This window comes from Leuciscus leuciscus, assembly GCF_965113295.1.
Source record: "Leuciscus leuciscus genome assembly, chromosome: 19".
Classification (NCBI taxonomy): Eukaryota; Metazoa; Chordata; class Actinopteri; order Cypriniformes; family Leuciscidae; genus Leuciscus; species Leuciscus leuciscus.
The window spans coordinates 13,990,276-14,124,620 of NC_138743.1; the positions used below are offsets into that span (position 1 = coordinate 13,990,276).

The following is a 134,345-nucleotide window of genomic DNA, read 5'->3' on the forward strand; positions in this document are numbered from 1 at the left end:
ATAACGTCGCCACCCTTTCAAGTAAAGTGTTAACACAGTATTTAACTATATAAATAAAAATGACATTAATCTGCTAGTCAAGTGTCCTTTTAATCTTTTGGTTGTGCGGTTTTACAAGAAAACTGCTTGCACCCTGGATGCTGAATAACAGCTGAAATTAGATATCAAAACATCAAATAAAATAATAATAATTAAAAACAAAAAAACATTTAAAGGATTTAATTGAGAATAAGGAGGAGCAAAGCTTGTAAAGTGTAAAATATTGTACTTTTTTATTTACAAATGGGAAACGAGTAAACAAAATGCTGTTAAAAAAATGTTAATGGCAAAGATAATTTTGAGGTGATTACTAACACAATACTGTTAAACCAAATGCAATGTTGCAATGTTCTGATGAGCACTGTACAAACCAACAAGGAAAAATATGGTACTTTGGAGTGTTCCATTGATCCAAATTCAAACAGTTCCACATAGATGTATGATAGGTTAAATAAATTACATTAAAACAAATTAATCTTAAAAGTATCCTCCATGGCAGAATAAATGGAACGTGAAAACTAAGGTGTGTGAAGATAGGGACCAGTTGTTGTGGTAACCACTGAGGGCAAATGGAACCTGATTAAATTTTAATGAGGCTGTGTCCGAAACTGAAGACAGCTACTGTGCTTATTCGCTGCCCAGTCAGTCAGTGACCTAACAACATTTCTGCGTAAAGGAAAGAAAGTTTCAGGCAGGCTTCCAAGGCACCATAATGTCATGTTTATTTATCAAGAACAAATTCAATAACTTAAGTTAGCGATTAAGCAGTTCATAGCAGTCTCTAGGCTTGCTGCGGTAGTCAGTGTTACCAGTGTTAAATGGTCTTTGGCCGTATACCGATTACATTACTTGTTCACCATGGCACCGCCCAAACTGTTGTTTTGCTTTTTTAAAGAAATAAAAACCATTTAGTTTAGTTGGACAACGGACATTATACAATTATACTTAACATTATAGTGAACAATTATCTGAAAGCGTGTGCTCCATTAAGCATGAGCTGCAAAGTTGCAGCAGGAGTCAGATTTCACTTATCACATGACGAGAGTAAGGAGAGATGACTGACAAGACAATGGCGGCGGATTTGGTGCACAACATATCCTAAGCATCATTTACAAATATCGTATCTTGTAAAATGTGAGGTCAGTACCGTCGCTCCCTATACACAGAGTACGCATGATCGTGAATTAAAAAAGCCAAAGTGAAAACAGAGCGCACATTCAAAAGCAATTTCAACTGGACTAACCAGCGAACCGATCTCGTTGCACAGCATCTGAAATGCTGTTTTGGTTGTTCTAAAATGCCTGAGCAAAGTCTCGTCAAAGTGGTTTGGTATAATTACCTCCCTACCAGGACTGTCTTACACGACTGTGTTCAGGGATCCGCCACCGAAAGCAAGATAACTTTATTGCTAAGTGCTCTAAAGTGCAAATAATATGAATTTATTAAATACAGTGGCTTCTCTTACTGGTGCAACTTCCATTTTTCTTAGTGATATTTTGCCCCAGTTTATCAGGAAGTGACGATTTTGTTCTCTTCGGCTCACTGGATGGAAACGGTGCTTTATTCGCATATGTTTTATGCAATATTCCAATTTTGCGCATAAGTTAAATTCGCAACTTTGGATGGAAATAGCTAGTGACAAGTTGTTGTAACCCTAAAGGTCAAATTTGTGCATGTTTTCTGACAGTGCTATAAACAAGTGTATCTAAACTTTAACTCTGACTTCCTCTGCAAGATTAATTTCTGCAGCAATGCATGGCATCAAGCTTCCGTAACTATAGTGTAATGTATGTGTAAAGTATGATTGGACCTCTAGTAGAGAGAATGTTACGCAAATATTGGATTTCGAACATGCCTTGGTGACTTCCTACATCTGAATACTGTACGCAAATGTAGCATTTTTCAGTCTTTGGACACAGCCTAAGTATGGGGTAACAGGAACTTTTAAACCTGAATAACCATTTCTCTTCCACCATGGAAAAAACATCCATACTCTAATATCCAATACTTGGTAGCAGGGAAACTTAACATGGAGCTTAACATGGAGAAATGCTGACATATGGCAGTTTTTAACATTTGGTAGAAAACACAAAACTGTAATGTGCATTATGTGTAAAATATTATTTTTAGATTAACATCTAGTACTTTGGAGAGGACACAATTCTCAGAGATTAACAAAATGTTAAATCAATTTAGTATCTTAATAATCATTGTAAAAAAAATAAAAAAAAATAAAAAAAATGCAAGGAATCATTTTCCCTTGCAGTTTGAGATTTTAAAACCACTAGAATAAGAAAGACACTCTGATTTATTCTTCCATCTGGAACACGACCTCATCAGCCGAGGAGAGGACAAATAAAGCACATAACATTCTCAAATCTCAAATATAACACGCAGACATAGAGATTAGTTTTATGCATTGGCACGCAGCCAAACCCTTCATAGTTGTCTGCTTTATCCTTCACGAAGAACGGGTTCCTCAACGCGACCATAATTGCTATTTTGCTAAGTAAAACAAAAAGATGAGCGGGGATAACAAAACACAACATGAAAAAAAAAAAATGAAAAAAAAAAAATGAAAAAAACCCCCCACATAAACAAGCATCTTGTATTTACACTGAATACAGGCATCATTTCATTATAATGGTTATGGCCACAACCCTGAACAAAAGCATTTCCACATCCTCCCCCTCCCAACTTTACCTCCCCAGCTTGCTCATGTATACACCCCTCAAGTTGAGAGTCTGTGCAAATTGTTCAGTCTTCAGTCGACTAGGGCATGAGGCCATAGGGGAGTAAGAGGAGCTTAGGTGAACTCATGAAGCTGTACATGCCTCCAGTCAGGAGGGAGTAGAGAGGACTAAAAATGGCCAGGGGAGGAGAAGATCAGGGTGAGTCCAGGAGGCTGGGTTTAGAGGTTGTCTCCAGGCTGATATTGAGGTTCGGTCGCCGTGAAGTAATCTTCGAGGAAGGCCTGCAGGTACTCAAAAGTGGGCCGCTCTTCTGCGTCTTTCTTCCAGCACTGAACCATCAGCTCGTGTAGAGAACTTGGACAGTCCTGGGGACTCGGCATCCGGTAGCCACGCTCCACTTGTTCTAGTACCTCCCTGTTGTTCATCCCTATCAAAAACAACAGAAAACTCAATAAGAGAAAATTTCAGCAGAACAATGCTTTTATGGGTGCCAACCAAGGGCGAAGATGGGCCTAACGGGCATGGGCTCGCCCACTATGAACAGGCCCCCCAGTTTTTGTTCAAATATTATATTTATTAAAGTATTGTTGTTTCATTGATTTTGATAAAACTACAAACATTATTATAAAATCTCAAATCCTAAAATATTGTATAATAATTGTATACTGCTTGATAAGTTTGATTGACATCTGTGTTAGGCAATTAGGTGTTATCCAGGCTGTCTCAGGCATTTCACGCCTGTGAGTTATTGTGTGTTCTCCCATTCAGTAATAATTTGCAGTTGTGTGCAGGGCTTGACATTAACTTTTTTGCTCACTAGCCAATGTGGCTAGTGGTTTTCCAAAGTTACTAGCCACACAGCATTTTTACTAGCCACATTTTTGTTGTTGTGAAATTACCTGATAAAAGTTGACTATGGCGTGCTAAAATTTACTTGAACTAAATTTACTATAAATGTAAAACCACTGTACCCAAATCAAGATAACATTCATAAATGTATAACAATACAGGTCATTATCATTAGCTCTGATAAGGTTGTGGGTAAAGGTCCTTTTTTTTTAATAAAACCATGGATTATATATGTATTAGGCTATATGTCGCCACATAGCTCCACCGGCATCCAATGTATTTAATATAATATAATATAATATATAATATAATATAATATAGCTGAATGTCAAATAAAGCTGTTCTCATTTCCTATGTTTTTTGTTGTTTTTTTGTATCATAACGAATAGCTATGATATAGTGAATGACTGGAACCGGATGAACTAAAGCTCTGATAGTGAGTAGGCCTATTACAAGTATTAAGCACAAGAAAAGAAAGTAAATTAAAATGGTTAAACCAAATTCTTTAAATATAAAACAAAAGAAAAACAGATAAGTGATAAGTCCGTTGAAAAACACTAAAAACACAAAACACATCAACAGATGAACAGCTCCTCTCAGCCATTCACTGAACAGGGGAGACGCAGCTAGAGAGAGTGACGGCGGGGAGAAAGCAAGACCTCGCGCTCGCAGGACAGTATTGGCAACATTTGAAGGTTTACATAGTGAGGTTTGTCCAAAAAGTCGCTAGTTTTGTCGCTAGTCGCTTTTTTGAAAAAAATGTCGCTAAGTTGGCAACACTGACGACGTAACTCCAGCAGGGCAGCTGTCTCTTTCGTTTCTGTGTTGTCGGTCACTAGCGCGCAAGCGCAAGTCAACACTGTGTGCATGTAATACTCATGGGAGTTGTAGTTTCGTAGTGTCACACTGAAATATGGCTTATTTGAGATGCCTTTTGAAAAGACTACAATTATTCAACCCGCCAAAGTGGCTAGTTGGAGTGACTGTGTTACCCGCCACAAGCAAAATCCACCCGCATTTGGCGGGTGTTAATGTCAAGCCCTGGTTGTGTGTTAGAATTTTGCTTAAACTTAGCTTCTGTTTTTCTATTCCAAAAAACTTTTTTTAAAAGTACTACTGAATGCGGTTATGACTAAAAAAAAATTACTGTTAAAAACCTGTCCATCCGCCCACAGGTAACGGCAACACTTTTTAATTTCAAACCCAGGAGTCTCTGGCTTATTCTGTAACATGTAAGGAGTTTTGTTTTGAAAATCAGATCTTTTTTGTGTAATTTTGTATTTGGACGGGTTATAGCAATTCTAGGTGCTGTTGTTTGTCGATGCTGTATGACTTAATGCACAATTGATAAAAGTTCTGTATTCAAAGTATTCATATTTAAACAGATGTGAGAGATTCTTTCTACACAGCTTTGTTCTAACTTCATAGTTCAAGTATTGTAACTAGGATGTCTTATTTGCCCACACCAAACAAAATGGTGAGGTGTATAATTTCTGGAAAACGATAGAAATTGAAGATTTTTTTTTTCTTGCAGTGTATACTCATGATGGATGCCATCTAAACTTTTTTTTTGTGAATGAAAACTAAAGATGTGAATACAGACATCTATCTCTCTTAAGAATCCTTCTGCCTAAACTCACACCATTGATCAAGCCATATGGTGAGCTAGCTGAAATTCTGAAGTAAATAGAGAATGACTTTTATCTGTATGTGCTGATGTTTGAAGGCTGGTACACACAAAACCGACATCAAAGAACTAGCAGCGATGTTACAGCCTATGCCTTGAGTGCATTTCTTCTCCTGGATGAAGTCTATATTCTCTGTCTGAGTTTGATTGTTTGCACCTGCATCTCGTTGCATGAGTTGCTGATTATCTAGCCTATATTAACCATAGATATCATATAATAAAGGCTAGATGTCTCGTCCGCGCTGCTGGCCAAAGGAGGTCGACGTCGGCACACGGCGGCCATCTTGCCACAGGGAGCTCGCTCACTCGTAACATTGTGTTAATGGTGCATGTACTTTTTAAATAACCATAACTTGCTCAATTTTCTACCGATTTTCAAACGGTTTGGTTTGTTATAAACGTCAGAGATGTAGTTATGACACTGCATACTTATCAATAAATATAATATGATATATTTAAACATGTTCAAGCATCCAGAATTAAAGCCACGTTAATAACGTTTGTAAGACACCAAACCGTTTGTAAATCCGTCAAGATTTCAGCGAGATAAGAGGATTTGTGTTCGTGCTGATCACTCACCTTACTTCAGATACCACAGAGCTCGCCAGAAAGCTTCCCTGTGACAAGATGGTGTGATGCCGTTCGAGACTCCGCCTTAAGACATCTAGCCTTATATGGATATCTATGATATTAAGGACGCTGAAGTGGAGCATGGCAGGAGAGGGGAGATTCACCAGCAAGCAAGCTTTGTTCTGTTTTCTTTGGGTTTTTCTTGTGGTTTTGTTAATAATTTGTTGCTTTTGTACTTTGGAGTTGTCCTATTATTGATTATCTTTTTATATTTTGTTAGTTATGATATTTAGATTTTTGATATGCGTTTCCTTTTTGTTATGGTTAGTTTCGTTATTTAAATAAATCATTGAGCATTGTATTTTGGTTCACGTGTCCTTTACGTTATGTTCCCCTTTCTGCCAAATTTAAACAGGGGTTCTTTTAAACAGATTTTTTATTTTATTTAATTTTTTTATGGATGAGGAGGTGATTTGTTGTATTTCTTTTTCTTGTAGAGGATTTTTTGTGCTATTATGTTACTACTGGATTACTTACCAGAGGACCTATTTCATTGATTCCCTATTTCATTGATTCCCTTTGGAGGCAGAAATGCCATTAGCCAAGGAAGCACATCTATGTGACCACTTAAACACTACAGACAAGTCTGGTCTCATCCCGAGGAAATTGACTTTTGACATCCCGCTTATCTATCATTAACTCATTCTCCAGTATCCTCTTATGATCACCAACGGTTGCTATTTGGGACAGTTTGCTTGGCTGGTGATTGTTTAGCATGTGCTTATGTAAATATTGTCTATGCATCAGTATATTTTTGAAAAGAGTTTATGATCTTTTGGCTGTTTTTTTCCATTATTCTTTGTTTGATTTCTTGAAATACATTTTATCCTTCCCTGGGTATTTTGCAAATATGATCCCCCCCTTTTATTCTTTTTGTAACTTATCAGTTCTAAGCAGCTGGGACAGTTATAGTAGTCTGTATTCGTCATTCAAAAAATGGGAACTTGAACTAGTAATGTGAATATGAAACCGTAAACAAAGCAGCGCTTGCTTACCATTTTGAATATGAATCATACTGATCAGTTTGTCTTCACTTATATTAATTACATATGGCCATGTCGTTATGAAAATATTAGTGTATTGGAATGCTCAGAAAAGATGAAGATGTTGAGCTTGTCTTCGTTGTTTTCTTGCTTTGTCACTTTTTTTTTTTTTTTTTAACTAGTTTTCTACTAGTTTACAAAGCTTTTTGTAAAAAAGAGTTTTTTTACACCAGGAAAGTTTTTTGAAAGATGTATTTTCACAGGTACAAAAAAGTACAGTACATTGGACAGATTGAGCATATTTCCATCACAGTTTTTCATATATGCCAACTACATTGACAAAGGTCCATTGCACATAGTTGTGTTAGGGATTTAGAACAAACCACTTTTCAATTTTTGTTTTGTTCAAAAGTTTTGTTTTGTGGATGATAAAATAGGTGATTGACAGTGATTTATTTTATTTATTAATTTTTTGACTTAGGCCAATAAACAACCACCCAGAACAATGTAACAACAACATCACTCAGAGCGCCTTTGCAACCATATAGCAATAGCAACACCCTAGTATTGTAGTAGCAAATTTTGCACTGGCATGCACAACTACAAAAATCGAGTTATTGTCGGAATTAATTTAGTGCTAATAAAATGTAATCACTTTTGAACCAAAATGACTAATAAAGAGATCCACAAACTTATGCTGCAAAGTGAATTTTGCATCAACGACTGGGGAGATAAAAACAGACTAAAACTATCAATCAAACCAAAAAATGCAATATCAGATCATCATTTTTGAAGATATGAGAGCAGGACAATAAGACCTGCTTCTCATGATTAGTGATCTTGGAACAGAACTACACGTATGAAGCCAGAAGATTCATCATCACCATGAGGGACGTGACCACATTTCAACAACTGAGAGAGAAACGCCTGCAAACATCTGTGGATGACGCAATGCTGTGTCGACTCGATGGCATTTCACACTTCCCCCTTCATTTCTCCCCTACATTCCAGCTAAGATCAAGGTTTTGTTTTTTGTTTTTAGAATTTGCGCAGATCTAATTCAACCATGGATCACCATCTTCAGCATATTTTAAGAGTCTGAGTGTGATTAAAAGGGTGGTTCACAAATTTTGCACAGATACTGATAAATGATTCATCTAGTTGATCTAATTACGGAGCTACTGCATTCCCAGGACATGTCAACATGACTAGTTCTGAAAAACTTTAAGGTGTGGAAAGAGTCAGTTCGAAATAAAATGAAAAACTAAAATCTGAGACTGGACATGCCTTACCCTGGTAATCCAGAGTTCTCGCGAAGGCACAAGTTGAATTTGCTCAACGAGTTACTCTGGTGTCCAGTAATGATGCTCATTAAATATGCCCCTCGATCTGAGCTGCACCAATCACATCGGGTTATCTGATGTAGGCGGGCCAGAGGCGAGCTAAACAGATGACGACAGCGATGTGACGTCGAAGTCATTAGTAAACATTGCAAGATGCCTATGGATGAACACCAGTTGTTTGAAACGGCTTTGGCCGCTACAATGAACGAGTTAGACTTGGCTTTTTATCTAAAAGAGGAACAGAAGACGGCGCTCGAATCGTTCCTTTGCAAGAAGGACGTTTTGCTGTTTTGCCGACCGGATACGGTAAGAGTGTAATCTACCAGTTAGCTCCGCTGGTAGCTGGGGTTTATTGTTGTGATTGGTCGTAGTGTTATCCAATTGCGTGCAGTGAGATTTTGTGTATGTTCATCAAAAATGATATGTTTGATAGTGATCACTCAAAGCAACTGTTTTAAGATTTACCTGGATATGGAACTCTGCCTTTAGTGACCAGCTCCGTAAGCAGGATTCCAAAAGACCAAACATCGGATTTAATAGTGAACTTCCCATACAGAGCTGCCTCAGGAGCCGTCCACTTAATAGGGAATTTAGCCCCTGAAATACAGACATGGGAGAAAGAAGATTCATTAAAATGAAAGTGCACTGGAATTTCTAAAAGACATTTCTTTGGCTGTCTTTGAGACAGCCACCATTAAAGACTTTGAAATCATGACATCAAAATTCACTTTTATTTTTAAATGTCATTTTTTCCCCCACCTAATATTGGACAGAAAAAAAAGTAGGGTTAGAAACAGGAAATAATCAGAGACAAGAGAGAGGAAGAGGACCTGGAAAGGACTTCGAGCCACCCAATATGTGCGATTGCTCTGAATTCAAATTTATTTCTTAAAGTCCCCCTGTGTTGAAAATCAAGCTTTTAAATGTTGTTCATATGTCTATGTGGTATTTTTAATATGCCTTAAGTCAGACCATTGCAGAGCATTTCCAATCAGGTCAACGTGTGATCATCAACGAGCTGGAGTGAGTGAGTGGAGGTGGGGCTCATTTGCATATTCATAGAACCACGTATACTAAATGAGGCAAGGGTGTAGAGTTACATTCAAGCTATTTTAAGGCATGAAGATTTTTTTTTTTTTTAAGGACATTTTTTTTTATGTCATTTTGGTGATCAAAGATGAGTTTTAAGGGGTAAAATTATTGACTATAGAGGGACTTTAATATCTTTGGTAGTACTGTGCACAATTCATTAGATCTTCTGAAACAACTTTTCTTTTCTGCTGATGTAACCAATGGTGTGTGTTGACCAAAAATATCAAAGTTCGCTTCTCACGATCCAATCAAATCTCAAACTATAAAATCAAGTACCATCCTACATTAATTTCAGCTGAATATTCTGTATTAATCGTGGAGCTCCCACTGTCAGCCTGAACTGTTTTTTCAGGGATGGCCAGGTAGGAACCAGTGATTTCATTGGTGTGACTAAATCAATAAATAAATATTACCTGTTTTCAAATCTAGAGAAAATCACTTAATATGCATCTAACTGTGTATAGCCTGTGTGGAATACTGATTAAACTGATGTGGAATGGAACACACATAAAGCCATGTACAGTAGCTACACCTCTGCCCACTGTGCCTAAAAATGTTACCTTTCCATGTGAGATACAACCTCTTTTGCTCTAAAAAATGTATTAATCTGTAAATTAATTGTGAAACTGTTTGTTTTGAGAAGTGGCTGATTCCGGCACTAACAATATTGGCAGTTGGGTGGCAGAATTTCTGTGCATGACGAACATTTAATGTTCACATCAGCTTCACAGGTCTTCCTGCTGCTTGCCCTTCTTACAGAAAATAAATTGTGATCTTTCAGGTAACTTTTTTCCGAGCAGTTCCTTGCTCTGCCGCAACCTCTTTGGCTGCTAACTCTCTGCACCTCAGGAATAGAATAAGCGGTCTGTCAATGAGAAATGTCTCTTTATCTGCTAGAGGCCAAAAATGTGGGAGGGAAGTTATTCAAATCACAGCTTAACTCTTCTGAGGATACAGCATCCCAAGGACTGGAGTTGAGAAACTCTGAACTAAGATTTTGTATGTCTTCAGGGTATTTAGAGAATTATAAATAATATCTTCTAAAAAAATATATACTTTTGTGTTCTGTGAAAAAAGTTGGGTTTGGAATAATATGAGGGGAAATTACAATTTACATTTTTTGGGTCAACTATTTCTTTAAGAAGTAGTTTCCCATGCTTCAGGATCAGCATCCAAAACAATGTGTATATGTATGTTTCTAGATGGTCTGTAAACACCATAAAATATGATCATTAAGTCTTTAAAAATGATTTTACATTACTTTAACTCATTTAAAATAATTTAAGCAAAAAAAAAAAGAAGAATTTACTGAATTTAAGTTTTCAAATCTGTGCTTTTTTTTCTTTCTTTTTTTTTACAGTGGATGAATGTGCTTACCTTGTCGGGCAGTGTACTCATTGTCTTCAATGAGTCTGGCCAGGCCAAAGTCAGCGATTTTACACACAAGGTTATCACCAACCAGAATGTTAGCAGAGCGCAGATCTCTGTGAATGTAGTTCATCCGCTCGATGTAGGCCATGCCTCCAGCCACCTGAATATATACAAACACTGGCATTGAAATATGGTGAGCAAAGTCAAATCCTTGTGGAATAAGTGCTGAGGTTACTATAGGCCAAACTAAGAAAGACAGCCTTCTGAGCATTACAGTGCTGATACAGTAGCTACATAGAAATGATATAACTTCATGGACACAACAGGGGCCAGAACAGATTCTTTTCAGATCGAGCGGCCCAAAGCAGTTATTTTCATCCTGCTGTACTACATCATTGATCTACAGTGGCCTCAAAAAGTATTTTAAGCAGTAATATACCTATTCTTGCATCATTTAAAGTACAGTAAAATATATATGTGAATGGTTTGTGTTATCTTTCTTTGAAATATATGCATTTAATTACATATTACTAACAGTTTAAGTAAAAATATAATGCATATCTTCATTATTTAATGTATATTTGAATAAATCTGTGTTGAAAACAAGTTTTTATATTTCATCAACAAACTGGAGTAGAAACAATTCTGTTATTACAAAGTTGATGTACAAACATTTAAATTGCACATTTTATCACACAGTTTTAGCTGTTTTAGAGAATTTTCATTTCAGTGCATCCCTAACATTCAGTTATTTTTAAGTTTGTCCAAATACTTTCTGGACCTCATCTACATGAGGTTTAATTTGTATTTAACCCGGAACATTCCTAAGAAGGGCTATTTACACAGAGAGTGATGATGTAGTACCTGGGCCGCCATGTCGACGAGGTTCGGCAGTTTCAGCCCCCGTCCCTCCCCGTCCTTAAGAAAATCTAGGAGGCTTCCTAAAACATGCAATGTACAGATGTTAGCTTCATGGACAGAAGAGACATTTCTGCTACAAGATCATGCATACGCATGCCTGCACAATCACAGATAAACTGTAATTAACATAATATTCCCTTGTTGTTCTGATATAAAAGTGTCTGATGTGCTGTTAACATATTCTGATGTTAACAAAATAAAGCTCCTTCCCTAGTCCACCCAGACCCTTTATTGAAACTAAACCGCAAAAAGTCTTGTTCAGAACTCTACATAGTGTTGATGTCACAAACATGAGCACATTAACTGATAACCATCAGCATTTACTTTACATATCAACTTGGCTGTCCTGATGAATGACAATAATAGTATACAGAGATTAGCCGATTATAACAGTCAATTTTGTAGAACTAAAAAAACAGTCTGTTTAAACAAATTTAAATGGATTTTTATTTATTTTACTTCTAAGATTTTTTTTCTTCCAAGAGAGACGGTGGATTTTGTTCTTGACTAAATTATGTTTTTGAGGCTTAATAACATGTGGAGTTCAGGATTTTTCCATCCACTGTCCATTAGGTTTTCCTTCAGTATTAGGTTAAACGTCTGTTTCCTCCATTACAGCTCTTCAAATTAAATTTAGGCCACTATAATTTCTTTTTCTTTCTGTCCAAGTGTTTTGAGGCCTCAAGTGACAATTTCTGAGGTTAGAACATCAACCTTCAATCCTGATTTATCTTTAATTGGATTTTTTTTCTTTTCTTTTTTCAGGCCTAGAAAACCCATAAGTGTTGTTAAAATAGATACATTCTATGCCTGTCCTCTGGTTAAGCCATTCTCTTCACTTTTACGATGAGAACAACTGCTGACCTTTGCCCATATACTCAGTGACAATGTAGATGGGCTCCTCAGAAACCACAGCATAGAGCTGCACTAGTTTATCGTGTCGTAATTTCTTCATGATCTGCGCTTCCTCCAGGAAGGACTCTGGAGACATGGTCCCGGGCTTGAGGGTCTTCACAGCCACTTTAGTGTTGCCATTCCATGTGCCTGACAGCAAAAAACACACAGTTGTCAGTCAGTACAACAGCACAAAGCCCCTAGCCGAACAGCATGCCACAAAATTACTTTCATGCACCCAGAAAATATTTAAACCCCTCGTTCATGCAAAAATCATTTTGCAATTAAAACAGCCATTATCCCCACAAGTACACTCATGGGAGAATCCACAAAAAAATCTATGTATAGCATTGTTCATTTGTAGTCACTTTCCCTTGTAAGGAATTAATGTTAAATGAGGAATTGACCGCATGGTCTATTTTTAGCAGTTATAACATTCCATCATTAGATCATCATTTGATGAACACTGCAAAAAAAATAATAAAAAAATCGTAATAAGTATTTTTTTTTTATTGTTTTCCAGTAAAAATATCTAAGCATCTTTAAAATGAGAAAATATTATTAAAAATTTAAATAAAATAAATTAAAAAATACTTGAGAAACAATAGAGTGTAAGATCACAAGACTTATTTTCAGAGAATATACTGTATATTGAATTTGTCTCGTTCTAACCTACTTGGAAAATTATTTTATAAATAAAAAAAGCATAAGCATATGTATAGATACATTTGCTTGAATTTTAAAATAGTTATATATAAATTAAATTAAATTAAATCAAATCAAATCAAATCAAGAAGTGTATTTGAAGATATATTCTGAGAAAACGTCTTAATAAATTGCTTATGCAATCTAAAATATATTATCTTATTTTTAGGGACGCTTAGATATGTTGACTTTATAACACAACAAAAAAATTGTGATTGAGAAAATGATCAGAACTACTGCTGGTCAATAGAAAATAGATTACAGATTATACTGTACTTGTGATTTGTGGCTGTTTTTCTGCAGGACACAGTAAGGAATTTCAACAGACAGAAAACAACACTAGCCGATTTTCCACCGTCAGGCCAAACGGTTCTCTTTGTTTAACCGTTCCATTCCGCGACGATCCGGGCCATCCGGTACAGATATGGTTTCATTTTCCACTGTGGATCTGATAACGAAGCTCGTTGGAATGCAATACAAATACATCAGTCGTTGCCTTAGTAACGCAAGGGTTTACAATTGAAATGAGATGTAAATAGAACCACGGTATGGAGGATGATCAGATATTTCTTTTAATTGTATTATTCATTTGTGTTTACGTCACTTAAATAGCACGCTTAAGGCCAGTTCACACCAAGAACGAGAACAATAAAGATAACTATATTAGCGTCTACATCAGCAGACGATATTGTTCCGTTTATTCTAAGCGTGTGCTTGTCTGCCGCTTTATATGCTCAAGCTCGTTGCAGCAGGATGGATTCTGATTGGCTGTCTGTTTGTATCGTTCATCAGCTGGATAAAATCGTTCTGAAAGTGATTCCAACGATATTGTTTCTCTGTACCGTTATTATTATAGCTGTGGTGTGAACTCTGCTATTCTTTAATATTAAGAACGATTTTTAGAACTATATCTTTGTCCTTTCTTATTTATTGCGCCAACACCACCACATAGGGGTGGTGGTGGCGCAATGGATAAGACACATGCCTTTGGTGTGAGAGACCCGGGTTCGAATCCACTGTGAGACACCAATGTGTCCCTGAGCAAGACACTTAACCCCTAGTTGCTCCAGAGGCGTGCGACCTCTGACATATATAGCAATTGTAAGTCGCTTTGGATAAAAGCGTCAGCTAAATGAATAAATGTAAATGTAAATGTCCTTGGTGTGAACGGGCCTTTAGCCGGCTACAGAGCAACTAGTAGCCAGGCTACAGACAAGTGATCATTCCTGAGTGGCGACATCCTTACACACATTCTACCAGCACAGTTCAATACGGTTAGACAACCGTGCCGAGAACTCCGGGCAGAGAACGGTTTGTAATCGTGCCGTTATGTACCAGGCTCAAGTGGAAATACAGCTGGAACCAGTCCTTACCGTTCTTAGAACCGACGGTGGAAAAGTGGCTTTTATTAATTTTACAACACTGGAATCTGCTTGCCTTTAAATGACACTGCAATGGTGGATTTTCTATTTAAAATGTCAAGTTTGTAACTAGATATTAAAGCACTCCCCCCTATCCCAACAGGCCCAGCACAACTTCACATTACAGAAGAAAATGTTACAAACATCATCTCGTGTTTACTTGCAGGCAATGTCAAGGTGGTACTAAAATGGTTACATCAGATGCGGTGCTTGGTTTTTAAATCCACTGATCTACACACACATTGATCTGTGTGACTCTGCCCATTAAAAACTAAATACCAGCAGTGTCCTAAAGGCAATAATAATAAGAGGCAGATTCAGGAGATATTTTGGGATGCACATCTACAGGGAAAGTGAGAGATTGAACAAGATCGCTTGTGATTAACAAACACCCATGACTCAACTAGATACTTACGGTTCTTATTCTTACCTCCATTCAAATGACATAACCACATGTAGAAGAATCACTGAAGCTCTTACAATAATTATCAAAACCAATCGGCACGTGTAAAACGTGTGCACACAAATTAGCTATAGTTTGTCTCTCACATAAAATTTGTTCTCGTGAATTATTTAATAGTTACTTTTTTTGCAACATTTACAACTATGATGAGTTCACATGTTCATCTAATCCTTGAGCATGGTATGGGTAAACAGAAATGGCTTGCTTTCCGTAATGAAGAAGAAAAATATATGAGATGGGAGGAAAAAATATATTTCAATGCTTTTGCGTTGAATGAAGTGAGCAACCAATATGACTGGATTAGATGAAAATGCTTCTCCCAAACCTAATCGTGGAGGTCAGTGAATGTGGGAGAGGAGGCGACTGTCTTACCACACCAAACATCAGCGAAACACCCGGCCCCCAGCTTCATGTCCAGCGTCAGAGACTCGCGGACGATTTCCCAGGAATCATGGCTAAGTCCCACCGTATCAGGGGTGTAGTCAATGCACACGCCCGTTAAATTAAAGCACAAACCATCTGCACTCTCTATAGAGGGGAGGAGTAGAGGGGTTAACTAGCAGGACGGCGGAGGACATGCACTGAGAGAGAAGGAGTGTGGCTGTGATCTTCTGAGAGGGTCGCTCACTTCATGATGTCTGAATATTTCAGAGATGGATGAAATGGATCCAATCTTTTCTGTATACGCTTTTATTTTAGGTTAAACATAACTTAGGCTTTAACGAAGACATTAGTGTTCTGATGTTGGCACTTACTGAACTTATTGTTTTAAAAGTGCAGTCCCAAGACTTGAGACTAAGGTGATAAAATCCTGCCCTTCAAATTTGCTGTTACGGCATAACACCAATAACCTGGTAACTTTTATAAAGAACGATAACTGAAAGAGTGGTCACATGACTATTTATAACCAGTAGTTATAGATCCACCTAGACAAGTAGTTTCAGCTCAAAAAGGATGATCTGGACAACATTATTACTCTAATTATAACTTGAGTTTTACTGGATGATTTAAGTGTTAAATTCATCATGAAATGAAAATTATGATCACCTAAACTTCTCTATTGTGATGTACTGTATAGTGAAATAGGCAGGATTTTGTCCAACAGGAATAGATTTGATTGTCGGATCGCTGTTGTTTGCTAATTGCTGTGATTTCAGTGACAGGTTGTTGGAACGAACGTCATCAGATGTCGTTGTAAGGGGTCTTTTGATTAAAGATTATGAGGGCACATGATTTATTTATTTTTTTGATAATGATGTGCTTGGATAAAACATTTAAATAAATACTGCAATATTTCATAAAGACAAAAATACAAGTTTCAAACTTTGCCTTTTAAAAATTCCAGAACACTGGCCCAGTTTACTTCCACTTAAAGTGGGTTTTTTCGGCACAAATGCTTTCGTTAGAGCTGAACACGTATTAAACCTGGAAGATCCGTAAATCTATTAGCTTACACATTCAGACATTTGTAAAGCGACTCCGCACTCACTTCGACCTCACTCCATCTCCCTCTCTGGCCGGTTGTTGTTTAGCACAGTGGAAGGGCCATACCCATCCAAACCTCCCCGAACTGGCCGTTGCCCAAGCGCTTTATGAGTTGCAGTGACTCCCGAGGAATCTCCCACACATCTTTGGTTTTGACAGACAGGTCAGTGAGCCTTGGCATCCCTTTGTGGCAAGGGACGACCAAGCGACAGCAAAGCCCTGCTGCCCGCTCTGAGCACGCACACAGACACAGAGAAATATACACAATGTCAGAGAAAGAGAGACAAAAGAAAAGCATCAGAAGCACGGAAGGAAGCAGTACAGAGTTTCAGCATGACACCTGCAGATATAGGGTGCAATATGTGTAGCTTGTGAGCCATGTTGCATGTTTTCTTTTCAGTGGCCTCTGCACTTGTTTTGTGGAACACTATATGTTACTGAACGCTGTAGTCCCCCTGTAGTCAATAATTGTATCCCTTAAAACTTATATTTGATCACCAAAATTACATATTTTAATGTTTTTTCCTTAAAATAGCTTGAATGTTCTACACAGTTGCCTCATTTGGTATATGCGGTCCTATGAATATGCAAATGAGCCCCGCCTCCACTCACTCACAGCAGCTCAGTGATTTTTGAGTTCACTGCAGTTTTAAGGAGAAAATACTCAGAAATGGTGTTGACTTATGAATTTGCACTTGGTTTGTCTTTAAGCATATTAAAAACACCACATAGAAATATAAACAACATTAAAAGCTGGATTTTCACAACAGGGGGACTTTTAAGGCACAAAAATACTCTTTACTGTGTGACAAAGACTTAAGGACTTTTTTTCCAACATGATCTAAAAAATAAAATAAAAAAATACAATAACTAAAACCTGGTAACTGATTGAAAAAAACAGTGGTGGTTATCAATCAAACATTCAGTCTGAGCTGTCTTATAGCACCTTTTGAGATGTTTTCCCCTCATTGATTGGCAATAGTCAAGTCAAGTCAAGTCAAGTTTATTTGTATAGCGCTTTTCACAATACAGATTGTATCAAAGCAGCTTCACAGTATTAAATTAAAATAATACAACAAAGTTTGTTTCAAGAGGAATTTATTGATTGATAAAATTAAATTAAATATCCCCAAAATATCCCCAACTGAGCAAGCCAAAGGCAACAGTGGCAAGGAACCGAAAAACTCCATCAAGTGACCTAATGGTGTCCTAAAACTCCATCAGGTGCCTTAATGGAGAAAAAAAAACCTTGGGAGAACCCAGGCTCAGTCGGGGGCCAGTTCTCCTCTGGCATTGGATAGAGGCCGGATTGTAGTTTGAACTGTAGGATTATATGAATGCCTGGCTGAAGAGATGCGACTTTAATCTAGTTTTAAACTGGGAGAGCGAGTCTGAGCAACGAACAGTATCAGGAAGACTATTCCAGAGTTTTGGAGCCAAATGTGAAAATGCTCTCCCTCCTTTGGTGGTTCTGGATATCCTAGGTATGACCAAAAGCCTTGAATTTAGTGATCTCAAAGAGCGCGATGGATTATAGGGCGATAGAAGATCCGTTAAATAGACTGGAGCTAAGCCGTTTGTGTTGGGCATGCCAGTTTTGACATTTAACAAATGGTTAATGTGTTAATTTTCCAACAACGCTACAGCAATGTTTACTCCGGACTGTAAAGCTGAGATAACAGAACACTTGGCACCAATAGACGCATCATTTCAGGAATCGGTCACTGAGTACCATCTGCTCTGAGCTCGAGGAACCCGAGCATGTATCCGGCCATCAACACCATGATCCTCTCACACATGGCAATAAAAGTGTGATGATGATGACATCTGGTTCATACTATTTTCTGGTGCGGACTTGAGTTTGACATCAAAGTTGGTTTGGTAAAGCACTTTGATTTAAAGTTTTGCAACATTACAAGGTGCCTCACACAAGTACATTTTAAAGGGATACTTCACCGATTAGCATTAAGCTTTGTATCAGTAGAAACCCGGTAGTATTTTCGAATGACCGTGCTTCCCTCCCTCATGTTCCCCTGAGACGAGAGATTTCTGTATTGTCATTCTGCGTCATTGGAGTCTTTTTTGGCCAGAGGCTAGAGACTACAGCCAGTAGTAGGAGCTAGTTCCCCATGTTTTCAACCCACCCATAGAGGGTGGGATCTCACGATAAAACGCTGTCTTTTCAGTTTCGAGCCAACTAGTAGCCTATTTGTATAAATTCTTCCGATACTGCCCTCTGTAACTGGTAGACGTGGCTTGGGAGTGGCCTCGTAGGGCAGCGAAGCAAGTGCATTCTGGGAGTTGTTGTCTTTCATCCACATGAGCCAAAAATACATTTTCTGGCTTTTCTCAGTCTAGAAGGCACCAACTTCTAAAATAATTTCACATTTCTACTACATAAATAACCCAATTTAAATACACATTAATCTTTCCAGCGGTGAAATATCCCTTTAAGTTCTGGTGTACATGTGGAATTCAATATGGGTCAAAATTGGTATTAAAATAATAATATAATTATCCTGTTATGGTATAATGCATTTTATAAAGGTTTAGTTCACCAAAATGTTTTAATTCTGTAATCAATATCCTAATATCGTTGCAAAGCCAAAAGATTTACATTCATCTTCAAAACACAAAAGAAGATATTTTAAATTGAATTTCTGTCACTCCATTTAAAGTCCAAAACTTCATTATTTGTAAAAGTAATTACTTGTGACTAGGGCTGCACGATTAATCGCAATAAAACCGCATGTGATTTGGCAAAGGCTGCGATTATTTTATGCGCAGCTTGTCAGTGGAGTGCGGCTGATTGGTAGAAAATATTGCCCCATTTGAACGCCAGAGGGCGCTCTCATGCAAACACGATAAATATGCCCCGCCGCAGAAGTACAATAATGCGCATCATTCCAGGAAATCCCTATCGCTGTAGCTGAATAAACAGAAGATTGAAACGCTTTGATTAAACATGACTTATAAATACACGACTGCCTTATTCTGTGTAAGAAGGCACATCATCTCACTGAAGGATGCTCAACTGTCGTTATGAAGTGAGTTTGGAGTAAATGCATGTTATTAAATGCGCAAGGGTCATACACGTCCGTCTACAGTGTGTTTACATAGAAAAACAATGGAAAAGTAGCGTTACTGTGCAGACTGTCACACATATCTGTATCTGCAATGTATTGTCCTGAATAAGATTTTTTTTAAACGTATTATTAATAATTTTGATGATACATTTTTGTGAATAAATGCAGAATCATTTGAGAGTCTTCATGTCTTTATTAAGATTAAGATTTTCACCCACTCCAAGTTGTTCCCTAGCTACAGTAGTAAGCAGCTAACATTGTATTATTTGGTGCATCTGCATTGTAAAGTAATGTGAAACGAGACCTGGGGGACAGAGGTAGCTGGTGGAATAGCGCTAAGGTTTAGACCAAGCAATCGAAGCAAATGTTAAACAGACTGCAGAGTCTGTTTTCAAATGCACTGCCGTACACCAAGAAGAAACACAAGACTCTGCTGCTGAAACTGAAGCCGGTCAACAATGAGAAAGTGTTAAGCTAAAGCAAACACAGCCTTAGAGTAGCATCAACAAAGCTTCTGATACACAGTTAAGTTAATCCTGATGAATGTATTATTATGAGTATCTGTGTGCATGTTTGTTCTCTGGGCTCAATATGAGAGGTCATGTAAGAAGCAAAATGCACACGCTATCTAAAATCCATACGACTCATGCTCGATGCATTAACGGTCAATATGTTAACTGGAGCATAGTCAAAGTACATCCTATTGAGAGAGAGAGTAAGCACTCAGTTGAGGTTTTCTGACTGACTGGAGCAGTGCTGTCTCCTGAGGGAAGCTGCAGAAGCACTGTCAGTGGCATTATGGGATACAAGTTATAACCATGCCTTTGCAACTCTAACAGGCATCTAAAAATTATCTTGAGTTAAAACAATAATAATCACCTACAATAAATCTGCATGTGTTTCTGTGTGTTGGGTCTGTGGAATGAGAAGTGTGTGTGTTACCTGTGTAATGCTGGACCAGCTGTTGAAGGGTCTCAAACTGAGCTCTAGTGGTGATGTAATATCCTCCACTGTCCAGTTTACGGATTTTATAATGTTTCACGTGGTCCCCCTTCACATCGTCCCAGTCCCGGATAGACAAAGAGAAGGCACCTGCCACACAAACACACAACAGAAGCATTGCTGTAGTGCAGTGTAGTAAAGTAGTGGAGTAGATGGTGAACCAGAGAACCAATTATTTATCAGAACCGGTTCCATTGTTTAAAGAGTACTGGAATAGAATGATGTTAGTTCAGTGAATGATTCTCACAATATGCAAATATATTCAAATATTTAAATAGTTTGAGCTAGTAATGAGACGGGATTTTCATGCTCTACATTTTCAGTGGCTTCTTTTAAAAGTGCTTATTTTTTAGTGAATCAAACCCAACAAGTACTCAGTGTAATTATAATTAAAGAATAGTCTGTCACTAGTATTTTTTTAAATAAATATAAATCTTTGAAATATGTTACCACATTTTGTATAATACATAGTTATCACCAATTATTCGATTGCAAATTTGCCGCCTCTAAAAATAAATAGTTTTAAATGCTTTTTTATTGAAATAATCATTGAGCATTTGGCAATGAAAATTTCGTTACTTTTTTTGTGCTTAAAGCCAAAATATGTAACTTTTTTGCTTTAAAAATAGCAAAAATCACTATATCTATGTTATATATATTTTTTAGTTGTGTACTTACATTATCCCGACTGTTTCCAACAACTTTCAAACCAGGAGAAATTTGTAATTTAATTCGAGAAACGTCCCGTTTCTTTATTTCCGTTTTGTCACCGTCAATGGCGTCATATCCGCGTTGTCCCTGGTTTCCGCTCGTACTGCCATGGCAACCAGAGCTATGAACCAGAGCCCTCGGATAGTAACCAAAGCGACTGACGGTAGTTCGCAATGTCTATTTGCACGCTGTTGTTGTTTCGTTCAAACATTATGGACCATGGCAAGCAGACTTTGGATACAAAAGGAGAACTAAAACGAGAATCAATATCAGCGCGGTGTTTTCGAGATGCCTAGAGCTCCCATAGACAGTATATAAACGAGAGCTCCACGTCCGAGACTTCGACCGCTTCTACATGTACTTTATTAAACAGGTGAGCACATTTACATAAAACTAATCAATGTTATATAGCTCAACATGATGAAATGTTAGAATATGATCTGTATGTTATTCTAATGTTGATCTAGCTTACTGCTAGTCTCATACAGACAAACTAACACATACATTTCAACACATTCAAATGCAGTTTAGTGTGATAGTGTAATGTTAGACCAAGTGAAACAACGCTGCGTTACCTCACAAGTTTAATTTGTCTAATAAACTGACCTGTGACTGTGAGTAGTAATTCTGCACTCGCGTGTAACGTTAGTTCAGTAGAATGAAATGTCCATATCGCGTCGCGTGTGGAGCTGATAGCTGTCTCTTAGCAATCCCGAACTGCTTCATATCACAGTCATGATAAAAGCATCTATGTATTCAGTCATCCATAAACATTATTAGATCCATAGATTAGATCGGTCGGCTTGACGTTGACGACAAGATCCATAATTCTTAGCAAATGTTGCGTCATCAAACTACGCCTTTGTTATTGTAAATAAGTTAGCGACCCCTAGTGGCGAAAAATGCCATACTGTACGTTTAAAAAAAACAAAAAAACACCTAGACAAAACTGTTAAGAAACCAGAAATGTGATGTGAAAAGTGATATTTCACCCAAAAATGAAAATTCTGAATTAATTTACTCATCCACATGTTGTTCAACCCTACATGCATTTATTTCTTTTGCAGAAAACAAAAGAAGATATTTTGAAGAATGTTTAAACTTTTTTTGGCTACACAAAGAAAATCCAAAACAACACTGGAACACTGACCTTTACGAGACATAAGGGTGACTAAATGATGACAGAATTTTCCATTTTGGGTGAACTGGCTCTTTAAGAGAAATCAGAATCGTAACCAGAATACATTTTTCTTTACTCTTTATGAAATCGCACCCCTAAGAGCAGTAAACAGTAAACTTTTGCGTAACCCAGTATATGGTGTACAGTAAGTGCGTGCTGTTTATTACCTTTAGTGGTTTCGCTCTCACGGATCAGGTAGGTTCCACGCGGGTTCCCCGTTGAAAGAAGCTGCCTCTCTGCATCTTTACGCCCCAACTTTCCAAAATACCAGCTGAGAGACAGAGAAAGAGGAAATTATCAGAATGCCAAGTCTATATTGTCTCAATTCTGTTGATCAAGTCAGGACTGCTTGGATCTTTCTGTTTACTTAACAGATTGAATGCATTCTTTCTGAACATTTTACTGTATTTATGTTATTCATAATGTCAAAATCTAGGAACATACACTGAACAAAATGATAAACGCAACACTTTTGTTTTTGCCCCCATTTTTCATGAGCTGAACTCAAAGATCCAGTCAGTATCTGGTGTGACCACCATTTGCCTCACATAGTGCAACACATCTCCTTCGCATAGAGATGATCAGGTTGTTGATTGTGGCCTGTGGAATTTTGGTCCACTCCTCTTCAATGGCTGTGCGAAGTTGCTGGATATTGGCAGGACCTGGAACACGCCGTCGTATACGCCGATACAGAGCATCCCAAACATGCTCAATGGGTGACATGTCCGGTGAGTATGCTGGCCATGCAAGAACTGGGATGTATTCAGCTTCCAGGAATTGTGTACAGATCCTTGCAACATGGGGCCGTGCATTATCATGCTGCAACATGAGGTGATGGTTGTGGATGAATGGCACAACAATGGGCCTCAGGATCTCGTCCAATATCTCTGTGCATTCAAAATGCCATCAATAAAAGGCACCTGTGTTCGTTGTCCATAACATACACCTGCCCATACCATAACCCCACCGCCACCATGGGCCACTCGATCTACAACGTTGACATCAGCAAACCGCTCCCCCACACAACGCCATACACGCTGTCTGCCATCTGCCCTGTACAGTGAAAACCGGGATTCATCCATGAAGAGAACACCTCTCCAAAGTGCCAGACGCCATCGAATATGAGCATTTCCCCCCCTCAAGTCGGTTACGACGACCAGCATGCAGATGAGCTTCCCTGAGACGGTTTCTGATAGTTTGTGCAGAAATTCTTTGATTACGCAAACCGATTGTTGCAGCAGCTGTCCGGGTGGCTGGTCTCAGACGATCTTGGAGGTGAAGATGCTGGATGTGGAGGTCCCGGGCTGGTGTGGTTACACGTGGTCTGCGGTTGTGAGGCTGGTTGGATGTACTGCCAAATTCTCTGAAACGCCTTTGGAGACAGCTTATGGTAGAGAAATTAAGATTCAATTGACCGGCAACAGCTCTGGTGGACATTCCTGCAGTCAGCATGCCAATTGCACGCTCCCTCAAAACTTGCGACATCTGTGGCATTGTGCTGTGTGATAAAACTGCACATTTTAGAGTGGCCTTTTATTGTGGCCAGCCTAAGGCACACCTGTGCAATAATCATGCTGTCTAATCAGCATCTTGATATGCCACACCTGTGAGGTGGATGGATTATCTCAGCAAAGGAGAACGCTCACTAACACAGATTTAGACAGATTTGTGAACAATATTTGAGAGAAATAGGCCTTTTGTGTACATAGATCTTTAAGTTCACAAAGATCTAAGACTTTTTCTATGTACACAAAAGGCCTATTTTAGGCCTATATAAGGCTCATGAAAAATGGGGGCACAAACAAAAGTGTTGCGTTTATAATTTTGTTCAGTTTATGTAAACTCAATCAAAAAAAGAAAAATGGATGGCTGGGAAAAAGTTTTTACAGCTGTATGTAAAAAGGCCTTACAAATGACATCAGAAAAATGCAGACAACATCTGCAAACTTGCATCACTCAAGCATCTCCCTCTCGTTAAAGTTAAGCGTGTTAGACTGAGCCAGTATCTGACATCAGTCTGGTTTTTGAAAATGTAATGGGACATCAAAACATCATACAACACACAGTGTAACCAAAGACATCATAGAGGAGAAATCAACATAATTAAACATTTCATTTAGAGCAGAAATGTACCTGCTGTCTAAAACAAAAATCGTGTCTAAAAGGTAGTAACAAACTTAAGTTGTTTAATTATTTATTTATTATTTTTCATGATAAACTGTTTACTTGGCAATCCATTTGGAGGGAGGGGGGTTGACTACAAGCCAAGGTAAAAAAAAAAGAAAAAAAAAAGGGGGATTGAAAAGAAAACTTAATTTGCTGTCGTTTTTGGTACAATAACTCAAGACGCAGTCACATTTACTGTTACTCAGTGGAATTTCAAAGGCAGAATCCAGCCATTCCAATAGGAATCTATCGGATATAATACATCTAAGATGGCGATTGGTGCATTGGATTAGGATAATGTCACGATTATTTGAAATAGATGTTGGTATATTACTGACAGATTTTATTTCCATATGTAAATGAAACACTTTCATGTTTTCTGGATAATTATTTTCTAAAAATTGATCATAACCAACCCAACACTTGTTGGTGTCAATCCTTTTGTCAATATACTTCAATTTACTTCAATATACACCAGGTACTTGGATTTCTGATTGCCGTCTTTCAAATAACATTTAAAGTCCCCCTGTAGTCAATAATGTTATTACCTAAAACTCATCTTTGATCACCAAAATGACATATTTAACGTTTTTTCAATGAAAAAAAGAAAGAAAAAAAAGTTCATGCCTTAAAATAGCTTGAATGTAACTCTACACCCTTGCCTCATTTAGTATACGCGATTCTATATGCAAAAAGATCCAGTCGTTGACGATCACACATTGATCTGATTGGTTACAGGGTAGTTTATGACATCAGAAACACCAGCAATTTCAAACTGTGTTTTTGAGACTGTCTTTGGTTTACTGCAGTTTTAAGGAGAAAATACTCAGCAATGGTGTTGACATGAATTTGAACATGATTAGTCTTAAAGCATATTAAAAACACCACATAGAAATATAAATAACATTAAAACTTGATTTTCACCACAGGGGGGACTTTAAAATATAATTATTTTTTACTAATTTTCGACTGCTCAAATGTACTTAGCACGTGGTGAATTTGAGCTAAAATGCAGTGTTGCTCATTGGTGCCCTTAGAAAGCGCCTAGTTTGCCTATGGCTAGAAACAGCCCTGCCTTTATGCTTCAGATACGGTTGAGCTTGATAAAATGGTAATACATGGGTCAGTTTTTGGGAGTTGTCTTTGTACTTTGCCTCAAACAACAACAACAACAACAACATAAATGTTGCCTAGCGATAACATTCAAGCACCGCCCTGCACTGCAACTGTCTCTGGATTAATTTAGAGAGGGCTGAGGTTTGTCAAGCATCTTACTGAGGGGTCTCTGGGTTAAAGTAGGAGTGAACCGAATGACATCACTGTACCCCCACCCTTAACACATCCCAGTGTATTTAACACACACACACACACACACACACACACACACACACACACACACACACACACACACACACACACACACACACACACACACACACACACACACACACACACACACACACACACACACACACACTCCAAGACTTACTCCTCAGCCTGGATTGAGTCCACGGGGGCGACGTAATTGCTGGGAATGTAGCCGGTTCCTCCTGTAGTGAGAGAGCGGGCGTCCCACCAATCACCCTCACTGACATAAAGAGAAAGACAGAAAACACACACACACACACACACGTTATCTTCTTGTCATGGTGAGGCTTAAGATTTTTCAGATTTGTCCATGAATCTGTCCTTCCGTATGTTCATCCATCTGTTCATCCAATTCATCCATTCATCTGTCCGTTCATTCATCAATCCATCTTGCAACCATTTATCCATCATCCAGTTTTCAGTACGTTCTTCCATCTAACCATCCATCCATTCAGGCATTCATTCAGTCAATCCTGTCTTACTACAATGTCAAACTCAACACACACTATACTTCTACCTCTTCAAACAGAAACAGGTTGTTGTGTGAAAGACTGAAAGGCCAGATGCAGGTACCACTAATGTTTCTGTGGAGGAGAGAGAGACTGTGTGTTTTCCTTGAATATTTACAATGATCCCTTTATCACAGTGTCTGTCATTGCCTCACATCTGTCCCCTACAAACCTTTCAAAGCAAATTCACCACATCCACAACATACACACACACACACACACTTTCACATACAGAATGGAAAACGATCTGCTTACAGCTGGTCTGTAATTCTGTGAACGTCCCATTTATTCGATAACATCCTACTCTCTCTTTAACATGCCCTTCATGTAATACCCCTCTCCAATGACCAATATCTTCCTCTCTCAAATAGCCTGTGCTCTTCATACAAAACATAATTTCTAAGAAAAGCCTCTCTCATCTCTCACAATCATTGTGTCCACTTCCCCAGACACACACACACACACACACACACACACACACACACACACACACACACACACACACACACACACACACACACACACACACACACACACACAGCATGGCATGAGAAGACCTGCTGTACGCAGTGCAGGTTACATTACCGCCAGCAGATGGCGCTCTACTATAAAACATGTTGGCAATGTACACAATGCAAAACAGGCTTACTACTACTTACTAACTTGCTTGCAACCTACCTTTGAATTCAACGAGACAAAATTCATATAACTGTTGTAAGTGTAGTTTTAATAAAGTATGAATGCAATATGGCTAAGTGCAAAATGTCCATTTCTGTGGTATAAAGTATATAAAGTGTGAAAAAAAAAAAAAAAAAAAAAGTTTGCAGAGCACAGGAATCAAGTACTGTTTTCCCACAATGCAACACACTCAACTTTACCTTTCCTATCCAGTGTGTTGAATAACAGTGAATTAATAACTGTAATATCAGCCATGATTTTTTAAATCCATGTTACAACTTATTACTTGATTGGAATAATGCAGTGCCAATAACAACAATATGTATATCCTACATGACAACTGTAACATGGTTAATGCACATACATTGTGATAAGGTCATGTGACATAGCTTATGTTTCAGATCTTTGACTTACGTGCTGTTGATGATTTGAAACTTCTCTCCTTTCCTGAAGCTGAGATCATCTTCAGTACGAGCCTCATAATCATAGAGAGCAACAAATAGAGTCACACCTGAGAGAGAGAGTGGGAGAGAGAGCACATCAGCACCATGAGGATTAAGAATAAATTAAAGCATACTTTATATCCTGGAAATGGACAACAACATAGGGCAACATGAGCACTGGAAAAGAAAAAGCCATTTTGGTCTGCGGAGGCTTTCAGACAGATCGAATGACATTCAAGACCTGCAATTAGGGCCTTTCAGGAGCCATTTCAGGAGTCAAGACTGTTTCAGCTGATTCAAGACCACCAGTCCAGAACAGTATACACACACACACAGACCTACACACACACTAATGATGTCTGGTCTAAGGGAAGCTGAAAGCCACACCTCTCCCGATGGGATATTATAAACAAAGCTGTGTGGGATCGGGATGGGGAACATTTGTCTGGTCTGGCAATGCAAAGTCGTCTCCACTATTGTCATTTTGATTTCACTTTTGCCTGTAACTGTCTTTGCCTCAAATGATTCCCACAAGATTTGAGAAATTTGGTCATGACATGGAACCAGAGTAATGGGACACAAGCAAACCAACCCTTCATTAGATGGAACCCAAACCTAAAATCTGTCATTAAGCACATACTCAGTAAGACAGGAATGTAAAACAATCAACCTCAACGGGCTCACATTCAACACTTAGCAGTCTGAGACCATAAGCCATAAGTGATGGTGATGATCCATCTTTATACATCTTGGCAATATCATAACCAATCAGAGGTCACACCAGATTTTGTTATTTGGTATTTATTTTATTGACAAGTTATTTAATGTGTCCCATCCCACCTTGTAGTTTCAATAGGAAATATATCAGCACACACTCTTAAAAATAAAGGTTTAATTTTTTTTAACAATTTAATCGAACAGTGGACAGTTCTTAAAGCCCCCCGTGGTGAAAATCAAGTTTTTAATGTTGTTTATGTCTATTTGGTGTTTTTAATATGCTTTAAGAAAAACCATGTGCAAATTCAAAAGTTATTTTTCTCCTTAAAACTCCAGTGAACCAAAAATAGTCTCAAAAATGCGGTTTGAAATCGCTGGTGTTTCTGACATCACAAACTACCTTGTAACCATTTAGGTCAATGAGCGGTCGGGCTTTAGAATATCATTAACTGTGGAGCAGGGGAGTCTCAAGAGAAGCCAGGTTATCCCGGTATATTTTTCTGTTAATATAAAAAATATGGTACATTTATCAATATAGCGGGTGAATGATGTATATAGGCCATTCTACAGAATTGGTTCAAAGTCAGAGTTGGAAACATCTTGAAAAAAAGGTGTCTTTTTCCACAAATTTTGTATGTAAGCAAATGGTATAATATCCAAGGGTAAACATTTCTAGTAATTGTGCAGTTAACTATCATGTTGTATTTTCAGAAAGTTCTCTCCCCAAATTTGTCACTACCGAAACACAATAATAAATAATTTAATAAGAAGGCTTATATTGACCTATTAATACCTTGCAAATATATATTTCTTGCTATTTTCCCAAAAAAGTTTTCACAGGTAAATCAATAACAATTTTAACAATATTTCAAGAGTAATTTTATAAGATTTGTTGTATTTTGAACCCAATCTTTCTTTGTAAAAGGTTAAGGATTCATTAGTTTGAATATACATTGAACCAAACACTATAATAACATCTTAGTTGATAATTCAGTGTACTTTATTTTAGACAAAACATCCATGTTTCGGTCGTGATGGCACATTTTCTGTAGTGACAGTAATGTTTTGGTAGCAAACACTAGCCTGGAAATCCAGACCCAAATCTGAAAGATTAAAGGTCTGGCATTGAGTAATGAAAATCGGCCAACTCGAGGGGCGGTACCAAGCATGCATTTGAAAATCTCACTGCATGGCGTGCACGCAATTGGATAACACTACGACCAATCACTGTCGTGATTGCGCTGTCACCAGCGCTGTCGTCATCTGTTTAGCTCGCCTCTGGCCCGCCTATATCAGATACACCGATGTGATTGGTGCAGCTTGGCTACAAGGGCATAGTTAAAGGGGTGATAGAATGCAAAACCAAGTTTACCTTGGCATAGTTGAATAATAGCAGCTCGGTGGGTAAAATGGCCATACACAGAATCTCAAAATCCTGTGTCACCTCATTAATATGAAAATCTCAAAACTTTACACTGCAGCTGTAAAACGGTCGGATCTCAAATCAGCTCAGATGTGACGTAACACTTGGGGGATTTCCTTATTTGGATCTGGTCTGTACCTTTGTTACGTCCCTAAGTTTGCATACACACAGCCCACTTTCTGGGCCCAGGAATATCAATGGTGGTCGTGCAGTCAGACACAGTTTAGCCGCAATGGCTCGAGAATGACGAGTTATCGTGGTGGTTAAAGCCAGTGCCTGGAAATGTATACGAGGCAAACACTGTGCCGTTTTTTCCGAAGACGTTTTAAACTGGGTACAATGGGAATCAAGACATTTGAAAAATCATTTCCTCCTTCAAAAGAACTGTTTTCTCTAGCTCTTTGGCTGCTGTCAATTCTGATTTATTGGGGGCTGTTTACACCTGGCCACTTCATGCGTTTTCTGTGATCGGATAGCAGTCCGATCGTGAAAAGACCAGATGTAAATGCCCTCCGAAACGCATTTGAGACGGATTTGAATCCGATTGTTCAAACCACTTCAGGAGGAGGTCTGGGCCACATTCCAGACGAAACTAGACAAGTGTAAATGCATCTGGTTGTTGAAACCACATATGTAAATTGTACTCCTCCCAAAAAACGCTAAAAAAATAAAGGTGTGAGAGCATAGGCTATAATGTCATGTTATAGCTAGATATGACAACGCTATTGCACCACACATCACCGCAGATGAGCAGCTGAGCATTTATTCACTAAGCCAACATGCAAACTATCGCAAATCAAAGTGAAAGTAAGTCGCAGACGCTTAACACACAATCATAATCATTAAAAGTAATGAAACGAAATGATCTTACCAGGGCTGTTGCCGCTCTCTCTTATTGCAGTGTTTGATTTTGAAATTTTAGCTGATGATCAATAAAATGCAGCTCATAACTGTTGCTTTCGGTGACGTGCACTCCATTAAATCTGCATATAGTGCGGGAATTGAAGATCGGATTTAAATCTGTTTTGCAAAAACACATTTATGTGACCAGGTGTAAATGGAATCGTTTTGATAAATCAGATAGCTATCCGATCTGAGAAAACGCATGAAGTGGCCAGGTGTAAACAGCCCCTTGTATATTGTCTGCTCTGCTGACATGAAAAGCTCACTGAATATTGTAATAATAAATAGCATTTGTGACAGCAATGATATTTTGTGATATGTGATGATTTATATATGTGTGTATTTCCATTGCAGGTTTGGTCTTAAATTTCATATAAGGTGGTATTAAAAAGGTCTTAAAAAGACTTAAAAACGTAACTTGTTCATATCTGTAGACACCCTGTAGCTATTGTTATCTAGCAGGTACAGTTAGTGCGTTGGTTTGGTTTAATTTAAATATTTATTCGATAGTAGTTTAGATACACAGTGAGAGCTGCCAATCTTCATTTGGCATGTTGCGTCTTTGCTTTGGAGATTCTTCGTTGTAAACCAACCAATCAGTGTGTAGCTCATCTAAATATTCATGAGCATACCATAAAAGGGAGAAAACCGCTCGTTTCATTCTGGGGCTATTTCTGAGGGTTGCATTAGGGCGTATAAAAGAGCCACCGGGGCATTTTCAGCCCAACCAATGTTACATACCCTATTTGGATACCTTAAGGAACAGTGTCAAGTCAAGTCAAGTCAAGTCATCTTCATTTATATAGCACTTTTAACAATGTAGATTGTTCCAAAGCGGCTTTACGTTGATAATAGGAAATTAAAGTAACAGAGATTGTTTTGACTTTACAGCAGCTCAAGAATAAAGTTATTGTCCAGCTGAAGTTATTTTTGATTGATTCACTTCAGTCGCAACGATCATTAGTTGTTAACTTAGTATTTATTAACTTAAATACGACACCGTTTTAACAGAAAACTCTTAAGTTCTTTCTGCGCAAACTTCAAAAACGAGAACCCGTGAGAACGCTGATGGTGTGCACATGCGTATTACGAGTTCAGTCTATAGGTATGCGCATTTGAAAATATGTGCGCAGGCGTGTACTCCTTCCCTACAAATCAACCCTCAACAAACTACTTGTCTGGCCTTAAAATATTTTATAATATATAATATATAATATCTGGCCTTCCATGTAGCCACGCGAACAATAGGTTACTGTCGTAACCCCGGTTCTCTGAAACATCGAGTGGAGAGATCCACCTATGGGAAGGGCATCCGGTACCTGACCTCTGTAGAAGCATCCAATTGCACCAAGTCTGGTTAACAGACAGAAGCGCACAGCCAATGCCCGGTAAGGCCACACCCCCTTACCTAAAGCATATAACCCCAATGCGCGCTCGTGTACCTCAGTAAGTATATTCGCTTCTCGTGCAGCAAGCGGGGCAAAGCTGGTGGATCTCTCCACTCGATGTTTCAGAGAACCGGGGTTACGACAGTAACCTATTGTTCTCTTTCATCATCTCGTTTCGAGATCCACCTATGGGAGACCTGGACAGCTCCCCGATTGCCCAATACACCTACAGTGAAATTCTGAGACCAGAGAAGGACGGTCACCTCCGAGAGGTGGTGCCTGACACGTCCTAAAAGAAAAACATGACCCTGCCAGCATAAAGCCACGATGACTGCAGTGGACAAGCAGAGCATGCATCATGCATGAGACACATACATGAAAATAGCCCCCCATTACAAATGCACAAGCTAAACCCAAGAAGGAATGCAAGTGTTTGGTGACTGGAATGAACATGACTGGCCCGCCCGTTCACTCCTTTTTGGATACCCAACGGGGCTTGAGGGAAAGGGTTAAGAGGACCCTACCCCTAGGACCCAGTGTGCCACCGAGGTTCTAGTGACATCTAACTGGTAGTAACGCACGAATGTATGAGGAGAGGCCCAGCTGGCAGCGGAGCAGACGTCCTGCAGTGACACTCCCCTGAACAAAGCCCAAGAGGTGGCTACGCCTCTTGTGGAATGAGCTCTGATGCCCTCTGGGGGCTGCACTCCCTTCGCTTCATACGCCATAGTTATCGCATCCACAAGCCAATGTGAGAGGCGTTGCTTCGAAATGGGACTCCCCCTGTGCGGAGGAGCCCATGAAACAAAGAGCTGGTCGCTCTTACGGAAAGCACTGGTCCTGGTCATATATGCTCGCAGAGCACGGACGGGACACAGAGCATTGAGCCTCTGATCCTCCGGGGAAGCAAAGGGTGGAGGGTGAAAAGCGGACAGCTCCAAAACCTCTGACGTGAACGCAGGGAAGCATTTCGGCATGAAGGCCGGGTTAGGCTTGAGGGAAACCTTATCTCCACTTAGGGAGAATTTGGCGCACGAGGGATGAACCGAGAGTGCGTGTAGCTCACTGACCCGTTTAGCAGATGCCAAGGCCAAGAGCAAAGCTGTCTTGAGGGACAGCAGCTTCAGGGAGATACTCCCCAGCGGCTCAAAGGGATGTAGAGACAGCGCTTCCAGCACCATGGAGAGGTCCCACTCCGGAACAATTCTCCTGGTGACCGGTAAAGAGCGGCGTGCACCCTTCATAAACCTGCGGATTAGAGGGTGCTGCCCAACCGACGAGCCCTCAAAACCCACATGGCAGGCTGAAATCGCAGCCAGATAGACCTTAATAGTGGAAAAGGACCTGCCCTTTTCCATGAGGTCCTGCAGGAAACACAAAATATCGGGCACCGAGCACTGATAAGATGTGAGACCACGCCCATCACACCACCCCTCGAACACTTGCCACTTACAACCATACAGGGATCGCGTGGACGCGGCCCTGGCATTCTGGATCGTGGCAATTACACGCGGCGGGAGCCCCAGTGCATTTAGGTTCGTCCTCTCACGGGCCAGGCCCAGAGAGCCACCCTGTCCGGGTGGGGGTGGTAAATCTCCCCGTTGGCTTGGGACAACAGGTCCGTGCAAGGGGGGAGGCGCCATGGCTCGGCGTATAACAGAGGGATTATCTCTGCCAGCCACGGGGCTTTGGGCCACCTGGGTGCTATCAGAATAAGAGACAGGCCATGCTCCCTCACCCTGGCCAGTGTAGGAATTATAAGGCACAGAGGAGGAAAAGCATACAGCAGCACTTTGGGCCATGGGTGGGCCAGTGCGTCCGCCCCGAGGGGCGCGTCCACGTCCTTTAGCGAGAAGAACATAGGACAATGGTGGTTTTCGCGCGAGGCGAATAGATCTACGGCTTCCTGTCCGAATCTCGCCCATAAAATCCCCACTATCTGCGGGTGAAGACGCCAATCCCCGTAGATTGGGTTTCCCCTCGATAGCAGATCCGCGCCTCTGTTCAGAATGCCCGGAACATGAGTCGCGCGTAATGACAGAAACACCCGTCTGCTCCACACCAAAAGCTTGTACGCTAGAGCGTGGAGTTTCGACGAGCGCATGCCGCCCTGACGGTTGATATAAGCCACTGCCGTGGTATTGTCGCACCGTACTAGAACGTGATGTCCCTGCAGGCGAGGCAGAAAATGATTTAGAGCTTTCCAGATGGTCAGGAGCTCTAAATAATTTATGTGCGCTGAACGTAGTCTGCTCGGCCACAGACCGTTCACCGTTCTGCCTTCCTGGGTGGCTCCCCAGCCTGTTAAGGACGCATCTGTCGTCACAACTTTCCGCATCGTAACCGTCCCGAGGGGGGTTCCCCGTGCGTAAAAGCCCTCGCTCTCCCAATGACGCAGGGCCGCCGAGCAGGCGCGCGTCACCGTAACTGAGCGGCAGAGATCGTGAATCGGGCTGAAATGCAGTGACAAAACCCATTTCGTGAACGCTCTCATTCTCAGTAGACCCAATGGCACAACCTGGATAGATGATGCCATGAGACCCTGCAGCCTGAGGCATGTACGGTATTGTACTCTCGCCCCTTCTCTGAAACGAGACAGACAGTCCATCAGAGAGCGAACGCGCTCTTGAGAGAGACGCGCTCGCATGGAGACCGAACTCAATTCCAAGCCCAGGAAAATGACATTCTGACTGGGAGTCAGATTGCTCTTTCTCATATTCACATTGAAACCGAGGGATGTGATGTGCGCGAGTACCCGGGTGGTGTCCCGCGACACACTCTCCTTCGATTCGGCTATGATGAGCCAATCGTCTATGTACGTCAGAATTCTCAGCCCTGATAGTCTCAGGGGCGTCAAACCCGCTTCCGCACATAAACAAAACGTTCGGGGACTCAAACTGAGCCCGAACGGCAGAACTGTAAATTCGTAACATGTGCCTTGGTAGGCGAAACGAAGATACTTCCTGTGTGGGGGGTAGATGCTTATGTGAAAGAAAGCGTCTCTCAGATCGACTGATGTGAACCAGTCGTTCTGCTTTATGGCGCGGGCGAGAGAGCCTTGTGTCAACATTCTGAAATTGTATTTCCTCAAGTGCTTGTTCAACACTCGCAGATCCAAAATGGGGCGGGGTGGGCCGCATTTCTTTGGAACAAGAAAATACCGGGAATAAAAACCCTGGTTTATCAGATTGGGTGGTACCCTCTGAATCGCTCCCTTGCTTAGGAGAGAGGAGATTTCCCCTTTCAGAATGTGTGCGGCGTTTTCCTCTGTGTGAGAAGAAAGAACACCGTTGAAATGTGGAGGTCTCATTGCAAACTGCAGCCTGTAACCCTTGGTTACGGTACGCAACACCCACTCGGGAGCTGAAATGGCCTGCCAAGCCGCTTCGTGGCTCGCGAGCGCCCCCGCTCGGGCTGGAGCGGAGCTGTGAGCGTCCAGCTGGTTTGTCCAGCGTCCAGCCATCCAGTGGGCACACTGGGGGCGGCATGCATGGATTCGGAGGAATTTCCTCTTTCTGCAATGAGATGGGATCTCTCTGCAGAGAGGGGATTTCCCTCCGAAACGAATTTATGTGATTCGTGTTTTTTTGAATTGTGTGTGTTTTGTGCTGGACATGCACTTGGGCCGAAGCCTTTATTGAAAACGTGAGGGGAACAGAGGGCGAGTGGTGCTTTGGTGCCACTACACATGAACGTAACCTCACAGAGTGCCCCCTGAACGTGGGGGGAAAACACACACTTGCACCCGCGAACTGGGCAGTCTCGCGGCGCGGTGAGCCGAGGGCACTCCTGGGTCTTTTCGACGGGGGTCCTGAACAAAGGGGGGAGTCCGACGGGTTTGTGACCCGCGACGGCAGACTCGAAGCCCCCATCGGTAGAACGTCAGGCAGGCCGCTTGCGTTTCGAGTCGGTAGAAGTGGGGTTAGCCTGTCTCCCGGCCGCGGCCGCGGGGGGATTAGACTTTCCCCAGCGCTTGGCCGGCGCTGGGGCTTGCTGCCGTGGTGGAGGGATGCTGCGGGGTTTTTCCTTGCCCTGAGCAAACTGTCGACCTATGGCAGGTGGGTTAGGCACACGCGCAGGGGGCACCTGGCGTGGGGCAGCCTTCCTGGGAAGGCACAGCTTAAACGCCTCATCTTCTTTCTTCTTATCGTCGCACCGTTGTTGCATCAGTGCGACGGCGGGACCGAAGAGAGCCCGGCCGGGCTCCACCGGCGCGCCTGCGATGCGCCGCTTCTCGCTGTCTGGGAGTCCTGACAGATTGAGCCACAGCGCGCGCTCTCCCACTACGGAAAGCGCCATGGAGCGCCCGCAAGCTTGGACGGCCTGCCGGGCGTTACGGAGAACGAGGTCGTTCACCGTGAGGATTTCCTTCCAGAGGGTATCCGAAGGATTTCCTTTCACCAGCTGCTGTCCTAGTTCCTCGAGAATCTCCGCCTGGTAGGCGGAGAGGAGGTAAAGCCGTGTGGGCCGTGCTAGCCTGGGGAACACCGGAGGGCGGGATGGCCTCCTCGTCCTCGGAGACCCCAAGGATAGCCGCATCATCCTCCTCGCCAGAACCGGCCGGTTCGTGGACGAGAGTGAGGCCGCCCTCGAAGATGTCCTCTTCGGGGAAGGCGGAATTGGGCTGGTCAGCCCAAACAAACTGAGTCGCGCCCCGGGAGGCCCCCGGTAGCGCGTCATCACCGTGTCCTCCGTCCGAGTCCGAAGTTAGGGAGAGCTCGGTGCACTGTGTCACAGCTACCTTGAAACGGCGCTTCAGCAGCTTCCTCGGCAGCCTTAGACAAAGGCTGCAATTCTCAGGATTCTCCAAGGCTTCGCGAGCATGCCTCGGACCCAAGCAAACCACGCACAGCTGGTGAGGGTCCTTCGCGGCAATAAGGGCTCCACACGCGGCCGGGCAGGCCCGTGATAGGGAGTCCCCCGACGAGGCGGCAGGCTTGGACAGCGACATATCCGCAAAAAGCTGGAGAAATCCGTGGCGGGCAGCCGTTAATGGAGGAAAACGGAGATAGAGAGCGCGGGCGGCTCCGAATGCAACGCAGCAACAGATGAAAACACGACTGTCACGTCCGGCGGAGGCTGATCGAGTCGATATGTCCTCCTGCAGACACGCGGTGAGCAGTGTGCAAATTTTCACTGAGCTGAGTAATACAGAGATCGCGAGAAGCGAATGACAACTGAGGTACACGAGCGCGCATTGGGGTTATATGCTTTAGGTAAGGGGGTGTGGCCTTACCGGGCATTGGCTGCGCGCTTCTGTCTGTTAACCAGACTTGGTGCAATTGGATGCTTCTACAGAGGTCAGGTACCGGATGCCCTTCCCATAGGTGGATCTCGAAACGAGATGATGAAAGAGAACCGGACAATGCTTTATCTGTACAGAGTTACAGAGTGTGAAATACCCTATAAAATCATTTTATAACCCCTTTAATGAGCATCATTACTCAATGCCAGAGTAACTCACTGTGAGCAAATTCAAATTGTGCTCTCGCGAGAACTCTGGACACTACAGACTTTTAACTCGCATACTAAAACACTACTAAAACATACCAAGATACTAATGATTTGCATAACTGTACAACTTTTTTGTTTATTTCCCCCAAATAAATGATTATGTGTTCCCTTTTGTCACTACCAAAACAATGATGGCATGTTTCGGTCATGACTGTTTCGGTGGTGACAATTTTAGATACTTTTGAGCTTAACTCAAAGATGCTAATCAGCACATGGTTAACTAGCATAGTTCTGAACAGTTTTACACACATAAAAAAACTAAATTTGATGGAATTACACCCAAAAAAGTTTGCTTAATTGCAGAAAAAAGGTGTTTGGTAGTGATATCCTTTAAAGTTACACACAGATTTTCAGACTTTTGAACACATTTCCCTAAAAATGATGGTACCTATCTACAATGAAAGAGAGGCTATGAGAGAGAGGGACAAAGGAATATTTCCCGATCAAAATATTAGATAGGGGTGTGGTTAAAATCAGAATCAGCCAATGGACTAAAACACACACTGTTTTGGTAGTGACATGAAAATGAGGGACACATTTTTTTACATGAACTTTACTTTTTAAAAGAAAATCAAAAAGACATTTTTAAAAACAACAATAAAAAAATAAAAAAATAAAAAATTCAATATCATTTTCACAAGTTGAAATTTAGGGGTTAGGGTTCGGGACAGCCACCTCCCAATTGAAAGTACCCAATAAATGATGATTTTATATATATTAAGCTTACTTACAGTGGGGCAAACAAGTATTTGATACACTGCCGATTTTGCAGGTTTTCCCACTTACAAAGCATGTAGAAGTCTGTAATTTTTATCATAGGTACTCTTCAACTGTGTGAGACGGAATCTAAAACAAAAATCCAGAAAATCACATTGTATGATTTTTAAGTAATTAATTTGCATTTTATTGCATGACATAAGTATTTGATACATCAGAAAAGCAGAACTTAAAGGAGCTGTATGTAAGAAATGTATTTCAATTAATCATAAAATGGCCCTGATGTCACTAGACATTAAGAAATCATGTTCATTTCAAATACTTATATCACTTACAACAGTAGTCCAGCCAGGATATTGTCATTTAAAAAGTGAAGTTGCAGCCCTCAACTGATGTTGATGTTGTCATCTTGTGTTTTGGCCTGAAGCGCCACCCTCCACCTATCTACCAATCACAAAGTCAGTAGTGTTTCGGCATTGGGGTTGCCAGCTCTGCTCTAGTTACCACAGCTACGTAGCAGCCTACGTTCCTGCTGGATCCTGCAGCCTATCTGGCAACCTCGAGTCAGGGGGAGGGGGAGAGGATACACCGCTCTACAGTAATTTGAAAGTGATTGCAGTACCAGTTTTGGCCACAATCTTACATACAGCTCCTTTAATATTTGGTACAGAAACCTTTGTTTGTAATTACAGAGATCAAAAGTTTTTGGCCCACTCCTCCATACAGACCTTCTCCAGATCCTTCAAGTTTCGGGGCTGTCGCTGGGCAATACGGACTTTCAGCTCCCTCCAAAGATTTTCTATTGGGTTCAGGTCTGGAGACTGGCTAGGCCAAGGATCGGACCTTGAGATGCTTCTTACGGAGCCACTCCTTAGTTGCCCTGGCAAGATCTCGCGATACATGGCCCCATCCATCCTCCCCTCAATATGGTGCAGTCGTCCTGTCCCCTTTGCAGAAATGCATCCCCAAAGAATGATGTTTCCACCTCCATGCTTCACGGTTTGGATGGTGTTCTTGGGGTTGTACTCATCCTTCTTCTTCCTCCAAACACGGCGAGTGGAGTTTAGACCAAAAAGCTCTATTTTTGTCTCATCAGACCACATGACCTTCTCCCATTCCACCTCTTGATCATCCAGATGGTCATTGGCAAACTTCAGACGGGCCTGGACATGCGCTGGCTTGAGTAGGGGGACCTTGCGTGCGCTGCAGGATTTTAATCCATGACGGCGTAGTGTGTTACTAATAGTTTTCTTTGAGACTGTGGTCCCAGCTCTCTTCAGGTCATTGACCAGGTCCTGCCGTGTAGTTCTGGGCTGATCCCTCACCTTCTTCATGATCATTGATGCCCCACAAGGTGAGATCTTGCATGGTGCCCCAGACCGAGGGAGATTGACCGTCATCTTGAACTTCTTCCATTTTCTAATAATTGCGCCAACAGTTGTTGCCTTCTCACCAAGCTGTTTGCCTATTGTCCTTGTAGCCCATCCCAGCCTTGTGCAGGTCTACAATTTTATCCCTGATGTCCTTACACAGTTCTCTGGTCTTGGCCATTGTGGAGAGGTTGGAATCTGTTTGATTGAGTGGGTGTGTGGACAGGTGTCTTTTATACAGGTAACAAGGTCAAACAGGAGCAGTTAATACAGGCAATGAGTGGAGAACAGGAGGGCTTCTTAAAGGTGAACTAAGTAACTTTTTTACCTTAACTGAACAGCTTCGGAGTCATTGGAATGGTTATATTACTTATTTCGGATTGAATGGTGGTCGTTTCGCACCCCCCTGGTGCCCGTGAGCGGAAAATCCGCACTTGCAACTTTGAGCCGGCGGGCCGCCGGCCTCCGCGTCAGGAAGTATCGCGTGATATCAGGTCTCGCGATGTAAACAATTGCTTTACGGCCAAAAGAAATCTGCTAAAATGCTGTCATTATTGCGCTCCCTCACGCTGTTCGAACCCGAATGAAGAAGACGTTTTAAAGAATGTCCCATCTGCTTTGATGTCGTTGATCTACTAGCCTCTGGTGTCTGAGAATCGCCAACGGGTTTTTACAACAGTGTTGTCAAATATCTATTCCGAAGCTGTGGGGGGAGCTCTAGAGAGAAACCTGCGAGCAAAAAGCGAGAATACAGCGAAGAAATCCCGAAACTACTGAGCCCTGCTTTAAAGAAAAACTAACAGGTCTGTGAGAGCCGGAATTCTTACTGGTTGGTAGGTGATCAAATACTTATGTCATGCAATAAAATGCAAATTAATTATTTAAAAATCATACAATGTGATTGTCTGGATTTTTGTTTTAGATTCCGTCTCTCACAGTTGAAGAGTACCTATGATAAAAATGACAGACATCTACATGCTTTGTAAGTAGGAAAACCTGCTAAATCGGCAGTGTATCAAATACTTGTCTCCCCACTGTATATTTGAAATATTATTGTGGGATTCGATAGATAATAGAAAAATCTTAGTAAACATCTAAAATTTGAATACTTAAATGCTTTTTAAAATTTGTTTTTTTTGGTTGTCGTACAGCAGTTTGCACCAATTCTGTAGAATATTATTGCATATTACATGATGCATATTATGATGTTATGATGAACTATATACACTGTAAAAAAAATTGCTGCGATTATTTATTACAACTTAAAATCCAACATTGTTTCAACTTTAAAAAGTATGTGTTCATGCTTGACTTAAAATATTAAGTTTAGTTAAGTTGGATATTTAAGTTATCTCAACAAATTTTAAGTTGTTATAACTAATCGCAGCCACATTTTTTACAGTGTACCTTTCTCCACTGACGATCTGAGTTGTTCAAAGCGTTTCTAAGGCTGCTGATTTTCAGATGGCAGCTGTCTGACTCTGAGATGGTGAACGGGAATATGGTTTGTGTAACATTAGCAAACACATTATTAGCTGTTTGATAACATTAAATGCTAATTATAAGGTTGCACTACAAATAATACTTATCCATCAGTTTGATTGAATAAGCTGTCAATTTTCTTCAGATTTTATTTTCAGACGTCAGAAAGTTGACAGAATTAGCTGTTAGATATAGGGTGACCAGACGTCCCGAAAAATTCGGGACAGTCCCGAAATCTAAACTGTTGTCCCGAATCCCGAATCTGGCCCTAATTGTCCCGAAAATTATACTCAAGCAAAATCTTGAGTAGTTATTGTCTTATAAACATTAAAAACTGTCTGCGGAGGTCGAGGCCGGCGACACACTGGCTGCGTGGCGTGTCCGTTTTTATTTCGGCTCCCCTGTTAACAGGTTAGAGCTTGCACACTGCCTGCGTGACACGCGCGTCTCAGGCGCGCCTCGAGCCGCGCGGAAAACGCGTGCATGCTATAAATAGAACCGACGCCTATTTTTCACGCGAAGCGTGTTGGAAGCGTTTCCAGGCAAAATAGAATAGGAAAAGATGTTTGTATGTCATTTTGACATGAAAAAATATTAATAAATGACATTTTGATGTTTGAAAGTTTAAGTTTTTACATAAATGCAGATATAAATGTAATAAAAAAAAATATATGATCGATTTTCAAATATTGCACCTGTCAATACAGAACGAAATATTCTGTAGCCTATTTTGCCTATTATTAGGAGCGCAAGTTGCTGCAGCCGCGAGGACAAAATACTTCACTACACAATTATCTTGTTATGCTATTAGCGTTAGGCTATACTGAAAGGTCTGATTTACGCACTGTTACTTACAACAGTCATTGTTTTGTGGCAGACTAAAGAATAATGACAGACTGTTGATCTTTGAATAAAAATATGTTTGGTTCAGGTTTGAAATTCATTATCTTTTATTATAGGCTACGCAGTCTAATATCATAGAAGCCCCCCATCCCGTCACCCCAGACCCATAGACCCCCCCCCCCCCCCCCCCCCCCATCTGGTCACCCTAGTTAGATATCATAAGGATAACGTAACGCTTGATATTTTAATGTGACATGATATCATAAGAATATCTATAACAAGAGCTATTTTCAGTCGCTACATTCTTTTCCTCTTAATTATTTTCTTTTTTTCTTTGGATTCAACTGTAACAATATGAAAACAACAAAAGACAACATACTGCACATTTGTGGTCTGCTCTCCCGATTTAATTTACAATATTTGCCATGAATAATTCACTGAAATGCACTAAGAATCTCTCAGTTTTTCTCCTCAAATCCTTATGTCTCCAGGTTTGTTTTCACACAGATGCTTTAAAATGCAATTGTCTTCCCTTTTCACTTCTAATCCCTATAAACAGTGTTTACTAGAATAAAATTAAAGTTTTATTGTCCGTCAAAATGTCGGAAAGCACTTTGAAATATTATCAATCAATACTAAAGTTAATGAACATTTTTGATTAAGGCAACGTATGTTACATAATCTAGACATACTATATTACTACAGTGACATTTAACCCATCCATATTATTGCTGCGGAAAGAATCAAGCTTCTGGGGTTATTCATGGTCTGTTATATTAATTTGTAAGTTTCTTTTTAATGGAATGTGAATAGATCTCATTGTACCCAGTTTAAAAAAACAAAACAAAAAAAAAAAAAAACATATTGTGTTGATAGAGTGAACCTTTCGCTGATTGTTTACCGTTTAACAGAAGATACTCCAATAATTTGCACAAAGCATCATGGGGCATAGGAAAAAAGTAGATAAAGACCTTTTGTGCAATGGAAAGCTTCTGAGGAAGTTAAGGTTTTTTCAAGGAACCAAAGATAGCAATAAAGAAACTTTTTTTTAGTCATTTCATGAAGTCTGTAAAAATGCACACGTTTTTTTGGCCACCAACAAATATGGGCACTGAGATATGATGCTGCACTCAATATTTTAATAAATTATAAATTATAAAATGGAAGTTTACTCCTCCTGTATTTCAGCCGAGGCATCAATATTTGATGTTCAGATTTTCTTGTTCAAACAGCTTTTCGCTTTATCAATTCTCAGGTCAACGAATTAGATGTTTTTTAAAAGTTTGTCAACTATGGAGGCAGACAAAAATTCAGAGCCTGAGAAACGAAGTAACTTTGATATTCAGAAACATTTCCATTCTAATGAAGTGTGTGTTACCTGTGCCTCCTCGCGTGCGGAGTGTTCCTTGGTGTGTTGCTGTGTTGACCCCTCCGAAGACGGTCACTCCCTGCGTGACCCCAGTGGCATGGAAGTTGTTGTAGTTGGGAATGGCGGCGACCCCAGTGACCCCACTGAAGCTGGGGTAATGCTGTGGCGTGGGGTCAACACCATATCGATAACCTACTCCGCTCTGAGACAAGCTGGTGTCCCGGTCCTCTGTTAACTTAGCAGCCTCTTTGTCCTTACATTGCACACAGCCCATCCTCTATGATCTATGAAATGAAGACAGAGAGAGATTAGGAATAAACTATCCTAAGTACACCTTAGCATACTTTATCATAAAAAAATATTATATTATAATTAAAAGAACATACTTAAGTGCAAACTGAATGTAATGTTTTCGAACACAATGTGAGTTATAATTAAATGAAAATATTTCATTGTTAAAATTGATATTAAATACAACTAGTTGATTTTGAGTGCTTTTTTGACACACTTAATCGTATATCTAACTTCATAATTACTTCTATTGTCTGTGAAATATGGTTAATGTGTACTGTCGAATGTACTGGCATTTATGGTAAACTAAAATATACTTTGTCATGTTATTACTATTGAAACTTGTATGTCATGCATTTCAATATATTTGTAATTAAACATTTGAAGTTGCAATTAAGCACATTTAAATTATATAACTTTAAGTGTAATATTGAATAACACACTACAGTTAAAATGATAAATATAGCTGCAAGCAGCAATTAACAGGGTTTAAAGGGTTAGTTCAGCCAAAAATGAAAATTCTGTCAGTAATTACTCACCCTCATGTTGTTCGAATCCTGTAAGACTTTCGTTCATCTTCGGAACACAAATTAAGATATTTTTTATTAAATCTGAGACCTGGATAACTCCTCCATAGGCTTCTAAGTGATCGAAACTTGCGGGCCCAGAAAAGTTAGTAAAGACATCGTTAATAGTTGAATAAAGTCGTTATTTTTGTCGTTTTGCGCGCACAAAAAGTATTCTCGTCGCTTTATAAACTTGTGGTTGAGCCACTGTAGTCACTTTGACTACTTTAACAATGTCTTTAATTACTTTTCTTGGCCGGCAAGTTTCGATCCTATATAAGCCCATGGAGGAGTGAGCCAGCTCTTAGATTTCATCAAAAATATCTTAATTTGTGTTCCGAAGATGAACGAAAGCCTTACGGGGTTGGAACAACCTGAGGGTGAGTGATGACTGACATTTTTAGATGACTTTATTTTTGGGTGAACTATCCCTTTAAGCGCTTTAAGGCCTTTAAGCACGTAAAAAGGTATTATGTTAAATTTAGCAAGCCTGTAACCACCTAGATCATAGATGAAAGACCATTTACAGACAATACAGGCAAATTACTAAGGACATATATGGTGTAAAGCTTTTCAACAGTTATCGAGGTTGAGCAAAAAAACCTAGGACTAATTTGCTAAAGTAGATTTTTGAAATAATCTCCAATATTTAAGGATTCATTTGACTGATGGTGGCGGCCCCAATCAAAGTTGCTCAGAATGAGGAATTCTACCATATGGAATGAATGTCATGGACATGTGCGAAAAATCCTGTGATATACAATCCTTTACGGACGTGAAAAATGCGAAGAACTGGCTTGGCTCCATTCAGGTGGTAAACCTACTCCACCAAGGAGACAAGGATTCCAATGATATAAGACACTTGAACCTGCAACGAACAGTTTAGGAGTTATGAGTTATTGCGTACTGTACTTTTGATCACTGTAGCGCCACCATCAGGCCGATCGGGGCAGGCCTCTGTGACATTGTAGATGGTGTGAGTACTGCGATCCCTCAAAGTTTCAAGTCTCTACGACTTACGGTTTGGTTTGGTCTGCCCGATCACTTTTAGTTAGAATGCTGATCCTTGGAAATTCGAACAATTACAAAAGGGTTTCAGCGCTACACACTTGAGCCTTGAACCCCTAACAAGTACTTTGTGCTTTAGTAATAGAACTAAGACAAAAGATAAGTAAAACTTTTAATTTGACATTATTACAAAAGTGCACCTATTAAACATGTACTTCAGCATATTAAAAACAGTCATAAAGTGTTTTTTTTAAAGTCAAGTCAAGTCAAGTCATTTATATAGCGCTTTTAACAATGTAGATTGTTCCAAAGCTGCTTTTCATTGATAACAGGAAATTAAAGTAACAGAGATTGTTTTGGCTTTATAGCAGCTCTAGAATACAGTTATTGTCCAGCTAAAGTTAGTTTGATTTATTCACTTCCATCGCAACGATCATTAGTTATTAACTTAGGGGCACACGACACCGTTTTAACAGAAAACTCTTAAGTTCTATGTGCGCAAACTTCAAAAACACGAACCAGTGAGAACGCCAATGGCGTGCACATGCACATTACGAGTTCAGTCTATAGGTATGCGCGTTTGAAAATATGTGTGCAGGCGTGTAGTCCTACAAATCAACCCTCAACATACTACCTGTCTGGCCTTAATTTATAATACAGAATTTTTATCGCTTCCGGAATTATCCCGACAACGCTTTATCTGTAGAAAGGTAAAGGGAGGGGAGGAAGGCCTTCACAGGGGAGATACTAGTTGACATTTCAGGACTGCGCTGTTGTCGCGTCCAGGCGCAGGTCCTTCATCAGATCTGGATACAGCCTGGATCCGAGGGCCTGCGGTAAACCTCGGGATAAACAGAGAGACTAATATTAGCGTAGACGCCATTCTTCTTATGATGTAACGAGTACATCAGGATTTATGGGAAGTGTTCCCGGTTCCGGCTGACCTAATCTATGCAGCCTAACATTAAATTATAAAAGTCTATAATGTGTTATGTGTATGCTAGGTCAAAGAGATGTGTTTTTAGTCTAGCTTTGAACTGACAGAGTCCCGGACAATGTTAGGAAGACTGTTCCAAAGTTTTGGTGCTAAATAGGAAAAGGATCTACCGCCAGCAGTCGATTTTGATAATCTAGATTCTAGGTATTATCAACTGGCCGGAATTTTGAGATTGCAAAAGACGTGAAGGACTATAATGCGTTAAGAGCTCGCTCAAGTACTGCGGAGCTAAACCATTTAGTGCTTTGTAAGTAATCAGCAATATTTTAAAATGTATATGATGTTTAATAGGGAGCCAGTGCAGTATTGACAGAACTGGGCTAATATGGTCATACTTCCTGGTTCTGGTAAGAACTCGAGCTGCTGCATTTTGGACCAGCTGTAATTTGTTTATTAAGCGTGCAGGGCAACCACCCATAATAGCATTACAATAATCTAGCCTTGATGTCATGAATGCATGGACTAATTGTTCCGCATTTGTCAATGAGAGCATATGACGTAATTTAGATATATTTTTAAGATGGAAAAATTTGGTTTTACAGATACTAGACACGTGACTTTTAAATGAAAGATTGGTATCAAAGAGCACACCCAGGTTCCTAACTGACGACGAAGACTTAACAGAGCAGCCATCAAGTGTTAGACAGTATTCTAGATTATTACGTGAGGACGTTTTTCTCCAATAATTAGAATCTCTGTTTTTTCAGAATTAAGTAGTAGGAAATTACTAGTCATCCAATTTTTTATATCACCTATGCATTCCGTTAATTTTGTGAATTGGTAAGTTTCGTCAGGTGGAATCCGTACGTTAGTTTGGGCAGAAGCTAGTTATTTTACTTTATTATTTTAATTTAAAGTCTTAAATATGAATATTTTTCAGAAGGCCTTTATTAACCCCCAGAACCGTGTGGAACACTTTTATGATGGATAGATGCACTTTTATGGACTTCAAAATGATATATTTTTTAATATAACTCCGATTGTATTCGTCTGAAAGAAGAATGTCCTATACACCTAGGATGACCTTTAATTTAATTAATATGATATTATCTGAAAGTACAGTGTAATGAAATATATAATAATACAGCACAGAGAAAGAATTTCTTTTTGCATAGAGATTCTCAAACAAGTAAAACTGAACTAACTCTCTTTTTTTGTCAAGCTCCTCTTGTTGGGAAATTCACTCACTAAGCACTAACACAGGCAGAGAGTGAGTGAGTGAGTGTGTGTGTGTGTGTGTGTGTGTGTGTGTGTGTGTGTGTGTGTGTGTGTGTGTGTGTGTGTGTGTGTGTGTGTGTGTGTGTGTGTGTGTTCTTCCGTTCATCAGTGCAGGATTTTAAAACTGAACTCGGAAGTTCTGCCCATGATCCATCAACAGCACAACAGCTGAACTGTCTGACGGACAATAAACTCCCATCAGGAAACTTCAAGATCTCTTATCCCTCTTCCAGAAGGCCCTCACAGGGAAATGCAGAGAGAGAAGACTCTTGTGAAGAAGTGTGGTTAATTGTGTTGAATGTGAACTTGTAGTGTACTTTCAGAAAGTTTCTCGCGGAGACAGCGACAGCTAAAAGTGCACCCTGTGTTTATTTTCTTTATTTTACAAAAACACAAGGATTTGTTGTTATTGTGCGTGTACATAAATAAAAGAAGACCCTTTATAGTTTATAAAGATGTATAAATACTTATATGTATGGCCAAAAATGACTTATTTATCATTGTATTTTGTATTATCATGAAGTATTTTAAGTTGTTTAGGCTGTCATGAGGAAAAAAATCCAGCAGAACGCTCCGGCGCGTTCTTCGGGCTCAGAAGGTTAAATCTGAAAAGCATATAATAAAAAATAAATAAAAAAAAACGGTACTTTTTAAGTAAGATATCATATGAATTAAGTGCAGAGTATATTATTTCTGAAATAAGTACTCTTTTTAAAAGTGTGCTAAAGTGTATTACTTTTTCACAAGGGGAGAGAAGGCAACATACACAAAAATGTCTCTTAGGATAGTAATTTTTCAAAACAGAGGGGCATCTTAAAAAAAAAAAAAGTATTTTTGTAAAATGTTTTGCTGAATAGTGTGCTTGTGCTATTTTTAAAATAAATGCTATTTGGTTTTATATCTAATGCAATGACAGACGTACAATTATAAATGAAGTGACTGAATATAGTAGTAATGCTGATAGCATATGATAGTAAACACTGTAAACTGTTTTCTAGAAACATACAGTAAAGTCACATTTATTGGATACATACTGATTTTAGATTGAGTGATAACGAACATTCATGCCCTTTAAACTTCATCCAACTAGACAGAAATTCAAATTGATTTTTTAAAAGTCTGTACTGACAGATGTTTATATGATCAAGATGGCTGGACAAAAGCAGTGCATGTGTTTGAGAGAGAGAAATAAATGGACGATAAGGTGTCTGTTTGTATAAAAGCCATTTTTCCTGCTATAATCCAGATCTGTATCAGATTGAGATCTGCAAAGATATTATTTTTCAGTTTTTGAATTTAATTGATGTTCTTCAATGCTGTGCCAAAAGTGGGAACGCATGGATCTCAGTGTTCTTAGTTATGACAGGAGTTGCTCATCTTCACTTATGTCTCTTTCAGACACACACTGAAAGAAGGCTGGGTCACTCTGTACCCGTTTATGACAGGAACATCCAGGAACAGAGAATCCCCTGCTCCGGCTTCCTCTCTCGCTCTGTTTTTCCTCTCCATCTCTCTCAGACGAACCCCTGCTGTGTGTCAGTGAGCAGACTAGCACTCTTACACCTACGAGTAGGTCTCCTGTCGTCTCGCTCTTCCGCTAATCCACAAGGCTCTCTTTCCATATCTTTTTTATTTGTCTACCTCTGCCATGAATAATTTATGCCTTTCTTGCCCTTAAGCAGAAGCACCTGGTGGCTGTCAGTGGCGTTAACTGAGGTTCAGCCCACATCCTCTCATTTACAGATCAAGGATGCCCATAAACAACAGCTTACTGCAAACATGAACCCAAAGCTCTCCTCAGGATTTACTGAAGGTACAGAACGTTGATCCCAGGAAATCAACACAGGCTTATTGGAAAAAGTGACTGTGGTGACATTTTTTGCTTTTGATATTACATTGTCTTCGTAATGTCCAGTAAATGGCGCAAAAAGCATGTTCAGTTTTATCCAAAACAGATAAATGTGAATCTGGAAAAGTTTTATTACGGTTGTTGTTGTACATATTGTTGCAGTTCGGAAATGATATGTCCGATAAGTGGCGTTAAAAGGTAAATGCTCTATCGCGTTTGAAAATAACACCACCTAAACTAAACCCTACCATAAATCAAACCGATAGTGTTAACCAAAGCAATCGTCAGATAAAAATGCATTTGCTTTTCGATGTTGAAGTGCAACACTGTACCAGGTGAGCTACTGAGAAAGTTTATGATGTCAGAAAAGCCATACATATGGAACTAGTTATGTGATGCAAACATCAAAATGTAATTGTTTACCAACCATAACATGCAACTGTAAGGCTGGTGCCAGTATGTCTGATCGACCCCTCGATGAAACAAAAGGCCCTCCTGAGAATTAACACTTGAACTATCTCCTGCATATGTAACAGGAACTTCCGAGACGCAGCACAGAGTGCAGTTCACACTTCACACACACTATCTCCCCTTCATCCCCCTCCTCCTCCTCACCTGAAATACACTGAAAACCTATGTATGTCCAAGAAGTAACTATGCATGTTTGATATCATTTAAATTGTCTCAGTGCGCCTGATAAAATGGTCTCATTCTCCCAACCATAATGAAAAGCTAAAAGAAGTTATGAGAATATGAGAGAGTGATGTGTCCCTTAAAGGTGTTTCCCTCCCCCAGATCCTCCATTCAGACTATACCTCCTGTATGTAAAACAAGAACCCATTCAAGTACAAATTCTGATCTCACAGTGTGAATCCCTGAATAGGGAACCAAAATCTAATTATAATGACAGACGCCACCATTTGGTAAGAATATTTAATTATCTGGGTATATAAGGAAAAGGTGTAGAAAAGTTTGAGGAGTCTGTAGGTTGACTGCCCACACAATCGCTGTGTGTAATTTTTGTTGCCAGGTAATCATTTCTACAAATTCTTCGATTCCTGAATTCCTGAATTGTTGTTATGTTATGATTAACTGATGAATTTATTCTTGCGAATTGGATTTTGAATTATTGCTTCATTACCTGGTCAATAAATTGTAAACGTTTTATTTTATCCTGACTGACTCTGAGATTGTTTTTCCCAAATAGATTACTGGATCCGTATAGTCCCATAAGGTTATGCCAGATTAGCGACGGCTGATATCTGACATCATTGCACGTGTACTTGAATGTGGAGACGAGATATTTCCGTTTAGAGCAGCGAAGGCTGGTTGATCAATCTAACACGCTGTTCAGTCTATACCTCTGTTCTTGGTTTAATGTTGCTTTAGATACTGTACATGTACGTGAACAATCACGGGCTTGGCTAATCCAAAACTATTAAAGAGAAGTAAAGTTGATCTACTGGCGTCTTTAATGGTGGCCAAAACCTCTACTAAAGTAAAGCGATTGAATTAAGAGCCACGAGGGGGCATTCAAGGGGGTTAGAGTATCTCTGATGGTGTGCGTATAAATACGGCAAATCTTAGATATATAACCAATTTTACCTCTGATTGATGGTCAGAACTGGCGAAAATTGTGTATCGAGACCTGCGAAGGCCAGGGCCTCAGAGTGATATAGTTTCCTAAATCTGAGCGGGTAAAATATTATTAAAGAGTCGGAAAGAATAATCAGACATTCGTTCATGTTTTAATGATGCCCAGATATCATTAAAACCTTTTCATTTATGGAGTCAGATGAAATAACGAGAAAATACATATGAGAATTGTGTTCCATTTAATCTTTTTGTGTTGCGTAAAAGGAAAGACAGTAACGCGCAGAGAGACCTTCCCTGCTGATCGACTGCCCTCATTGGTTCGATCCAAACAAACTGCCTTACAAACTGTGCAAAAATAAGTCTATTAATCAATCTGCCTCTGTAGTCATTATTTGTGTGGAAAGGAATAGTGTTTATTTCAACTGAAAACCGCAGTGAATTGGGTACAGTTTTGCAGTTTTAAAAATGTAGTTAAAAATGTCCTTATTCCGTCCGAAATTTTCGTATGCGTTTTTTCGTATTCGTCATTCGGTGGCTCTGAATTGTCAAAACACCATTCAAATGCTTGTTATGGATGCGAAAAACGCAGAAAATCGAACCTGATCCGAATTATTTTATGACGGACAAAAGTTTTGGAGGCAGTGTGTAAGCGTGATTGACATAACGTGAGGTCGTATTTATTTTTTAACGTGCGAAAATTTCGGACTAAGTGTGCAAAGACCTTTAGAGGCACATTTTTCCAATGAGCCTGTATTGCAGGAAATCTATCTGTGAAAAGCTCATTGTGTGACATAGAAACACTGCACGGATTAACTTTACTTTAAACTGCTTTTGCAATGTAAATCATTGTACTATGCTTATTAAGCTACTTAAATCTGAATCTTTAAAGGTGCAAAGTGTAATGTCAATGACACTAGTTAGAATTTCCAAAACTAACCACTGTTTGCTAACACACAGAAGCCAGCAAAGATCACACATTCTTATTATTATTTTGTCTGATTACTGATTCATTCTTTTCTGTGATTGACTGTGTGATTTTCTATGACTGGAGCATCATAACCGATAAAACCTGATCAGGACTGAAACACTCGCTCTCAATTTCACATGGAAGCACACAGAAGCATTCGAATGGTTGTGATTTGTCTTTGTTTTCATTTTTCTTTAATAATTAATTACTTGAAAATGTTTAATTAATAAATGAGTAAGTGTCCATTTTTCTGTTGCATCTAAATTGATATAAATAATTAAGACATTTTTGTGGAATTAGTATTGACTGAAATGTTGATACTTTGACAACCCTACTTTCAGCCAAAATATACTCCGTTATCATGAAATTACTCAGATTTACTCATGAAATAAGACACCTACTTATGTGGGTGACATTCACACAAATTGATGAAACTAAGGGTGTTTACACGACAATGGTATGCTTAAAATGGAAAAGTTTTTCCTTTGAGTTTTCCGCGTAGTTTCAGGCACCCAAAACACTGTTGTGGTGTAAATGAATGGTCAAAACACATAAAGGGTTGTACGTTTTTAGTTTAAAACGGTATCGCTTGAACAACCACAAATAATGACACAAGGGCTTGTTATTTAGGAAATGTATAACACTATTTTGTGATTTATGGATCACAGACCGTACCAAAGGAAAGGGGGAGTGGGGTGGGGTGGTGGGTGTATGCTAGAGGGGCGTGGTTTGCAGGACTACATTTGCAAACAGGTTGTAACACACGTTAGTGAATGAGAATTAGTGATAAGAAGACAGGAGAGATTGCAGAAGAACAGCAGTAAAGACAAGATGTGATGGATGGAAAGGAGGCGAAAAGAGACGTGAAAAGAGGAGAGAAGTATGATTGGAGATGAGATGAGACGACAGGACAGGAGAAACAGGAGATGAGAGGAGACAAAAAAAGAAGTGAAAAGTAGAGGGGACCAGAGGAGAGGAGGTTAATGAGTTTCTGCAGAAGACAAGTGAACTGCTTTATTAAGGGAATGGTTGTAAGAGATGAGAAGGAAGAGAAGCAAGAGAAATGAAGAGATGAAAGGGCAGATGAAAAAAGACAAAGAGCAGAGAGTCTGCAGAGACCAAGGAATATTTTATATCTTAGGAAGAGAGAGAGAGAGAAAGACTCAGATAAAGTGAGAGGGAGGTGGAGAGATTGTGGTTGCCGCAGTAAAGGAATTTCCCTGGTGATTTTGTTTGGTTCAATATCACGATATGCAAAATTATCGCCACATTATTATAATAATAATAATAATAATATATAAATAATATGCTGTGTAATAAGCTAATTGGGCTATTTTTAAATTTATAACAGTTCTTGACCTGAAGAAGGACAGACGCAGGCAATCGCATTCGCTCAGTGTGTGTGTGTGTGTGTTTGTCCCTGAGCCCCGCCTTTTTCTCAGATCAGATGAGTGCGATTGCCTAAAATATTTGTGAATTTCATTTTATGTAAACAAACATGCATGTAAACACAATGGGCAATATATCGGGTCACCAAAACTTATCATGGTCATGTCTGTATATATTGTTACAACACGGAAAAAACATCGGCTGATGTCAATAATCAAATCAAATGCCAAATATCGGCCGACATATCAGCCACGGCAATAATCCCAACCTATATCTAAATCTGGCATTTCTTTATGGATTGTATGCTTACACCTTTTTGGCAAGGTTTCACTCCCTTTGGTCAGCATTATGATTCTGTTGTCAATGTCATGAATTAAGCAAAGAGCAAGACTCTCAGTCTCAACCTACAGTTACTCCAACATTACAAGTTAAGATGGGGCCATTGTGCATAAATAACAATGTACTGAGTGTAGTATAATTATTTAAATCATTCGGAGTTGTGTGTTGTTTATATAATCCTATTACATTCTATTTTAATCAGTAACAATATAATTAAGATGTTTAGTAATGTAAAACACATTACTAATATACACAGCTCTACATATTTAAAGTGTAGTGGCAATGCTGCTTGTAGCTGGATCATGAAGTTGTCTTGTCACCATAGTAATGACCTTGTCCCAGTTCTTCCTGTCACTCCTTTGGAAGCAATCATCCTTGTACAGCTTTCTAACACACACTCACTTCTGGGCTCAGATTCTCCCACTAACAGAAACTCCCAGGGAAAACGTCCATAACCCAGCGGAGATGAAGATACTGGCCTTCATCTCAACCGTCTGTCAAATACAGCCAGCACAGCACCATTGTGTCAAATTAACTCAGTATCAGAGAGAGAGAGAGAGAGAGAGAGAGAGAGAGAGAGAGAGAGAGAGAGAGAGAGAGAGAGAGAGAGAGAGAGAGAGAGAGAGAGAGAAATTAAATAAACCATAGACTTAGTACTAACAAAAAATTTGACAAAACAGAAACGTTAAAAATACAACTAATCAAATGATCCATGAGCCATATTTTTTGTGTAATTTGAATAATAAATTAAATTTTCACATACATTTTCATGTCATTTCACTGCTTTAAAAAATGTAATCCATAATTATCCATATTTCACACATTTAGAGAAATATTGATGGGTGAGGAAAAAGTATCTTTCATGTTCTCATGTTATGTTTTATTGTTAATTAACTCAAATACTTGTGTTAACCTTTTTCATTTAAATCTAAAATTGGTGTGAAAAATACAGGGGTGGGAATCTTTAGGCACCTCGCGATCCGTTCCGAACCGATCCGATCCTGGGAGTCACTATCCGATTCCAAACCGATTCTTGATCTACTTTTTTTTTCTTATTACTCAATTAGTTTCTTAATCTTAAAATCTTTTTTATTTAATTACATATGTAATCTTAAGGTTTTTTTTTATAATTACAATTTTTTTAAATAATTTTAAATAATTACATTTTATTAATACAATTGTATGTTAAGACTATTAAGGCTATATAAACTAATATAGCTTCAAAATATAAAAGCAAGTAGCCTAGTACATAAAAAAGAGGAACAACAAAACATTAAAAGCAATAAACAAAGTGTGCTTTCAGTAGCCTTTTTAAGAGTAGCCTATCTGAACGTTATCAATTCAAAAGCAGTGAGTGATTTTTCTCTTTCTCAGCTTTACTGTTGTTTGATTATTACTGATGACATCATAGACAGTGGGAGATCTAATAAGCTGTATTCACACCAATGCGCAAATCTCTTTTGAAATGAAAGATATTTTTGTCCAGTCTGTTTAATCCCTGAAGACATAACTGACCGTTTACATTAATTTCGTGTCAAAAGTATTTTGAGACGCACATTTAACCACATACACAGAGGGTCTCTTCACAAAGCGCACGAGCATTTGAAATTGAAAGCAGTTGTCAGTAAGTTTCATAAGTTCCATTTTTTATATATAAGCCTAAAGCAATCCAAACAACACAAATTATTCCTTCGTAGAGCATTTGTAAGGAAAATACCGGCAGTCGAGACCACACACTCACTGCAAGCATAACATCAAGCAAAGAGCACGTTTCTCACAGCGCATATCCTGTGAAATTAAGCCTGTTGAATGTCCTTGTAATTCGCTTAAACATTTCCGAACTTTATGTAAGGGATAATGTACATCCAGCCAGTTGTTATCTCAGAATAAACCCTGACAGGGTGATCAGGACTTGATCAGGTCTTGCTACTTGCCACACAAGTAAATAATTAGACAACAAATACTGATCTAAAACGAAATATTTGATTAGGTCTTTAAACGCAAAGCTTTTGTGTCACGTGTCTGTTCTGACTTGTGCTGCACATGGGTGTTTGTTGTTTTGTGCCATGTGCTCTCCTGTCTATTGTCTAGCCCCTCCCATCTTGTTATCTGATTATTGGTTAATTTGTCCCACCTGTCTGTCTCGTTACCCTCCTTTGTTGTTCCCCTATTTAGCCTCCTTGTGTTTGTAGTCTTGTGCTGGTTCGTTGTCCGAGTTACCTGTCTTTGATGTTCCTGTCTGTTGATTATCTGAGTTCTGAGTTTTCTGTATTTTTGTCTGTGTTTGTTAATTAAATCTCCTCTGCACTTGAATCCTAGTCTCTCGCTCACTCTCCCGTGACAGAACGAACCAGCCAAAATGTGGATTCAGCGGAGCGAGATTTTTTCTTCAGAGGAGGAGAAGGGAAATTCCCCTATTTGAATATTTCTCCAGATGTGTTCAGAGGACTTTGGAGGAGGAGAGCACCATGTCAGACGGTGATCAGATCGGAGGAGGTGGTCTGGTGGTCCGGAGACGGAGGAGGAGAAGGAAGACCTCCTCTGTGACTATTCCGGTGGTCTCAGTTCCGGTGGTCCCAGTTCCGGTGGTCCTGAGTCCGGTGGTCCCAATTCCGGTGGTCTCAAGACACAGGAGGAGGAGAAGGGTTCCCTCCATAATTGTTCCGGTGGTCCCAGTTCCGGTGGTGCCTGCCGAGCCTGTGTCTTCGGACAAGATGGCCGCCGCCGAGTCTGTTCACGTCACGTCTGCCGGGCCTGTGTCTTCGGACAAGATGGCCGCCGCCGAGTCTGTTTACGTCACGTCTGCCGGGCCTGTGTCTTCGGACAAGATGGCCGCTACAGAGACTGTTCACGTCACGCCTGCCGAGCCTGTGTCCCCTGACAAGATGGCCGCCGCCGAGAGTGTCCACGTCACACCTGTCGAGCCTGTGTCCTCTGTCAAGATGGCCGCCGTCGAGCCTGTGTCTGTTCCTGAGCCTGAGCCGGTGGTGTCTGTTCCTGAGCCTGAGCCGGTGGTGTCTGTTCCTGAGCCTGAGCCGGTGGTGTCTGTTCCTGAGCCTGAGCCGGTGGTTCCTGTTCCTGAGCCGGTGGTGTCTGTTCCTGTTCCTGAGCCGGTGGTGTCTGTTCCTGTTCCTGAGCCGGTGGTGTCTGTTCCTGTTCCTGAGCCGGTGGTGTCTGTTCCTGTTCTTGAGCCGGTGGTGTCTGTTCCTGTTCCTGAGCCGGTGGTGTCTGTTCCTGTTCCTGAGCCTGAGCCAGTGTCTGTTCCTGAGCCTGAGCCAGTGTCTGTTCCTGAGCCTGAGCCAGTGTCTGTTCCTGAGCCTGAGCCAGTGTCTGTTCCTGAGCCTGAGCCAGTGTCTGTTCCTGAGCCTGAGCCAGTGTCTGTTCCTGAGCCTGAGCCAGTGTCTGTTCCTGAGCCTGAGCCAGTGTCTGTTCCTGAGCCGGAGCCAGTGTCTGTTCCTGTGTCTGTTCCTGTTCCTGAGCCGGTGGTGTCTGTTCCTGTTCCTGAGCCGGTGGTGTCTGTTCCTGTTCCTGAGCCGGTGGTGTCTGTTCCTGTTCCTGAGCCGGTGGTGTCTGTTCCTGTTCTTGAGCCTGAGCCGGAGCCAGTGTCTGTTCCTGTGTCTGTTCCTGTGTCTGTTCCTGTGTCTGTTCCTGTGTCTGTTCCTGTGTCTGTTCCTGTGTCTGTTCCTGTGTCTGTGTCTTTGTCTGTGTCTTTGTCTGTGTCTTTGTCGGTGTCTTTGTCGGTGTCTTTGTCTGTGTCTTTGTCTGTGTCTGTGTCTGTTCCTGAACCGGAGCTTGTGGTGCCGGTTCCAGTGCCTGAGCCGGTGGTGCCGGTTCCAGTGCCTGAGCCGGTGGTGCCGGTTCCAGTGCCTGAGCCGGTGGTGCCGGTTCCAGTGCCTGAGCCGGTGGTGCCGGTTCCAGTGCCTGAGCCGGTGGTGCCGGTTCCAGTGCCTGAGCCGGTGGTGCCGGTTCCAGTGCCTGAGCCGGTGGTGCCGGTTCCAGTGCCTGAGCCGGTGGTGCCGGTTCCAGTGCCTGAGCCGGTGGTGCCGGTTCCAGTGCCTGAGCCGGTGGTGCCAGTTCCAGTGCCTGAGCCGGTGGTGCCAGTTCCAGTGCCTGAGCCGGTGGTTCCAGTTCCTGAGCCGTTGGCGTCTGTTCCAGTTCCTGCGCCGTGGCCGCCCGAGGGAAAGTCTCCGCCCTGGCCGCCCGAGGGAAAGTCTCCGCCCTGGCCGCCCGAGGGAAAGTCTCCGCCCTGGCCGCCCGAGGGAAAGTCTCCGCCCTGGCCGCCGGATGGACTGTTCGCTTTGCCCCGGCCGCCCGACGGTCTGTTTGCTTCGCCCCGGCCACCCGATGTACTGCTTGTTTCGCCCCGGCCACCAGATGGACTGTTTGCTTCGCCCTGTTCCCCCGATGTACTGTCTGTGTCACCCTGGCCCCTTTGAGTCTGTTACCCCCTGTTTCTGTTTCCCTTCTTGGACCTGGCCCCCCGTCCCTCCCGTCCCGCCCTGGTCTGTCCCTCCCGTCCCTAGTGGAGCGTCTGGTAGCCGCTCCTTAAGGAGGGGGTAATGTCACGTGTCTGTTCTGTCTTGTGCTGCACATGGGTGTTTGTTGTTTTGTGCCATGTGCTCTCCTGTCTATTGTCTAGCCCCTCCCATCTTGTTATCTGATTATTGGTTAATTTGTCCCACCTGTCTGTCTCGTTACCCTCCTTTGTTGTTCCCCTATTTAGCCTCCTTGTGTTTGTAGTCTTGTGCTGGTTCGTTGTCCGAGTTACCTGTCTTTGATGTTCCTGTCTGTTGATTATCTGAGTTCTGAGTTTTCTGTATTTTTGTCTGTGTTTGTTAATTAAATCTCCTCTGCACTTGAATCCTAGTCTCTCGCTCACTCTCCCGTGACATTTTGTTGCTGGCGTGGCAAGTTCAAACTAAACGGACATTTAAGAGATATGGTATACAGTTATACCACTTATTACACAGTATTTCACCACATAAATAATTATGAGGATAAGATATACTGATTTGAGATTAAACTGCTTTAAAATCTTACCTGTTTGTATCTTATAATCCAACAGTGTACAAAACAATAGTAGCAAAATGGCAGCAGCTGCGTTTGTACGAAACAAGAGAGAGCGAGTCTACGATACTGGATGACATAAATAACTGTACACAAAATATTGAGTTTTAATATTTTATAAGCTCACCAAATGCAAAACTTCCACGAGAAAAAAACTTTCCTAGCCAGCATAAAGCGCTGCTGACTTCAGTGACCTGGATGAGCCTGTGTTTCTGTTTTCAGCGGTTGTTATCGGGGAACAACATACCACTGGATGGCGCTATTGACCAATCAGAATCAAGCATTCCACAGACCCGAGCAATAAGAAATTATTTTACGGAAAGTTTGAGTGGTGTATGTGTGTGTGAGGAAAAGTAAGCAAGCAGAATACGGGTGTTTAAACACATTGTGCATTTGCGGTTAAAAACTCTGCTCAGAATCGATCCAGAACCGTTGGAAAGAGAATTGCAATGCATCGATTTTTTCTCCCACCACTAGAAAAATATGAGTAGATATGTGTGGCGGATGATTTTAGCAGATTTGATCTGCACATATACAGATCGAGGACCACTAATATCATCAAGGCAAAAGAGCAAGAAGAAATCCCTGATCTTCCCTGACCGAAGCTGCCTTTTTAAAGTCCATATCTATTCAGAAATAAACAGTGAAGTGAAACTAAGATGAATTTATCACATAAGTGCTGGGAAGTCAAGGAAATAAGTGATGACATAGCCTTTATAATGAAGCTGTATTCATTGTGTGTTTTGCTGTTTGTCAAAGTTTAAAGATAGAAACAAAGGGAACAAATGGATCTTTTCCATATGCGCAGTGGTTCCTCAGATACATAAAACATTGGAGAGTCTGGGGTCTGGCATTGCAAGGTGAAAGTGGGAATTTGTGGATTGCTCACTTCAGAGAAAACTCAAGTTAAATATAATTTACGACCGTAACGTAAAGGGAAGTCTAAATACATTAATGTTGCATAACTACTGTCAACATTTTTATCTGAATGCTTCTCCTTCTCTGACCCCATATACTCAAATCAATTGCTGCACTACTATTGATTCTTCATTAGTCAGGCATCGTAGGAGAAGTAACTGCAACCCAAGTTTTTGCCGGAGAATACCATTCCTCCCACCAACAACTAGGCCATCAGTGACCACATCATGGAAGCCATCAAAGACTGCAGATTTTGCCTTTATGATTTCTGAAATATGTCTGAGACAACTGTAAGCTATGGGTGGCTGCAATCACATGGCACAGGAAATACAACACAACAGCTTTTAATCAATACATACAACAGGAACATGTAGGAAAAACTCCGGAGCAATAATAATACACAACTATGTCAAATACATTTTAATAACTTTTGATGCTTTTGTGCTTATAAACCTTAAAGGCCTTAACAGCTTGAACCCCGATAAATGCTGCTTGCAGAAGAACTGAGAGCACAGAATGCTTAAATACACAAGGAGTAATCAATAGTGTTGGGCGATATGCTCCACATTCATATAGTCCTATCGTCAGCCTGTGAGATCAGCAATACACTATACTATCGTGGGGGGCAGGGCTTACTTATTTGATCATTAACTTGTTTATTTATTTGCCTATTTATTTACTCATTAATTTGCTCACTTTTTTTATAAGCAGAATCTTTTGAGAGTCTTTTTCTATTGTGCTAGCAAAGGTGGAGTGTTTATTAAAAAAAAATGGGTCTCAATTTGCAATAGACTTCCCAATCCTCCTCGTTCCCAGTCGTGTTTGCTGTACCCTTTGCCACATCTCTCTCAACCAAAATGTTTTTCAGCTCATTATCAAGCCCTAACATTCTTCACTGTATATTTTTTTCATAGGTGCATGTTTGTCCACTAAAGTGTAAAATAATCTTTCAAAAGCTGCCAATTCATCATCAGGATGATTTTCCTTATAAACATCAATCCAACATACATTATTTAGGTCCGTACAAAATGATTCCTGATTCTCTTATAGTTACATGATCATTTATAAATTACTTCTGGTTTCCCTTTAGGAACCTTTGCTTTCCTAGTAATAGCTATTATATTATGATAACTGCACCCAATAGGAACAGATACACCCTTAGAGCACATTTCCACAGAATTTGTAAAAAATTTTGTCTATACAACAGGGCCGGCCCTGACCAATTTGCTGCCCTAGGCAAGATTTTACCTGGCGCCCCATGCATCACAGCCCATTTCACCCCGTCATTGTGTTCATGATTTAGCATATATATATATATATATATATATATATATATATATATATATATATATATATATATATGCCTATATACACACACACACACACATTACAGCCTAAACACAAATACCAAGAGCATTACATAGCATTCAAGTCAAGTCCCCATTATCTTTTATAGCACGATTTACAATAAAGATTTAATGTGAACTTTTCTATTTTTAATAAACCTGTAAATAAATATCATTACTATGCCATAAAATGTACAGGCCAAAAGTTTGGAAACATTACTATTTTTTATGTTTTTGAAAGAAATTTCTTCTGCTCATCAAGCCTGCATTTATTTGATCAAAAATACAGAAAAAAAAATAATATTGTGATATATTATTACAATTTAAAATAATTGGTTTTCAATTTATTATACTTTAAATTATCATTTATTTCTGTGATGCAAAGCTGAATTTTCAGGATCATTACTCCAGTCTTCAGTGTCACATGTGACATCCAGTCTATCACATGATCCTTTAGAAATCATTCTAATATGATGATTCATTATCAAAGTTGGAAACAGTTCTGCTGCTTAATATTTTTTCATAACCTGTGATACTTTTTTAGGATACTTTGATAAATAAATAGTAAAAAAAAATTGTTTTTAAATGTTTTAAAAATAGAAATCTTTTGTAACAACAATATACACTACTGGTCAGTAATTTGGGGTCAGTTTTTTTTTGTTTTTTTTTTGTTGTTTTTTTTGGTTGAAATAAATCAATACTTTTATTCAGCAAGGATGTGTTAAATTGATAAAAAGTGATCGTAAAGATGATTTATATAATTAGAAAATATTTTTATTTTATTTTAAATAAATGCAGTTCTTTTTAACATTTTATTCATCAAATATATTAGGCAGCAGAACTGTTTCCAACACTCATAATAAATCAGAATATTAAAATGATTTCTAAAGGATCATGTGATGTGATAGACTGGATGTCACATGTGACACTGAAGACTGGAGTAATGATGCTGAAAATTCAGCTTTGCATCACAGAAATAAATGATAATTTAAAGTATAATAAATTGAAAACCAATTATTTTAAATTGTAATAATATATCACAATATTTATTATTTTTTCTGTATTTTTGATCAAATAAATGCAGGCTTGATGAGCAGAAGAAACTTTTTTCAAAAACATTAAAAATAGTAATGTTTCCAAACTTTTGGCCTGTACTGTATCCCCACAACTGCACAACTGTAGAGTAAAACAGTAATAAAAAAGTGATAATAAAAAATGCGTCTTAAAACTGACATGATTGTTACAAAACCACACAGTCTGGGGCCTCTGGAGAACTCAGAACAACTGCTAACATTAAGTTTAAGGTAAAAATAACTGCCATGAAATTATAGTATCTTACTCCTATGCCATAAATTGTTCATTCACTACATCACTTTACCTCTGTCTTTATCCCCTTTTATCCTCTTCTCTTCTTTTTGGCACTGTATCTATCGCAGACTATGCTCATTTATAATGTGTCATGTAAATTCGGCCTTCCGTCACAATCAGGAAACTTTCACCGCGTCTAGAACTGGCGCGAGCTGCCAGGCCCGTTTCTACGAGCTGTGTGTTAACAAAAGCAATGCTGTCTACATTGGATGCGGAGTCGCGCACGCTACACAACAAATTACCAACAACTGATCGCGCGCGCGCTCTGTTTCTGACGCACGTCAAGCTCTCGATGGGCGGGGGACGATTGGTGAGCCGGACTTTTTTTTTTTTTTTTTTGGGTAGTATTTCGAATTAATGGTTTTAAAATAGTATTATATATATAAAAAAAAAATATTGTAAAAAAAATAAAAATAATAATAATTCACTCGTTCACTCATTCTGGCGCCCCTATGGATGAGTGGCGCCCCTAGCATTTGCCTATACCGCGGGCCGGCCCTGCTATACAAGTAGATGTTTTCTATTTGGAAAATAGTGTTAAATTACATGCATTAATCACATTCACAACTTTACTCTTTAGTGGACAGTCCAGCAGAGACATCCAGCTAAAGTTTTTAAAATCACCCATAAAGTAAATTTCATTTCCAGTATCACAAACATTGTCAATCACACAGTTCACTTAAATAACAGCTGTTTGCACATGGTGGTCTGTAGCAGCAACCAATGAATAATGATTTAACAAACTAGCTGTACTTGTAGCCACAAAGCCTCTACATCTACAGGCATTAAAGTATATACAGCTATTTGTGTATATACTGTACGGCAACCCCTCCACTGTACCTATTCCTATCCTTCCGGTAAACATTATAACCATTCATTTTCACAACATAATCTGAGAATGTCTGATAAAGATGCGTTTCTGATACCGCTAAAACATGAATAGTATTTGTAATCAATACATCTGTTATTTCAAATTAGCAACTAACAATGACAGGGAATACTGGCAAACAGGAACAGAATGAAAACGAAACCAAAACAGAATGAGACCGTTTCAACAACAAAATATGTTATACATATGGACAACATATGCGCAGTTCCATAATCCAAAACCAATTACACTCTGCACATACAGATCAATGAAAGCTCCATTTTTAGGCCAGAGATATTGATTGATGTTCACACATGTAGGGATGCACATGTGGTAGTGATTATACATATAGGTCACCACATGACCCTCAAACACATGATGCCACGTCATCATCAATTCATGTGCATTTGTGCTTTTGTTGTGAGGAAAAAGAGGAAGTTTGGCATTGTTCAGATAAACGCATGGATTTCCACAGTTTCCTCAAGCTCTAGTAACCAATACACAAAGCCAAAGGCTATAGGTTACACAAACATCTTCGAGGTCAAGTGTTTTTTAATGCTACAGTATAAGACTTTCTTCCATCCCAGTTTGATGTGCAGAGTCGACTATAAGCAAGCCATTCGAAAGTTGACTTCTTGAGTTTAACTGGGTTGCCACATCTTCTCACCAATGGATTCTCATTTGCGTTTCCCAGATATGGATTTTTTTTTTAAATAAAGGCTTTGTGAGAATGAATTAATCAAATAGATTAAGAATAAGATGATAATCCAAAGGTTGTATCACATTAAAATTTAAAGTGTTGTCAACTCCCCCAACACATGACCTAAATTTACAACCCAGTGTCCAATGGAGACATGCTTGAAAATAATCCATACATAAGGGATTTAATTTACCAGATGCAATATAAAAAAACACTTTAAGAACTCAATACAGCTGAAAAAGACCATTTATTGAAACTAAAATGCAAAAATTGTTGTCAGAAAAGTGTCAGAAACCAGATGACATGACATGATTACAACATTTACAAGTTAATAAGTTAATTTTATGTGGCGCTGTGAAGACTGATCAGTGCATGCTGGTCCAACTAGAGAAGGCGCAGACTGTCACTGTGAAATATGCAAAGTACTACGATCTGAGAGCCGTCAGCTGGCTCATTCTGCAAAGCTACTCCAGCTGTTTACACCGCTGTTTCACAATTGGCCGGATTCACTGATTTCCTGTTTATTGAAACGCCTTCATTTTGTGAGCTGATGCTCCCAAATCCATGTTTTTAACAGTAAAAACCTTTGTTTTTAAATAGTATAGGTTTATGTTCAACTTTATTCTTGTACATACAGGCTCAGCATAAACTTGATGAGATTTTCCCATTATGACACAATACTGCCCCACTAGTTTTTCCGGCAGTGTAACTTTTAGGGGCCACTGTGTAACTTTCAGATCTTCTGAAATGGTAAAACATCTCCATTAGGGCTTTGCTTAATCGATTTTGATTATGGCTTCCAACGAATATGAAAACAAAATAATCGAGGTAAAATTATTTTTGTGTTGCTGCCACATTCAGCGGTGTGCTTTCGTTCCTCCCTAAGCCAAACTTAACATCCAAGTAAATGTTATAAAATGCAGTCTACTGTTGCTGAACTGTGGGACGTGCCTGACATTAAATACTGTCATTAAAAGAGAGTTAAGCCGTGAAAGAGATAGGGCTGTTTCCGAATACCATTTTTAGAGCTTCGAAGCTTCGGTAGTAATGAACAGCGAATATTCGAAGCTTCGGAGAGAGGGGGCTGAAAATATTCTTCTCTCTAATAAAAGGCAGTATTCTCTGTGTGTCTGTCTGTCCGTTTGCATTTTGATTATTTCGAGAACCGTTCATCTAATCGACTTCACAAGGGAGTGCAGAGTTGCATTTGGTGTAATATAGATAGACACGCGAGACGCGACACGTTCAGAATGAATAAACTTTTAATAAACTACAGAACAACGCGAGCGGGAAGCGTCGCACCTCACACGGGCAGGGCTTATATGCTCTGAGAACGGACACTGCATTAGTGATATTAAACACATCTTCCCCATGAACAACACAAAGTAAATACACTCGCACGTAACACACACAGGTCTGTTAACTTAAGCAATACTTTTAATAAGGTAGTCTAATATTTTTCTAACTAACAAATTACTGACAAAGTAAAGGGTAGATTTAAATAAAGAAAAACGAAATTTAAATAAAGAAAAACTAAATTTAAATAAAGAAAAAACGAAATTTAAATAAAGAAAAACGAAATTTAAATAAAGAAAAACGAAATTAAGTTAAATTAAAAACGAGATTAATTTAGATTGATAATAACGGGTAAAAAGCTTAATACATTTTGTTTATATTATTCTATTTTCCACAATGTCAAAGCAACGCAGCTTAACCCAAAATACAAGCTCAGGCATGCACTTCTGTCCATACAAACTCCGCTGTTCTGCAGCTTGCGTCAGCAGCCATATCACCCTGTAGCCCAAGACTGGTTGCCCACTGAAGCTAAGCAGGACTGAGCCTGGTTAATACCTGGATGGGAAACCTCCTGAGAAAACCAGGTTGCTGCTGGAAGAGGTGTTAGTGAGGCCAGCAGGGGGTGCTCACCCTGTGGTCTGTGTGGGACTTAACGCCCCAGTGTAGTGATCGGGACACTATACTGTCAAAGAGCACCGTCCTTCGGATGAGACGTTAAACCGAGGTCCTGACTCTCTGTGGTCATTAAAAATCCCAGGATGTCCTTCGAAAAAGAGTAGGGGTGTAACCCCCGACATCCTGGCCAAATTTGCCCCTTGCCCTCTGTCCATCATGGCCTCCTAATCATCCCCATATACTGATTGGCTTCATCACTGTCTCCTCTCCACCAGTAAGCTGGTGTGTGGTGGGCGTTCTGGCGCAATATGGCTGCCGTCGCATCATCCAGGTGGATGCTGTACATTGGTGGTGGTTGAGAAGATTCCCGCTTCCATGTAAAGCGCTTTGAGTACCCAGAAAAGCGCTATATAAATGTAACAAATTATTATTATTATTATTCTGCGCTCTAGCCAGAGAATACTCCCATTGCAGGAACACTTCAGTAGGCCAAGAAGAAGCAAATATATTTATTAAGTATAACGAGGTTGGGTTCCTTCAACTGTCCATCCTATTAAAAATTGCTAGGCTATATAAGATCATTATAAAAAAAGAGTATTGTATTTCGTCAGATTTTATAGTGTTAAACATATTCAAGCGCGAATGAGAACCGTTTCGAGGGGGTGCCAGGTGTGCAAAAAAATTTAATAAATAAATACAAATATTCGAATGTCAAATTTTCATAATCGAATACCAACCCATCGAACGAATATTCGAATATTCGGGTCCAGCCCTAGAAAGAGACACTGTTTTTCAGGCAGCTTTCTGTGCGCGTGCTCCGAGCAAATGGCAAATAAGCAAATGGTCTTCAACCATGCGTTCCCTCATATTCCCCTGAGACGAGAGATTTAGGTCTTTTTTGTCTGGAAAAAATCCTCCAGGAGGAGGATTTTTTGGCCAGAGGCTAAAGACTACAGCCAGTAGTAGGAGCTGTCCTGCATGTTTTCAACCCGCCCATAGAGGGTGGGATCTCACTCACAGAATGTTCACATAGTGTCAGCCATCTTTTTTTGGAAGCTAAGCTAGCAGGCTCTTGTTCTGTGGAGAAAGCCGAGTAGTAGGAGACAGCTGAGTAGTAGGGGTTACCATCCTCTTTTTCCCGGACATGTCCGGCCGTCGAGATCGTCCAAAATGTCCGGGATTCGGCTTTTGCTTTCTGCAGTCGCCATTCATTATTTACATGCACACCTTTTGTTTCAAATCTAACTGAATTCATTCCGATAGGTGAATCTGAATGTAGTGTTTACATGAACGCTAAACAAGTGATCGGTTGAGGTGCGTTTTAACATTGCTAAGAAAATTCCTGCCCCTCCGTGAGAGATACGAGACTGTCTGGTGCATCTCAGTAATCACGCCAACGGCCTCTCATCGTTCTCCCACGGCCCTTAGTCTCGTCCTGCTCGCCACAGTAAACATAATGAATGGAGACTGTAGAACGCAAAAGCCGAGACCAAGAAAAATGTCAAACTCATGAAGAGGTAATGAGTGAAGCTTTGGGGGGTGTTGATGGACTCGATTCTACTTGGTCTATGTATTAATCATCATTCTGAATCCGATCCATATGCAATTTTCCCAGGTTTTTTTGTTCGAAATGTTTTTTTAAAGTATTGATAGAAAAATAAAGAATTAAGCTAAAATAAAAATAAAAACCAGAGGCTCTTCTTTCTTTTGATATATTGACCTTTTACATATTCAAACAACAAGACATTCTGTATGGAAGGCATTTTCTGCCAAATTTAAATAAATAAATTAAATGATTAAAATTAAAACCAGATGATTAACGATTTCATTACAGAAAACAGTACGCAAAATATGTGACAAAATTGAGAATGAAATTAAATGATTTCATTTTCACAGCATTATCCCTGTCAAATTGAAAAATAAAATGCAATTGGTGATTTCACATTTCATTTTCACTACAGTCTAAGACTGCCAATATTTAAATGAAAAGCCAAACGTGAAAAAGAAACTACAAATACCGTTTTTACAATGCTCTTTAGTAACGCTCACGGAGTAATAGTGACACAATTCAAATACAAATGTAAATTTTCGTTTTCATTTTAATTCCTCTTTTATTTCACAGTTTTCATTTTCAAAGACAACCTGCATGCAAATTCTATGTTAATGAGTGGGTGTGGTTTATTCTAGTAACGGCGCTAGAGACACGCCTTCTGTAAAGCGAAGTCGTCGACGTCCCGTGTGCATGAGTTGAATGTGTGAAACGAAATTATTTAAATGTGATTATATTGTAATCGAGACGACGAGATATGGCGAAATCTGTTAGTGAGCTTTTGCGGGAAGCTGCCGCAGCAAGAACATGGAAACAACCAGCCTGATCATGTTAGTTATGATGTTAGACTCAGACTAGACCATAATCGACGATGAGGTTCATTCATGTATTAGGCTGTTTTGGAAATTCACCTATTTGGGTGTACAAAGGTCTTAGTAACACAATTTCTACAACAATTATAGCCAGACATTAATACCCGCTAGCTTTAACCGAGAACCTCGGCCAATGTTTCATATTCGCGTCGTGCCTAACAACGCCCTTCAGCCGTGACTTATTCAGATACAGCACTAGCCTGTATCTGTCCGCTGTTTAACTGTTACGTGTCTTTTGGTTATTTTAAGTTTGTGTACAAAAAGAATCACAATGCTGATTTTCATTTCCAGTAACAACTTCTGGATGAGATCGAGAAAGCGAGTGTACCTGCATTTAGGCTAGATATAGCATTTTCCTTCAGGTCAGTGCTATATTCATAATAAAAAATCCGTGTGAATGTCCGGTGTGATATCTTGTACTTTTAACAGTTAATAGGGGTTGTCCGTGCCTATAGTCATGTCAGTTGCGTCTTTCTTCTCCGTGATCACAAGTTGGAGTTATTTCAAAAGTCTCTACTGACTGACTCGACTCATTAAGACAGTCTTTGGCTGAGTCCCAATACGCTGATTTCACGCAGCCGTTATTTTGAAATCGAAAGCGAGGCTCCGGTGGGAAGAAAACCGGAAGTGTCGCCTTTAATCACAGGAGAGTCGTGAATGTGATAGCGTATTGTTGTCTTTAATGATGTTGTGTCAATTCTAAAAATGTACAAACATTTCTTTCATACTTTAGACTATATACAGTGAAATTCATTTATAAAGAAAATATTTTTTTTATATATAATTCAGAATGTAAAAAACGAAGCAGGAATGAACTATATACATATCCTATATTGGATATTAACATCCAATAGTGTAAATCGCGGCAGCAGCTTCAGGTTGGTAATCCAAGGCATTGTTGTTTATCTTTACTTCCGGGGTTCTTCCCACCGGAGCCTCACTTTCGATTTCAAAATGGCGGCTGCGTGAAATCAGCGTATTCGCCTACTTATACTACGACCTAAAAGTATGTACTTTTTTTGTGATGAAAAAGTACATACTTTTGAGTGTGTGGCAAAAGAGTATGCACGTTCTGGGACATACTTCGATGACGTCATGCAACGTAAACGAGAACGTGGTTGCCTAGTTACGCACACCGCGACTGTTAACAAAACATTTTACATTTCATTCATTCTTATATATCCAATATAATTGTATTTACTATTCCCATCTTTTTTTCCCACAATACATTTACAATGTGTTTTACCAAATTGAGGAGTGAAGCAGGGCGTCGTCGTAGATCAACCAAACGCGTTTGTGAGGCGGCTGGTTCTGACGTTCATGTGCAAATGTGTGTAACGAAAGCTACTTATTTTCTGAATTAAAATATTTAAAGTTTATAGTGTAACTATTGTTTAACGTATTGTATACTTAATCTTATACTTATGTATAATACTTAAAAATACCCCGATGAAAATGAACCATGCTTTTACTATAGTAAAAGTGTAGTAACCATGTTTCTTTGGTTGGACTGATAAAGTTAACATTTGTACAGCCACAGTATTACTACAAATAAGTCAGACAGAAACATCAAAAGAAATACATAAAAAAGACACTTGCATGACACTGTACTAGAGCCTTTTTATTTATTGTTTTGTAGCCTGCAATGGGGCGCTCAGTATCTTCATCGGACCCTACAAGATAAACACGGTACTTTTTTGGCACAACATAAACCCATTAATATTACGAGACAATAAAATATAACTTTAATTAGGGTTAAACATTTGAATTCTTACACTTAAAAACTGAGGGCGCATCTACGCTGCTGCGTCCGACTGCCTTTACATCACCACCATCACCGCAAAGCTCCTCCCTCCCGCACGCAATGGGTTGTGGGCAATATTAGCCATTAGAGTGTGCATTGATCTCAGGGGGGCAGGGTTTCATATTATTTTGAAGTTTCCCCGGGCGCCGCCATTGGCTAGCGGACCATCACCTGCTGTTAGCATCCCATTGACTCCCATTCATTTTGGCGTCACTTTGACAGCGAATAACTTTACATCTGAGGCGTTTAAAGACTCCATTTGTCCATTATTTATTTCTAAAGAAACACGAAAATGTATAAAAGGCTCCATTACCTTGTATCTTACGTTATGGCCCCGTAGAAGCAGTTTTTGTAAAAATAGGCTAACGATTGCGTCATAACACGCGACTCTCTGTCGCACAGTAGAGAGATTACCGTATGGACAGGAGGAGAAGCTCGCGGGCAATCGGGGAGACGTGGAGGAAAAATGACAAAGTAATTAATCAGAATACTTAGCAAAAGTTTCTCCTGCTTCTAGCTCATAGACACCTCCTACTCACGATCTCCGTCTCTGCAAGTTTCGGAAGGGAATGATTCAGATTTCTCTTGGTACAGCTACTAGTAGATAGACGGGTTGCTCACGTCACATCTACGTCGTCAAGCTCAGTTTGAGTCTGCGCAGTACGGTCGACCATCAGGAAGTTAGTGCTTCTAATTGACTTCACTTGTCTCCGTTGAATCCAATGGGGTCACTGTGTCCAGTTTATATACTGTCTATGATTGATCTGCACTTCGAATTCTAACCGGAAATAGTAGACCATCCGGGTATCTTTGGAATACTCATTTCAACAATTCACCAATTGCATTTTATTTTTCAATTTGACAGGGATAATGCTGTGAAAATGAAATCATTTAATTTCATTCTCAATTTTGTCACATTTTTTGCATAGTTTTCTGTAATGAAATCGTTAATCTGGTTTTAATTTTAATTTTAATCATTTAATTTATTTATTTAAATTTGGCAGAAAATGCCTTCCATAATTCTGGGGGGTCATGAAATCTTGTGAATATGGTAAAAAATGCGGGAAACTTAAAAATAAAAACCTGGCGGGGAAAGAGTTTTTTCATAAATTTATGTTGCTTAAGCAATACATAAAGAATTGAATGAAAAGTGTTTCTGTTACTTCATGAAAGCATCTGAAACAACTGACAGACGATGCATCTAATCCAGTTCATCTGAAACACCATCCGTCTTCACATCTCTGTTTCCAACGCCTCCACCAACTGCAAATGGCAAATCTTGCCATTGGTTAAAGTCTCCCTGTGGTGAAAATCAAGCTTCTAATGTTGTTTATATGTCTATGTTGAAATTGCTGGTGTTTCTGACGTCACAAACTACCTTGTTACTAATCAGATCAACGTGTGATCGTCAATAGCCCCGTTTACATGCACACTTTTTTGCTATTCTGATTAAGATTGTTCTGATTGACGGATTCCGGTTGACTGTTTACATGGGATGTTATCTAAACCGATCTGGTGTTTACATGTGCTGACGCTTTCAATCGAAATCATTTTGTGACATGCGCACACTTGTCTGCCGGATCTGGAAGCTCATTATTTCCCACGTTTTCAATCCTGTCAGGAGGTGCATCACTTAATTGTTGCGTATGTAGGCATTAGCAGCGTTTCCACTGTCGGGCCAGTGCGAGCCAGGGCTTTAAACGGGCCGTGCCAGGCTAAATATCCTCGGGCCAGTAGCACCGTGCCCAAAATCTGCTGCGTTTCCACTGTCGGGCCAGAAGCTCCACAGCGCTTCACTTAAAACACGCCCGAAACACGCCTCTCTGGAACAACGTCACACAAACCCATAATTTCACCAACGAAATGGAAGTTTTATCAGAAAACTAATCAGAAAGAAATCACTGGAAACAGCGTGATCGCAAAACAAGAGCGACCGTTTGCTGGCATTTTTGTTGTTTAATTGAATATTTAAAACCCAAGAATCGATGTTTTACCACAGGTTTACAATAAAAAGCGACACATTGATCATAATGAATTAATTTGTGTCAAAATTGCACATTAGCATTCGTCTCTGACATTAGTCACACAGAAATAAAGTGGTTTACCGTTTATGACGTTTGTGAACGTCTATTTCACAAAAGAAAGAGGACCATCAACTTATTCAGTCGCATCTGTTTCTGTTTATTTGGTAGCCTAGTTACAGGACATATTTACATCACATTTAGAAAGAATGATAATTTCTACAAATATGCCACCAAAAATATTACCTGAGGAGCTTTAGCACTCTCTCCCAGAAGGATACAGTTATATTTTCAGTCAGAGATAAAGAGGATATAGTCCGGTATAAAGAGGCGAGACCTAGGCTACTGACAGATAAAATAAAAACAGGATTATGATAACCTATATGATTTGTCTGATTTCTTGATTTGTCTGATTTCGCTGATTTCTAAGCGTTCATATTTACGATGTTTACTATGGTAATGGTTAGCGTGCATTGTTTTTTGCATCGGGCCACAAACAGAAGGCATTATGTTAGCTGACAGAATTATCTGGCGCAAAACCAGGCATGCGCAGAAAGACGTACACTCAAAGTAATCGGATCAGCTCGTTTACATGGTGTAATCTTTCATTTGATCGGTTCATGAAAAGGTTTATTCCACCCCCTTCAATCCGACTGAAATTTCAATCGGTTTGAGCATTTTTATTCCGATTGAGGTGTTGACATGGAGCATTTTCATTCTGATTGGACTTTTAAACTGGTTATAATCGGAATACAATGCTACATGTAAACGGGGCTAATGAGTGGATCTCTGAGGTGCTGTGAGTGAGTGGAGGCGGGGCTCATTTGCATATTAATATAAGCTATTTTAAGGCATGAAGATTTTTTTTCCAAGGAAAAAACTTTTAAATGTCATTTTGGTGATCAAAGATTAGTTTTAAGGGATAAAAGTATTAACTAGAGGGGGACTTCATCACCGATTAATGATGCCGATTCAGTGTTCAGAAACTTGGCCTGCTCACTAAAAGTGAAGTAACCAGGAAGATGCAAGATAAGGAACTGTTAATTACAGTAACACTCATGGAGGGATGAGACTCTTCTGTGTGGGTGCAGGTTTCAGATCATAAAGAAAGGCAAGCTTTGTAAGAATCTATAACCTTTCAGACAATGGCTCTTGTTACAAAGCTAGTCACATTTGACGAAAGTAGAAGTCAGTGGGTGGGGTGATCGGTGTATTGCACCGCTGTAACACTCAACACCGTTGTTTGCAGTGCTGCTATAATTGTGTGCATGTATGTAGTGTTAAGCTCCAGAGGATGTGGTTAACCTGAGAATGACAATGACAAAGCAACACACAACCACACTAACTTTCCATCAGAGGTGTTTCTCCTGAGGGCAGCAGGAGCAGCCAAGACATCTGACAATAAATGGCAATAAATAATCAGCAAATAGTTGCTCTTTTCAGTTTGCTCAAGTTAGAAACTCAAAAGTTTTATATCTCGGTTATGTAATGTTATAGTGCTCAGCTTAACTTGGCTTGAACTTGGATTCACAAGTAAAAAAGTTGAGTTTGTAGAACTTATATTATATTATGTTTGATGAAAGCACAGACCAACTTTAATTGTTGAGTTTCTTTCCATAAGTTCAGTATACTTAACCACACATTAAGATGAATGGAAATGCTAACGAATAGCTCTCTCCTCATGGCATATTATAGATATATTTAGAGACTTGGATAAAACATATAGGGTGAATTCAGGTTGATTGGAACACATTTTTTCCATTGAGATGACAGGGATATACATTTTATAGTCTATCCCCTAAACCTAAGCCTTTCAGGAAAACATTGTTTAATATGGTTTATAGGTTTTTTTTCTCATGTGGACCAGAATTTTGAACAAAAAATTTGGTGTAGTGATACCCTCATGTCACGATTCGATACATATCATGATACTGAACTCACGATACGATATTATTGCGATACTCCAAAACATATGGTAAAAGTTTAACAAAAATGTTTTAGTGTTGATTAAAATACTAAATTTGATATTACATTGGGAGTGTAAATGAATACGCTTGGACTTGGTGCTGGAAACCCAAAGCACAGGACAAAAGAGACACCAGAATCAAAATATTCATGATTCTGAAGCTAAAAATACAGAATTATTTTAGACGAATATGCTTGCACTTTTTCACTGACTAGATATATTTAAAATAATGTTGGAGACTTTTTACTGGTAACATAAGACATTTGGCATTATCAGGAACCACAAATATTCCCCCATTGCATTATACATTATAATCAACATTATATAAAGTAGTTCAATGTAGTAGTGACACAAACTTTTTGAACGATTTTTTCTCTCACAGTAATTTTAATTTTGGGTGAAATACACACAATACATATTGTCACTATCCACAATACATATTGACACATTTTTGTATTGTGATATATTGTGACATGATATATTGTTACAACCCTACAAAAAATTACAGGTTTTACTTTCCTTGGGGGGACATTTCTTCCGCACAACGCAGGAAATACCTGGAACCACATACACATACATTACATTTAAAAAAAAAAGAAAAAAGAAAGAAATGATGTCCATAGATGTGATCACGCTTAAAGGGATACTCCACTTTAAAATGAAAATTCTGTCATCATATACTCGCCCTCATGTTGTTTCAATCCTTTATGAATTTCTTTCTTCTGCTGAACAGAAAGGAAGATATTTAGAAAAATATCAGTAACCAGACAGTTTCTGGTCTCATTTGACTTCCATAGTATATATTTTTTTCCTACTATGGAAGTCAATGAGACCAGAAACTGTCTGGTTACTGACATTCTTCTAAATTTCTTCCTTTCTGTTCAGCAGAAGAAAGAAATTCATAAAGGATTGAAACAACACGTGGGTGAGTATATGAAGACAGAATTTTCATTTTAAAGTGGAGTATCCCTTTAATTTGACTCAAAGAAAACCTTACTACTAAGGTTCTTAATTGATGTGAAATGTCTGTGTGATTGTGTGATGAGGGACTTCCAGTGACAACAGCCAGTCCGAAACAGGCACAGGAAACCCATCAGACGAACCCACACAGTTGCTAGGAGACCAGATTCCTCCGCACGGCACAATATCCACAGTGTGAGAGAACAGTCTAAACTTTCATCAAAAGTGTATGTGTTGGGAGCACATTATTCACAATATATTCCAATTGATTTTGGAGTTGATACAATATTATTACCCTAACATTGTGATTATCACAAGGATTTTAATGTGCTTTTTATTTGGCCATTAAGTTTCCTAAAGACAGTGTTCTAAGACTCGTTGTCCAAACTTTCCTTCATATCTTACAAATATCTGTGTTAAAAGACAGAAATGTGTTTTAACAGCACCTGTCATGTAAACTTTAATAGCAAATATAATGTAAGATAGTAACTCAGTTCAAATGGTCCACTATGAACCACTTAAAAGATTGAAGTGTGCAAGTACATCTGATTCAAGTTATTGAGAAAAAAGTACTTTGAGTCAACAATAGCAGGATGTACAGTCGTGTCAGGTGTAGAGTCAGTCATTGAGCCTCGAGGCTGAATATATGCTGACTGAAGCCAAAGATGTCGGCTTATTTCACACTTCTGTCGCTCAGTTTCTACCACACGAGCTCATCCTATTAAATCACTGTAAATGGTCAATATGGAGATTCAGTCAGACATTACACTCACCCAGACATAGTCCATGACGAGATGATGGACCACTCGTAGAAAAATTAGCAAAAAATAAGCAAAGCGTGCTGAGCATGGTCTGAAGCAAGGAGCCAATCGCCTTTTTGACTTAGCCATTCCTTGGCAGTTACTGACCAAACATTTGGCATACAGTATCCGTTTAAATTAAAGGCATTTAGATAAAGATTTAAATGATAAAAGTTTAAGAAATAAATGTTTTTTTTTGTTGTTGTTTTTTATTTCAATTAAATGATGTTATTTGGAACTTTCTATTCATCAAAAAATCATGGGAAATAATGTATCATGGTTTCCACAAAAATATGAAGCAGCACAACTGTTTTCACCATTCAACCTTGATCACATGAATTATATTAAAAAATAAAGTTATTTTAAATTGTAATAATACTTCACAATATTACTGCTTTTAGAGTCTATTTACAACAGAACTAAACAATCTTAGCCCCCAAACTATTGAACGGTACTGTAGACGTGACTTCACCACAAACTTCACTTACACCTGAGCACGGTTCAATCACAAACATCAGTTGAAGCAGAACTTCTCAGGAAACAAGACCCTTCGGTGTGTGTGTGTGCATGTGCATATGTGGTCAGTTGCATGCTCACAAACCTTGGGGCTTTTGTTTTGATGCCTCTGCAATTGTGCTTGCACAAAAATGCATGTATGAAACACTATCTTGGTATCGCTGACTCACAAAGCTAGAACATTTTGCTTCTCAAATGTGTGAAAGTTATTGTAAGCGATTTCACAGTGATATAATTAGGGCCCGAGCACCGATGGTGTGAGGACCCTCTTGGAATTGCTCTGTTTATTATTATTATTCTTCTCCGCATTTAATTGCATTTTTGAGGGCCTAAACATGCTCGAAAACTCACAAAACTTTGCACACGCGTCAGAACTGGCGAAAATTTACATCTGATATAGGTTTCAGAATTGGACGGGGCAAAATGGCTCGATAGCGCCACCTATAAAAGTTCAACGGAGTGCGCCTCCCGCAACGTTCCACGTACGTGCACGAAATTCGGTACATACATGTAATCACCTAATACCTACAAAAAAGTCTCTTGGAGCATAGCCCTAAACACAACAGGAAGTCAGCCATTTTGAACTTCCTCTCAGATTTTTGTGCAGTTTTTGCCATTTTCATGCCTCGTACTTTAACGAACTCCTCCTACAGTTTTAATCTGATCATCTTCAAATTTGGTGAGTGTAATCTTAAGGCCTTTGCGACGTTAAATTGCGAAGATCTTGAGTTTTCGTCGAAGGGCGGGTCCTCGGCGGCCTGACAAATTTCGATGTTTCGCCATGAAACAGGAAGTTGCTGTAACTCAGGCATGGAATGTCCAATCTGCCCCGAACTTCACACGTTTGATAAGCGTTCTGTCCTGAACACATGACCATGCTCATATTCAGTTATAGTCATAGCGCCACCTGCTGGCAACAGGAAGTGACATGTTTAACACTGTTATGGACTCCTAATAACATATAAAAAAGTGCCAGCAAGTGCTAAACATGCTAACAACATACTAGAAGCATGCTAAAACATGCTAGCAAACTCTTAGCTAAGTGCTAAAGCATGCTATTTTTGCAATTAAATAGGAATTTGCTGTAACTCAGGCATGGAATGTCCAATCTGCCCCAAACTTCACACTTTTGATAATCGTTCTGTCCTGAACACATCTACATGAGAATATTCAGTTATAGTAATAGCGCCACCTACTGGTAACAGGAAGTGTCATGTTTAACACGTTGATGCCATTCTAGCAACATGTTAAAAATGCCATTGACTTCTAAACATGCTAGAAACATGTTAAAACATGCTAGCAATACTTAGCTAAGTGCTAAAGCATGCTAATTCAATGAAACAGGATGTTGTTGTTACTCAAGAAGGCAATGTCCAATCTGCGCCAAACTTCACACTTTTGATAAGCGTTCTGTCCTGGACACATGACCATGCTCATATTCAGTTACAGTCATAGCGCCACCTGCTGGCAACAGGAAGTGACATGTTAAACACTGTTGTGGACTCCTAATAACATATAAAAAAGTTCCAGCATGTGCTAAACATGCTAACAACATACTAGAAACATGTTAAAACATGCTAGCAAACACTTAGCTTAGTGCTTAAGCATGCTAATACTGCAATTAAATAGGAATTTGCTGAAACACAGGCACGGAATGTCCAGTCTGCCCCAAACGTCACACGTTTGATAAGAGTCATGGCCTGAACACATCTACATGAGAATATTCAGTTATAGTAATAGCGCCACCTACTGGTAACAGGAAGTGTCATGTTTAACACGTTGATGCCGTTCTAGCAACATGTTAAAAATGCCATTGACTTCTAAACATGCTAGAAACATGTTAAAACATGCTAGCAAAACTTAGCTAAGTGCTAAAGCATGTTAATTCAATGAAACAGGATGTTGTTGTTACTCAAGAAGGCAATGTCCAATCTGCGCCAAACTTCACTCTTTTGATAAGCGTTCTGTCCTGAACACATGACCATGCTCATATTCAGTTACAGTCATAGCGCCACCTGCTGGCAACAGGAAGTGACATGTTAAACACTGTTGTGGACTCCTAATAACATATAAAAAAGTTCCAGCATGTGCTAAACATGCTAACAACATACTAGAAACATGTTAAAAAATGCTAGCAAACACTTAGCTTAGTGCTAAAGCATGCTAATACTGCAATTAAATAGGAATTTGCTGTAACACAGGCACGGAATGTCCAGTCTGCCCCAAACTTCACACGTTTGATAAGAGTCATGGCCTGAACACATCTACATGAGAATATTCAGTTATAGTAATAGTGCCACCTACTGGTAACAGGAAGTGTCATGTTTAACACGTTGATGCCGTTCTAGCAACATGTTAAAAATACCATTGACTTCTAAACATGCTAGAAACATGTTAAAACATGCTAGCAATACTAAGCTAAGTGCTAAAGCATGCTAATATAATGAAACAGGATGTTGTTGTTACTCAAGAAGGCAATGTCCAATCTGCGCCAAACTTCACACTTTTGATAAGCGTTCTGTCTTGAACACATGACAATGCTCATATTCAGTTACAGTCAATGCGCCACCTGCTGGCAACAGGAAGTGACATGTTAAACACTGTTGTGGACTCCTAATAACATATAAAAAAAAATGCCAGTAGGTGCTTAACATCCTACCAACATACTAGAAACATGCTAAAACATACTAGTAAACACTATAAGTACTAAACCATACTATTACTACAATTAAATATGAATTTGCTGTAACTCAAACATACAATATCCAATCTGCCCCAAACTTCACATACTTGATAAAAGTCCTGCACTGAACACATCTACAAAGCAATATTCAGATATATAACCCCACCTACTGCCAACAGAAACTGAACTGGTTAACACAGTAATGCAGTACTAACCACATACCTATTGTGTACTAAGCATGCTAAAAACATACTAAACATGCTAGCAACTACTATATACTGTATACCTCCTTAAATGCACATTGCCCAACCATGCTCTGTCTTCCTAAAGCCAACGAGTGACGATGGCACGGGTGCGAGGGCCCTTTCATCGCTGCTTGCAGCTTTAATGTTGTTGTTGTTGTTGTTTTTATGCAGGAATGTAACAGTGGGAAACTGCAATACTTCGTTAAAGATATGGGTCTGGTTTTACAAATTGGGTTTAGATTAAGCCAGGATTAGGCCTTAGTTCAATTAGGACTTTATAAACGTGCCTTAGAAAAAGAAAAAAAACATTACATGACTGGTGTTCATCTGGAGACAACAATGGCACTGACATATTTTTTAAAGATATATATGCTTTCAGTTAAAACAGCTCAAACATGCATTTTAATCTGGGACTATCTTAAGCCTTGTCTGTGAAACCAGGGGGATGATGTATTTTTTTTTTTTTTTTGGAGACAATAAATTCATTCCATGTCAAATTAGAAGGACATAAATTATTACTGGGAATACAGCCCATGTGTGATTTCAAAGGCTATAGCCAGTTGTACAGATCACCAATAACGTTAGGACAAGCATCAGAAGGAAAACTCACTGATAAAATTGTTGTCAGTGTAAACAGGCCTCAAGTAAGTTGGTTTTATATTGAGTTTTTTACATAAGCAATTCTAGTACTGTGTTGGGTCAGTACACTACTGTACGTCCAAAGCAAAATCTCCGATCTGCAGTAGCATGAGTAGCAGTGACCAAGGTGATGAGTGCTGAAACGTTTGACTGTTCACATCTACACTTGACTGTGTCACACGAAGCTTGACTCTACCCACAATCCTTCACGTCTAACCACAGGCATATATTTGAATGGCTGAAAGGCAGCTGCTTAGCTGGTTATTTCAAAATTAAGAACAGAAATAGCTTCCGAGTTACTACTATAGATTACCCCACCCACGTCTCCGGCCCTAATGTTTACCACCAACCACTGATCTGAGAAATGCAGCCTGTAGGTCAAAGAAAATGTTGCACGACTGGCACTGTGGTTAAACACACAGTTAAAAATTACTTGTTTCATCTTTTAACCTTTTTGCTGAAATAATGCCTTTAAGTCAAAATGACAGCATTTATGACAATTAGACAATCATGAAAGCAGCAAATTGGAATGGCTCATAATAGATCTTCATTGTGAATATTGATTGACAGTACAATTTTGAATGACCGCACGCCACAGCAACAGGTAAGGTCAAAGCGGGTTTGTGTACGTGTACAGTGTTATATATATATATATATATATATATATATATATATATATATATATATATATATATATAATATAAATTATATATAAATATAAAAAAGTATAAGTCAAAGTATACAAGTATAAGTATCTGTCCATATATATATATGCAAATATTTCTTAAATATATATATACATATATACATGCATGTGTGTATTTATATATACAGAATAATTATACATAGTACACACACATATATTATGTAAACACAAACTTTTATTTTGAATGTGATTAATCATTTCACAGCCCTAAAAGAAATGTATATTTTGCATAATGAACATTAAGCCGGTTTCAGCCAGTTTTTGTATTGTGATTATTGTGATCTTTCCAAAATGTCAGCAGCTTACTGTAATGTGATCATTTGTGTAATATATACAGTAAATACATTTGAATGAGAAAGAGAGTTTTGTGCTTAAAAGTAATGTGACAAAACAACTTAAAGTGAAATTTTGGTGTGAATTTTGTGTTGTTGTGGAAAATACCCTAAATGCTCCTTTCTCATAACACTGAAATAAAACAAAAAACATTTTAATAATACTTGACCATTATATCTCATCCCTTGCATCATGATTGTTTTTGCGTGTATGTGAGTTGATTTAGAATTATAGGAATGCTCAGTTCTGGTCTTAGGTGTGCAAGTGTCAACAGCCAGATAAAGGATCTTTGTAAAGCTGCATTTTCTATCTGAACGAACTCTGTGGTGTGTGGAACTCGAACAAGAACCGTGTGCCCTCCAAGTCCCGCTACACAATGTGTGTCACAGCTCAGACTGGGAACAATAGAACAGGAACAGCTGGGCCTATCCAATCCTCATCTGTCCATTAAAAGGTATTAATGCTGGCCCATAAACCTCTTTAGAGATGCCACAGCGCAGAACGTGACAGACTGCACTCCATTTAAAGGCCTCGCTCTTAATTATGCAAACACACTGCGAAACTGTGTGGGTTAAAGGAACGTCTGTGATATTTTGAGGTGGGCGTTCATGTGGGTCATATGGAAGGTATGAGTTGGCAGGGTGAGTGTTTATTTGGGGTGATGCATGCACACGTGCTGGTGTCAAACCCACGGTTAGGTGGAATCAAAGAAAAACGTTACCAACATTCTTTAACTGTTCTCAAGTACTTCAGCTAGCAGATAAACCAGCATCATTTCTGGTACGGTCTTAAAAATTTGATAGTTTTAAAATGTTATAATTTGGTAGCACTTTACAATAAGGTCTCATTTGTTAACATCAGTTAATCCATCCATTAACTAGCATGAGCTAACAATGAGCAATATATTTTTACAGAATTTATTAACCTTTGTTAAAGTTATTTAAAAATATTCATGTTAGTAGTTCACGGTGCACAAATGTTCTTAATGTATTAGTAAATGTTAAAATTAACATTAGATAAGATTAATAAAGGCTGTAGAAGTTGTATTCACTGTTCATAATAACTACTGTAATGTAGTTAAACAATGTTAACAAATGAAACCTTATTGTAAAGTGTTACTGTTAATTTAATATTTCTTTAACTGGTCTGAGCCGTGCACTATTTTGTTGTTGTTGTTGTTTTGTCATTTGCACAGGTTAGACATCACTCACCTTGCAGTTTTAGTTCTAAACTATGTTGATTCTAACAGTCCAATCATGACTAAACAAAGTTTAAGATTCACCTACCACAAAATATGAATATTTTGTGCCAAGATTCAGAGTGATAGAGTACAGGCAAATTAAACATGAATTGACTTTTTTATATGCTAATAATAGCAATATTAGCATACAGTACTTGCATTTTGTAATATTATAAGACCATTTATTTAAACAATGTGAACTTTATTTCTACACATTGTTCTATGACATGAACAAACCTTTAAAAATAATTACCCTTTTTCCTTTGCTTTAACATAGTATTTTTTATTTGCTAATGTTTGTCTTATTAGTAACTGATTATAAGTTTTGATATTTTAGGGTGCTTTAATATGGAAGCTTATTTCCGCCACAGAATAAAATAAAATAAATCAGTTGTGTGATATAAAGTCGAAATTGTGTGTTATAAAGTCAGAATTGTGTGATATAAAGTCGCAATTCTGAGGAAAAAAGAATTATAACTCACAATTGCGAGTTTATTTCTTCCAATTCTGACTTTGTAACTCGCAATAGCGAGATAAAAAGTCACAATTATCTTTTAAAATGTTTTATTCTGTAATGGAAGCTTCCATACTAAAGTCACCATGAAATCAAAACTGACAATTCTTCTTTTTTATGCAAAGTTGCAGTAAGTATATATATATATATATATTTAAAAAAATTGAATTGAATTGATGCGCTTTTGTAATATTGGCGAGGGCAGGGCATTCTCTCACATGAGATCACAGCAATAGCAAACCACAATCCATCTATCCATTAATTCCCCATGGACAAAATCTCCTCCCTCAGATACACGTCACAATAGGGAAGAAAAGACTATTGCAACTTCCATTACATGTCGACTTTAATAAGTGTGTTTAACATCATGCTGTGCTTTAGTTGATAAACCCCTTTTAGAGAAGTTGACTATTTTACAGAGACATTCAGACATGCCTTTAGCTATTGCGTTGTCTCTTGCAGCATCCCACCTTGAATGTTGCATTTTTAAAATGGTGAATTAAGTTTAATAAGTTTCCTTATGAGTCACGGCCTCCTCCATTTCATTCCATCAGAGCGTCGTTTTCTTTGACACTTCTAGCAAAGAAATTACACTAAACAAGCACAGAACCAGAACTGTTGAATTCCTTCCTGTTCTCATTACTACATGATGCCGTTTCACCCTTCATCTACCTCTAGAGCGTATAATACTCATTCAGACTATGCTTGTTGGAGCCACAGAGGTCTGGTTTAATGAAAGTATAGGTCCTGGGTTCTCTTTATTATGCAGTAGGAGTGTTTCAGGCCTGCTGAGTTACTCACTCCAAACATCTTTGATGTGCAGCAACCGACTGACACTACCCAGCAGGCCCTGGGCTTAAAACGCTGACCAGTGGGTTTCTCTTCTTAGACAAAAAAAAAAAAAAAACTTCGGAAACACGAAGAAAAGAGAGAGACCCAAGGGGCATAGGACAGTAGTAAGCAGCTACACTATTATAACGTATGGCACATGTGACTCACTGAAAGGTCAAAACCCAAACACACACACATTCCGCAGAGTCTAATCACTTCAGTATGTTTTAGCTAGCCCACATTACCTCACAAAAACAGATACTCGCTCAGAGTCAAAAGCATACACACACTCACACATTTCCGAGTCAGTTTTCTTTCCACAGAGAAGACACCCTACACTGACGTCTATCCAATTTATATCATCCAATTTATACATTATATCACACATGTTTACTAAATGAAGACATACAAAAGACCTTTCCTGCCCTAAATATGTATTTGGAATTTTTGCCCATTTTATTTTCTGATTTTGGGCAAATCTGTGTAATTATATGGAAGAGATTGAAACATGGGGTGAAACATTGAAACTGTGTAAACAGAGCGGAGCACAACACGTAGCCATATTAGCCAAAATATTGAATACATCAAGAAGCATGGGATGGGAATATAAAACCAATTTATTTTAGTGTAAGTGTGTGATAATCAATATGCAGAATTTATGTTAACTTATAACACAATAATAAATTATTATTGGACAATGATAAACAATAATGCACATTATGCATTTACTAATCACATCAAAAGGACTAATACTTCTTAAATAACTAGTTATTTTAAGATATGTGTTCAAAAAATTTATTTTAACATGTCTGTTACGCCAACCTGATCTCATAAGAAAACATAACTATTTTACAATTTCATATGAATTCATATGATGTGATTCATACAGAAACACAATTTTTAGGGGAAAAAAAGTAAGCATGAAGGTCCAGCCCAAACCAATGCCTAAACCGCAAATTGTACGGAAACCGTACGTATGATCGTACGATCTTCTTAGCCATCAATTTGCAAAAACTTTAAATGGTTACAAATAGCCTTGAGAGTGCAGGGCTCCAGACTGCGACCAAATGGTCGCATTTTGCGACCAAAATTTGAGAGTGTGCGACTGAATTTTTCATCCAGTCGCACATGTGCGACCAGTAAATTTGTTTTGTTTTTACACGTTAAACGGAAGGGGCGCGTCAATGAATCCGGAATGTGTGGCAGGCCAATGAGTGTGAGAAGAATTGGGAATGGCCACTGTAACTGGCTAATGTGTGGAGGGGGAGGGTCCTAGAGATAATCGAGCGCGCGTAAACGTCCGTGGGAAGGAGACGGAGACAAATATCAATGTCACAGACACAGCCGGATGATGATTCAGAATCAGAGGTTTGTGAGGTGATAAAGGCCCGAACCCACCATTTTCGGGAAGACTGGCTGCGAGAATTCAGCTGGTTGAGGTACTGTAAGGAGACGAACTTAATGAACTGCGAATGTTGCAGTCGCTATCCCAGAACTGCGGGGAAAACGAAGTTTGCAGACAGTGCAGGCACTTCGCAGTTTAAACACAATATGCTAGTTAGACACATTCTCAGCCTCAAGCATAGAGTATTCCGTGACATGTTAATAAATCAAAACAAAATGAAAGCGGAAAAAAACTGCGCTACTCATTTCTGCGTCACGGACCGTTTAATAGTTCGAACCAATAATAGACAGCGCAGAGCTTCTCTCGCCAGTCGCGGGCGGATCTCGATCACGCAACACCGTCACATCGTGGACATCCAGTGAAGAAATCCATTGAGTTCGCGACAGAATTAATAACATCGTTGCGAGATCCAGTGAGAAACATTCAGATTCAACGCAGAATTCTCTGTTATAAACCATATCAGATCAAACAGCGCTAACGTGGAAACCAGGAGAAACATGTGCCATGAACGAACAAGTTATAGAAGGCTTTAGGTCCACAGATCAGCAACATTCACCATGGATTTAATGTAGTAACACTAACTGTAACGGTATACTGTGGTTATAACAGTAGCCTACACATATCTTTTTCCAGCACTTCAAAACTATAATATCATATTTAAATGTTATTTTTAATGTGTTGACCAAAACATTTTTTGTTCAACCTTTAAAGATTGTCTCTATTTATAAAACTAAAAGTTTCAAGAAGTAGGAAAACTCACACTTATTTAAAAAAATAAATAAAATTAAATTACCATTGTAAAAATAGCTGCTGAGGGCGCTTATTGGCTATTTTCAATCCCTAATATCTATTTTGTCACTCATTTTGCTATTGAATTAATATTAAGACATTATGAATGATAATAGTTCAAGTTAATTTTATCTACACCTCAAATTAAGCTCAGTGCTTTGTCATCCCACAGTGCTACCAGATACTTTCTGTAGAACTTAGTGCCGCTGCCCTCAAATGTTAGTCTGGAGCCCTCTGAACTTAAAATAAAACTGCACATTGTAATTTCTGTACGTTAAGTCTATTTATTATCAAAGCATTTGTCAGTAATACAGTTATTTTTGGGGGAAATGTGAATAATTGCATTGCAAGGTGATTTAAGATGTGCCCCTAAATTTTCTGCTTGCGCTCCTAAAATTTTAAGTCAGGGGCTACAGCGCTCCTAATAAAAAAAGTTAGTCTGGAGCCCTGGAGTGTGTTGGTTACAGCTGTTAACAGTTAACCCTATACATTTCTCTCGTGAATATAAATGTCTGTCAAGTAAAAAGTTGAGTAAGCAACACATTAAGTAAATGACTTTTTTTGTGTATTTCCTTTTAAACACACAGTAGTATAGTTTCATTGGGTCCTATTCTTTGGAGCCCCACAAAAAAAGCATAAAAGTGTAATTATTGGTCAAATATTTGGTCAAACTGATTAGCGTTCTTCTGTATCTCTAGTTGTGAATGTTGGATTTTGAAATAGTGTAAATCTTCAGTGAGTTCAGTGGGTGTAGATTGAGGTTCGCCAGCCTACAGCTTATCACAGTGTTTCACACTCACCTGTATTTAGAGCACAGCACGATCCTTATTTCCTCCACATTGCTTTGTGTTCAAAAGAGAATCCTGAAAGAGAAACAGAAAGAGAAAAAGACAGATTAATATTACATTTATGATGTGATAAACAGCTTTATGGTGCGCTCTGATCTGGATTATGGACCTGTTGTGAAGAAGAACTGCCAAAAAATAACAAAAAAAATATGTCAATCACTTTGGGACAGTTTAATCACAATCAACCTTGCTATATCCCCACACTCAACAGTATTAGCTGCTATTTTTAGGGACAGATTACTTCATAGTGATGGTCCTCCTCACCCACCCAGACAGAGTCGAACACGTCGCAAACAAATGTAGCTCTAGTCAAACATATCTAGACTTCTGACTATCTGTAGGTCTGCACGCTATCAATTTTTTACAATTTTCAAATGAACTTATCGTCAATCCAATGGTGCACCCGTGGGAACAGTCCTTATCATGCTCCAGTTCACCAGATGGTTCATTCTGACAGTCACAATGTCCCAAACATCACAAAAGCTAAAGAAGCAATGCTCATGTTAGCAAGAATCTTGAAATTGTACAAACCTCTTGCCATTTTTGAACACTAAAGCAGACATCAATTGGTTCTGGGTTCTGATTTTTGAGCCAATGGAACCCACCTTCAGAAGATCTACTTGTTCATTTTATTATTTCGCTTTTCTTTCTTTTTTTCTAAAGATAAAAAAAAAGAAAAAGAGTTGAACATTTGTAAATTAAGCTTACCCTTTCCTTATATTTACATTTACATTTACATTTATTCATTTAGCTGACGCTTATATCCGAAGCGACTTACAATTGCTATATATGTCAGAGGTCGCACGCCTCTGGAGCAACTAGGGGTTAAGTGTCTTGCTCAGGGACACATTGGTGTCTCACAGTGGATTCGAACCCGGGTCTCTCACACCAAAGGCATGTGTCTTATCCATTGCGCCACCACCACCATATACCACTTATATTTTCTTGTAATAGCCAGCCATAATTTTACATAATTTAAAGTCATTTAAAGTCCGCCAGTGGTGAAAATCCAGCTTTTAATATTGTTTATTTGTCTATGTGGTGTATTTAATATGTTTTAAGACAAACCATGTACAAATCAAGTCAACAGCATTGCTGAGTATTTTCTCCTTAAAACTGCAGTCTCAAAAAGTCACTCCAGTCACCCTACCACCTGCCCGCTTGACCCCATCCCCTCACACCTTCTACAAGCCATCTCTCCCACACTTCTACCATCACTCACACACATCATCAACTCATCCCTCCATACTGGCACCTTCCCTACAGCATTCAAGCAGGCTCGGGTTACTCCACTGCTGAAAAAACCAACGCTAAACACATCATTTGTAGAGAATTACAGACCTATCTCTCTCCTACCATTCATTGCGAAGACACTTGAAAGAGCTGTCTTCAACCAACTAACATCCTTCTTGTCTCTAAACAACCAGCTGGATGTCAACCAATCTGGCTTCAAGAAAGGACATTCAACTGAGACTGCATTACTGTCAGTCACAGAAGCCCTACGGATCGCAAAAGCTGCTTCCAAATCTTCAGTCCTCATTCTCCTGGATCTGTCTGCTGCCTTCGACACGGTGAATCATCAGATCCTTATGTCCACCCTCTCATCACTGGGCATCACAGGAACTTCACTCCACTGGTTTGAGTCCTATCTCACAGGTAGGTCCTTCAAGGTCGCATGGAGAGGTGAGGTATCCAGAGCACATCAGCTGACCACAGGTGTTCCCCAGGGTTCAGTTCTTGGTCCCCTCCTCTTCTCCATCTACACCACATCACTGGGACACATCATACAGGCACACGGTTTTTCCTACCACTGCTATGCTGATGACACGCAGCTCTTCCTCTCCTTTCAACCAGATGATCCCACAGTAGCTGCACGGGTCTCAAGCTGTCTGGCGGACATCTCCACATGGATGAAGGAACATCACCTGCAGCTCAACCTGGCAAAGACTGAGCTTCTCGTCCTCCCTGCCAATCCATCTCTACAGCACGACTTCACCATCCAGCTAGAGTCATCATTAATCACCCCATCAAGATCGGTCAGAAATCTTGGGAGTAACGTTTGATGACCAGCTGACCTTCACAGATCACATTTCAAAGACAGCTCGATCATGCAGGTTTGCACTGCACAACATCAGGAAGATCAGGCCTTTTCTAACTGAGCATGCAACACAACTTATCGTCCAGGCCCTGGTCATCTCTAGGCTTGACTACTGCAATGCTCTTCTGGCTGGACTTCCAGCATGTGCAACCAAACCCCTACAGATGATCCAGAATGCTGCAGCTCGGCTTGTCTTCAACGAGCCCAAGAGGGCCCACGTCACTCCTCTGTTCATCTCTCTGCACTGGCTACCTCTCGCTGCTTGCATCAAGTTCAAGGCACTGACGCTTGCTTACAGAACTATCACAGGCTCAGCTCCCTCCTACTTTCACTCACTCCTACGAGTCTACATCCCTACCAGACACCTACGATCGGTCAACGAGCGACGTCTCGTGGTTCCATCACAGAAAGCCACAAAATCACTTTCCAGAACATTCTCATTCACAGTTCCATGCTGGTGGAACGCGCTCTCCCCACCCTCATCCGGAATGCAGAATCCCTGACAACATTCAAAAGACAGCTGAAAACCAATCTCTTCCGTGAGCACTTTACCTTATAAAAAAAAAAAAAAAAAAAAAAAAATTCCTTTCCCTTTGAAACATCACTTATCAGGCTTATGCTACTCTGAATAATACCTGAACTTCGTATTTTGAGCACTTCTTGCGTTGTTGTTGCTTTTGCCTCTTTATGATGACTCGCTGAATTCAGTCCTAATTTGTAAGTCGCTTTGGACAAAGGCGTCTGCTAAATGACTAAATGTAAATGTAAATGTAAAAAAACACGGTTGGAAATCGCTGGTGTTTCTGACGCCACAAACTACTTTGTAACCAATCAGGTCAATGTGTGATCGTCAACGAGTGGATCTCTGAGCTGCTGTGAGTGAGTGGAGGCGGGGATAATTTATTCATAGAACCGCGTGTACTAAATGAAGCAAGGGTTTAGAGTTACATTCAAGCTATTTTAAGGCATGAAGAATAAAACATTTTCAAGGAAAAAACTTTAAAATACGTAATTTTACTCACTACAGGGGGACTTTAAGGCCCGTTCACATCAAGGACAATAACTATAGCAATAGCGATAAAGTTCTAAAAATCGTTCTGAATATAAAAGAATAGTAGACTCCTCACTACAACTATAATGATAATGACACAGAGAAACAATATAATTGGAATCACTTTCAGAACCATTTTTCCAGTTGATCAGAGCCAATCAGAATCCATCCTGCTTTAAAGTGCTTGAGCATTTAAAGCTGCAGAAGACAAAACTTACATAATTTACACAAGTTTGCACTAGTGTTAAAAGATTGTGTTAAACAGAATTGTATTAAGAAGTTTTCAAGTTATTATAACAACAATTCATCAAATGATGACCAAACAATGGAGAAGAGCATAATAACGAGGAGAATATCCAGACGTGGTGTCGTCAAGAACATTTTACCATTTTATAGAGCCTAGGTAGGTGCCGGGTTTACTGTGGCAATTGTGTCAGATCAAGATCATTCCTACTGAAATCACATATTCATATCTAGAGAATCCACAAACATCCCCAGAAGCGCTCATTGTATCAGTCGGGTAACTTTGTTTCCCAGCATACTGATGAAAACATGTGCACTGTGCCTGCCAATCAGATTAAGGTTTGTTGCTCTGAGTAAAAACTTGCTTTTTTTGCAATGTGCTTGAAAAGATATGATCTGTGAGTGTGATGTCAGATGCTGAGACTGAAACAAAGGCCTAACTAATGTACTTCACACAAGACTTAAGAGAGCCATAACACTGCAGGCTATAACTCACCACAAAACACACACGCAAAAGCAAAGCACAGTTGACAGAAATAAAATTAACCTCCAAGGACAGCTTTTTAAAAAAAAATTTAGAACAAACCCATTTTCTTAATTAGGTTTGAATATAGGCAAAATACCCATCTTGGTATTCAACAAGATGTAAGAGACTGTGACAGTAAATGGATCTTTGTTAAATGAAAAGTCAAAGATAACTATAATGGAAAGCAATGATGCCTGATTTGTTCTGTAATGCTGGGCTATCAAGATTTAATTTAAGGGTTAATACACCCATAAATGAAATTTGGCAAATATTACAACAATTATGTCATGTTGTTCCAAACATTATCTTCTGTGAAACACACAGGTAGAAAAGACTTTTGATGTACCGTAGCTCTTCTATGTTCAACGTAATTGTTCATGTCTGTTTAGCTAAAAATAAATATCCTGCTATGTTCACTTACAAGAGAACTCAAAATTCAGATGGAGATCAGATGTTGTGCATGATGACAAAAGAAATATACAAGGGTGTTTTCCATGTCATAATCATGTTCCTCTGTATTACAATGCACAAATTCCAAGTTCCATTCACATCAAAGCTTGTATAACATGTTCCACCAAGAATGTGATTTATTCATCCCAATGTCCATGTCCATTAATGAATTTTAGGAAAACATCTGAGCATTTGTAGACATGATGTTACTTCTATTGTGTTGACACTTTTTATTGACTATCATCATAAGATTGAACAATACTTTTTTGAGAAGTTTATGAACGCACTGTGGTGGAGACATTGACAAAAAAAAACTCTTGCAAAGAGAGGCGTTTGGAGGTTTAATTTACAAACAATGTCTCCTATAGGGCTTAATTATTATTGTGGATTTCGATTTTTCATCATTTTTGTAAGAGTGAGTGTGAGTGTGTGTTAATATGCACAATATTTATGAATGGCATGTAGCTATGAGGTCTGTCGCATGAAGCCAGTTTCAGCTCCTGCGAAAAGTTTGAGCAAACTCTGTTTTTTCAGGCTCTAGAAGGTGGACTGGTTTTTAGTGGTGCTCATGGCAATGTTAACTTATGCTACACGGCTAACCTGCTAACCCAGAGCAGGTTTTATTCTGGGTTAGAGATCGCAAACCTATTTTTTTAGAGGACAACATTTTGAGACAAAATTGCCCATCTTTTGGTGCATATTATGAATTATAATTATGAATAATTAATATAATATATTCATATAATTATATTAATTGACAATTAATATTATATATTGATATAGTCATATTTTTTTTCAGATGCCTTCTCAAACTCTCGCTGCAGCAGCAGTGTTTATTCCTGCCTTGTAAATGCATTTAAATTCATGATATTTTTCATAATGATTTCTTAATCTCTTCTGTGGATTGACTGTTCGATGTGAAAACCTGATCATACTCATTATTATGTATAAAAAAAAAATCTCTGAAAAGCAGTGAGTTGGTACACTGAAGGCTGCTAGCCAAAACATGTTTATTATTTTATCCCTGTTGTGATTTAAAATTATTATTTTATTTTTTTTAAACATTCTAAAAAGGACAGACCTTTTTTAAGCTACAAAAAAAAAAAACCACACAAAAAAAACAGACGAACAAATTAACAAGCTATTTTGTAGCAAGATCTGCATGAAAATTATTCAAAAATTTGTTTTCGAACTAATTTGTTTTAAAAATAAATAAAAATAATCATGATAAATTTGAATGAGTAAACTTTTTTATTTTATTTTTTATTTTACCTTTTTAATTTTTGGGTGAACTATTCCATTAATAACCAAGAAAGAGAAAAAAAGTTATGTTTGTAGCCAAGAACCTGTCTGGATTCAGACCCAGCAATGACATTATGACCTGACAGCATGTCCCACGTGTTGACATTTCACATTCTTTAAAAAAAGTCACCAAAAATATGATGGTGTGCTGCCTTAATTTTCGTTTTTAGTCACAAAAAAAAAAAAAGAAACCAAGACAACCTTATGGTTCAGAGATCTTCAGCCAGACATCGTATGTGTGGAGCAGGCAGAGGGAAATCTTTAATTGAGGGTTCAGTTGTATTTTTAGAACAGCTTGGATATAGGCCTAAACTAAATGAAGCGGCTCGCTCTGTACGCCTCACAGAAGGGAAAACCTTTAATTTTCTGCCTGTTACACAAAGACGGTTTTGTGAGTATGTGCATCGGACTAAAAGTAACGCAAATAAAAATAAACTGGTACTCGAAAAACAGAAACTAGACTCAAATACATGACTCCAAACCTGACCTGAATTATATTACATTTTTAGGGCATGGTAAATATATATTAGAAACCCTTTAAAACCCAGCAACAGATCCTTCTTAAATCAATCTATCTGAAAAGGACGGACGGATTGATAGTGATCAAAAAAAATTCAACATTTGAAATCACAATTACACTAGTATGTGTCAGGCTGTCTGCCATTTATTCAGTCGCCTTCGCTCTAGGTATAGTGAACTCCCAGCATGCACTACTCTCTTTTTCTATCCTCGATTTGTCCTTCTCTCCCCGTCTCTATCATCATGTGGGATTCTCGTGAAGATGCAGTCCTGAGGGTGTCGTGCATTCAGCTAGATGCAAGCATTCACTCACACACACACAGACTCTTTATGTGTCAGAGAGAGGGCAGCTCAGAGGAGAGAGAAAAACGAATCTCACATTCAAATGAATGTTATTTACTGACTGATAGTGGCATGGCAGGATATTCAGTGCTGAAGGCACAAAGCTGCACTGTTGCCAGTAAACAACACATACGCACATGTATGAATGATCACAGCAAGACAATTCACAACATGAATTATGCACAAAGAACCTCCAGAGACCAGAGACATACAGATGTCTTTTGTTTGGGTCTGTACAATATAAACACTTGACGTAGCTGAGCTCAACAGGAATAGAGCATTTCATTAATTCCTGTAACGCACCAAAATTCTCGAACTGAAATTCTGGATCCACTCTGATGAAAGCTGAAACGGTAAATGAAAATGCTCATTCTAAATTGGCCTTTGTTTTGATTAATCATTTCTATTAGTTACTTAGTGTAGTTATGTTATATGCTTGTGCAATGTTGATCAATGTAATATTGACTTAGAACTTACTATTTCAAACTGATCTCTTGCTTTTTTGGCACAAACTATAGATAAAGAGAAAACAGAACATCAAGGAACTCTCAAACCAGTTTATGTATTCCATGTGATGTAGTGTTAGCCACTGATATAATGCAGAAAAGTGTATGTGTACAATCTGTTTGAGAAAGGGAAATTATTACAGGTCTTTATTAACCAGCCAGCAAATATATGCATCCATATTTTTTTCTGTGCATGCATTATTGATTCATAAGAGAGTGGACAAACAGCAATAACGAGAGAGCGAAAACACTTAGGCCTGAAACTTACTCTATGCTATTGTGTCAGTGCATTTAATAATGAAACACAAGTGTGCTTGTTAATAAAGACCTTTTTGAAAACTTCCTGGCTATTCAGCATTTGGGTTCTGTCCACAAAACTTGACAGGATCTCTATGCTTGACCAGTTGACAAGTGGCCAAAACCCTTCTAAAACTATCGAACTAGAACAACCTGACCAGTGTAAAAACAGATGGACCAGTTGACAACCTCCGACTAGTTTGAGGTGTGTTTTCAGTTTAGAGTAATAGCCTACTTATGCCTAGGGCTGCCCTCTAATACTTGACTAAACGTTAGTTGACTAGACGAGACTTAGTCGACCAAAATTGTATCAGTTGGTTAGTCCAAAAAAAAAAAAAAAACGTATGGCGAATTCACGCAGTCCATGAGGGACAGATCGTTAACTGTGGTTCTTTGTGGTAATTACAGTATCATCCATCGACCTAAAATATGGTTTATCATTTGAAATGTAGTAGTAGTAGCAACTTTACATGGCTGCTTGCTCTAATGTTAGCCTAGATAAATGTTCGCTATTATTAGGCACATATCCAAGTGTTTGTGCTAAGTGTGGAAGCTAAAGTATTAGCGCTCTTACTGCAAAACATTGAGGAGCCGGCGCGATCACTTGCATTTTCTCCTGATAACAGCGGAAATAACTTAAAATACTCCGTCATTTTTGGTCATATAGATAAGAGTAATACATAATTTGAAACTGTCTACTTTTGTGTAAACTCACAATAACATCAAAACGTTTTGCTTTTGTGAAATAAAGAAAACAATCAGGAAGCAATTTCTGCCGTCTCAGTCTCCATGAACTGTAGTGCTTCACAAAAATAAACCAGTACTCACTCAGAGTAACCAGTAGAACTCAGAGCAGAGGCCTTACAGACATGAGAAATAGATCCATTGAAAGCTTGAAAATGTCTATTTTTAAATGAACCAATTCAAAATGAAAAGTAATACTCTCTGCTTACGTATCCTTATCCGTATGATAGAGGCACGGCACTAACTATCCTGTGGAGACGGCGAGTCAGCATCATCAATTTCATCTTTGAAACCGACACGGACACAGAAAACACTAGTTTATTCAGATAATTAAAATGTCTCCTTGCTATTTTTTCCCGACACATTCATAATCATTGTTTTGCCTGTGCTTTGTGGCAAGCTTTATGTATGTGCTTGAGCATGGTAAGTAAATACTCCAGAAAAAAAACAAATGTAATTTCTACATTAAAAGTTAGTTCAGGCAATAATTAAAAAATCTAGTAAATTCTATATTAGTTCTCAATTTAAGCTTGTAGAAAATAAAACGTAACTATCAACATTATAAAATTTGAGGTTCATTCTCTTCTGCAAGAGCCAATGATGTTCATTCTTCTGTTATGCAGCAACTTTGAGCTTCAGCAAGAACCAATGACGTTCATTCTCATTCAAAACATTTTTTTTTCAGCGTAACATCCTTGAGTTCTCCACACTCACAACTACCTTCCTAATAACAAACAATGTAAATACAAAATTCATTGTGCAGTGAGCTTCATTGATGGTATTAGGAGTTTTTGAAGAGTGCAGAACTCAGTCAGTCAGCTCGTGCTGAACTCAAGTGATTGACCTGATTATAAAGGGAGAGCTCACTCTTGCTTTCTGTATATAATCCATTCACATTTTGAATATCGAAGTTTTTTCATTCTGTTAAGTACGTAACCATATTTAAATGCAGGATTGAATCTGAAATTGCACTGATTGACATTGATAACCAACAGAAGGGATAAAAAATATGTAATAAATAATATATAAATAATATATAATGTGTTAACTTAGTATTACTATTATTAATTAACACTTATAATAATAAAAAAAAAATGTGTGTACGCATTTGTGTGTACACACATTTAGATGCCTCTTGGCTTTCCACCACGTCTGTGGTTGTACTAAAGAAATGATGCGCATTTTAACTGCAGCTGAGCATTCTAACATGTTCTATACATCATTAAAAAAACCATGTTCTTTACATCATAAAAGCAGTTGTTTTTTGTATCTTCAGGCTCGGCATTAAAAATGACAGTGTGAAAGACCAAGCAAACCAAGACTAAATACAACATTTTCTTTTTGTACCGGACCAAAAGAACCATATACTACAAGTGTGAACACACCCTTAGTTTAAAGTGTTAATCCACACATATGCAATTAATGCCTACTATTTAGCCAATGTTTTGTGCCCAAACACACAGGGTGTTTGATAAGAGACAAAACGTGGCTCTGATTGTGTGATTCAGCTTTGTCCTGGGGACTGTGAGGAAGCAAACTGTTCCAGCTAATTGAATTCCTTCAGAAAGTCTGCTCCCCAGACAGCAATCACAATCAGCCAGTAAACACACTGTTATCATGACACACCATATCACTAAAGCGGCACTAGAGCGGCAAATCTGTCTCCTTTTTAATATTTTGAATTTAGTAGGCTAAGCTTCCCAACAAGACATTTGATATACATTTCGCCCCCAGACCGTCTAATTTAATCCAGACACAAGAACACCCTAAACTGCGATCATATTTGGCCATCAACTGTGTGGATGATTGTTTAACTAAACCATGCAGCACAGAAAGAACTTCAAGTTTTAAAATTGGTTCTCAACAAACAAAAGTGTTACACCCCCAAAGCCTCAACTAGATTTTTTAAACATTAATTCTGAACAAATTACAAAGTCAAACTCATTAAGGATAACAACTTGGGTTGTCACATACAGCTAAATATTATACACATAGTAGTTTGTTACAATTTTTTTCCTCCTAACTGACTGTTTACATAAAGCATTTTGACAAAGAAGGTAATTTGATCATTTTCATTTGAACATGCAATGATACTGAGATAGACTGAGATAGACTGGAAATTTCACAGAAAATTTCACAGAATAGGAACATGTGGTCGAATGGTATTTTTACACAGAGTTTCTGAACTTCTTCTGAAAATGATGTCATGAATTATTACACAACTTGTGTGCAAACACACCATGGCATGAAGTCCAGAAATACACACTACACCGTTTTTAGAGAATCTTGCTGAGAAAGTTAAGTTAATTAAACTATCATGTTTATAGCAAACTGCCTGAAAAACAAGATCTGACAACGCAAGAAGACATGTTAAATACGGTCAATGGGACAGCACGCTTAATATTCCCTGGCCAAACATTTAACATTTTCATTTGCATACTTATGTAAAGTATGTTCCTGGCCTAAGGCAACAAAGTGGCCAATTGTTAAGCGTCTCTATGGATTGGATGATGGTCTCTCTCAAAGAAAAGGCTTACGCTCCCTACGCAAGGGCAGAGCAGTGCACTGTGGGCCGTGGTGATATGTGATGAGCTCAGCAGAGGCTGGGAGTGGTGCAGCTGAGACGAAAAAGAGTCTAGCACTCTAGACTTTCAACTGCTCAAACACATAGACTGAAAGAACAGCTGGATCAAAAGATGAATACCTCTAAGATCCAATTTATCCTTAAAAAAAATTACCAAAATGTTATATTATTCAACTATGTTTGATTTATTTAAATTAATCCAATCAAATCCTGGTGGTTTTTAAGTCTTATACCATTTCCAGCTAAATATACATAACAGTATGGAAGTTAAATGCATCTTGAGCAAAATAAGCAAGCCAGGGCTCCACATTATAATTCGAAGTTAGGCTACATGTTTCTACCACAATACCATGGTTGAGAAGCGGTTTAGTGGTTGTGTTTTTTACATTTACATTTAGTCATTTAGCAGACGCCTTTGTCCAAAGCGACTTACAAATTAGGACTGAATTCAGCGAGTCATCATAAAGAGGCAAAAGCAACAACAACGCAAGAAGTGCTCAAAATACGAAGTTCAGGTATTATTCAGAGTAGCATAAGCCTGAGTAGCATTTTTTTTTTTTTTTTATAAGGTAAAGTGCTCACGGAAGAGATTGGTTTTCAGCTGTCTTTTGAATGTTGTCAGGGATTCTGCATTCCGGATGAGGGTGGGGAGAGCGTTCCACCAGCATGGAACTGTGAATGAGAATGTTCTGGAAAGTGATTTTGTGGCTTTCTGTGATGGAACCACGAGACGTCGCTCGTTGACCGATCGTAGGTGTCTGGTAGGGATGTAGACTCGTAGGAGTGAGTGAAAGTAGGAGGGAGCTGAGCCTGTGATAGTTCTGTAAGCAAGCGTCAGTGCCTTGAACTTGATGCGAGCAGCGAGAGGTAGCCAGTGCAGAGAGATGAACAGAGGAGTGACGTGGGCCCTCTTGGGCTCGTTGAAGACAAGCCGAGCTGCAGCATTCTGGATCATCTGTAGGGGTTTGGTTGCACATGCTCCTGTCTGCCTCGCTGTCTGCTGTGAGTTTGTCTGCTTCGGTGCTGTAAGCTCCGTAATAGCCTCGTATTAGCCTCGTATAGCCTCGTATTTCCTTGTTTTGAACCATCATTTACTACAATTTCTAGTTGTTTATACTACTACTAAATACAGCTTACCCAACATCGCTGGCTTCCGTTACTACTAACACAACACGCTGGTAATTCGCTAGCCTGTTAGCGCCACCCGTGCGCTCAGCTATTTTTATTTATTTATTTTCTCTCGCGCCTTTGAGTTCATAAAAGCTCAGGTGAGTAAGAATCACTCAACAAACACGGTGAGTAAAATCTTGTCCTGTTATTATCATGCGTCGCGTCTGAATGCGTTGTTGTTTTTGGAGCTCTATCGATTTGATTTATAATTCTTGATTTTTCTCTTTAAACTCGCTTACAACGAAGATTTTCTACTTTTCCTCACTGAGAAGCACTACTGCCAAGCGGCAACATTCTAATCTGAAAAATGAAGCCTACCCGGAAGTGCGAAAAACTGCAATACATCGAAAATCCGCTAGGGACAGGTCCCAAAAGGGAGCAAATGTCCATACACCCCTATGTTAAAATGTCCGTTTTCACAGCATAAATTCATGTTTTTACAGGTTGGTCCCATGGACTTTTATTGTATTTTTCGATAGGTTCCGAGTGCCTGACAACTGTGAGGGGGGTGAATTTTTTTCTAACTCGTTAGTTTAGATCGTATTTAGATATAAAATGTATGACAAATAAGGGCGCGATTGACAACTTGATTGACAGCTGACAACGAGCATAGGCTGCGCCGAGTGGAATTCCTGAAATTTGACGTCTCGGCCATGATCTGACACAACAAATCATACCTGTAAGTTATCCTTTCTGAACATTTGTATTGAAATATGGCGCCGCCCATACCCCCCATAAACGGCCTCAAAACCGTTCTTCAGAAGTCTATGGGTGACGTCACAGACGCTTTGTCCATATTTTTTACAGTCTATGACTACTGCTCAAACCTCATTGTTACAACGCGGACTGTTGAGCAGACGCGTCTCAAGCCTATTAGTGATCCAACGCTGCATACTCTTAAAGGTTACGTCCGTGGATCACGGCTGAACGCGTCTTCTCCACACTCACTTATAAACAAACATTTTTTATTTTATTTTTTGCCTATCGTGCGTCTACTCTACACCCCTACCACTAAAAAAAAAAAACTAAAAAACCTCATAGTTACAACGCGGACTGTTGAGCAGACGCGTCTCAAGCCTATTAGTGATCCAACGCTGCATACTCTTAAAGGTTACGTCCGTGGATCACGGCTGAACGCGTCTTCTCCACACTCACTTACAAACAAACAAACTTATAATATAAATTAGTATTAATATTGATAGCATCACTGGTAGCTTCGTTGCTAACTTACTGTCCATCTGTTAAAATGGCGAATATATCAGATGTAAGTAGTCTACCGTTTGGTGCAGGTGAGGACACATTTGAGCTGCACGCACTGCAGTCTGAGCTGGAAGCTGTTGAGAAACAGATCCACAACCTTTTATTGAGACAGGCCGAGCTGAGAGACCGGTGTTTGGCTCTTGAAACATCACGTGCCGATGCACACAAATCAGTGTTTAACGTTACTAACCCGCTGACTCCGACCGCGTCTACTCCGTGCGTTCCTCAGCATCGGTCGCAATCAGCCATGGTCTCGTTCACTCCGGCTCCAACACGCCACCACGAAGCCTGGGTGGTTCCGCAGCGGAAGACGCGAGTCAGGTTTAGACCAAGACTTTCTCCGACCCTCCCGGTTTTCGAGTTATCCACACAAAACCGCTTCTCCCCTCTACGCGAAACAGAACACGATGCTGTGATCATCGGCGATTCCATCGTTCGGCACGTACACGCTACGTTAGGTAAAAGTAAGGTGCAAAGTCACTGCTTTCCTGGTGCTCGTGTTTCTGAAATCGCTGCTCGCGTTCCCGAGATCCTGAACGGTGACGAGCGCGTCGGAACTGTGGTCCTGCACGCGGGAGTGAACGACATCAGGCTGCGCCAGACGGAGATTCTGAAGAAAGACTTCAGGAATCTATTTGATACGGTATGCAGCACATTGCCTGAAACAACGATCAGGACCGCTGATGGACCGCTTCCCACGTACTGACTAGGGCATGAAAAGTTCAGCAGATTATTTGCGCTAAATGAATGGTTAATGTCATGGTGCAATGAGCAGAAACTGCTCTTTGTAAATAATTGGAATCTGTTTTGGGAGCGTCCTAGGCTTTTCCGTGCTGATGGCTTACACCCAAGCAGATTCGGAGCGGCTCTTCTGTCAGATAACATCTCTAAAAAGTTAAATACCCTTTGACTAGTAACCAAAAGTCCAAATCATAGTCTCTGCTGCTCCAATTCAACTGATATAAATACTAGTGTAGAACATTGCATAGAAACCGTGTCTATTCCTCGTTTAGTGAGATCAAATAATAAATCTAATGCAGGATCTAGGAAAAATCTAATTGTTATTAAAACAGAAAATGTTGCTATTAGTAAACAAAAACTATTTCTAAAGCTAGGTCTTCTAAACATTAGATCACTCACACCTAAGGCAGTTATTGTAAATGAAATAGTCACAGATAATAGCTTCGATGTACTTTGCCTTACTGAAACCTGGCTTAAACCAAATGATTATTTCGGTATTAATGAGTCTACTCCTCCTGGATACTGTTATAAGCATGAGCCCCGTCTGATTGGTCGTGGCGGAGGTGTTGCAACCATTTATAGTGATATTCTAAATGTTACTCAGAAAACGGGTTATAAGTTTATTTCATTTGAAGTACTTGTACTAAATGTTACGCTCTTAGATGTTAGAAAAACATCACTATTATCTCTAGCCTTGGCTACCGTATATAGACCGCCAGGGCCTTACGCTGATTTCCTAAAAGAGTTTGCAGATTTTCTCTCAGACCTATTAGTCAATGTCGATAAAGCATTAATTGTTGGAGATTTTAACATACACGTAGATAATCCAAATGATGCGTTAGGAGCTGCGTTTACAGATTTATTAAATTCATTTGGGGTCAAGCAAAACGTCATCGGACCAACACATCGTCTTAATCATACACTCGATTTAATTATATCACATGGAACCGATCCAACCGATATAGATATCATTCCACAAAGTGATGAAGTCACTGATCACTACATGGTAACTTGCATATTACGTACTGCTGTAATATGTCATGCAGCGCCGCGTTATCGACCAGGCAGAACAATCCTTCCATCCACCATAGATAATTTCTCGAATTGCTTATCTAATTTGTCTCAGCTGCTGCCTGAACCCAAACAAACAGATGAACTAGAAGAACTAACTAGCACTATGAGCACCATTCTCTCTAGAACATTGGATGTGGTTGCACCTATTAAATTAAAAAAGGTCAGAGAGAAAAATAAAGCACCATGGTATAACAATACTACGCATGTTTTAAAGAGAGAAACCCGTATTTTAGAGCGTAAATGGAAACAAACTAATTTAGAGGTCTTTAGAATCGCGTGGAAAGACAGTATGTCACGTTATAAAAAGGCCCTAAAAGCGGCCAGGGCTGAGCACCTCCGCAAACTAATAGAAAACAACCAAAATAATCCAAGGTTTTTATTTAACACCGTGGCTAAACTAACAAATAAACAGACGTCACCCGAACAAAATATCCCGTTACAGTTCAGTAGTAATGATTTCATGAACTTCTTCACTGAGAAAATAGAAAGCATCAGAACCACAATTGTAAACGTTCAATCTTCAATCGCGCCTTATAATTCAGCTTCAATTATCACCCCGCAAGAACAATTACAGTGCTTTACAACTATAGAACAAAAAGAGTTAAATAAACTTATCACTTCATCTAAAACAACAACATGTTTATTAGATCCTATACCAACTAAACTACTGAAAGAAGTGTTACCTGTAGTGGAAGAGCCTCTCCTCAATATTATTAACTCGTCTTTATCTCTAGGTCATGTTCCAAGAACATTTAAACTGGCAGTTATAAAACCTCTCATTAAGAAACCACAATTAGATCATAATAATCTAGCAAATTATAGACCCATTTCAAATCTTCCATTTATGTCTAAAATATTAGAAAAAGTGGTGTCTGCTCAACTGGGCTCTTTCTTGCAACAAAATGATATCTATGAAAAGTTTCAGTCTGGATTCAGACCGCATCATAGCACTGAAACTGCGCTCGTTAAAATCACAAATGATTTACTTTTAGCTTCTGACCAAGGCTGTATCTCAATACTAGTTTTACTTGATCTTAGTGCTGCGTTCGATACTATAGATCACACAATACTCTTAGATCGACTACAAAATTATACTGGTGTTCAAGGACAAGCACTAAGCTGGTTCAAATCATACCTATCTGACCGCTACCATTTTGTCCATTTAAATGGAGAAAAATCGATCATAACTCCAGTAAACTATGGAGTGCCGCAGGGATCTGTGTTAGGCCCTCTGTTATTTTCAATATATATGATGCCACTTGGAAATATTATAAGGAAACATGGAATTAGTTTCCATTGTTATGCTGATGACACTCAAATATATATTTCATCAAGGCCGGATGAAAACGCTAAATTTTCCAAATTGACAGAGTGTGTTAAAGATATAAAAGATTGGATGACGCGTAATTTTCTTTTATTAAATCCAGACAAGACAGAGGTAATACTTATCGGTTCAAAAAACCGCCCACAAAACCTCGCACAATACAACTTTAACATCATAGGATGTCCTGTTACTTTATCCGCTACAGTAAAAGACCTGGGTGTTATACTCGATTGCAACCTGTCTTTTGAAAATCATATTTCATATGTTACAAAAACAGCCTTTTTCCACCTTAGAAACATTGCTAAGCTACGTAATATGCTATCGGTTTCTGATGCAGAAAAGTTAGTTCATGCATTCATGACCTCGAGACTGGATTACTGTTATGCCTTATTAGCTGGTTGTCCTGCATCCTCAATAAACAAGCTACAGTTAGTCCAAAATGCCGCCGCTAGAGTTCTTACGAGATCAAGAAAATATGATCATATAACACCGATTTTATCATCACTGCATTGGTTACCTATAAAGTTCCGTATTAATTACAAGGTATTGCTACTGACTTATAAAGCCCTAAACGGCTTAGCTCCAGTCTATTTAACGGATCTTCTATCGCCCTATAATCCATCGCGCTCTTTAAGATCACTAAATTCAAGGCTTTTGGTCATACCTAGGATATTCAGAACCACCAAAGGAGGGAGAGCATTTTCACATTTGGCTCCAAAACTCTGGAATAGTCTTCCTGATACTGTTCGTTGCTCAGACTCGCTCTCCCAGTTTAAAACTAGATTAAAGTCGCATCTCTTCAGCCAGGCATTCATATAATCCCACAGTTCAAACTACAATCCGGCCTCTAGCTCATAAATGCCAGAGGAGAACTGGCCCCCGACTGAGCCTGGGTTCTCCCAAGGTTTTTTTTCTCCATTAGGTCACCTGATGGAGTTTTAGGACACCATTAGGTCACTTGATGGAGTTTTTCGCTTCCTTGCCACTGTTGCCTTTGGCTTGCTCAGTTGGGGATATTTTGGGGATATTTAATTTAATTTTATCAATCAATAAATTCCTCTTGAAACAAACTTTGTTGTATTATTTAAATTGAATACTGTGAAGCTGCTTTGATACAATCTGTATTGTGAAAAGCGCTATACAAATAAACTTGACTTGACTTGACTTGACATGCTGGAAGTCCAGCCAGAAGAGCATTGCAGTAGTCAAGCCTAGAGATGACCAGGGCCTGGACGATAAGTTGTGTTGCATGCTCAGTTAGAAAAGGCCTGATCTTCCTGATGTTGTGCAGTGCAAACCTGCATGATCGAGCTGTCTTTGAAATGTGATCTGTGAAGGTCAGCTGGTCATCAAACGTTACTCCAAGATTTCTGACCGATCTTGATGGGGTGATTAATGATGACTCTAGCTGGATGGTGAAGTCGTGCTGTAGAGATGGATTGGCAGGGAGGACGAGAAGCTCAGTCTTTGCCAGGTTGAGCTGCAGGTGATGTTGTGTTATCGAGATGGGTCTGCAAGTAAATGCACTTGTTCTAAAGCTCATGCTGAGCGGTCTTTGGGGTCAAGCAGACGAATGGTCCATGTGTCACGCTTCACACAAGTGCTATTTCATTCCGTTATTGGCACGTTTACCATTTAATGTTTCTCATACGCAACAGAAATGGCAGCGCTTATTACATATGCAAATTGGTAGTGGCGCCAGTGCAACCTCTAACAAAGTTTAGTCACATCGGCAGGAAAAAAGGTGGCAAAATGTGACTATTTAGTCGCAGTCAGGAGCCATTCAGTACAATCTTTTATTTCATTTATATACATACAAATTTCAAATTTTGTATACATTTTTACACATCTTTTAGTTTAAATGGATAGTTCACCAATAAATGAAAATTCTGTCATAATTTACTCACCCTCGTGATGTTCCAATCCCCTAAGTTTTTCATTTCATCTTCGGAACACAAATGAAGATATTTTTAATAAAAACTGAGCCAGGTCTCAGCTACGCAACAACCACTTTGATGCTTCAAAAAGTTCATAAAGAGATCATAAAACGAATCCATATGAATCGAGTTGTTTAGTCCAAATTTTCAGAGACACGATCACTTCATGATGAACATTTCATTTACACTTTTATTCACATAAAAACATTGATCAGCGAACATAAACAGAAGCTCAACCAAACTGGCTTGACACGCGAGAGCAAAACTCATTGGTTCTTGCTGAAGCTCAAACGTACAAGAGAATGAACCTCATTGGTTCTTGCAGAAGAGAATGAACCTCATTGGCTTTCAATTACTGGAGCTGTGCAAAGTTCCTTCCTGCTTCTAATGCTCAACCATCATCCCTATCTCAAAGAAACCCAAAATCACAAGACCGAATGACTACAGACCTGTTGCCTTGACATCTGTGGTCATGAAGTAATTATAAAGACCCTTGTTGGACCCCCTGCAGTTTGCTTATCGAGCAAACAGGTCTGTGGATGATGCAGTCAACATGGGACTGCATCATATCCTACAACATCTGGACAAGCCAGGGACTTGTGAGGATCTTGTTTGTGGACTTCAGCTCGACCTTCAACACCATCATCCCAAACCTCCTGTCCAGATTGACCCAGCTCTCTGTGCCCTCCTCCATCTGTCAGTGGATCACCAAATTCTTGACAGACAGGCAGCAACTAGTGAGGCTGGGAAATCGTTCATCCAGTACCCACATGATCAGCACTGGAGGCCCTCAGGGATGCGTTCTCTCACCACTGCCAATGACTGCACCGCAAAAGACCCCTCTGTCAAACTTCTGAAGTTTGCAGACGACACCACACTCATTGGCCTCATCCAGGACGGTGACAAGTTTGCTTACAGACATGAGGTTAACAAGCTTATAACAGCATGGAGTTTAACAGGCTCAAAACAGTGGAGATGATCGTGAACTTCAGGAGAAATCCCCCTGCATTCCCCCCTCTCACCATCATGGACAACACTGTGGCAGCAGTGGAGTCATTCAGGTTCCTGGGCACCACCATCTTTAAGGATCTGAAGTGGGAGTTTCACATAGACTTCATTGTAAAAAAGGCACAGCAGATACTGTACTTCCTTTGCCAGCTGAGAAAGTTCAACCTGCCACAGGAACTGCTGAAACAGTTCTACTCTGCAGTCATTGAATCTGTCATCTGCACTTCTGTAACTGTCTGGTTCAGCTCAGCTACCAAATCAGACCTCAGAAGACTACAGAGGATAGTCCGGCCTGCTGAGTGAATTACTGGTACAACCCTCCCCCACTCTCCAAGACCTGTACTCATCCAGAGTGAGTAAAAGAGCTGGCAAAATCATTCTGGACCCCTCACATTCATGCCACTTCCTCTTTGAACTGTTGCCGTCTGGTCGGCGCTACAGAGATCTGAGCAACAGAACGGTCAGGCATAGGAACGGTTTCTTCCCTTCAGGGCAATCCATCTCATGAACAGTTAATGCCCCCACAAGGCACACTCTGTCAGTTTAAAATCTAGACTAAAAACTCATCCCTTTTACATGGCATTCAAATAAAACATTATACATTTCTATTATTCAAATCAGTTAAATGATTATTAGGCTGCATAGATTAGGTCAGCTGGAACCAGGGACACTTCCTATAACACCTGATGTACTCGTTACATCATAAGGAGAATGGCATCTACGCTAATGTTAGTCTTTCTGTTTATTCAGAGGTTTACTGAAGTCAGCCGGATCCAGGCCATATCCAGATCAGATGGTGGACCTGCGCCTGCACCCATCCACAACGCATCCCTGAAGTGCCAGCCTCATCAGCCCTGTGAAGGCCTCATCGACACGACAGCCATCGGCCCTGATCCTCAACAAACTCGTCTCCATACCGGCGTGATGACTCCGACCTCCAACCAGATAGAACTGGATAAATATTCTGAATGTTCTGATCCAATCTGACTTCTGACCTGTAATGCTGCCTGGATCATAATCATACACTGTTTGCTCATTGGCCAGAGGAGAACTGGCCCCGACGGAGCCTGGGTTCTCCCAAGGTTTTTTTCTCCATTCTGTCACTGATGGAGTTTTGGTTCCTTGCCACTGTTGCCTTGGCTTTTGGCTTGCTTAGTTGGGGACATTTAATAGTCAACAACATTATTGATCTGCCTTACTTAAGGTGGACGATGACGCAATTTTCTAATTTTCAATTTGTACATACATACCTGTACAGTCATATACCTTCTACTTTCTATTTTTGTATGCCCCGTTCTGTTTGTGCTGTGGAAGTTTCTGTCAACAAAATTTCTCATATGTGCAAACATAGTAATTTTGACAAGCTTTCTTGTGATTGATCGCATTGATCATCTGAAGCACATACGCTGGTACAGCACTCCTCAAAGTGAAAGCGAAAACTTCATTTAAATGACCATATCACATTTAGTTTTAGTAATATTATTATTCAAAGCATTTTAGATGGTTTATTCTTATAGTGCATTAATAGCGGGAGAGGCAGGACATAGCGAGCACCGGGGTCTGTGTAAAGCCGCGGTCACACTTTGAGCATGCAAAATTTCTCCGGACACTACAACGATCGTGATATGTCATCACGCTCTGCAGCGTATTTTTATGAATTCAACATTTAACAAATAGTAATACACTCAAATGTAAAAAATATACTATCTACTCAATTCAGCCAAGTGGTTACGCCGTGACGTATCGATCTTCTACTGGTCACACGTCTTCATATGATGCAAATTCGCAGGTCAAAGTTCACCAGACTGAAATGCAGCGACATTTGAAACTTTTCGTAGGAGCTTGCGTTTCCTGTCTGATGCATTCGCATGCGTTTGGAAACGAAAAGTCACTCATCTAATGTTACTCATCTGTGCGTCATGACGTCAAAGCGATTTGAGCAAAGGAGAGAATCATGGAGAGGAAGAGACGATCTAAAGCTTGGCTTTATTTTACTAAACGAGACGAAAAATATGCCGTTTGCAATAACTGCAAGGCTGTTATTTCGTGTAAGGGTGCAAATACAAGCAACATGCTTAAACATATCTACCCATGGTTCTAAATTGCAGGAATGCCGTGTTTTTGATCAGCTGCGTAACAGTTACAACTGCCTAAGCTAGCAGCACCGTAAGCTCCGTTGAATAGGGTAATGTAATGTTAAATATCACTGCCGTCTAACAAATAACAGGCATATTCTTCGAAAACACTGTATTATGTATAATTATTCTCGCAATATCCATTTTCTAGGCTTCCATCCCTGTTTTTATAGAGAATAGTTTTAATTCTATATTAGGAGGAAGAGTTTCTGACCTGTATGCTTTTGTTTAGAGGATTTATTTTAATTTATTTTGTAAATCTTATTTATTATTCAGTTTGCTTACTCAAGTGTAAGCTTTAAAACAAATGAAACCACTTGTTTTTTTTTTGCCGAAAAAGCATATGACTACTTTTTCCACACAGTACTATCAGGAATCGATAAGAGAATCGTTAAAGAATCGGATCGATAAGAAGAATCGTCAGTGGCATTGATATTGATCAAATCTTATCAATTTCCATCCCTAGTCTCTACAGCCAACACACAGACTGTTGTCTTTGTTTGCTCTGTTCCTCAACATGTGACATTTTACCTGCAGTATTAGAATAAAGTCTCTGACATTTACCTTACACAGTATGGAATACAGACTCTAGAACATGTTTAGACTGCTACTGCAGGCAGGGCAGTTAAGGCTATGTCTGATGGCATAAGCACGCCTCTATGAGATGAGCCTCATTCGTCTGGGTGAGCAAAACAGGATGACATGACACTGCCTATGAAAAAAAATCATCTCAACAAATTCTCCAGCTTAAAGGTACAACCCAATCAGAACAGCAAGTGGAACAAAACCTCAGAATGTTTAGAACGGTCATCTGCGTTTCCACGGTTACCTTTCCAGGTTCTGCATGCTGATGTTGTGGCCAGCTGCTTCTTTCCGAACACCAATGAAGTGATGCACATTATGGATATGGTTTCTCCTTTGTACTAAGCATTCACACAATTTATTTCAACAAGCAAACATCAAGAAGAATTGGGTAAAAAAATGCTTTTAAAAAAAGCATTTCGAAATGGAGCAAACAGGAACATGCGAGATGCAAACCGCTTTTGTGGTTAATGAGAATGTGACCGAATGTTCTGGAAGTGGTTTTGTGCAGTGTTTAGACAATTCCACCAGCAAATACCAACATAATGTTTTGTCAATGACAGAAAAATGTAACAAACAAATAGAATACCAAGCAAATCTTGATGACATGAAGAAAATGGTGCATGACTGTTGTGTGAAATCGATGTTTTAAAGGGGTGGATCCAATTAAGTGTAACTTCGCCGATTTTCACTGTTACCTTGACAGAGAAGTTCACATTTGTTTGTCAGCAAAATTCCACTGGATGACACGTTTTGTACTTTTGACAGCTCCAGGGTTTTTGCGAAAACTGCAGATTATACTTCTGCATTTTGTATCCCCGTCCACTGACACTCGGATTGACAGAGGGTTATTAATACATTAAAACATTATTATTATTATTATTAAAATATTTAATATTCAACAATATTATTGATCTGCTTTGGTGGACGATGACGCAATTTCCTTGTAGAAACAAACTTTGCTGTATTATTTTCATGTTATCACTGTGAAGCTGCTTTGATACAATCTGTATTGTAAAATGCGCTATATACGTAAATAAAGGTGACTTGACTTGACTTGACTAATAAAACAGTTATTGTAAAGATAGGTTTATCACTGAAAATTGTATCATACTATGTCGACACTTTAAACAGCATAATGGTAAAAATGGAACACTATGATGACAGCTTTCAGGACGGTGTTTTGCTTTTGGGCAGAACTGACGAAATGGCAGTTTCTGTCAGTTTACCCCCTCCATTTGGCCAAAAACACTGTTCTTGGTCATCCAGTTTGAAATGTTGACTACAGAGGTTTTTACACATTTTCCATCACAGTGTTCTGCCTGTATTCACGATTCTTTGCAGCCTTTAGCCGCTGCCTACAACACGCTGGATCCTTCGCTGGACACAGAAAGCAAATCACTCCCGCTAAACATTTTCTCTTTGAATTCTTGCACCCGGGAACAATAAAAGTGGACACCATTATGACTAAAAGTTTGCTAAGAAGTGTTTCCTACTAAAGCAAAGCGATGTTTGTCTCTGGCCAAGCGTATTCATAGCAGATTTGTGGGAGTGACCTTGGACGGCAACATGCCCAGCACATTATGGGTGTTGAAGTTTTCCTACCTATATGTCAAAAGGGAACAGCCTTTTTTCTCTGTTCTCTAGTCAGGTAGCACCAACTTTATAAAAATAAATAAATAAAAATAAATCACCTTTCTAGTGTATAGACAGCCATGTTTTTTGAAAACCCCTTTTGTCAGCACCAGCGGTGAAGTACCCCTTTAAAGCTTGCCAGTAAACAGCCACTAATACGATTGGCTACCATCATTGCATTGGAAACCATCATTGCATTGGAAACAGTATCAACGTCCCCCTACAGTGTTTTGATGACATTATCCACATAAAACGTAATTTACAGACAAAGCATTATAAAATCATTTAATTACAGTTTGCGATTGTTGCTGCTTTCCAATATAGTTGTTTGCTTAATCTTTCAACAAATGTGTATTTGTAAACTCTTCATTACACTGCCTCATTTACAAAACAATTTGCAGTAAAAAGCTTTGAAGAAACATATAATCCTCAGATGCATTCCAGGTTGCCATAAAAAAACTAAAAAACATCCACTTGTTTGACATCTGGGATCCTTTTGAAGACAAACGACCTGTTTAAACTGTGAACAAAGCTATCGTTCTTTTACTTTTCCATTTGTCCTGTAATCTGAACAGTAGACAGTAGGGCTGCACAACTAATCGAAATTCTAATCGCGATTACGATTATGGATGCCATGATTAGGTAATCGTTCAAAGCCGCGATTACAAAAGAAAACGCCTCGGTTACGACTGTAACCTCGGTTCCCTGAAGAGGGAACGAGCGTTGCGTCGAAATTGACGCTATGGGGAACGCTTTGCGTGATGACGTCTTGAAGCACATGTAAAATCAGTCCAATGGTGTGGCGGAACGTCAGAGGCGGGTGACGTCACGTACCAGGAAGCTATAAAAGCCAGCCAGAAACAGAAAACAAAAGCTTCGTAGAGTCTGAAGTCGTGCTGACAGGCATGAAGGAGATATGGCAAGGTGACGCAATAGTCGTTCCCTCTTCAGGGAACCGAGGTTACAGTCGTAACCGAGGCGTTCCCTTTCAAGGGAACTCGCGTTGCGTCGAAATTGACGCTATGGGGAACGTCTATACCAACGCCACCATAGCTACAAATGTCTGTCCTGTGTGAAATCAAGTGAGCAGCACTAGGAAGACAAAACCTGAGACCCTGGAGTAGAGTCTAGGTCTAAAGAGTAGAACCTGACGAAGGTGTGCGGTGAGGACTAGCCTGCCGCATCACAAACGTCCTGTAAAGATACTCCTGATAAAAGGGCCTTAGAGGCCGCCATACTCCTAGTAGAGTGCGACCGGACAGCCAAAGGAGAAGGCTGCCCAGCCGCCTCATAAGCAAGTGAGATAGCCTCAACCACCCACTTGCTCATCCTTTGCTTAGACACTGGACCTCCCTTGTTAGGGGACCCAAAGCATACAAACAATTGATCGCTTTTACGCCACAGGGCAGCTCTGTGGACATAAGCGTCTAACGCCCGAACAGGGCAAAGCAAATTATTCGCCTCCTGGTCCGCATTTTGATAAGGAGGAGGACAGAAGGCCTGCAGAACAATAGGTCTAGCCACATTAGTGGGGACCTTGGGGATATAACCCGGTCTAGGATGAAGAAAAGCTTTAACCATATGACGGAGCAACCGACAATGCTTGGAGATCCCCTATTCTCTTGAGAGAAGAAATGGCGAGAAGGAACAGAGCTTTCAGAGTTAGGAATTTCTCAGGAACCTCCTCAAATGGGCTCAAAGGGGGCCAGGGAAAGGCCTTGCAGCGCAATGGACAAATCCCAAGGTGGCACCCTAGAGCGAACTGCAGGCCTCAGCCTCCAAGTGCCACGAAGGAAACGAGATACCAGAGGGTCTTTCCCCACAGACATTCCACCCAAAGGAATGTGGTAAGCACCTATAGCCACCACATAAACCTTTAAAGTGGACGGGGTCAGACCTGCAGTGAACCGGTCCTGCAGGAACTCCAGAACTGTACCAATTGGGCAGTTGACTGGATCCAACCGACGGTCACTACACCAAGAAGTGAATACTCTCCACTTCAGGGCATAAAGTTTCCTCGTGGAGGGAGCTCTGGACTGTAGAATGGTCTCAACAACCTCAGTTGAGAGACCTGACTCTATGAGCTGGGCCCCCTCAGAGGCCAAGCCCACAGGTTCCACAGTTCCGGTCGGGGGTGAAAAATCGAGCCCCCTGCTTGGGACAGAAGGTCCCTCCTGACAGGAAGCTCCAGAGGATGCCCGTCGAGGAGGGACACAAGATCGGGAAACCATACTCTGCCCGGCCAGCGCGGGGCTATAAGAAGCAGGCAAACCCGGTCCCTGCGAACTCTCTCCAGAACTCCCGGGAGCAGAGCAACTGGGGGAAAGGCGTACAGACGTAGCCTCGGCCACGTCTGTACCATAGCATCCAGTCCCAGAGGAGCTGGATGCGTGAGGGAGAACCAAAGTGGACAGTGAGACGTCTCTTGAGAGGCAAACAGATCCACTTGTGCTTGGCCAAACTCCCTCCATATCAGCTCCACCACCTCGGGGTGGAGCCTCCATTCCCCGGGCCTCGGCCCCTGTCTCGACAGAGTGTCTGCTCCTATATTCTGGACCCCGGGGATGTAGGCTGCCCTGAGTGACAGCAACTTCCCCTGGGACCACAAGAGGATATGGCGTGCCAGATTGGATAATGGGCGCGAGCGCAAACCCCCTTGGTGGTTGATATAGGCGACTACCGACGTGTTGTCCGTATGCACTAACACATGGTGTCCCCTGAGATCTGTGATAAAGCTCCTCAGAGGCCGGAAGACAGCTAACATCTCTAGGCGATTGATATGCCAGGAACGATGATGGTCTTCCCACAGACCTTGAGATGAGCGACCCTCTAGGATCGCTCCCCAACCCGTGAGGGAAGCATCCGTCGTTAGCAGTTTGCGACGACAAGGAGCTCCCAACACTGGGCCCTGGGACAGGAACCAAGGTTTCTTCCACATAACCAAGGCACGTAGGCATCGCCGCGTGACCTTGATTGTGCGAAATGGGTTGCCCCTCGGGGAAAACCCCCTGGTCCTGAGCCACCACTGCAGGGGCCTCATGTGCAGTAGTCCAAAAGGTATCACGTTGGAAGCTGCTGCCATGAGACCCAACAGTCTCTGGAACTGTTTGACAGTGAGTAGCTGGCCTAGCTTTACACTTTTCACAGCTGCAAGGATGGAATCTATCCGTGGCGGTGACAGGCGCGCCTGCATCGACACTGAATCCCAAACCACGCCTAAAAAAGTGGTCCTCTGAAGTGGAGAAAGCACACTCTTCTTGGCGTTCAGCCGTAACCCCAGCTCTTTCATATGGGCGAGGACGACATCTCGATGCCGAATCGCCAACTGATGCGACTGAGCTAAAATCAACCAATCGTCGATGTATTTCAATATGCGAATACCCTGAAGGCACAAGGGCGCCAGAGCTGCATCCACGCATTTGGTGAAAGTGCGGGGTGATAAAGCCAGGCCGAATGGAAGAACTCGATATTGGTATGCTTTGCCCCCGAAAGCAAACATCAGGAACTTCCAATGACACGGACGGATGGAAATATGGAAATATGCGTCCTTGAGATCTATCGTGACAAACCAGTCCTCGGACCTGATCTGTGGCACGATTTGTCTCAATGTTAACATTTTGAACTTGAGCTGCATGACTGACTCGTTCAGAACTTGAAGATCTAAAATGGGACGCAATCCCCCGTCCTTCTTTGGAACTATGAAGTACCGGCTGTAAAACCCGGTTTCCCTGTTGGAGGGAGGTACATATTCTATGGCCCCTTTCTCTAACAGAGTGTTTACTTCCTGTTCCATAACCAGAACCTGCTCGGGGCCCACCACTGTGGGCAGGACCCCCATAAACCGAGGTGGGCGTTTCTTGAATTGTATCTGATACCCTTTTTCCACAGTCTGCAGGACCCAACGAGAAACATTTGACAGTAGCTTCCACGCTGTCAAAGATTCTACTAGAGGTACCAGCCTCTCGAGACTTGTTTCTGGATTTTGTTGCTGTTGAGTAGTCGGTTCGTCGCCCTGTAACGGCGCACCGGCAGAGAACGACCGAACAGACTGCTCTAGCACCCTCCTCAGAGGGGGCGGGCATCCCGAGGCCACTACGTTTCCGGGTGGACCTTGAGATATGTGCTCGCCGGAGACCGCTGCTCCCTGAAACACCGGAGGCGGCAGGGTTGGCAGACCGGTCCCCTGAGGGCACTGAAGAGAGACGGGCACCGTAAAACGAGGTGTTGACCGCTCTGCTTCGGGGGGGACTACCCTCATTTGTCCTGAGCCCTCGGACGTCAGGACTTTTTCCCCAGCAGCCTTCTTGGCGGTAATAACGGTCCGCAGATCCGTTTTACCCCTCGAAGACTGCTGGGTTTGAGAGCGCCCTCCGTGTCCCCGAGATTTTAGTGGGGGAGCACGGGAGGAAACGCTCTGTTTCTGAGTGGCACGGTGCTCAGCGCTCTTTTTAGAGGAGTGAGGCTGCTCCCGCTCAGCAGCCTCATAGAAAGAACGGCGGGGGATAAGTTTCTGAAGTGCAGCTGCCTGTTTTGAAGCTTCTTGAGATTTAGCTACAGCACTATTAACTGCATCTCCAAATAAACCTTCAGTGGAAACCGGTGCATCCAAAAGAACATGTTTTTCTTTGTCCTTTATATCACTTAGGTTGAGCCACAGATGCCTCTCAGTGGCCACCAGGGCTGCCATAGAGCGGCCGATGGATTTAGCCGTCTCCTTGGTGGCCCTGAGAGACAAATCTGTGGCTCTACGCAGTTCGGACACAGTATCGGGACCAATACCCCCGCCCTCTACAAAATCACCCAATAATTCTGCCTGGTATGCTTGCATTAGTGACATAGTGTGCAAACATGCTGCAGCTTGGCCGGCGGCGGCATAAGCTTTATGAACCAAGGAAGATGTACATTTTACTGGCTTGGATGGAAGTGCAGGAGCCTTCAGAGAAGATGCCGTTGCTGGAGAGAGATAGCTCGCGAGCGTCTCTTCCACCTTCGGCATCTCCCCATAACCATGCTCTTTATAATTGTGAATGGATGAATAGTGAGATGTTTGTGCAGTATACACTCTATATGACACTGGTTTCCCCCACGATCTCGACACCTCGGTGTGGGGATCGGGGAAAAACGGAAGGCTCCTGTGCTGAGGCTGTGCACGAGATGGCAGGAAACGTTCGTCGAGCTTGCTTTTCGAACGAACGCCCTGCCTATCTTCTGGCCACTCAATAGATAATCGCTCGACAGCTCTTGTTACAACATCAAGCAATTCCTCAAACGCATGAGACTGAGGTGGCGAATCCTCAGACTCAGCATCAACACTAACAACATCCAACTCCTCAGAGCTGGAAAATTGCAGTGTTGGTGCCTCCATCGGGGCGGAAGAAACCGCAGCGCGTGCTTCCGAACCCTGATGAGAGGCACTGGGTCTATCAGAAGGAGACTGAGATAAGGCAGAGCCCGTCTCAGCATCCACTGATAGATCCATTTGCGAACCCCAGGTCTGTGATCGACGAGCCCTGGGGAACGCGATCCTGAGCGCTCTGGAAGAACGCCAGGCGGGATCGGAGCGTACGCAAAGGCAGCGCATCACAATGCTCACAGCCAGCACCCTCGAGTGCTGACTGGGCATGCTCCTCTCCCAAACAAACAACACAAAGGATGTGAGTGTCCCCACCCGTTAAATAACGCGGGCAGGGGTGCACACACAACCTATACTGCTGCTTGCTCGCCATACTGAATATATATATATATGATATAGACAGACAACACCAAATATACAGAGACAGATTTCACACAGAGCGCAACTGAAGACTCAGAAAGCTTTCGTTTTCTGTTTCGGGCTGGCTTTTATAGCTTCCTGGTACGTGACGTCACCCGCCTCTGACGTTCCGCCACACCATTGGACTGATTTTACATGTGCTTCAAGACTTCATCACGCAAAGCGTTCCCCATAGCGTCAATTTCGACGCAACGCGAGTTCCCTTGAAAGGGAACCCACTCTGCGTGCATGTGTTTAGAGCATGTTATGTTATGAGAGGCGAATCACGACTACTTCAGAGAACCCAGCACAATATGAACTACCAGGCAGTGATGCAAAGTATTTCACCTCAGAAAAAATGACTTTTCTGTCCTGTCAGCCGTTATACTGTGCTCGTAGCGCACACTCTTCAATTGCACGTGCAAATGCGGCGTCAAGCACTGTGTATCGTTTCACTGTATATAAAGTGCGAAAGAAACTACGAGCATGCAACGTCATTACATTGTAAATTAGTAGGCTAAGTCACGAAATAAAAGTAAAATACCAATAAATCACGTTACTGGTACGTCGCGTGTTAGCTGAGAAGGATTTGCATGCAGGTATGATTTTCATTCTATTCACCAGGAGCAGTTTCCATGTTTCAGCAACAGTTCTTGTTAGTATTGTGTATTCACTGGTAACTGTCGTTTCCATAACGGTTTAACCCCAAAATGCCACTTTATTTTCACTTTGTGTTATTTTTTATATTTTTAAATGACTGTGATGGCTCCTACCAACATTGTATTAACAAAAACTAGTTTGGGACTGCTATTTAATAGCTTTAGCATAGACCTAATGTTAAGTCTTTACTATTAGTCATATTCTTACAATTTATGTGTATGTTAAGTAAAGTAAATACTTGTGTGTGTGTATTAATTTTTGTGTAAACGTATTATAATATGCCTATATATATTCAATGTAAATTGTGATAATCGTAATTAATATTCGCAATTACAATTTCAAAGGAATAATCGGCAATTATGATTTGTGTCATAATCGTGCAGCCCTAGTAGACACAGCGTCAGTCATTATAATCTGAGCACACATCTGTATACTGTATCAGTGTAGACAGCGTCAGTGATTATAATGGGCTCTATTTGCTTTTGATGCGACGCTCACATCCAGTGTAGGCAAATGTCAACCATTAAGCGACTGAAGGGCGGGGCCTATGGTGTGATGATGTGTAACTATTTGTCGATGTCTTGCTCTGGAGGCAATCATGTGAAAATGTACTTGCCTGCGTGATGTCACAAACCCCACAACATCCAAATAAACAGTTTTTTGGTGCTTGGCTAAATTAAATGCTTTGTTTATAACGAGGAGGACGTTTTAAGCCATGAAACTTACAGGATGTTTTACTCGCACAAAAACCTCTTATATGTCAAAAGATCAAGGAAAATCTGATTTCACATGTCATTATCCTACTTAGTAACTACTTCTCCAGAGAGAGAGAGAGAGAGAGAGAGAGAGAGAGAAAGAGAGAGAGAGAGAGAGAGACTCTTTGTGTGGGATTTCCACCAACCTCGAAATAGATGCCACACATCCCACTAAGCCTACTTAATTTTTCCAGATGGAACAGTTAGTGTGTATGATTTGTAAGAGGGTTATAGGTGAAAGTTCATGAGTGCATCCAGTTCTGATAATGATGGAAAAGAATGAATAATAAAAAAAAACAAGAATCAAGACTACGTGCCGGCAGACACAGACAGCCCACCAATTACTGTAGCCTTCCTAGACAGCATTCTTGGGGATCATGCACCACAAAAATGCTCTCTAGGTAGGCGGCATATGGATTCAGGAGACTTGAAATAAACAGGGTGATAATAGTGACACAATGATAATAGGAAATTAAAGTAACAGAGATTGTTTTTGCTTTGCATCAGCTCTAGAATAAAGTTATTGTCCAGCTAAAGTTAGTTTTTGATTGATTCACTTCCGTTGTAAAAATCATTAGTTATTAATTTAGGGGCCGCTTACCGTTTTAACTGAACACAGAAAACTTTTAATGCGTACTGGCCATTCATTTGCTCAACAACAGTGCTTGGTGGCTCGAGAACGCAAACTTTGAAATAGGTTCCAAGGTGCAAGTTTTGAAAAATTTAGAAAAACGTTATTATCATCTCCGAGTAAACTTCAAAAACTTGAATCTGTACGGTGACAACATGCCTAGTCATGCACATGCATATTGTTTAGTCTATAGATATGCGCTGCGTAGTCTTTCTTTACAAAGTGGCATCGCCAAATTACTTGTCTGGCCTGCATAATACAGATTTTTATTTTTAATTTTTATTATTTTTTTTTACTTCCGCGGATCCATCCGAACTGGAATCATTTTGATAACATTTTATCCATACAGAGGTAAAGGGAATGAGGCCTTCACAGGGGAGAAACTAGTTGACACTTCCGGACTGCATCAGTGCTATGTTAACGTATTTTCTATTGAAACTGGAAAATAATTTTGTGGTTCCAGAGTGAGTCAAATGACATTTACAGCTCAGGTAATTACCGCAAAAAATCTGTATCCAAAGTGTACATGAGCAAAGATGGAAGAATTGAAATTGCATTACGGAGTAACTGCCAGAGTGGAATGAAAATTCGAGCAGGGAACATTAGTTAGGGACAGTCTAGAGAGAATTAAACTGGACACAAATTTTAATACACCCATTAATATCAAATGAGTCATCTATATTTTTGCGTACAGCATAAAGTACATGGTCTCAATAACACACATGTACTGAATGCCACTTTTCATGATATCACTGCTTGTGTTTTCGGAATTCCAGACAGGTTTTTTATAGATCCTCATCCTATAATGACTATATTTGATTAGTTTGAAAACACTTTTCATTCAAGAGTTCAAGACCACTGCTAGAAAACATGCAACACTTAATCTAGACCAAAGTATCAAAGTGTCAGTAGTACTGTGTCTAAAAAATGTAAGTTACACAAAAATAACTTCTTGGCTGTATAGAATCCATATCACACTCACAAATAGGCACAGGGAGTATTTAAGCACACACACAAAATAACAATAAATAATAATAATAATAATAATAAAAATGTTGTCACTGATGTAACGATGACCTAGTTAACACAGTTTAAGCAACAGAGTAGGCGTTAATAAACAAATGTTGAGGTGAAGGATGAGGACTGCAGGTTTATGCCGACACAGCAGAATAACAGGTCAGGAGTGTAAGCAAACTAAATATCGGTCGCATCTAAAAAATATCAGAAAGAGTAAAGGCAACATTGTGTCTGCAGTGCGTTACAAATCACTGCATAGAACAAAAATCACAACTGCAGCATCCTTAGTGCAAATCCCATAGACTTATTATCAATGTGTACATTTATGTAGAGAATGAGGGCATGTATTGAAATGCAATAGATGGTGAGCACGCTTCCATTTCTAATTACTACAATAACCAATACAAATAATGCACTTACCCAGACGATAGCCTAAAGTCCTGTATTTATGTTCTCCATGGTACACAACCCAATCCCAAAAGATTTCCGTGGTGGTGTAAAGTACAGCAGATGAACAGGGATCGGCGAGTAAAACGCGTTTTCAGCAGGATATCATTCACTGCTCCGTGCGGCTGATGATGATGATGATGATGATGATGGCGCAGCGGCAGCATAATGAAACTCAATGGCGCTGCGTTTTGATTGACAGCTCCTTCAGCCAAAAGAATGCTCTGGATCGCGATCAAATTTCATTGGCTGAGGAAGCTGTCAATCAGCCCCACCCGGTGGTTTGTAAACAGGGTAAGCGAAGGACTGAACTAAACACGCCGCCCGACTGAGACACGAGTCTTTTTTTATGACTCCTCGTTGATGGTTTTCATGTCCGTTTGGAAGTGTTAAAAGAATTAACAAAGTATGGTGGATCGAAAACGATCCGTTCATTGAGGAATTGTATCAAATGAGGTCACCTCCTCCTCTCCCGTAAGCCTCCATCTGCGACAAAGTCCAAGCATTTATCTGCTAATGCATTAATGTCTAAACTGCAGGGGTACTGCAGCACCCTCTGTCTTCACAGGATTGTAAATGCAACACACATTTTTGGTCATTTACATTTAATCATTTTTAGCATTTAGCATTTAGTCATTTATGTGTAATAAAACTGTTTAAGAGGGCTTTAAAAAATGTTACTTATGTTGCAATATTATTTTTTAAAATTATTATTTTTTTTTTTTATTTTTTTTTTACATGCAGAGTGTGATATTGTGACAGTTGCGACTCAAATTATTGTCCAACTCTGTCAAACATTTCATGACTAAATACAAAGTTGATATTGATACAATATGCTCATTTTGCCAAGTTCACACAGTATGCCAAGTATGTTTCTATACTGAACAACTTTGGAAAAAATATTTTTGGATAGCCTACTTTGATTCTGACCCTAGCCTACTGAAAATAATTATATGCTTTGTTAAAAACTTAATTTATCTTCTTTGTGAATTTTCTATCCATAAATGTAAGTTTACCAACAGCAAACTATTTGTTTCTGTCTTTTTGAGATAATTTAAAATGTATCTTACTACTATTAGCCTACATATTCAGAAAAAGCTAGTAGAACGTCTTCAATTTATAAAGGACTTTAATTTGTACACTAATTGATGTATAGATTAATATGTTACCCTCATGTTCTCTATCTTCTCTTATTTTTCTTTTGTTATTTTTCTGTTTTCAGCTCATCTTTGTTAACTCTTCTTTTCTCATGTGTATTCTGATGACACATATTTTAAATACATACAGGTGCTGGTCATAAAATTAGAATATCATCAAAAAGTTGATTTATTTCAAGAATTCAACTTAAGTTTCCACAGTCTGTGTTGGTTTGGGGAGCCATGTCATCGGCTGGTGTTGGTCCACTGTGCTGTCCACTCAACGCAGCCGTCTACCAGGACATTTTCTGAGCACTTCATGCTTCCTTCAGCAGACAAGCTTTATGGAGATGCTGACTTCATTTTCCAGCAGGATTTGCACCTGCCCACACTGCCAAAAGAACCAAAACCTGGTTCAATGACCATGGTATTACCGTGTAATTACTGTGTGATTTCATGTAATATTCAAATTTTCTGGGATTTTGATTTTGTGGGTTTCATAAGCTGTAAGCCATAACATCAAAATTATAACAAATAAAGGCTTGAAATATCTCACTTTGCATGTAATGAGTCTATATAATATATTAGTTTCACCTGTTAAGTTGAATTCTTGAAATAAATCAACTTTTTGATGATATTCAAATTTTATGACCAGCACCTGTATTGTATACAAAGTTGTATATCATAAACGTCATCTCTGTATTTTTAGCAATCATAATTAAAATATAATAATTCGTCCACTCTACTCCTGAGCGAAAGTCCACCTTCAGTGTTGTGTAAGGTAGGCAGTTTTTTTGTGTGTTCATTTTTATTTCCTGTCGCTGAGTGGGCTCTTTTGTATGTAAACAGCTCAATAACCCCTTTGTTTAAAGGCTTAATTTATGTCCCGTAGACCGGTCAGTTTGCATTACGATTGCAAGTAGTATCAATAATGTCAACAATGTGATGAGCAGTCAAATGACCCAGTGCTGTTAAAAACGAGTTTACTCACCAATACGCTTGTTGTACGTACTTCATGGAGTTTCTACGACTCAATATTGTGTTTTATTCAAATGTGGTAAGCATACAAAAAACACAGCACCTCCAACCTAAAACATTTTGCAGCGCCCCTGCTAAACTGTATCTTGCTTTTAAAACTGTACCTGCACTTATAAGAATTTTATTTATTTTTTTCATCCTTTGGTGTTGACACCAGTATAGTTATTGTTATTTTCTTTTTTTTTCTTGGTGTGAGTGGGACTTTACTGTGCAGCATCCACAGAGGCCACTATTAAGCTTGTTTTAAATGGCAAGGACTTCTAGAGTAGCGCAGTCTCCTTAGTAATGTAACGTATTATGAAAATGCTAAATATGTTTATTGTGTTGAAATTATTATAAAATCAGTAAAGCAGGAGGCTGTGCTATTGTCATGAAACAGAAGAAGAGACACAGAGGTAAAAATAATAGTTCTTTATTCACAGGTTGGTTGCGATCTATAGGATAGTCAAACAGGGGAGTGAAGAGCAGTAGTTCAAACGATAGTCACACTTAACTGACAAGTCTTTCTTCTTGTAGGATGGAAGATGAACACGATGAGGATATCTCGTTGGAAGGAACAAGTATCTTGAAGAGGACAATGAAGGTAAGTACATGAAGGTGAGTAGTCGGGTAAGTTCACTCTCATGTAGAGACTGATGCCTTGTCCAAATACCCACACTTGCGGTCTTTGCACTTGACCACTTGTCTACTTGCATGACGTATTTCCTCTATTTGTCCCAAGTGTTCAAGTAGGCGTAAAGACTGCTAGTGTGTGTAGAACTTTTGATTACCCGATGGTTCCCAAACATAATGCATGATGGGATACGCTTAGCCTCGAATACCACTCTGAAGCGGCATTAGAGATAGTGTGGGTTTAGTGTGCATTAAGGGCACTGCACTTTGGCATTTTTAAGACTTGTCTTGCGCACTTACTTCCTGTCACATGCACGCGCTCTCAGGTGGCCAAGACCACAAGTGTGGGTATTTGGACAAGGCATTAGTGAGTGTGAGCTGTGTGCTTATAATAGGTGCTTGATGAGAATGTGACAGCTGTGGTGGGTTAGTACTCTGGTGATTGGGAACGAGTGGGTGGAGCTGAAGTACCTGGTGCTAATGGCATGCTGGTTGAATCCATGACAGCTATATTGTGAATATAATCACTCCACTGTGTGCACGTCTAGCCTTCACGTCGCCAAGTGATTTCAGTTATCCTTACAGCCTACATAAGCAAAATAACCAAAACCCACAATGACACTGAACAAGCAAATAAATATAGTCAACAATAGGATAAAAACGACAAATTATTTCCATGTTTCAAAATGACGTTTTATTATGTACAGAAAGCACTCTCTTCCACTCAAACGCACACACATACAGTACGGACACACACTCGCTTGTCAGCACTGTCCTGATGATTTTATCAGTTCAATATTTTAATAACTTAAAAGCTACATGACAATTCTCACTAGCGAGGTAATAACGGCACTGTTCTTAGAGCAGATAAACACTCCAGTTACTGACCTAACCTCGGTTCCCTGAGATAACGGAAATGAGCATTGTGTCAATCACACTTTGGGGGAAACTCAGATTTTTCTGAATACTGAAGCCTGATTTGTTAGCCTCCTGCATTTCAGCCCACCAAAATGGGGGGAGCTGACTGCCTAAATAAGTCACTGCCGAATGCCATTTCGTCAGAATATTTCAACTGACAAGCGGCAGCGTCGAGTCATGTGCAGCTGTATAGCACGGCAGAAAACGCAATGCTCGTTCCTCGTACCTAGGTTACGTCAGAAGAGCATTCCCTTTCGAAACGGTCACTCAAATTGCATGAATCACGCTTTGGGGAACGATATACCTTAACGTCGTGCTATATGCGCAGAACAGAAGCTGTCCTATGAGCCCAGCCCTAGGGGGGCACTACGAGGGCCCTAAGGAACCATAGGCTAGCGAGGCTCAGGCCACGATGCTGGAGCCTCAGGAAAGACCGTTCAGACCACTATTAGGGGTGCAAGACATTCAAGCGGACAAGATCCATGCCTGAAGGGCAGGAACGTCCAGGTTATAAAACCTAGCGAAGCTAGACAGCAAACTACTACTAATGTTGTGTCCTCAATATGTCCTCAATGGAGATTCCACTGGACCAAGCCCAGGAGGAGGCCATCCCCTAGTGGAGTGGGCCCTCACTCCAATGGGGCATTCAGAGCACACTGACGCATAAGCCAGGACTATAGCATCAACTATCCAGCAGGACAATCTCTGCATCGTAACTAGCAGCCCTTTAGACTGGCCTCCGAAGCACATAAAGAGCTGCTCCACATAAGTTCCAAAGGCCCAGACCGGGCAAAGTAAGTTAGAACCCTGCTCATCCTCTGAGGCAGGGGGATATAACAGGGTAATGACCTGTGCTCTGAACGGAGTAGACCGGACCGAAACAGAATGAGGGTGAGGCGGGTTAAGTCGTGATTCGCCGCGATGGCTGCCAAGTATACCTTGAGCGTAAAAGGGGTGCGCCCCTTATACAGTAGCTCCTGTAAAAAGGACTGAGTAGTCGATACCTCACAAGAGGATGGGTCTTCATTTCTAACTGCACACCAGTCGGAGAAGACCCCCCTGGGGTCGGCGGTCATTCCAACGCGACCACCTCGCTTTTTCTCTTATCAGTGCGAAAGAGACTCAAAATACTCAGTCGATTTTGGTCATACAGATATACACCATTCGAAACTGTTAAGTGTCTACTTTTTTTTGTGTACACTTACCTAATCGACTGAAATATGTAATAAATACTGAAAGAAAAAAAATTCTTAGCAACGTATTAAACTGCAAATGAAAATTTATAGGCTCTGTAATATCACAAATACGATACATAAAATGCCATAGACGTAATGTGAATGTTTAGACAAGATTTCTTTGGCCTGTTTTGGATAATTAAGTGTTTACTGTAAAATAGTCCAGTGTCACATCAATGAAGCATTTGTTCGCAAATTTCTCAGATGCTAAATACAGTACCAGTCAAAAGTTTGGACACATTACTATTATAATTAATGTTTTTGAAAGAAATCTCCTATGCTCATCAAGCCTGAATTTATTTGATCAAAAATACAGAAAAAAACATTTATATTGTGAAATATTATAAAAAATTTAAATAATGGTTTTCTATTTTTTAGGGATGCACCGATACCGGTACCCAATACTGAGCTTATGTACTTGTAAAAATGCCCCAATACCAACAACCAATACCAGGCAGCGTGTGTACAGTGTTTGAGTCCAGACAAAGAAACACTGACAACAGAGAGTATAATGGAGATAAAAAAAGAAGGCTGTCTATGAAGTAAATGTATCTTAAATTAAATGTAGGAACACCTATAGCTGTGGTGTGCGAGCTGATCAGAGAAAAACACGCAGTGGGGTGAGCGTGCAGCGACACAGTTGTTAATACTTCGGTAAAAATAATAATTTGTCTTTACACTACATCTTTATGCACTACATCCACTACATCCTGCCAAGCCTGAGTCTCTTCACGTCATGCCTGTCAAGCCTGAGTCTCTTCACGTCATGCCTGTCAAGCCTGAGTCTCTTCACATCATGCCTGTCAAGCCTGAGTCTCTTCACGTCATGCCTGCCCAGTCAGAGACTGTTCACGCCATGTCTGCGGTACCTGTGTCTTCGGACAAAATGACCGCCGCCACGCCTGAACCTGAGCCCTCAGTGACCGCAACACTAACCATTATGGCCACAGCCATGTGGTGTGTGTGGGCGGCGCACACATTTTAACTTCTTCACGTCAGGCCTTCCGAGCCTGAGCCTCTTCACGTCACGTCTGCCGAGCCAGAGACTGTTCACGTCACATCTGCCGAGCCAGAGACTGTTCACGTCACGTCTGCCGAGCCAGAGACTGTTCACATCATGTCTGTTCCTGAGCCGGTGTCTGTTCCTGCCCATTACCCCATAGCTGCCCCCAATAAATTTTTTTGGGGGGGCAGGGGGTCCCTTGATAGGACCCCTGAACTGTCTGGTCCACCCTGGCCACCTGAATTATCTGGTCCACCCTGGCCACCTGAACTGTCAGGTCTGCCCTGGCCACCTGCACAGTCTGCTCCGCCCTGGACGCCTGCACAGCCTGCTCCGCCTGCTCTGCCCTGGCCGCCATGCCAAGGCCCACGCCATGCCACGACCCAGGTCCGCCCCATGCCACGACCCAGGCCTGGCCCACAATCCCTCCCACAAGACCTCCTCCGCTCCACCACCCTCCTGGTATTATGTTGTGTTTTGGTTTTGTTGGGCGTCGGTAGACGCCCTTAGAGGGGGGTTAGAGGGGGGTTCTGTCACGATTTTGGGTTTGTTCTTGTCATGTTTCTGTGTCTTGTCATGCTTCATGTCTGTCATGTGATAAGAACCATTCCCCTGGGGAAATCTACGTGAGGATCTGCTTCAAAGTCAACATCCTGAATGGCCACCTCATTAGCCCTCTGTGGTCGACGGTTGCGCCGGTGAGACCAGCTCGCTTTTTTTCTTATCAGTGCAAAAGAGACTTAAAATAAAATAAAAGTGTCATTCAAAACTGTTAAATGTCTTATTTTATTTGTGTATACTCATTATAAAAAATAAATGTTGTGTTTTTCATAAAATAAAGAAAATAAACATGATGCGCGTTCTGCTGTCTCTCTCAATGTGAAGTTCATTCTGAAATGCGACAGAAAATGATCTGTAACTCAGTGAATGCTTGTCACACTGACGAGATATATGTCTTTACAAAGCTTTATTTTTAAATGATGTAAATTATATCAAAAACAAATATTCTCTATTTAAGTAATCCGTATGAAAGCAACGACATGTACAGTTCCCTTTCAAGGGAACTCGAGCTGCGTTTGAGACGCGGTGGGGAACGCTCTGCGTGATTGCGTCGTGAAGCACGTGTATAACGATATGGAGTCAACGGGGAAAACGCGCGGTGGTGGGACATGCTTTTACATCAACAGAAGGTGGTGTACTGATGTAACTGTGTTAAGGAAGATGTGCTGTCCTGATGTGGAAGTGCTTTTCATTAACTGTAAGCCGTTCTACTCGCCGCGGGAGTTTTCCTCGCTCGTTCTCATCAGTGTTTACATTCCACCGCAAGCACACGTGAGTACGGCGCTGCAACAGCTGGCTGATCTGATCACAGAAACAGAACAACGACACCCGGACTCTGTTCTTATCATTCTCGGAGACTTTAATCAGGCAAAACTCACACGTGAACTGCCTAAATTCAAACAGCACATTACATGCCCCACCAGAGACAATAATATTTTGGACCATTGCTACACCACAACAAAGGATGCATATCGCTCCGTCGCCAGAGCAGCTCTAGGACTTTCCGATCACTGCCTGGTTCATCTTCTACCAACTTACAGGCAAAAACTTAAAACTGCTAAGCCAGTAATAAGGACTGTAAAGAGATGGACCAACGACACAGAGCAGGTCTTACAAGCCTGTTTTGAATGCACTGACTGGAGTGTTTTTGAAGCTGCTGCCAGCGATCTGGACGAGCTCACAGAGACTGTAACATCATACATCAGTTTCTGTGAGGATTTATGCATCCCTACCAGGACTTACTTATCATTCAACAATGATAAACCATGGTTCACACCAAAACTCAGACAGCTTCGTCAGGTCAAAGAAGATGCCTACAGGAGTGGGGATAGGATCTTGTATAATCAGGCCAGGAACACATTGACAAAGGAGATTGAAGTGGCTAAGAAGAGCTATGCCAAAAAGCTGGAAAACCAGTTTTCCTCCAACGACCCTGCATCAGTGTGGAAAGGTCTGAAAGACATTACCAACTACAAGACACCATCCCCCAGCATCGACAGCAACAAGCATCTTGCGAACGAGCTGAATGTCTTTTACTGTAGATTTGAGACCCCCGATCAGACACCCCATACCCACCCTGACCATCTCTCTACACAGCCATCAACACCTCCAGCCATCCCTCTCCCCTCCCCCCCTGCACTTCAGATCAGTGAGGATAATGTGCGTCAGATCTTCAGGAAACAGAAGAGAAGGAAAGCACCAGGCCCAGACGGTGTTTCACCAGCCTGTCTGAAAACCTGCGCTGACCAGCTGGCCTCTATCTTCTCACTGATCTTCAACAGATCACTGGAGCAGTGCAAAGTCCCTTTCTGCTTTAAACGCTCCACCATCATCCCAATCCCGAAGAAACCAAAGATCACAGGACTCAATGACTACAGACCTGTTGCCTTAACATCTGTGGCCATGAAGTCATTCGAAAGACTGGTGTTAGCATATCTGAAGGACATCACTGGACCCTTGCTGGACCCCCTGCAGTTTGCCTACAGAGCAAACCGGTCTGTGGATGATGTGGTCAATATGGGACTGCATTACACCCTACAACATCTGGACAAACCAGGGACCTATGCAAGGATTCTGTTCGTGGACTTTAGTTCTGCCTTCAACACCATCGTCCCATCACTGCTCCAGACCAAACTGACCCAGCTCTCTGTCCCTAGCTCCATCTGTCAATGGATCACCAGCTTTCTGACAGACAGACAACAGCTAGTCAGAATGGGCAAAATCACGTCCGACAGCCGCACCATCAGCACCGGTGCTCCACAGGGATGTGTTCTCTCACCACTGCTCTTCTCCCTGTACACAAATGACTGCACCTCTAAAGACACCTCTGTCAAGCTCCTGAAGTTTGCGGACGACACTACTGTTATCGGACTCATCCGGAACGGTGACGAGTCTGCGTACAGACAGGAGGTGGAGCAGCTGGCTCTTTGGTGCAGTTATAACAACCTGGAGCTGAACACGCTCAAAACAGTGGAGATGATCGTGGACTTCAGGAGAAACCCCCCTGCACTCCCTTCACTCACCATCATGGACAGCACTGTGACTGCAGTAGAGTCATTCAGGTTCCTGGGCACCACCATCTCTCAGGATCTGAAGTGGGACACTCACATAGACTCTATTGTGAAGAAAGCCCAACAGAGACTGTACTTCCTGCGTCAGCTGAGGAAATTCAACCTGCCACAGGAGCTGCTCGTACAGTTCTACTCAGCTGTCATCCAGTCCATCCTCTGCACTTCCATCACCGTCTGGTTCGGCTCTGCTACCAAAACCGACCTCCGTAGACTACAGCGGATAGTTCGGACTGCTGAGCGAATCACTGGCACTACCCTTCCCACACTCAAAGTACTGCACTCATCCAGAGTGAGTAAAAGGGCTCGCAAAATCACTCTGGACCCGTCACACCCAGCACACTTTCTGTTTGAACTGTTACCGTCTGGTCGACGCTACAGAGCACCGAGCACAAAAACAACCAGACACAGGAAAAGTTTCTTTCCCCAGGCCATCTACCTCATGAACACTTAAATGTTCCCCTACTGTGGAACAAACATGTGCAATACTTCCCTCAGACATTTCATTATAGCACCTTATAACTTTATATATATTTATAATTTATAATCTTTTATTTTTATTTTATTTTTATTTTTTCTAATTTTTATTTATACCTATGTTACTTGTCACTTGTCTTGTCACTTTATATTGTATGTGTACTGGAAGCTACTGTCACCAAGACAAATTCCTCGTATGCGCAAGCATACTTGGCAATAAAGCTCTTTCTGATTCTCTGATTCTGATTCTATAATCAGCCCAATGGAACGAAGGAACGTCATCAGTGACGTCACCGACCAGGAAGGTATAAATCACCCTTGAGATCAGACCAAACTAGCTTCTGTTGTCTTCAGCAAGCGCTCTCTGTATATCTGTCCCTGTCATATTTATTGTTGTCTGTCAATTCAATATATATATATAAAATGGCGAATAAGCAAGAATACAAGCGTTGTGTTGTGCCCTGCCCTCGTTTCATCACGGGTGGGGACACACATCTGCTTTGTGTTTTTTGTTTGGGAGTGGAGCATGCCCAGTCAGTTCTCGAGGGAGCTGACTGTGAGCATTGCGTTAAGCTGTCCTTGCGGACGCTCCGCTCTCGCCGGGCGTTCTTTGAGGAGGACGGTTCGGTTCGCGTTCCCCGAGGTGCGGGTCCCGCTGCTGCCGAGGCACAGCGGAGGCTTTCATCTTGGGGTTCGCATATGGATTTAGTAGCGGGGTTTGAGACGGGCCCCGCCCTTTCTCAACCCTTACCTGCTGAATCCGGTGCTTCAGCCCAGGAAGGAGCCCGCTCTGCGGCTTCTCCTCCCCAGGCTGAGGCACCAATGTTGCGGCTATCCAGTTCTGAGGAACTGGATGTCGTAGAGGTTGAACATAATATTGAAGAGTGTTCGCCAGCTCGTATTTCGGGGGATGAGGAGCTTATGGAGGTTTTAACTCGTGCTGTTGTCAAGTTAAATATTGAATGGCCATGTGATAATGTTGAAACTGTTTCAAAAAAGAGTCTTTTAGATGAACGTTTTTTGCCATCAAAAACACGACCTCCTCGTCGGGAACTGCCGTTTTTTGCCGATCTCCACACTGAGGTGTCGAGATCGTGGATTAAACCAGCTTCTTTCAGAGTGCATGGTCCACAAACACTGAACTATAGTAACGTTAAAGATATTTCCCACTATGGTTATTTGACGATGCCTCCGGCGGAAGAGACGCTTGCGAGCCATCTCTCTCCAGAGTCATCGTCATCACTGAAAGCCCCGACGTTACCCACCAAGCCATTAAAAGCCACTTCTATGATGGTGGGTAAAGCATATGCGGCAGCAGGTCAGGCAGCAGGATGCTTACACACTATGTCAATATTACAAACGTATCAGGCTGACCTGCTGAGGGACATGGATGACTGTGAGGAAGTTAGTGCTGACGCAATTCGAGAATTGCGTCGGGCGACAGATCTATCTCTCCGGGCCACCAAGGAGACGGCTAAATCTGTGGGCCGTTCTATGGCAGCCCTGGTGGCCACGGAGCGCCATTTATGGTTAAATTTGTCTGATATAAAGGATAAAGATAGATATTTTCTTCTGGATGCCCCGCTTTCGCCTTCGAGTTTGTTCGGCGATGCTATAAATTGTGTTGTCGATAGATTTACTGAATCTAAGAAACAAGCGGCGGCATTCCAGAGGTTTCTTCCTCGCCGATCCAGTGTCCCAGGGACTGCTAATGTTAAAGCAGAGCAGTCCCGACCGTCTACGAGCTCCTCACAACAGCAACAGTATAGAGTTCAACAGAAACAAAGTGTCGCCTCTCGGGCTCCTCCACAGTCTGGGGAGCCCAGGGGGCGGCCGCAGTTTAAGTCAGTTAGAGGTAGACAAGATCTGAGGACTGTCCTCTCTAATAAGGCTTGGGACAAGAAAAAGTCCTGACGCCCAAGGTGTCAAAATGTTGAGGGTGGTCCCCTCGGGGGAGGGACGGTTCCGAGGAATCGTTTCTCCTCCGCGCCCTCTGGGGGGCAGTTCTCTGAGGAGAGCCGCAGCGCTGCCACATCGGTTGTTCCCTGCCGGTTCGCCGTTTCAGGGCACCGAGGTGTCAGCGTCCCCGTGCGATCCTCCGAGGAGGGTCGTAGAACGGTCAGTTCGGTTGTTCCCTGCCGGTTCGCCGCTTCAGGGCACCGAAATGTCTGTTCGACTAAATCGAGAGGCCAGTCTTGAGAGGCTGGTTCCCTTAGCAGAATTTCTGGTAGCGTGGAAACTTCTACCAAATATTTCTCAATGGGTCCTGCATATAGTGGAAAAGGGTTACAGAATTCAGTTCGGTTCGTGTCCGCCCAGATTCCAAGGGGTTCTGCCCACTGTGGTGGACTCCGAGCAGGCTCTGGTTATGGAGCAGGAAGTAATGACGCTTCTTCGAAAAGGAGCTATAGAAAGGGTCTCTCCTCCCAGCAGAGAGTCAGGGTTCTACAGCCGTTATTTCATTGTTCCAAAGAAGGATGGGGGGTTGCGTCCTATTCTAGATCTGCGTCAACTAAACCGCAGAGTTCAGAAACTCAAGTTCAAGATGCTTACGCTCAAACAGATTGTATCACAGATTCAGTCCGAGGACTGGTTTGTGACAATAGACTTGAAAGACGCATACTTCCATGTATCGATTCATCCTCATCACAGGAAGTTCCTGAGGTTTGCTTTCGGGGGCGAAGCATACCAATATCGGGTTCTTCCCTTCGGCCTAGGTTTATCACCCCGCACTTTCACAAAATGTGTGGATGCAGCGCTGGCTCCTCTGAGACTCCAGGGCATTCGCATATTAAACTATCTAGACGATTGGTTGATTCTTGCTCAGTCAGAGCAGATGGCAGTTCGGCATCGAGGTGTCGTTCTGGCTCATATAGAAAAGTTGGGGTTACGGCTCAACTCCAAAAAGAGGGTGCTCCTCCCAGCACAGAGGACCACTTTTCTAGGAGTAATTTGGGATTCAACAACAATGCAGGCACGTCTGTCTCCTGCGCGAATATCAGCGATTCTCACAGCCGTAAAAGGGGTAAAACTAGGCCAGTCACTCACTGTCAAACAATTTCAAAGATTGTTGGGGCTCATGGCAGCTGCGTCCAACATAATTACTTTTGGCCTTCTGTACATGAGACCTCTGCAGTGGTGGCTCAGGCCCAAGGGGTTTTCCCCGAGGGGAAATCCGTTTCGCATGATCAAGGTCACACGGCGATGCCTTCGTGCTTTGGTCATGTGGAAGAAACCTTGGTTCCTCGCCCAGGGCCCAGTGTTGGGGGCTTCTTGTCGACGCGTAACGCTTTCGACAGACGCTTCCCTCACGGGGTGGGGCGCAGTCATGAGCGGACGCTCAGTGTCAGGTCTTTGGCAGGACCATCAACTGTCTTGGCACATAAATTGTTTAGAAATGATGGCCGTATTTTATGCTCTGAAATACTTCCTGCCAGACCTGAGAGGCCACCACGTGTTGGTCCGCACGGACAACACGTCGGTGGTCTCATACATCAACCATCAGGGGGGTCTGAGGTCTCGACTACTGTGCAATCTGGCTCATCAGATCCTCCTATGGGCCCAGGGGAAATTAGTGTCCCTCAGGGCAGTATATATTCCGGGGCATCTGAATGTAGGAGCGGATATTCTGTCAAGGCAGGGGCTGAGGCCCGGGGAGTGGAGGCTTCACCCCGAGGTGGTGGAGCTTCTATGGAAGAAATATGGGCGAGCCCGAGTCGACCTTTTCGCATCATCAGACTCAACCCATTGTCCCCTTTGGTTCTCCCTCACACATCCAGCCCCTCTCGGACTGGATGCAATGGTGCAGGTGTGGCCGAGGCTACATCTGTACGGGTTTCCCCCAGTATCTATGCTCCCGGGAGTTCTGGAGAGAGTTCGCCGGGAAGGGGCTCATCTACTATTAATAGCTCCGTACTGGCCGACCCGAGTTTGGTTCTCGGATCTGGTGTCACTTCTGGACGGCTCTCCGATGGAGATTCCCATCAGGAGGGACCTGCTGTCCCAAGCAAGGGGCACGATATTTCACCCTCGCCCAGAGTTGTGGAAGTTGTGGGCTTGGCCTCTGAGGGGGCCCAGCTCATAGAATCTGGTCTCTCGACTGAGGTCGTTGAGACCATCCTTCAATCCAGAGCTCCTTCCACAAGGAAACTTTATGCTTTGAAATGGAAATTATTTTCTACATGGTGTAGAGATCGTAATTTGAATCCTGTTAACTGCCCTATTGGTACAGTTCTCGATTTTCTACAAGACCGTTTCTCTGCTGGATTATCTCCTTCCACCTTAAAGGTGTACGTAGCGGCTATATCTGCATATCATACCCCTCTGGCGGGTACTTCAGTTGGGAGAGATCCTCTAATTATTTGTTTTCTCCGTGGCACTTTGAGGTTGAGACCTGTATTGCACTCTAGAGCACCGGCATGGGATTTGGCCATTGTACTGGAGGGTCTGGCTTTGGCTCCCTTCGAGCCCATTGAGGAGGTTTCAGAAAAGTTCCTTACTCTAAAAACTTTATTTCTTCTTGCTATTTCCTCTATCAAGAGAATTGGTGACTTACAAGCCTTGTCGGTGGCTCCATCATGTCTGGAATTTGCACCTGGTATGGTGAAAGCATTTCTTCACCCTAGACTGGGTTACATTCCTAAGGTCCCTACTAATGTTGGGGGCCCTATAGTTCTGCAGGCCTTTTATCCTTCACCATTTAATACCCCAGACCAGGAAAACCTGAATCTGTTATGCCCTGTGCGGGCGTTGGATGCTTACGTCCACAGAGCTGCCCTGTGGCGTAAATCAGAACAATTATTTGTCTGCTTCGGAGCACCTAAGAAAGGTTGCCCTGCATCAAAACAGATAATGAGCAAGTGGATAGTTGAGGCTATTTCACTGGCATATGAAGCGGCCGGACAGCCTTCACCTTTGACTGTTCGGGCCCATTCTACGAGGAGTATGGCTGTCTCTAGGGCTTTAATTTCGGGAGTTTCCCTTCTAGACATTTGTAATGCGGCAGGATGGTCCTCTCCGCATACATTTGTGAGATTTTATGACTTGGACCTCTCCACTCCTGGGGTCAGGTTGCTTGCTTCTTAGTATGCTCATGGTACTTCATACAGAACAGGCACATCGTCATTATGGCTGAGTGGGTATGGGGTTCCCACCGTGTCTCAAACGCAGCTCGAGTTCCCTTGAAAGGGAACGTCTCAGGTTACGTATGTAACCCTGGTTCCCTGATAGGGAACGAGACGCTGCGTTCGCCTACCATACTTCCTGCTTACCTTGATCGACTTGCTTCAGGCTTATCAGAAGCTAGTTTGGTCTGATCTCAAGGGTGATTTATACCTTCCTGGTCGGTGACGTCACTGATGACGTTCCTTCATTCCATTGGGCTGATTATACACGTGCTTCATGACGCAATCACGCAGAGCGTTCCCCACCGCGTCTCAAACGCA

At 40.6% G+C, this 134,345-nt stretch overlaps 1 protein-coding gene and 1 long non-coding RNA gene across 4 annotated transcripts; one reads left to right on the forward strand and one right to left on the reverse strand.

The window, feature by feature from the left end:
- Positions 1–245: 245 nt before the first annotated feature.
- Positions 246–119,772, reverse strand: fynb (FYN proto-oncogene, Src family tyrosine kinase b). 3 transcript variants are annotated; one of them, XM_082148484.1, is made up of 13 exons: positions 119,328–119,772; positions 86,517–86,579; positions 43,455–43,729; positions 27,691–27,787; positions 26,211–26,309; positions 22,723–22,826; positions 20,605–20,754; positions 16,643–16,807; positions 12,473–12,652; positions 11,552–11,628; positions 10,694–10,847; positions 8,690–8,821; positions 246–3,159 (listed from the first exon to the last, which is right to left on the reverse strand). In XM_082148484.1, exons 3-13 carry the CDS (start codon positions 43,717–43,719, stop codon positions 2,951–2,953), a joined length of 1,632 nt encoding a protein of 543 aa, XP_082004610.1. In that variant the 5' UTR covers positions 43,720–43,729; positions 86,517–86,579; positions 119,328–119,772; the 3' UTR covers positions 246–2,950. The 3 variants fall into 3 exon arrangements, with proteins under 3 accessions (XP_082004610.1, XP_082004611.1, XP_082004612.1); XM_082148485.1 differs by lacking the exon at positions 16,643–16,807 and adding an exon at positions 15,464–15,619 and having other exon boundaries at positions 119,328–119,760; XM_082148486.1 differs by lacking the exon at positions 16,643–16,807 and having other exon boundaries at positions 119,328–119,767.
- Positions 71,036–79,543, forward strand: LOC309482950. The gene is made up of 2 exons (XR_014200459.1): positions 71,036–76,557; positions 79,397–79,543. It is a non-coding gene; the product is annotated as an uncharacterized lncRNA (long non-coding RNA).
- Positions 119,773–134,345: the final 14,573 nt, after the last annotated feature.

Excerpts from the sequence above, each read along its gene's own strand:
- fynb (XM_082148484.1), bottom strand. The coding sequence starts at position 43,719 with ATGGGCTGTGTGCAATGTAAGGACAAAGAGGCTGCTAAGTTAACAGAG. Across the intron at positions 20,755-22,722 it reads TGAGAGCGAAACCACTAAAG|GTGCCTTCTCTTTGTCTATC; the intron begins GTAATAAACAGC and ends TTTGTGTGGCAG. Across the intron at positions 8,822-10,693 it reads TGAGTACACTGCCCGACAAG|GGGCTAAATTCCCTATTAAG; the intron begins GTAAGCACATTC and ends TCTGTATTTCAG.